The sequence below is a fragment of the Microcebus murinus genome, chromosome X (genome assembly GCF_040939455.1).
Source record: "Microcebus murinus isolate Inina chromosome X, M.murinus_Inina_mat1.0, whole genome shotgun sequence".
NCBI classification, from domain to species: domain Eukaryota; kingdom Metazoa; phylum Chordata; class Mammalia; order Primates; family Cheirogaleidae; genus Microcebus; species Microcebus murinus.
In genome coordinates, this window is record NC_134136.1 from 31,066,926 (window position 1) to 31,188,821 (window position 121,896).

Sequence of the window (121,896 nt, forward strand, 5' to 3'; positions counted from 1 at the left end):
AAATGCAATGGTTCTTTAATTATTGCTTACATTGTGGTAAAATTCACAAGAGTTTATTTACTGAATCTATCAACCTCCCCCATTGTTTGTCTCCACCAGAAACCTCCCCCACCCAATGACTTACTTTCCTTAGAAGGGAGAGTATTTTTTTCTTCAGTATTAGTTTTCTTCAGTTTTGACCTGTCAAACTTCTCCACTTCCGACAAGTCTGGCTTATCACTCATCTTGACTAAGAGAAGGACTGGAAAAAAAAATGTAACTGGCAGAACTATTATCATAGGAAAGGGTAATAGCTAAAAATTCTCACATTTAATAGCAATATTTATTTTACTTGCTAATTTTTAATCGGAAAACAGCAACAAATCTTAGAGAAGTTATGTGTTTTTTTTAGAATACATTAATTCCATATCATTACCCCATTTCTGATAGGCAGTACTGTAAATGCCATTAGATCCGAATGCACTAGAAACCAAGATGCTCTAGAAATCTGGAGCCAATATGTCCGACTCTTTAAAAAAAAAAAAAAATCACAGCAAAGGTAAAATGGAGGTGAGAGAAGCACAAGAGCAGATAAGGGTAGAAAACAACACAAAATTTTGGATTTGACCAGTAATTATTTTGTAAAAGATAGCACTATTCCAGCATCTTCACTTTCTACTCAATTACTTCTTTTCTCGGCATTTTTCTTGAGGGATGGGGAATAGCACATAAAAAAGGGTAGCATAAGTTGTACTAATTTCTTTCCATTTTAAATGCTCAAAGACAGTACACTAAGGCACTACAATGACAGAGGAAGGGGATTTAGTCAGTCATAACTAATTACACATCTCATAATAATAGCTCCTTGTGGCACTGCTTTGTAAATGCTGTAAGAAGGGACAGCTAATTGGGATAGCTGGACTTCAGTAGCATGAGACAAACCGAGTTGTGTCTTATTTCACCATGTTTTCTCTGCAAAGGGACAGGCAAGATGAGGCTCAGGTGCATGGACATGGACATGATGAATTGCCTGGTGCCCTGTGAACATCCCGAATTTGTCCAGAAGAAACAAAAGGAGACCCCAAAAGCAGGAAAGCAGAGCCCTCACGGGCGTCCCTGGCCCCACCCTGGTGGAGTGAGACACGTCCAGGGCCCGGGGTACAATGGAGAGGCCCCCAAGCAGCGAGAGGTCCCGAACGCGCCTCGGTTCGGTCTAGGTTACCCTAAGACCCTCCTCTGCCAAGAGATGAGACGCACAATCTCAAAGCTGGGAAACTGGGACTAGCAAATAATATAGCAGGGCGGGGCGCACAGACCAGTTTGTCAGGAGCAGTTTGCGTACTTTTTAAAATAACTGTTACCATTATCCGGGGCCTGCCTAACGGCCACGTGAGGGGAGGGGAGGGGGAGGGGAGGGGGAAGGGAGCGAGGGGCCAGCCCCAGAGGGCCCATTCCGGGCGGCCCCCACAAACTCCCCCTTGTCCTCTCAGGCTCCAACGGGCCGCTGCCGCGGACTGGCCGTTTTGGGTGTCCGCCCCCTCGGGCCTTCCTTTTGGGGACCGACCCCGGGAGGGCTCGGCGTGGCGTGCAGAAGGCGGCGCCCCGGGAAGACAAAGGCGCGGACCCGCCAGGCGGCGCAGAAGCGAGACGCCAGCCCCAACCCCGGCCCCTCCGGCTCCCGAAGGGCGACACCCTCCACTCTGCAGCCCCTGCGTCCTCCCGTCCCCGTCGCCTCTGACTCCCGCGGGCCGCACGGCCTCACCTCAAGGCTTGAAGACTCGCGAACTGCCGTGGGCCGAGCTGAAGACGCCGCTCACTCCGGACCAGGTCGGCGTTCCCGCGCAGAGCCCCGCGGTTATAAGCCCCTCAGCAGGCCCCGCCCCAGACCCCGCCCGGCCTCTCTGATTGGCCAAGGGAGCCCGAGCTCGCCTCCCGGCCCTCCCTCCCTTCCCTTCAGCCTTGCAGGCCTGCGCCCACTCTCTCCCCGCTTCGTAGGACCTCACCCCTGCAACAGGCGCTTGAAGACGTCAGAGCACACCCCGACTTCCCCAGACCCATGTCCCCAACTTCTCCCACTGCTTTAGTCCTGGGAGTCCACATGCCCTTCATCCCAAGTACGCTCACTTCTTCACAATAACAGGGGCCTCCACAATAAACAGGTAGATTGTTCCCAGTTAGCTTTGAACATCTGAAACTCTGCGGTCCGAGCTGGATGAGCCGTATGCAGCCTCCTTCGGCTCTCTATAGCCATTGGGACCTAAGCACGCTGTGATGACCGAACGGTGGCTTGGAAGTGGGGTTCGGTGTTATCTGTTCTAATACTTGGCCAGGTCATGGAGTAGGGCTGCTCATGGTGAAGGCGAATGGCTCAGAGTTATTCACCCCCACAGCTGGACGTTTCTGTGACAGTGGTGCTCTCCTATATAAAAGTCACAATTTTTACTCTCTCGGTCACTGAACACTTTAGCAATGAGTTTACAATGATCATAGGAGAATATACTGACACTAACCATCTTTATATCCCCAATCCCTAGCACTTTTGCTTGGTCCACTTGGTCCACAGGAGACACTGAATAAATACATGTCTGTAGATTGTATTAATAGTAATAGGCATGATAGAGCACAATTTTTGGACAGCAGCGCCACCTAGTGTCTATTGTGGGAGAAAAGTGAAAATCCGGTAGTTACTTGAAAGGACTAAATGCTCAGCCTCATTTTCTGGATATTCACCCAGAACCTTAGCATTAAGGTAAAATAGAAGTAGAACTCTGTCTTTAGCTTGCACTGCATATTTTCCATATGTCTCATGTCTTGTGGTATAGATCTACATAGATCAGAAATTACCCTGTTCACAATGATTTCTCAAGCCTTCCCCAGCTCATCCATTCCCTTTTCTATGCTCTTGTAGCACTTTGTGTTACTCTGAAAGTTTTGTATGTCTGTTGGGGAAACTTTTAAAACAGAAAGGCACATTCATGCAACAAACAATATTCAATGAGTACCTACAATGTCCCAACATTAAATGTAAAAATGCCAGTGTTTCCACCACTCAGATTTCAACGTTGTTCACATTTAGAAATATTTACTTTTTCTTTTTTAAGGAATGAAAACATTATGGAAAAATTGAGATTTCCTTGACACTCGCCCCATTTCCATTCAACTTCCCACTTCCCCACAGGCAGTACTATCCTGAATGTGATATAACCTTCTAGTCCATTTGCCCATCATTACAGATCTGTGTGATTTCTGTTTCCAGGAGAAAAATGAAGCATTGTTTGAACCAGTGCTCCAGGTCTAAGACCACATTCCCCCCATCACTTGGGGCTGACAAGAAAACCCAAACACCCATCCATCCCCAGCCCAAATTTCAAAATCATGCCACCCCACCTGCCTTGAATTTATTGGAACTCATCTAATGATGACATTTTTCTCCATTTGTGCCAGTTCCCACTACAAGATCCCCAAGACACCTCTGAACTCCCACATTCTAACCTCCATAAAGTTGTGTCCACATCCCCTCTTTAGTCACTTCTCTCACCCCTACCCCACTACTAAAACATAATGAACCCTTGGTAATTCCTTTATCTCCTCCACCTCTTCTCTGAATGGCCGCTTCATTGTCATGTTCCAGCAGAAAACAGGCTCTTACCTGAGGACTCTGTGTCTCCTGCAGCCTACTCACAAGGAGCAGATGATTTTTCTCTCCCACCACCATCGTACCGCAGAGCCTAAAAATCAGGTAAGTGACTTCTTTGCTTCTCATTACTGCTTTCATACCATTCCCCTCCCACATCCCTAAAAAAAAAAACAAAAACAAAAAAAAAAACAGTTTTTGACAGTTTGTCATCGACTAGCCTTCATCATTGTTGTTATGTATCAAATTTCAACTAGTCCCCTCTAATTTCTCAAAGATTTTAGCTCCTAGAACACAGTCATTCTTCTATGTACACAGTGGTTTCCCTGTCTTAATTCTTGATGATTTCAAGAATGATCATTCTCCCATTCTGTAGGTTGTCTATTTACTCTAATGATTGTTTCCTTGGCTGTGCAGAAGCTTTTTAATTTGATCAGATCCCATTTATTTATTTTTGTTGCTGCTGTAATTGCTTTGGGTGGGGGTCTTCATAAATTCTTTGCCTAGGCTGACGTCTGAAAGAGTCTTCCCTACATTTTCTTCTAGGATTCTTAAGGTTTTATGCCTTAGGTTTAAATCTGTTATCCATCATGAGTTGATTTTGGTGAGAGGTGAGAGGGGCAGATCCTGTCTCAGTCTTCTACATGTGGCTATCCAGTTCTCCCAGCACCATTTATTGAATAGGGATTCTTTTCCCCAGTGTATGTTTTGTCTGCTTTGTCAAAGATCAGATGACAATATGAGGGCATCTGTACTTGAATGTTTATAGCAGCACAATTCACAATTGCAAAGATGTAGAAACAACCCCAGTGCCCATTAATACATGAGTGGATTAATAAAATGTGGTATATGTATACTATGGAGTACTACTCATCCATAAAAAGTTGTGAATTAATACCTCTTGTGTTATCCTGGATAGAGCTGGAGCTCATTCTTCAAAGTGAAGTATCAAAGAATAAACAAACACCACATGTACTCACCATTAAATTGGTATTAATTGATCAACACTTATGTACACATTGAATATCACAAGACATCAAGGTGTGGCTAAAAAAATACTTATGTACACATATGGAAGTAATATTTGGGTGTCAGGGAGGCAAGAGGAGGGGATGGGTAAATTCACACCTAATGGGTGCAGTGTGCACTGCCTGGGGGATGGGCACCGTTGTAGCTCTGATTTGGGCTGTGCAAAGGAAACATATGTAACCAAAGTGTTTGTACCCTTGTAATATTCTGAAATTAAAGAAAAAAAGAATGATCATTCTGACAAACTGGCACCTTCAGTTCCTTAAATGTTCCTCCTTCATGAGATTGTTCTCAACTCCACCTCAGCTGCTCACTCACACGGCCATACCCTAGACCTTCTCATTGCAGTTATAGAAACCCCTCCATAACCTCAATTTCAAACATACGTCTTTCTGACCATCACCTCCTCTCTTTTCAGTTCCGATCCTTTGGACCCCACTTTCTTTCAACTTTACCAGAATCTCTAATGCACTGATCTTATCAGATTTTCACAATCTCTTATTCCCTTATTGTCTTCTCTCTTTTCCTTTCCTAGCTTAAATGACATACTCAGTGTCTATAATCATTCCTTTATATATACCCTCCACTATCCTGCCTTTTTACTTTGTATTGCTTCCTTGGCAAAATAAGAACCCTGGATAAATCCAGCTACAACTCAACAAGCCTGAGCCCACACAGATATATCTGGCTTGAGGAAAAGACATAAATACATGACTAATTTCAGTTTAAGTTCATGACCATGAACTTCAATTGGACCCTCAAGGTTACCAGCTGATCACTCTTTAGGTCTCCTGTCCCTTAACTTTCTGACTATTCGTACTTACTATTTAATACCTTCTCTCTCTTCAAACTCCCTACACTACCTCCCACCCCAAATCTTCTCTTGATTCCTATTTTTACTAGAAAATTGTAGACATTGGAAGAAAACTTACACAGACTCTTGCCACCACATCACTTCACCTACCTGTACCTGCCTATGTATACATGGCTCTTCTGTTGATATTATACATAAAATTTCTAGACTCCCCTCTGAAATTGATCCTTCTTCTTTTCCACTAGATCTCTTTCTTTCACACCATCTCAATGACATTACCACCCTTATCTCTAACATCATCAATATTGTGCTTGCTACTGTATCATTTCTATCAGAATACACTTATCTCTTATTTCTGATATATCTCTATGTATCTATATACACATTATCATTATAAATATATATACATACATCCTTTTTGTATGTGCATACTCTTGACTCCAATTCTCCCACCTGCCATTACCCCATTTCTTTGCTCCCCTTTGATGGAAATCTCTTTTACAGTTATATGTGATATATATTTCCATGTCAAATACAAGACATCATATGAACCAGCATTCCTGGCTAAGACTTCACACCCCTAGGCCTTCTACCTACATGTATCTGGTCTCAAGAGGGAGCCCCAGATGACCATCCTTCACATTCCTTCATTCTCTCTGCCTGATATATTCCTTACTCATTCTGCTCCAGCTGTAGTCTCCCTGTTGTTCCTCAAACAAGCCACACTCCCTGTTGTCTTAGAGTCTTTACAATATCTATTTCATCTGTTAGGACACTTCTTTCCCTAGATATCTAGTTGACTTCTCTCTCATCCCCTTGTAATAGTTGCATCTATTCACTGTAATTTTTCTCCTCCCATTCTCTCTTGAACACATTCTAATTAGGAATTCACTTCTTCTATTGTGGCCTAACATTTTATCTACCTTGGAAAATGTTCCATATGCACTTGAGAAGAATGTGTATTCTGCTGCTGTTGGAAAGAATGTTCTGTACATGTCTGTCAGGTTCATTTGCTCTAAAGTGTAGATCAAGTCCAATGTTTTCATATTAAAATTTTGTCTGGATGCTCTATCCATTATTGAAACTGGGATATTCAAGTTCCCTAGCACTATTGTATTACTGTCTATTCTCCCTTAAGATATTTTAATATTTACTAGACAGCTAGAGTGGCTATACTAACATTAGACAAAAAAAATCAGATTAAAAAATCAGGCAAAATAAAACATGTTACTAGAGATAAATAAAATTATTTTAGAATTTAAAAAGGTCAATCCCTCAGGAATTATAACCATTATAAGCATACATGCATCAAATAACAGAGCACCCAAATACCTAAGGAAAAAACTGATAGAAATGAAGAAATAAAAAACTCAACAGTAATATTTTAACACATCAATACCCCACTTGCAGTAATGCATAGAACAACTAGGCAGAAGATCAATAAGGAAAGACAACATTATAAACAACAATATTATACACCAACATCTATAGAACACATCTATGAATATAAAAACAGAATATACCTTCTACTTAAGAACACATGGAAGATTTCCCAGGATAGACAATAAGCTAAGCTATAAAACAAACTCCATAAGTTTAAAAGGATAAAAGTATAGAACATATGCTCTCCAATCACAATGGACAAAAATTAGAAATCAATAACAGAAAAATAATTGGGGAAATCAATGACATTGTATAAATTAAACAATACTCCTCTAAGTAAGCAATGGGTCAACAAATAAGTTTTAAAATATCAAGACATGACATATCAAAACTTACAGGACACAACTAAAACAGTGTTTAGAGGTAAATTTAAAGCCATCTAAGCCTATATTAAGAAAGAATAAAAATCTCAGATCAGTAATCTAGTCTTTCACATTCAGATACTGTAAATGAAGAGCAACTTAAACCTAAAGCAAGCAGAGGGATTGAAATAATAAAGATTAGAGTGGAAATCAATGAAACAGAGAATAGAAAAAGAATAGAAAAAAATCAATAAAATCAAACACTGATTCTTCAAAAAGGCCAACAAAATTGACATACTTTTAGCTCATTTAACCAAGGAAAAAAGAGAGAAGAATTAAATTACTAGAATCAGAAATGGAACAGGGCAAATTGCTACCAATCTTACAGAAATAAAAAGATAATAATGCAACACTATTAAAATTGTACACCAACAAATTCGATAACTTAGATGAAATGGGGAAATTTCTGGAAATACAACTTACCAAAACTGACTCAAAAAGAAATAGACAATTTGAATACACCCATAACAAGTAAATAAATTGCATCAGTAAGGAAAAAAACTACCCCAAACCAAAAGCCCAGTCCCATATAACTTCACTGCTGAATTTTACCAAACATTCAAAGAATAATTAATAACAATTCTTCAAAAATTCTGTCAGAAAATAGAAGAGAAGGGAACATTTCTCAAATCATTCTATGAGTCCGTATTATTCTAATACAAAACCAAAAACATCACAAGAAATGAAAACTAAAAACTAGCATCTCTTATGAATCCTTAACAAAATACTAACAAACTAAATTTAGCCACATATAAAAAACAATTATACATCATGACCAAGTGGTATTCATTACAGGGATGCAAGGCTTGTTTAACATTCAAAAACCTGGCAGGTGGTAGTGGGGAGCAGGGGATGGGTATATACACACCTAATGGGTGCGGTGCACACCATCTGGGGGATGGACACACTTGAAGCTCTGACTTGGGTGGGGCAAGGGCAATATATGTAACCTAAACATTTGTACCCCTGTAATATGCTGAAATAAAAAATAAATAAAATAAATAAAATTGTGTAACACATCATACCTATAGAATAAAATACAAAAAGAAAAAAATCACATGATCATCTAAATAATACAGAAAAACACTTGACAAAATCTAACACCCTCCCATAATAAAAACATTCAACAAACTAGGAATAGAAGGAAAGTTCCTCAACCTTATGAAGGACATCTAGGAAAAACCCACAGCTAAAATCATGATTTATGGTGAAGGACTAGATGTTTTTCCCTAAAATCAGGAACAAGAAAAAGATTTACGCTCTTACCACTTTCGTTCAACATTGTATTGGCAATTCTAGTCAAGGCAATTAGGCTAAAAAAAGAAATTCAAGATTAGAAAGGAAGTAGTAAAATTACATCTATTTGTAGATGTTGTGATATCATATAAAGAATATGATAAAGAATTCACTAAATAACTATTAAAACTAATAAATGAGTTCATCAAGGTTGTAGAATACAAGATCAAGATACAAAAATTGTAATTTTATATGCTTGCAATGATCAATCCAAAAATAAAATTAAATAAGGAATCCCATTCACAGCAGCATCAAAAGGAATAAAATGCTGAAGAATACATTTTACAAAAGAATTGCAAAATTTATGCTCTAAAACTTTAATATATTGTTGAAAGAAATTAATGGTCCGAAGATAAGGAAAACATCATTATACATTATATCAAAAAGATACCTGCACTGGTATGTTTATCTCAGCACAATTCATAATCACAAAGATATGGAATCAACCTAAGTACCCATCAACAAATGAGTGGATAAAGAAAATGTGGTATACATACACCATGGAGTACTACTCAGTGATAAGAAAGAATGAAATAATGGCTTTTGCAGCAACTTGGATGGAACTAGAGGACATTATCCTAAGTGAAGTAACTCAGGATAGAAAAATAAATGCCACATGTTCTCACCTACAAATGGGAGCTAAATTATGGCTACACAAGTGCACACAGAGTAGTATAATGGACATTGGGGACTAATCAGGTGATGATTACACAAAAAGCATAGACTTTACCACTATGCAATATATCCATATAACAAAACTTCAATTGTACCTCCTAAATCTATTAAATAAATAAAGTAACCCAAATGACAAAAATTCAAGAAAAAAATTCCACGTTCACAGATCAGAAGACTTAATATTGTTAGGACAGCAATACTCCCCAAACTGATCTACAGATTTGACTCAATCCCTACCAGAATCCCAGCTAACTTTTTTTATGTAAACTGATAAACTGATTCTAAAATTCATATGGAATTGCAAGGGGCCCAGAATAGCTAAAACAATCCTGAAAAAAAAAAAATAATAAAGCAGTAGGACTCACACTTCCCAATTTCAAAACTTACTAAAGACCAATAGTAATCAAGACAGTGTAGTACTGGCACAAGAATAGGATATTCCTCAGTGGACTAAAACTGAGGGTACAGAAATAAAGCCATTAAACTGATTTTTGACAAGGGAACCAAGATCATTCAATACAAAAAGCATGATATTTTTCACAAATATATTAGGAGAATTGGATAGACATATGCAAAAGAATAAATATGGACCTTTATTTCACATCATATACAAACATTAAAAATAAAATAAAAGTCTAAATGTAAGAGCAATAACTATAAAACTCTTAGAAGAAAATGTAGGGGTAAAAATCATGACCTTGGATTTGACAAATGATTTTTAGATATAATACCAAAACCATAAGCATCAAAAGAAAAAAATAGTTAAATTAGACTTTATCAAATTAAAAACTTTTGTTCTTCAAAGGACACCCTTAAGAGAGTAAAAAGAAAAACCACAGAATCAGAGAAAATATTTACAAATCATATATCTGATAAGAAAATTTTATCCAGAATACATAAATCACTCTTACAACTTAATAAGAAAAATAACCCAATTAGAAATGGGTAAAGGATATAAATAGACATTCCTCCAAAGAACATATACAAATGGTCAGGAAGTACATAAAAACACATGAGACATCATTAATCATCAGGGAAATGCAAATTAAAACCGCAATAAGATACCACTTCATATACACTAGGATGACTAGAATGAGAAAGGCAGATAACGAGTACTGGAAAGGAAGTGAAGAAATTGAAGCTCTTATACACCACTGGTGGAAATGTAAAATGGTCCCATCGCTTTGGAAAACAGTCTGGAAGTTCCTCAAATGATTGAACATAGAGTTACCATATGTCTTAGTTCAGGCTGCTATAACAAATTACCATAGACTAAGTGGCTTATAAACAACAGAAAAATATTTCTCACAGCTCTGGAGACTGGGAGTCCGAGATCAGGGTGCCATCATGTTTATGTTCTGATAAGGGCCTTCTTCAGGGTTGCAAATTTCTGACTTCTAATTGTATATTCACATGGCAGAAAGAAGGAAGACTAGTTCTCTGGCCTCTTCTTATAAGGGCACTAATTCCATTCATAAGGGCTCTACCTCATGACCTCATTACCTTCCATAGGTTCCACCTCACATTGGGGATTAAATTTCAACATATAAATTTTAGGGACACATAAATGGACAGTTCATAACACCATATAAGCCAGAATTCCATTCCTAGGTCTATCCCCAAGTATAATGAAAACATATGTCAATGAAGAAACATGTACCTGAATGATTATATAATAGCAATATTATTCATAATAGTAGCCTAAAGGCAGAAATGACCCAAATGCTCATCATCTGAGAAATGAATAAAATGTGGTATATCCATCCAATGAAATATATATTATAAAAAAGTATCAAATACCACATGTTCCCACTTATACATGGGAGCTAAGCTATGGGTACTCATGATTATACAGAGTGGAATAATAGACATTGGAGACTCAGAAGGGCAAGAAGGTGGGAAAGGAATGAGGGATGAAAAATTTCCTAATATTAATAGATACAAGGTACACTATTCAGATGATGGGTATACTAAAAGCCCAGACTTTACCACTATACAATATATCCATGTAACAAAACTGCACTTGTACCCCATAAATCTATTGAAATAAAATAAATATATATTATAAAAAGAATTAAGTAATGATACATGCTATAACATGAGTGAACCTTGAAAACATTATGCTCAGAAAGAAGCTTGTCACATAAAAATCACATACTATATCATTTAATTCATATGAAAGAGAGGAATAAACAAATCTGTAGAAAAATTCAGTAGCTTAGTTATTACTTAGGGCTAGGAGGTGGGACAGGAAGATAGAGGAGTGATAGCTAAAAGATATGGGGTTTCTTCTTGAGGTGATGAAAATGCTCTAAAATCAACTGTGATGATGATTGCACATACCTGTGAATATACACAAAAACTTTGAATTGTATACTGTAAATGGGTGGGTTGTATGGTATTTGAATATATCTCAATAAATCTATTTTTTTCTTTTTAAAAATTAATGGATTTAGGGGGTACAAGTTGAATTCCATTACATGTATATATTGTATAGTGGTGGAGCCTGAGTAGTGTACATTGTACCCCTTAGGTAATTTTTCATCCCTACCCGCCTCCCACCCTCCCCTATTGTGAGTGTCCTACGTCTGTTATACCACTCTGTGTGCCCTTGTGTAGCCATAATTTAGCGCCCAATTGTAGGTGAGAACATGTGGCATTTGATTTTTTGTTTCTGAGTTACTTCACTTAGGATAATGGCCTCCAGTTCCATTCAATTTGCTACAAAAGGCATTATTTCATTCTTTCTTATCACTAAGTAGTACTCCATGGTATATATATACACACACCACATTTTCCTTATCCACTCATTTGTTGATGGGAACTTAGGTTGATTCCAAATCTGTGTGATTGTGAATTGTGCTGTGATAAACATACAAGTACAACTATCTTTTTAACATAATGATTTCTTTTTTTCTGGGTAGAGATCCTGTAGTGGGATTGCAGGATCAAACAGTGGATCTACTTACAGTTCTTTGAGAAATCTCCAAATGATCTCCATAGAAGTTGTACTAATTTACATTCCCATCAACAGTGTATCAGCTCCCTTTTCAATGCATCTGTGCCAATATCTATTGGGTTTGGGTTTTTTTTTACTTTTTAATAAAGGCCATTCTGAATAGAGTAAGATGGTATCTCATTGTGATTTTATTTGCATTTCACTAATGATTACAAATGTTGAGCATTTTTTCATATGTTTTTTGGCCATTTGCATATCTTCTTTTGAAAAATGTCTGTTCATGTCATTTGCCCACTTCCTCATGGGGTTGTTTGGTTTTTTTTTTCTTGCTGAGTTCTTTGAGTTCCTTGTAGATTCTGGATATTAATCCTTTGTTAGATACACAGTTTGTGAATATTTTTCCCATTCTGTAGGTTGTCTATTGACTCTGTTGATTATTTCTTTTGCTATGCAGAAGCTTTTTAGTGCAATTAAGTCTCATTTGTCTATTTTTGTTTTTTATTGGATTTGCTTTTGGGGTCTTACTCATGAATTCTTTGTTTAGGCCTATGTGCAGGAGAGTTTTTCCTAGATTTTCTTCTAGGATTTTTATTTTCAGGTCTTATGTTTAAGTCCTTTATCCATCTTGAGTTACTTTTTATATATAATGAGAGATAGGGATCCAGTTTCATTCTTCTGCATATGGCTATTAAATTTTCCCAGTAGCATTTATTAAATAATGTGTCCTTTCCCCAATGTATATTTTCATCTACTTTATTAAAGATCAGTTGGTTGAGGTATATAGTTTTATTTCTGGGTATTTTTAAAAATAGAATTTAAAAACCAACAATTAATGAATGGATAAGGAACATGGGGTATATATCCACGATGGAATTCTATTCAGCCATAAAAAGAATGAAATAATGTCATTTGCAATAATGTGGATGGAACTGAAGGTCATTATCTTAAGTGAAATAAGCTGGGCACAAAAAGACAAACATCTCATATTCTCACTTATATATGAGAGCTAAAAAATGTTAACATATGAAGATAGAGAGTGGAAAAATAGCAGGAATGGGGAAATATAGGCAGGGGGAAGAGGGAGGATAAAGGGAAGTTTATTAAAGGGTACAAACACCCCATAATATACCAAAATTAAAAAAATAATTAAAAAAAAAAAAGATGTCAAAAGACATCTTGAATAGGCTTCCTTTGGCCCAAAATGGGGCAGTATAAATATTACTAAGAACAATATCTGTAATTGTTGAAATATATCAAATATATGTATATACATGAATATATGATGTATTAGAAAAACACTCATGGATAACTTTGGAAGATGTTCAGTGACCAATTTAATATTTTGAAAATTGGTGAAATAAACAGAAAGAAGCACGCCTTTAAAAAAAAAAAAAAAAAGGGTACAAACATATAGTAAGATAAAAGAAATAAATTCAATGTTTGATAGCATAGTAGGATGACCATACTTACTAAAAAATATATTGTACTCAGGCAATGGACACTCTGAGTACCCTGACTTGATCACTATGTATTATATACATATAACAAATTTTCTCATGTACCCCATCAATTTGCACAAATAAAATAAATAAAAATAAAAACCAAGAAGAATATAAATAGGATAAATTAATAATGTTAAAATGGTGAATCCACCTCCTGTAACAGCAAACCTATCCCTATTCCTACTTTATTTTGTACTGAGAATGTATGTCCCTGTAATACACCATATATTTATTTATTTAAATACTGTCTGCCAACTCCAACTAGCTTGCATAACTACCTGTATTTGCTTTGTTTTATTTGTTCACTACTGTATACCCAGAAACTATTACAGTGTCTGTCACCTTACAGATACTCAGTATATATTTCTTGATTTCATTTTGAATATGAGTTTTCTAAAAAGGAGAAAATTAAAATGGGAAGCTTGAGGTTTAAATGGAATAAGAATGTTGAAAATTACAACAATCATGCCACTTTTCTACATGCCACAATCTCTCAAATGGCTTCCAAATCTATCAGGGTCCCAATACAAAATAGATAGTATGCCCAAGTTAGGAAAATTTGAAGGTTTAATTAAAAAAAAAAACTCTTTACAAAGGTCTCGCAGGGTGTAGGCAAACTTCAAAAAATAATGCAATTTTTAGTTAGTTGTTATATCTCTAGCCTGGAAGTTATAGGGGAAGGAACATTTACTGAAACCAGGAAGGAGAGAATTATATGGAGAGGACCATCTTGACAGGATCTGTGAAATTCAGTAGAGGGATGCAAGCAACATGAAGCAACCCTGTAGAGAGGGAGCCTGTACTTTACTCTTCTCCCTTCCTACTCTCTCTTCCTGGGGCTCCTCATCAACTGAACAGAAGAAAAATGTAAAAGGAAAGGGATATATATTGATTCAGCCTTTATAAATGAGACTCTGAGGCAGAGAATGGGTTAGAAGAGGGAGGAGAGTGAATGGAAAGGAGTCATAGCTCTTCATTTCAGTCAGAATAAAACCATAAAGTCCTTACCAAGACCGGTAAGGCCCTATACAATCTGATCCCCATTTCTCTGATCTCATCTCTTATCATACTCCTCTTTCTGATTGCTCCAGCCCCACTCCATGCTAATCCTAAAACACGTCAGGCACACTCTTTTTTGCTCTTCCCCTTACGCCTACTTGGCTAACTTCCTTACTTCCTTTGTTTTTTTAAATTTTTTATTTATAATTATTATGGATACCTAATAGTTGTACATATATGTAGGGTACATGTGATATTTTGATATAGACATATAATGTGTAATGATAAAATCAGGGTAATTGGGATATCCATCACCTCAAGCATTTAATATTTCTTTGAGTTAGGAACATCCGAATTCTACTCTTTTAGTTATTTTGAAATATACAATAAATTATTGTTAACTATAATCACCCTATTGTGCTACCAAATACCAAATCTTACTCATTCTATCTAACTGTATTTTTGTACCCATTAACCATCCCCACTTTATCCCCCTCACCTTTCCCAGCCTCTGATAACCATCATTCTACTTTCTATCTCCATGAGTTCAATTTTTTTCACCTCTTTTAATTTTTAAATGCTACCCTCTCAATGAGGCCTATCTAAAACCACGTCCTTAAATTGCAGCTCACCCTCACTCTCAGCCCACACTCCTGATTTCTTTTCATTTGTTTTTGTTTTTCAATGTTTTTTTTACTTAACATGTATAATCTTAAACATGTTACATAATATACTTATTTATTTTGTTTACTGTGTATTACCTGTCTCCAGACTACTCTCCACTCCCATCCTAGAATGTATACTCCCAATGATGTTTCCCAATTATCTAGAATGGTGTTTGGCACCAAGTAGGTGCTCAACTCTTAGTGGAAAACATGAATGAAAAAATAAAAAGGAAAATAAATAAGGATAACACAAAGCTCTATTCCTGAGGTTCAAGGGTATAGAAGTTTACAAAATACATACAAATATATATTAGTAAAACAAGTCTTAAGAAAAACCGAAATAATAACAACAAAACCTTGAAAGAATTCTGAGATACTCTGGCTTCCTATAGATTATATTTTTGGACAATATTATTACATCCATTTTATTTTTATATTTCTGCAGAGATTGACTACTAGATTGACAAAATAGAAAAAGAAAACTAGAGGGATAAAAAGTCTCAGAAGGAGTTAAACTGATCTAGCATAAATAAAATAAATTTTGATAACTATGTAATTAAAGAAATTAATAAGGAAATAAGTCATTTTAGTCCCATATATGGCATGCAGTAAGTTCAATACTGTACTTAAAAGAATAGAAAGATAATACTACTTCAAAAAGTCTATAAAGGTCAAAAGCACACACTATCTTATTAAGAGATAAGCCAAGGGCCCCAATTTACTCTAGTAAGTGACTGTATCAGTCAGGGTTCTCCAGAGAAAAAGAACCAGTATATATTTCTTTTCAAAGAATATATATTTTAAAGAATTTTACTTACGGAATTGTCTTATGCAATTGTGGGGGCTAGAAAGTCTAAAGATTATAGAGCAGGCCAGCAGACTCATACAGGAACTAATACAGTCTTATAGCAGAAATTTTTCTTCCTCTGAGAAGCTCAATTTTTTCTCATAAGGCCTTTTAGCTGATTAGGTGAGCCCCACCCACATTATTTAAGTAAATGGTAATCTCCTTTACTTAAAGCCAACTGACTCCAGATGTTAACCACATCTACAAAATACCTTCACAGCAATGCCTAGATTGGTGTTTGATTAAATAATTGAGTGCTATAGCCTAGCCAAATTGACACATCAGTGTCTAAAATGCCTTCATCAAGAACTTTCTCTGAAGGACCACATAAATTCCTTCTGGAACTTCTATTCAGGTCTGCCCCAGTTATTTTCAATATACAGATTGCCATATACCATCCTTTCAATTCAATAAATAATCATTGACTATCTACTACGTAGGAAGCACTTACTGGAGTGTCTGTCCCCAAGGAGCTCCATGAATTTGAGGTTTTGTGGACAGCACAATCTATCAGTACCACTTCTTATATTACCTTTAAGCAAATGGGTCACCTTTCAAAGGATGCATCTGAGTAAACTGAAAAAGTTTCACCAATAGGATTTGATAGGTTACTTGTCTATCAACATATCACTTAGTGTTCAACATTAAGAGTTGCTTTACAGTCTCAAGAGTTTTCTCTACTGTGTTGATTGAAAATTTAAAGATAACTTCATCATTATATGAACACAATGAGGCCACACCATCCCATCTGTATTCAAGCTATTATATGATATATATTCCTTGTCTTTCAAGTCCATACTGTTCTGGCTACACCTACCCTTATTTATTTATTTATTCACTTTTACTGCATTAATGGGTCTTTACTAAAAATCATGAAGTAGGAGCAAAATAAAAAAAATTGTGTCACATAAAAGCTAGAGGGTAATGGGGATGGTGCAAACTCATTATGTTGACCAATTGTAATAGCATTTTATTTTTGGCTTGTGTAACTGAAGTTGCACCATAAGAAACAACTATAATTCTTAAAGTATTACAACTGCTGAAGTGAGATTATATGTAACAAACTTTGTGGCCACTCTGTTCCTACAGAATTTTAGAGCTGGCAGCCTGATCATTTTTCTTCCTGCACCTGTGATGCAAACTTAGGGCTTAGGCTCATAGTCAGGCAGGCCACCTTTGTTGCTGGTCCTCTCCTAACCTTGGCCTAGTTCATTGAGCCTTTGTCTCCCAGTTCTAGGAAATTGGCCTCAGTCTTACTTCTTCGTATTTTTCTCATTCTGTTGCCTTGCTTAGGATTAAATTCCTCCATGACCAAATTTCCTTTTGCTTCTTGCCAACCATCTCATGTCTGCTTTCATGTCTCTGGGCTACAGTTCTCTGGTGTTAGACCTCTCTGTATCTGACAGCCGACTTTCCTGGATCTTCATCTCCTACCTGAAGCCAAGAGCCACACAAAGACTCTACCCTAGAGGTGGGTTCTGTCTGCTGACTGGACTTCAAAACTGACTCCTTGCTACTTTTAACTTTTCCTCATAGACTATGGCAAAGAACCTTCCCTAATTGCCTGCTATGTCCATCTCTTTGCCTCACCCTAAATATCACGCCACCTGCTATTTCTATAACTGCAAGTAAAAGGGGTAACTTAAAAGTATATATATTTCTTTATTGGTTTCTTTAAATTTGGAAAATTATTTTATGAAAGAAATGCATATGGTAAAAAGTGAACATCCTATCTTCTCCCTCCTCTGATCCCTTGCCTTGGAGAAACTACAGTTCATAGGCTACCAAAGTGGTTTTCAACCCCAACTGCATCTTAGGATCCCTTGCAGAGTTTTTCAAATTAATGATACCTAGCTTCCACTCAGTGGTCTACTGCTAAATGTTTATGAACTGGCACTGCAGAAGAGGAGGCTGATTTGTAATATTTACTGATTTCCATGTCATGAATACACTCTCCATGGTCAATTTCAACCTACCAATGTTAAATAGTGAAGTCAGTCAGTTGGCAAAATTCCTGAAAATTTTACAATTAGATCTCATGATCTAGTATGAGTTGGCTTCAGCAGACCACTGCCTCCAACCTCATCCCATCCCACAATAATTAAATCAGAATCTCTGAGGATTGATTCAAGGCATATTTGTCTCACACAGAGCCTTTATAAAGTAGTGTTTGGCTCCTGGGTTTGTAATAACAGTATAACCTTGGGAAACTTACTATGCCTCGATTTTCTTCATCTGTAACATGGGGATATTAATTATGCCTACTTTATAGGATAATTATGAAGATTAAAAGAATTTATGTAAGACACTTAGAACAGTGCCTGACATATTAGCAGTTACTATTCTCTCTTAACTCAGTTTCTTCATATCAACTGGACCTCTTTTAAAATACTGTTCAAACTTGACTCTGACTACCATTTTAAATGTTAATTTTTATGTGAATTGGGTTATCCAAAGCAACTCAGGAATTCTGTGTTGTAAAGAATTAAAGATGGGTTTAGATTGAGAATATGGACTGAAGACAAATAAGCATTTTAATTAAAACTACAACTAAAATTCACAGAACATTGTATTTCATTCTTTACCTCAGGCTGGTTTAAAAAGAGTTTGTGAACATTTGACCAGGGACAAACATTTCCTGTTTACCAATAATGTGAACCTAAAGGTATGCTAAAGGCATACTCCTCTAAAGATGCTTTACTGGATGAATTAAGTACAAGTTTGTGCTTTGATAAATACTAAAGGCATAAACCAGTACCCTGAAATGAATTTCTGAAGGATAGATTAAAGGTTCAGATTCACTGCTCGTATCATCAAAAAGGATTATCTCTTAAGAAAACTCTATTCACTTTGAATAAAGAAATTTTAGAGCCCAGGGTCACTCTATAGACCATTTTCTACTCACTTAAAAGGGAAGCACTTGTTGCTCATTAGGTCTGAGGTTTAAGCAAGTTCTGAACAACTGCATGGAATTTTCTAGAATATTCTTAGGCTCTTACTTTTTCCCTCCATCAACTGAGCTTTCTAGATTTTAAAAAAAATGCTGAAAAGTCCTGATAACCATACTTTACCAGGTTACTCTGCACAAAGGAAATCTTAGTAAACAAGAAAATAAAGGAAAAATAATACAATGTTATTTTTAAGTAACATCATGGGACTATCTTGGAAATGCCCTCCTGAAGGAACAGAGTATATAAAATTATATGTAGGATTCAACTCCAAAGCAAGTTGTGGCCAGAGTTAAATAATAATGAAAGATCCAGCTTGTATAAATCATCCACATTCCCACAGCTCTTTTATACTAAAAACTGTTTACAGTGGGGAAAAAGTAGGATAAAATTACTATGTAGGCTTGCTAACAGAGTACCAATTACACTCCTAGCCTTAGATATTTTATTCTGTGGTTTACAAATCAGGATTTGCTTTAAAAGTGTTTTATTTATCAGGGAGTGGAGACAAGATAACCAGCATTTGTTTTTTATTTTGCACACAGTACTCTGAGTTTCCATTTGCTATTCTATGAAATCTTTTAACAACTATGGAAATTAGGTTTTGTAATTCATTAGGTTTAGGATTAATATTTCATAAAACTGCTTTACACCCTTTAGCCCGATACCAGCATTCTTTGTCAATATTATTACAGCTGTGCTGCTTATGAAAAATGCAGAATAAATGCAGTTGTTTTTCTATAAGGGCATTACATGCTAAGGTACCTGCCTTGTACATACTTTTGTAATCTCCACTGAGAATAGAAGTCATCACATCTTACTCGTCTTTACATCCAACACCAAGCATTATCCTCCGACACAGAGAGCACCATTAAAGGTCTGTTAACAAAATTATTGGCATCAAAGGAAAGCTTTAATTCTGGAATAACTAGAAATATTCTAACACTATTTGGTATTTATTAAATAGTTCATAATAAATTTTTATTATAATTTAAATAACTATAATTTAAGTAGTTCATAATAACATTTTTTAAATGTGGGCAACAAGAATTGGTATGTGATGAAGTCCCAGAAATGTTTCTGCAAGTTCAGAAGTCTGTAAATTGTGTAAAATATAAGTGGTGGAATGTTTTTCAAGCACAATTTGTATTGTGAAATTGAAATATGATAAGCTTTTTAAATTTATGAAACAAATAAAAATATAAAGAAGAAAGTAAGCATGATTACTCCCCTAACTCAGCAATATCAGCAATGTTCTACGTCTTTACTACACACAAACACACACACATACAAATGTAGTAGTGTTGCCCCTTCCATGTAAGAGTGGAGGACACAAGAAGAGAAATGGCCTACCCAAGATTCTGTAAAGAGAGATGGGCCTGGTTCTCACTCCAGTAGATTCATACTTACTATTTATTCTTCTGAACACCTTTCTTAATCAGCCTCCAACAAAATCAGTAGACATTATTTTCCCAATGTTCTTAAAAGGATTAAAGAATGGGAGGGGAGTATATCAATTAAATACAAAAGAAAAGAGAGCTTTGTCTCGAGGACCTAGATGATAACAGTCACTATAATTCTTTTTCCTCAAAAGCTGTTGTGCTTGAACTTGTGCAACAACAAACTGCACCGGCTGGATGGCCTGTTTAACATTATAGAGAAGGCCCCAAAAGTCAAGATCCTGAACCCGCCAAAACTAAGGTGAGAAGAGGGAGCCTGATTAAATTTGGGTGAAGGGTGGAGGTAGTGCACATCGGGGTGATGACAAGAGGCAGGCTCCCCAGCAAACACAGGTCAGCTCCTGGAAAACCAACACTGGCTGGACCACCACTTCCTGTTCCTCTTTCTCTCTGAGGAGCAGCTACAAGGAAAAGCAGGATTATGAAAATGCTCAAGGACCCCTGTTAGTGTGTGATGGGGAAGACTGGGCAGAGTAAGGGGAGGTGAAGGGACATTCACAGGGCATAGGGGCCCAGGGCCAGGGTATGGCAGCCCCCAGCCCGCCCCTGCCACCACCGCATCTTCGCATCTCGCTTCTCCTCCCCTCATGCACCCCTCGCAGATCTGGGAAGGCACTTGCTGCTGAAGCACACAAAATGTGACATGAGTGACATCATGGACTCCCTGAGGGTGTTGCCCAAAACTCAGAATGACCTCAGCTCCTTTTTGGTGGACATGTGGTTCCAGACCTGCTTGCTCCCAAGGGCAGGCCCAGACAGCCAGAGGTGAGTAGCTGGTTAAGGAGGATGCCGAATGCCTGGGCTCTTCCCTTTCAGGAAAGGATGCTCTGCTTTTCTGTCAGTGGGGTGTTCAAGGAAGGTGAGTGTGTCAGAGTCCCCTCCCATGTCCCCCACTGCTCCCTGTCCCAGCTGGGCTTCCTCTCAGAACTATCCCAGCTTCCCTGACCCCTTCTCTTCCCTTCCTACTCCCCCTGTGTTCTTCTGTTCCCAAGCTACCCTCAAAGAATGACCTGTCTTGTTTTTGTCATAGATTCAATAAAAGTTTGGAAATACTTTCTATATTACCAAAAGAAAAAAAATATTAAAATGTGAAAAGCTGGGAGAACATATTTGCAAACAATATTGCAGACTTCGTGTTAATATATCTATACATAAAGGAGTTTTCCTAACCAGGACAGAGAGTAACAAAGATCAACAATTAATTTACCTAAATAGCAAAATGATTCTCCACTACACATCTGCACAGCATCCAAACCACATTGGCTAAAGAAATGAGATGCCACTGACAAGGGAAACCCCCATCTATTACTTGGCGCAACAGGCACCAGAGACCCCCACCACTAACGGAAGACCCACATCAGCATAACACTAACCTGCTACCTTGCCCTGATACCCCAACTCTCGGACCACCACAACTTAATAAAAGTGGTAAAAATCGGGTAGACGGTGCTCAGAATTTGGTGGCAAGTCCCCTCTGAGCCCGCAGGCAAAATAAACTTTGATTCTCCGACTCACCTGGTGCCGCTCTGTTTGTCCTCGGGACCACTCGCTATAACACTCGCTATAACACTTGTAACACCACAACATGTGAAAAATCCAATTTAGAGAAAATTATGTGACTGTAAATTTTAAAAAGAATATCTATGTATGTGTGTAGGTATATATACGCATGTATGTTACTTACAAATATTTTAAATAGGCAAACACCTACCTTGCACATCTAGAAAATATTCACCAATCTATTTATTTATTTGAGACAGAGTACTTGCTCTGTCGCCCAAGGTAGAGTGCTGTGGCATCATCATAGCTCACTGTAACCTCAAACTCCTGGGCTCAAGTGATCCTCCTGCCCTAGCCTCCCAAGTATCTGGGGCTACAGGCATGTGCCACAACGCCCAGCTAATTTTTTCTATTTTTGGTAGAGATGGGGTCTCCTTGCTCAGGCTGGTCTCTAACTCTTGGCCTCAAGCGATCCTCCCGCCTTGGCCTTCCAGTGTGCTAGATTACAGATGTGAGCCACTGTGCCCAGCCCACAAATCTATTAATATTTAAAGTGGATATTTTTAGTTCATGGTGAGGGGACCATATAGCTAGAAGATGCAGAATGGTTTTATTTCATATATATATATATATATATATATATATATATATATATAATAGTGTTTAATACTTTGTAATTGGGTAAATTTGTTGAAATGCTTGAGAATATCCAATAAGAAATTGACCAAAAATTACCAGTTTAGGAAAAGCCTTATGTGATGTTCTTTCATAAAAAATAAAAAATTAACAACTTTTTGCTTGGCAGTTTATCTATGTATGTGTATGTATCTTTGTCTCATGCTTACCTCATCCCAAATATTCACACTCTTGGGTGCATATTTCTCTTCTGCTTACTCAGGGGTTGAAAGCCCTCTCTGAGAGGATGGAAACCCAGGAAGCGACTTCCACCAGGGGGTAGAAAATATCAGAAACTTCTGGCTGATGCGAGCTCAGGCTCCTCTCTCACTCCCTCCCCCTTGCAAAGCTTTCTGGATTGAGACTTTCAGAGCTACAATTCTGGCTCTGACCATGAAAGGGCATTTTTCTACATGACTACTACTATATTTTTAAAAATAAAAAGCCATGGTTTTGGGGGTTTTTTTTCCTCTCTCTCTCTCTCTCTCTCTCTCTCTCTCTCTCTCTCTCTCTCTCTCTCTCTCTCACTCCAGTGCTCTACCAAACTTTGGCTATTTCATTTATACAGGCAGCCTCTACTGTGACCTCTCTGGGATGGGCTAAAGTTATTTTCTGCCCTGTAACTTTATCTTTCGTTAAGTAAATCTCTTATATTGTAGGGAGAGTTTATTAAAGTTATTCATGGTGCAACCAAGTCCATTCTATAGGCCTCAGTTCCAGTGTCTGCATCTCCACACAATGTCTGAATTACCCTCAGGCAAGCTGCTATACCTCCCTAAGCCTCAGCAATTTCAGAGAGAGCAAGGAACTGGTAATTCTCCAGATAAGAATCTTGTGTTCTATAAATGAATACAATGTAATGCAGCCCACAGAGCCTGGCAAGCAGAGTTCTCTGTGTTTGTATCCACAAGTACCTGGGCCCCAGGCCTCTTTATTGTAACTAACCATCACTACAGGGGTGGCTCCCTTGGAAACAGCTCTGTAGATGTTAGGCTGGTAGCAAACTTAGGGGGCAGTAATTACAGGAAGTTAAATCTCCTTTGCCCCCCAGTGCTCTCCTCTCTATGCTTTTGGGGAAGGAATTTCCTGTAAAGGCTCCATCTTGTTTGTGGGCTCTGACAAAGTAACTTGGAGCCTGCTGTTGCCTTCCTCGGCAACCCTCTCTATCTTCTCCAAACTCCCTAGCTCCAGAACATACAGATTCTCAAGACAGCACTGTGAGGATATTGGTGACAGGTCACTACCTTCAGGACACAGCATGGGTGAGTTGGTCAGCATAGGGCTTTGGCTTCAGGTCCCTAGAGGGCAGGAGAGATTCTGGGCCCCCTCCCCTACCTCCACCCCAACCCACAGGACACCCAGCAGACTGCCCTTTAAGTGGGGTTGGGGGTAGCAAGGGTCCAAGCTGACTGTTTTCTACTCTCTTGAGGACATGGACTTTGTGGTCCCTGACACATCCATCCTAGCTCCATATCGAAAACCTCCACTCCTGTGGCTATAATCATGGCAAAGCAGAGATGTTCCCCTGGTTAAGGGGAAAGGTCTGAGTTATGTGGTGCTCTCTGGTTCAGGTTTGGGAGTGAGAGAGGGACATCTGGGGTGGGGGGCATTGGAATTTAACATTCTTGGGATTTATACTAGGGGTTGGGGAGGGACAGGGAACCCACCCTTAGTATAAAGGGAACCAGTACCCTTAATTTGCACAGCAACCATTTAAAGTAGATCGTATTACTCCTATAGCTTTCTTGAGCCTTGCTTTATGGCCCAGCATAAGATCTATTCTGGAATGTTGCATGTGTTGTCATATGCAGTGTTCTGTCAAGTAAATTATGTTACTCATATTGTTTAAATCTCCTGCATCTAACTGATTTTTTGTCTATTTTTTTATCTGTCACTAAGTGAGGTGTGTTAAAATTTCCCACTGAAACTATGGATTTGTCCATTTCTCCATTTACTTCCATCACTTTTTTTGCTGTGTATATTTTGGCTCCGTGTTAAAAGGTGTTTACAAATTTGTTTTATTAATATCTTCATCATGAATTGAACCATTTATCATTATGAGATATTCCTTTTCCTTTTAGTAATAATTTTAAAGTATATTTTTTCTCCTAATAATGATTATACCCGATTTCAGTTGCTCAGTGTTTTAATGGTATATCTTTTGCCATCTTTTTTTAAAATTTTCTGTCTCATTATATTTTACATGTGTTCATTTTGATTGAATTAATGTTCCTTTTAAATCTAGTCTAATAGTCTCTGTTTTTTCAATTTGAAATCTTCAATCTATTACATATAATGTAATTCCAGATATGATTTGGCTTAAATATACCATCTTTCTGTTTGCTTTACATTTATTTTCCTATTCTAATTTCCTCTCCTTTCTTTTGAATATTTAATGTTATTATTTTTAAATTATTCAATCTTGCCTCATTTGGCTTTGTAGTAAAACATTCTTTTGTCATTTTTATAGTCTACCCTTCAGATTACAAGGTATGCTCTTGCCTTCTGACAGTCTCATGTACATTCGTTCTTTCTGACATTTTAATTCCATTAATGCCCCTCCCAATATATGATTGTGCATTTTAATTATACATATATTTATTTATATATTTAAATTCTTTGAAGAAATTATCACTATATTATATAGTCAATATTCATTTAGATTTTCCTACACATTTGCCAATGTCATTGTTCTTCATTCTTTCTTGCATTTACATGCCTCTATCTGGGATCATGTTTCTTTAGCCTAAGGATGAATCTTTAGTTTTGAGTTGGCTGGTGACAAATTTACCTAACTTTTGTTTGTGTTAAAATGTTGTGAGTGTGGAAAAACACACTCAAAGTGCTTTTTTTCTAGTCTCTCACTCTATAACAACAATCAATACAGAAGACTTCTGTGACCAAATGTGTGGGGGTTTTCCCCACCAATGAGCAAGCAATCAATTCTGCAGTAGAGGCCAGCGGGGTGTCCTCTAATTCCATTCTGACACTATCTACCTGGAGATGGCGTTGGATAACACAGGTTGAGGGCTGTGTCTCCAAGACTAGCCTCCTCCTTCAGACACCAGTTGCAAGTCCTGGCCTCCAGAACCTCTGACCCACTAGCTTCAAGTTGGGATTCCTCCCTCTGTGGATTCAATTGGTTTGCTAGGAACAGCTCACAGAACTCAGGGAAACACTTAATGTTTACTAGTTTATTACAAAGCATATTACAAAGGATATAGATAGAGAGATGCACAGGCAAGGTATGGGGGAAGGGGCGTGGAGCTTCCATGCCTTCCCCAGGCATGCCGCCCTCCAGGAACCTCCATGTGTTCAGCCATCCGGAAGCTCATTGAACTCTTTTTGCGGTTTTATGGAGGCTTTATTACACAGGAATGATTGATTAAACCATAGGTTATTGATGATTAACTTAACCTTCGGCCTCCCCTTCTCCCCTCCCTGGAGGTTAGGGGTGGGGATGTTGAAAGTCCCAATCCTCTAATCCCTGACTCGTTCTTTCCAGTGACCAGCCCCCATCCTGAAGCTACCTAGGGGCTGCCAGCCCTCAGGCAACTCATTAGCAAACAAAAACATAACACAGGGGGATTTCTAAGGATTTTAGGAGTTCTATGCCCTCAAACAGAGTAGAAGACCAAATATATACTTCACAATATCACAAATGTCTATTTATTTAACCTCCATTTTGAAAGATAAATTTTTTGTAGACACAAAATTCTAAGTCTGTAGTTATTTTGCTTCACAACGAATATATAATTTCACTGTGTTCACACGACCATGATTTCTGTTTAAAATTATATATCAGTCTTATTTTTGCTTGTTAGAAGATAACCTGTTAGTTTTTCTCTGTCTACTTTGAATATTTGCTCTTTTTCTTTGGGTTTCAACAGCTTTCCTATGATGGACCTGGTTTGGTTTTTCTCATACCCTACTATGCTTGCTAAAATATATATATATATATATATATATATATATATATATATATATATATATATATTACTTCTTGTATCTGGGACTTGATATCTTTTGTTACTTTTTGGAACTTCTCAAACCTCGAAATGCTGTTTATGCACTATTCTCTTTCCTTCCCTCTAGGACTGCAGTTAAAGATATATTCGATTTATTTACTGTTTCCTCTTTAATTTTTCCCCATCTCTTCCTGTATCCTTCATCATTTTGTGTCTCCATACTTTAATTCTGGATATTTCTTTAGATCCTTCTTTATAAACCCCTTTGTTGTGCAAGAAGTTGTAAAAGAACTAATATACATTAGACGGAGATAATGTTACAGCAAGTGTTACAGCGGGTGGTTCCGAGGACAAACTGAGCAGCACACGGAGAATCTAAGTTTATTCACCGGCAGGCTCAGAGGGGCCTTGCCACCAAATTCTGAGCGCTGTCACTTTTCCCACTTTTATTAAGTTGGGGTGGTCTGAGGGGTGGGGTTTCAGGCATAGGCTAGTTGATGTGTCAGGTAATAGGTTAATATTATGTTGCCACGCCAGGCAATAGATTTAGTGTTATGCTGATGCCAGGCAATAGACTATTTGATGGGCCAGGAAACAGGTTAGTACTATGCTGATGTGGGTCTTCCATGAGTGGTGGGGTCTCCCGTGCCTGATGCCTGATGCTCCAAGTAATAGATGGGGGTTTCCCTTATCAATAAGGCAAGAGTGTATGTATAATCTGAAGGGTAAATACTACAAAAATGACAATTCTCTAATTCTATCTTCAGGTATGTCTGTTATGTTATGCTGTTAATCACATAAATGTTCTTAATTATAGTTATTGCATTTTTAAGTTCTAGAAATACTTTTCATATTTTTGTATTTTCCACTTTTTGGCTGAAAATTTTAATCTTGTCATATTCCTGACAATAATGCCATTATCTGGATTCTATGTATTTTATGTGGTTTTTATCATCTTTTTTGTTGATTGCTTGATTTTTAATCATATCATATTATCTCCTTTATTTACTTATATTTAAATTTTTTTTCTAGGGAACTACATATAATAAATTGTAGACTTACTTACTTCAGTCTTGGGATGAAGTTATTTCCCTTCAGGGAGGGATTTTTTTTTTCCTGTCAACTTTATAGATGGCAAAGAAAACTCCAAATCCCTTTAATCCCACTGATGATTGAGGTTATTAATTTGGACTTCAGTTCCTTGGAGGGTTGGTCTATTTCTAGTTTACCCTTCTCACCTGGCATAGCTCTTAGAGGTTCCTATCTAAGCCAGAGTGGTTTGCCAGGGTCCCCTCTCCTGATAGGCCCAACTTCAAATTTTATGCTCTTAGCACCATGACTCTGGAAATTTGGTACAAATTCACAGCATCGCACCATTTTACATGTTTCGTTAAAGGAATCATTAACTACTGCTAGGAAAAAAGTAGTTCCAAGGATTGGGATTGCCATCTGGGTTTCTTTTTTCCCCTGTTCTTTCCCGCATAACATCTTATTGCATTGTTAAGCTCTTTGATGCCTTTTAAGCTCTTTGATGCCTTTAAATACATTTTTATTTTAAATGGTTTTCCACACTTTTCTAGTTATCCTCAGTTGAAGTTTGGTACAACCTACCTAGTTTCTCATTGCCAGAAACAGAACTCTAAATTTATTTTTTCAGAGCAGGAACAGGAAAACACATGTTATATACTTTCCATTGAGTTTTCCAGGTGGACATATATGGCTAGCTTGGATCAGTCAGTACCTCAGGTGTTTTTCTCATTTTATTGTATTGCCATTGCTTATCTTCATCTTATGCTCCCAGCCTCGACTCTTTGCCTTTTGTTTATGAGACCCTCAGGTCTCTTCCAGCCTACAAGTATTTTCTGATAGTTCAGCCACTCCCCTGACAATAGATTCTGTATCCCCCTCTTCCCACCATCATCCTAAAATGAATATGTATATATTCATAAGAGGCAATGTTTTTCCAAAAGATAAACTTTAAAAAGGGGAATTGTCGTATCAACATATATGAACTTTTAAAATTGTTGGTGAACTTTTGAGGATATAGGCTCATTCACTCACTCTTGATTAGCGTGAAAACAGGTATAAATATATTTTTGAATGCCACTTATAAAAATCTCTTAAAATTGAAAACATTAATGTTTTGCCCAAAATAATCCACTTATAGAATTATTATTGTTGCATGGAAAAATGTAAACAAATACATAGAATGTATGTATGATCCTATTCTTAGTAGCATTGTTTACAGTAGGAAACACTTGGAAAAATTTGTTAAAATTAGAAATTTTATTAGTAGGTTAAAGTTTATGACAATTAAAATTTTAACTAAATAATCTAATGTATAAATTATATTAAATTCAAATTGTTATTTGGACATTTAGAAAATATTTAAAAGATATATTTTTTATTAATCATATTTATTCTTTCCTGAGCTTCCAGTTTAATGAATTTCAAACATCAATTCTTGCTCTGGTAAACAGGTGACCTTACCTTTAATTTCCACAATTTCTTTAAAGGAAAATCATGTTAATTTGGCAAATGATAAAAACCAATTAAATATTTCTGAAGATGCAATGATATTAAAAATTGTTAAATGAAAAGAGCAGGTTACAGATATTTTTGCCATAGATTTCAGTTTGAAAATATATCTGTTTATGCATAACTTATCCAATAGCATACTAGTATACAACACCAAACATACTCACATGTCACCTCTTTGTCTCTCTCTCTCTATTATTATTATTATTATTATTATTATTATTATTATTTTTGAGACAGAGTCTTACTTTGTTGCCCAGGCTAGAGTGAGTGCCATGGCATCAGCCTAGCTCACAGCAACCTCAGACTCCTGGGCTCAAGTAATCCTACTGCCTCAGCCTCCCGAGTAGCTGGGACTACAGGCATGCACCACCATGCCCGGCTAATTTTTTCTATATATATTAGTTGGCCAATTAATTTCTTTCTATTTATAGTAGAGACGGGGTCTCACTCTTGCTCAGGCTGGTTTCGAACTCCGGACCTTGAGCAATCCGCTCGCCTCGGCCTCCCAGAGTGCTAGGATTACAGGCGTGAGCCACCGCGGCTTGTCTCTCTCTTTCTGAAATTATTTGCTAAAGAAACTAGATCATTTGTCACACATTTGGTTCACTTCATCTCCATAATAATACAAGACCTAGATTGCTGCTGAGGCTTGATCAGATTCAGATTCAATGTTTTTGGCAAGAATACTTCATAGGTGGTGCTCATAACCATATACATGATATCCGGTTGTTTACTGTTCTGTGATTTTTACCAGCCATTGATGACCATTGTATAGATCCTTTACTTACTTAGAAGTTTTTAAATGATGTTAATCAAATTCTGTCTTGCCTTCTTCATATATTGACTGGCATAGTCTTATAAAGAGAAACTCTAATCAACAGTTTGGCTATCTTTATGTACAGCTTGTATAGGAAAGGCAGAAGAAATATTTGATTCTTCCCATTTCTTTACAGATTTTCATAAAAATAAGTTGGTTTCCTGGTACTCTCAAAATGTCACCAATAAGGTTCATTTTTATTGTTGTTTTTGAGTATCATTATGAACTCATGGCTTTTAAACATATTTTTAACAAAATCCTTGTTATAGGATTTTATTTATTTATTTATTTATTTATTTTTATTTTAAGAAAATATGAAAGTATGAACATTTTGGTTACATTTTATATCTTTACCTCTTCCTAGCAAGGGTTAGAGGTATGCCCTTCCCCTCCACACTGCTCACCACATCCCTCAGATGTGGGTCTACCCCCTCCAATGCCCAAATCCCTGGTGAACACCACCACCATTTGAGCACCAGAGTGTTAATCAGTTAGTACCAATTTGATGGCGATGTTAGAGGATTTTGAGCAGAGGAATGACAAGATTTGACTTGTGCTTTAAAAAAAATCTCCCTCTCTGCTATGTTGAAAATAGATGGTAAGGAAGCAAGTATAAAAGTAGAGGGAAGAGTTGGAAGGCAACATAATCCAGGAGATAGATGGTGGTGACCTGGCTAGGGAGGTAGCAATGGGGGTAGTGAAAAGGGGCCAGCCTCTGGATATATTTTGAAGGTAGAGCCAAAGATTTCATCCTGATCAGTTGGATGAGAAGTATGAGAAAAATAGAGCACTCCAAGCTATCTCCAAATTTGGTGGACTGAACATGAAGAATTTCTGAGCCATATTTAATTTCACTTCCATTGCCATATAGGGAAAGTCCCAAAAGTTGTGAGTAGCAGGATTTTCTTGACCATGGGTCTCACAGTGAAAGCAGTGACTCCCCAGAGTTGATCTGAAGCCTGATCATAATCAGTACATTGTAAAGTATAACAGTGAATGGATTATGCCCCTCACCTGAATAGTGTTCGCTGTACCCATTAGGTGGAGTTTTGCCCTTCCCTTCCTCCCTCTCCCTCTCTTTGATTTCCAATGACTTTTATTTTCCTCTATGTACTTGTGTGCCCATCAGTTAGTTCCAATTTATTAGAGACTACATGTGGTGTTTGTTTGTTTATTCTTGAGATACTTAGCTTAGGATAATGGTCTCCAGTTCCTTCCAAATTGCTACAAAAGGCATTAATTCACCTTTTTTATGGCTGTGTACCCCCTTAATATTTTGCAATTAAAAAAATTCAAAAAACAAAATGACAAAAGATAAAAAAAAGAAAATGCAGGATGTACATAAATTATTTGGAATTCAAGAAAAAAAAGAGTAAGTGGATTGTTATTCATAAGCATGTCCTGAGACAACATGGAGTAATTAATATATAATATGTATAAAATACAAAGCTAGAGAACCTTAAATTTAGAGCCCAAAAGGAAGCTGGTTTCTAATACTCTAATTTCCTTAACCCCATCTCCAAAACTACTAGTATTACCATCTACTGGTATATTGTTTCAGTTGAATGTGATAAAAATAAAATACACTTAGTGATACACCTATGGGAGAGAAAATTGATACTATCTTATTTCTGTAGATATAAATTAAACTTCCAAATCTTGCCACACTGTGAATTAAATATGTTGATGGGACGTGTGAGGGTGTGAACAAGGAAACTCCTAGGGGTACTTATAGCGTGAAATATAACCAAAGCACATTATAAGCACACCTGCGTCCATAACATTCAATAAAGTAGACTTCAGAGTAAAGAAAATCAGTAGATGAAGAAGATATTATATAATGGTAAAAAGATCAATCCACCAGGAAGACACAATAATCCTAAATATGTACACACCAAAACAACAGCCTGAAAGTACATGAAGCAAAAACTGATGGAGCTGAACAGAGAAATAGCCAAGTCCATAATTATTGTTGGGGCCTTCAACACCCCACTCTCAGCATATGGTAAAATGACTAAACAGAAAATCTGCAAGGGTACAGATATGAATAGTGTAATTAATACAATAACCAAATCTACATGACATATATGTATATAGAATACTCCACCCAACAACAGCAGATTATACTTTTTTTCAAGTGTCTTGTAAAATTCACAAAGATAGACCATCTCCTAAGCCATCTAACAAACCTCAACAAATTGAAAAGAACTAAAATCATACAAAGAATGCTCTCAGACCATAGAAAACTCTCTAAACATTTGGAAATTGTAGTTGACACCTACCATTTCAGTTCATTATTCAGACCCTTATTATAGAATAGTGGATGTTAGAAGCAATGTTTCTTCAGCTGAAAGACATTTTGGCCTGAGCAAAAAGAAAGTACACTTTAGGTATTTCAGAAAGTATTGTTGAGGGCAAGGCTGGAGGCAGGGAGACAGTTTAGCAGGCTGTTGCATCAGTCCATTCTGTCATGAAAGCTTGTACTAGAAAAGAAAATACAGCTCGAAGAATGTTAATGAAATGAATTTGGTGGCTGATTGCTTTGGGGAGGTGTGAGAGAAGTTGCCTATCAGATTTGGGTGAGGTTGTTAGATTAGAGGCAGAAGAGAAGGCAAGATTTGGCTGCCTTCCTGGCGTATGGCTGATGTCCAGCCTGACCCATGAATATTCACACTTATGTTCTTTATAAATCCTGCTCTATTTTCCAAATGGTTCCACAAAATTACCTCCTCCCTTAAGACTTCTTCACTAGTTATGTTGTCTATGAGAAAAGGCTCTCATATCTGGACAGGTAGAGGAGTTTGCTTTCTGGGGTTTGTGTGATTGCTCTATTAGGGCAGATTGGCACTTTGCCTACCTTACAGTAGGGTTAGGCCAAGACATGGTATGTGATATATGATGACTGATGTGTCTTCAAACTTGTATTTTTGTTATCACTTTCAGAAGACAGTAATGGTGGAAGCTCTCCTCAAGGAAAAGAGAACGGTGGGAATTCTTTCCAGGGAAATTTTGACAAGGAGAACCTTCATTATGAACATGGTGGTAATGAGCATTCACCTTCCCATCTTCAGGAGGATGATGAAAACGTGGTGATAAGGGATGTCCACGAGGACCCCCAAGTAAGACAGTAAGTAACCAGGCAGCCTGGTTGCATGTAGCAGCCCTTGGGACTCTGCAACTCTTTCACTCTCTGTGGTCTTCTTTTTCTTCTCTAACCAAAAAAGTGCAGAATGATAAAATTGGAATAATGGTTGAATGATGCTAATTGTAAATCTAGTTACCACTGAGTTGAGAGTGTATAGAAAACTTTGTAGCGTTTCTGTGTATTTCTATACATTTATGGACACATCGTTCAATCCATTTCCCCACAGCAACTCATCTACCTTAAAACCCAACAATATTCATAAGAAATGGCATAATGAATACCAAGATAGTATTACTCCAGAGAGAGAAATGGAGAAGAATATGCAGGATGGAGCCCTGGGGTGCTGGTTCAAGATCACAGTGAGTGTCCTGACAAAATATAGGGAATGTGCAGGAGGGGCAGGTCTAGAAGAGTTGTGCTGATCATATGTAGAAGTGATAGGTACTTTTCTAGGGACATGGGGAGTTAACATATAAGGGTAGGTTCAGAGAAGGAATATAAAGGGAACAGGCTGACTGCAAGAAGACCTGAGACGTTGTCTAAAGGCAAAGGTGGAAACTACTGCCAAGAAAATGGAGCAGCTCTCCAGCAGATGCCTCATGGCTCAAGCTGAGTGTGGGGATGTTGAGTCTCTGGAGTCCTTCTCAGAAGGGCAGTCTGGGCCTTTAATAAGTGGACTCTCCTGGAACCTTGTGAAAGGAAGATCATTTTGAGCATCTGAATTTCATTATTTGTTGGGGATGAATCTGGAATACAAAGAAAGGACAATAATATCTGGAAAAAACCTTCTTTTCTTTAGAAGTCCATGAAGGCTAGGTAGAAGATCAGAAAAAAACACCTAACTGGGTGTGTTCTGCAGGCTTAATTCCGTGGTGTCTCTCTTCTCTCCTATTTTCTTCTTTTCACCCTTAGATTCCTCATGGGGTAAAATATGACAAGACATGGCTAATGAACTCAATCCAGAGCCATTGCAGTGTCCCCTTCACCCCAGTTGATGTAAGAGTGGATGGTGAAGCCAGACGGGTGGACACAGGGGAGGGGAAGAGGCCTGGCTCAGCAGGGACTGTTGGCCTCTGACAGTGTTGCTCTGGCCTTCACTCCCCGTAGTTCCACTATGTCAAAAATAGGGCCCGGTTCTTTGTCCAGGATGCTGATACTGCCTCCGCATTGAAGGATGTCAAACACAAAATTTTCAATGACGAAAATCAAAAGGTATGTATTAAGAACATTCCCTGTACCTGATCTCAGGGCAGGAGGACAGGCCAGGGGCTGGTCATTTATTTTCTGTGGGATTAGAGGTCCTGGAGCTTACCCTGCCTCTCCTTCCTGCAGATATCTATCTTTGTCAGTCCTTCTGCTGTACCCTACTCTATGCAAAATAAGTTGAAACCAGAACAAATGGAGCAGCTAAAGGTAATGCAGATTCAAGGCACATTGTATGCCCACTTCCTGGACTCACCTCTTCTTGCCCCAGGCCCCAATTTCCCTATCACCACTGCCAGCACAGCCTCAGAGCCACTCTCCACCTCTATCTTTACAGCTGACCATTAACAAACGATATGATGTCTCCCAGCAAGCTCTTGACCTCCAGAAGCTCCGCTTTGACCCAGGTATGGCTGTCGGCAGTGACTCTAGGGCAGGTGAGGGCAGAGAGGTCTGTCTGGGAGGGAGACTCAGGGATGGCAACTTGGGGAGGGGTGGGTGCTGCCGCTGGTCCGGGCGAACCCCACTCAGCCTTTCGATTCCCTTTTCTGAAGACTTGGTGGGGCGTGATATGGACATAATCCTGAATCGAAGAAACTGCATGGCTGCCACCCTGCAGATCATTGAGAAGAATTTCCCTGAGGTGAGGCCTTAGGTAGAGGGCTGGAAGAGGTTGGATGGAGGGCAGGTTTGTCTCCAAGGCCCTAGAAAGTAAACATCACTCTAATTAACTGTTCTTCCCCAAAAGTTATTGTCCTTGAACTTGCGCAACAACAAACTGCACCGGCTGGATGGCCTGTCTCACATTATAGAGAAGGCTCCCAAAGTCAAGATCCTGAACCTCTCCAAAAACGAGGTGAGAGGAGAGAACTAGGACAAATTTGGGTGGAGGAGGGTAGGTGGTAGTGCACATCAGGGTGATGACAACAGGCAGGCAGAGGTACCTGTGGGTGAGGGAGGGGACGGAGGGTCCAGGGTCCCAGATGTCTCTCTTACCCTGAGACTCTTTTTCTGGTTTTCCCCTCATACTTCTCAGCTGAAGTCAACATGGGAGTTGAGCAAGGTCAAAGGGCTGAAGCTGGAAGAGCTGTGGCTGGAAGGGAACCCCTTGTGCCGCACCTTCCCAGGCCAGTCCGCATACATAAGGTCAGTGGTAACCTCTGTCACCCTTCCTGGTCCCCTTTGCCCCCTGGGAGGCTGAGCTTCCCCTGACAGTGCCCTTCTGCAGGGAGAGGCAGCCTTGGCCCTCGGGGAGGATCACAGGCCCTGCCCTCTCCTCTCTGTCTGTGTCCCTCAGCTCTGCTCACAGGTCTCCTTTCCTTCCCTGACCTGCTCCCCTTTTGCCCTGCTCGGGGGTGTGTTTTCCACCTCTCTGCAGCCAGCCTCCTCCAGGACGCCCTCCATGAGTGTGTGCCAGGAAGCAGGGCTCCTCGCCTCACCAGGACCAGGGTGTTCAGCCTTGGGCCAGATCCTGGGGCCGTGGACTGAGAAGGGTCCTCCTGCCCTGGACCCCATGCTAAGCCAGGCCTTCCTGCCTCCGTGCTGACATAGGCCTTCCCCCCCTCTTCTGAGAGGGGCCCTCCTTCCCTTGCTCAGATGGGCACAGCTGGGCTGGGACCATCAGGACAAAATGTGGTGATCCTGAGAGGGGGTCCCAGACCCTCAACCCCATGCTGAGCTGGAGCCTGATGCTTCACTCCTTCTTGGGAAGGTTTCCTGCCCCCGTGGCTGCTCGTTTCCCATGCCCAGCTCAGACTGGGCTCACACAGGTTACCAAAGCCCCAGCCCAATGGGTGTGTGGTTCCCATTCCTGCCTCAGTGCCCACGGCCAGCCAGGGTCAGGTGAGGGAAAGGGCAGCCGCAGAGGAGCACTTTTCTCTCTTCCTCCCTGACCCCCCACCACCATGGGAGAGCATCTTTCCCTTCCCTCTGCATTGCTTTCTCTTTCTCCTTGGCCTCTGCTTTCCCATGTCTCCCCCATATCTCCTTCTCTGACCTTCATACTCTTTCTGCCACCTGTCCCTCCCTCCTCCCCCGCCTGCCTCCTGAGCCTGGCCTCACTCACCTCCCTGCCCCAGCATCCTGGGCCATCTCTGGGGGATGACCTAGTGTTGACCAGGGCCAGAGCCAGACCCAGCAGAGTGGTGGACACCCAGTGAGGTAGCAGAGCTGACACTCCATTCCCTGCTCCCTGCGGAGCCTTCTATGGGGATTCGGAGGAAGGAAAGAGAGGAAGGGAGGGCAAGGAATCCCTGGAGTCTGGCTCAATTTGCTGCTTCTGAACTGTCAGTCACTTCATTCTATTTTTGGTTTTGGACAGTGCCATGCGGGATCGTTTCCCAGAATTGTTACGCCTGGTAAGTACTTACCGTCATCATTGTCTCCTCTTACTAACCTACATGACATCATTGTCTCCTCTTACTAACCTACATGACCTCTGTACCTGCCCTCAAGCATTTTGCTAATTGCCTAGGTTAGGTTTTTACATTTTACTATTAGCCAAGTATGGAGCATGAACTCCTGACAAAAGCATGACTATTGTCACTGGCAAAAAGTGACCATAAACACACATGCTCATACTCTCTCTCTCTCTCTCTCTCTCTCTCTCTGTCTCAAGATTGCTCATTCACACAATAGTTGCATATAATAATAGAGGCTTCCAGGACCCACTGGTGAATATTTCAACTATTGTCTTGCTAATAGAATTCCAAGGGCCATTTCACACCTGACTTTGTTCCCCCTGGACCCATTCATCTCCTTGCTCATCCAGCTCTACCTCCCTGGTCTGCACTGCTGACTACCTCTTCCCTTCCTCAGGATGGCCAGGAGTTAACATCTCTAACTATAATTGATGCCGAAACCCCTGAGATAATAAAACCTTGTAAGGTGAGAAGGGACAATGATGATTTGAGGTGTTTCAAAGGAGGTTTTTCCAACCACATAGTTTCAAGGTGTCTTTTCATTCCAGGAAAGCTATAAAGGATCTGAGTCTTTGAAGAGTCTGGTACTTCAATTCCTGCTTCAGTCAGTACCCCTGGAACCATGAGGCAGGGGAGGGCTGGGACAAGACAGGCCACCTCGAGCACATGTCTGCTCATGAGTTGAGGGGAGCTTTGAAGACTCCTTTAAGGCCCAAACCATAGATATAGCATGTCCCCCCTTGTTCCCCCACAGGTATTACTTGATCTATGACTCTGGAGACCGACAGAGTCTCCTGGATGCTTACCATGAGAAGGCCTGCTTCTCCCTGACCATTCCCTTCAACCTCAAGGACCCAGCTTCGTGAGTACCACGGCTCAGACTCTGCTCCAGGGCTGTGTGCCTCCCCAGCAGACACAGGTCAGCTCCTGGAAACACTTGCACTGGCTGGACCACCACCTCCTGTTCCTCTTTCTCTTTTAGAAGCGGTTTGTGCGAGTACTTCAAGGATAGCAGGAATATGAAGAAGGTCAAGGACCCTGGTAAGTGTGTGATAGGGGAGAACAGCATGGGAAAGGGAATGTGGAGTCAATAATAGGGTATAGGGGTCAGGGTGTGGCACCTCTAATGCTTCTCTTTTCCTACACAGACATGCGGGTTCAGATGCTAAAGCACACAAAACATGAGATTGTGGACTCTCTCAGTGTTTTACCCAAAACTCAGCATGACCTTAACTCCTATGTGGTAGACCTGTGTGTCCAGACGGTGAGTACCTGCTTCCTCCCTCAGGCAAGCCCAGAAGGTCAAAGTAGGTAGGAAATAGGTAGGTAGGTAGGAGGATCATGAAAGCTCTAGTTTACTCTTCTTCCCTTTCAGGAAAAGATGCTTTGCTTTTCTGTCAATGGAATGTTCAAGGAAGGTAAGTGTCTGCAGAGACCCCTCCCCAGATCTCTTATTACTCCCTTTCCCTGGCTGGGCCTCCTCCTAGATCTGTCTCAGCCTTCTAAGTTGTTTTCCTCCCTTCCCCTCCCATCCTATCTTCTATGCTCCCTTTCAGATTCCTTTTGTTTTCTCCCACCTCTCATTTGCTCCCAAACGTCATTGCTGACCTGACCTACATGTGTGCCTGTCTGCCCCTGCACAGCTCAGACATTAGGGACATGGGCAATGGAGTTTGATCGCTCTCATCACATGTCCTTATTTTAAGAACTTTGAGCTTCTGCCTATTTGTTACCTAACCACTCAGTTTCCTCATTTGCAAAATGGGACTGGTAGGCTCATCTCTTGGGCAACTGTAAAAAAATGAGTCAAGTGAACTTGTGTTTGTCAAGGCATGTGGCACATGTTAGGAGGTTCTATTACTGGGAGGTTATTATTCCTATTGTTGCCCTCTCAGTCCCTGAACCCTCTCCTGACTCCAAGTGAAAAATTGTCCCAGTCTGGTCCCTTGAAGGTGTCACAATAGTATCAGGTAAGATCTTGAGTGGGGAACCCCATGTGCACGTGTAAAGCATTTGCAACTCTAAGGAGGTATCATTGTTGTCGTTGAAGTGGAAGGACAGTCCCAGGGTTGTGTTCGTGCCTTCACCCGGATCTTCATCTTGATTTCTGGCAGCGATTCCAGGTAAGTGCTGTGTTGTGGGTAGGAGCATGCATTCCAGCCTGGAGCCAGTGGTATAGAAATGTGATAATATAGTCTTAGGGTCTTCTCAATACCATGCAAAGCTAACAGGTAGATCCAAGGAGAAGTCTAGATTAGGAAAATACCAGATTCTATTCTTGAACCCAACCCTCAATAATTAGCTGTGTAATCTTCAAGTTAGAAGACTTCCTTGTGACTAACTTGTCCTTTTCTGAAAATGGGGATGAGGGTCCCCTTCTTTTGTAAAGGGTACATGCATTGGGGTTAAATCTACAAATTTAAGCAAATTGATAAACGGTCTCTCCAAGGGTGAACTATGTGGTAGGGGTAAAGTCTACCAGTCAAGGGATCTGGAAGATGGGCAGAATAAGGGTTTGGAAAGCATCTGGTTGGTGAGTGGCAGGGGAAACAGGATCATTGTTAGAAGTGCAGGGTTGTCCATTTGTCTGATTGTCTGAGGGCCCATCTTTCCTCCAGTATGTACATTGTGAATGATGAACTGATTGTGAGAAATGCCAGCCCCAAAGAGACCCAGAGCGCCTTCTCCACCTCAGTGCCCACACCCTCCTCCAGCTCCATGCCTACCCTCTCTCAGGAACAGAAGGAAATAGTGCAGACTTCCTCCACTCAATCTGAGATGAACCTCACGGGGTCTCAGAAGTAAGTGCCAGCAGTCTCTCTGGATAAGCATTAGCTGGGAGTAGTAGGGAGTAAAAAGTGGAAGCTTTCAGTTAATTTGTAAAAATAACTATTTGGATATTGTGCTTCCAAGAAAAGTAGGCTTGTAAAATATACATATTAATTTTATTGTTTATAGTTATACTAACTTTAAAACAATGTAATGTTCAGATCAGATGACATGATCTTGTATATATAAAATCCTAAGGAAACCAATAAAAAACTATTAAAATTAATAAACAAGTTCTGCATTGTTTCAGGGGACAAAATTAATACACAAAAATCAATTGTATTACTATACCAGAAATGAACAATCAGACAATAAAATTAAGAAAACACTTCCATTTGTTTGCACAAAAAAACATACTGAGGAACAAATTTAACAAACAAAATGTAAAACATATAATTTGAAACTTACAATTGTAGAAATAAATTAAAGAAGGCCTAAATAAAGATATCCCATATTCCTGTATTGGAAGACTTAAGATTGTTAAGATGGCATTACTCCCCAAATTTATATATAGATTCAATGCAAATGCAAAATCTTAGCTTTCTTTGTAGAAATTTACAAGTTAATCCTAAGATTTAAATGAAAAAGTGAACCTAAAATAGAGAAATAATCTTGAAAAAGCAGAACAATATTGGAGGACCCACTACAAAGTTACTACAAACAATATTACTACAAAGCTATAGTAATTAATCAACAGTGGTGGCACACGCCTAAGAATAGACATATAGATCAATGGAATAAAATGAGAGTCAAAAAAAGAAAAAAAAACACTTTTATGGTCAATTTTCAACCAGGAAAGAAATAACCTTTCAACAACTGGTACAGAGATAATTGGACATCCACTCACTAAAGAATGAATTTGTACCCTATCTTACACCACATGCAAAAATAATCAAAATGGGCCAAAAGCCTAAAAGTTAGAGCTAAAACTATGTAACTAAAACTATGAAAATCTTAGAAGAAAACACAGGGATAAATATTTATTACCTTGAATTAAGCAGTGGTTTCTGACATATAACAACAAAAGTACACACACATACACAAAATTAGATGAAGTGAACTTTTTCAAAATTTAAAACTTGTTTTGCATCAAAGATATTCTAAATAAAGTAAAAAGATAAGTCACAAAATCAGAGAAAATATTTACATAAGAGACATAAATATCTAATAAGAGACTTGTATATAGATTATATAAAGAAAACTTAGAATCCAGCCGTAAAAAGACAACCCAAATTAAAATGAGCAAAGATCTAAATAGACACTTCTTCCCAAAAAAGACACACAAATATCCAAAAGTACATGGAAAGATATTCAGCATCATTAATCATCTGGGAAATTCAAATCAAAACTACACAGAGATACCACTTTACACACACCAGTATGGCTATGATTTTTAAACAGTGAAAATAACAAGTATTGATAAGAGGAAGGGGGGATAGGGAGAGGTTTATTAAAGGATACAAAATTACAACTAGAGAGGAAGAATAAGTTCTAGTGTCCTATAGCACTGTAGGATGACTATAGTTAACAATAATGTATAGTTTCTGATAGCAAGAAGGAGGACATTGAATGTTCCCAATACAAAGAAACAGTAAATGTTTAAGATGATGGATATGCTTATTACCCTGATCTGATCACCATGTATACATCAAAATATTACTATGTGCCCCATAATATGTATAATTATTAGGTGTCAATTTAAAAAAATTTTTAAATTTTGGCAAAGATATAGATAAATTGGAACCCTCATACATTGCTGGTGAGAATGAAAAATGATGCATTCAATGTGAAAACAGTTTGGCAATTCCTCAAAAGTGTTAAACATGGTATTACTACATGACCCAGCAATTCCATCAAGAGAGATGAAAACATGTTCCCACAAAAACTTGTACATGAATGTCCATAATAGCCAAAAAGTAGAAACTACCCAAATGTCTTGAATGGAAAAATTAAATGTGATATATCAATATAATAGACATATTATTTCAGAAATAAAATAGAATGAATTTTTAACATATGCTATAATATGCATGAACCTTAAAAATTTTATGTTAAATGAAAGCAGCCAATCACAAAAGACTACATATTGTATGAGCCCATTTATATAAAATACCCCAAATAAACAAATCCATACAGACAGATAACAGATTAATAGTCACCAGGGTCTAGGCAAAGAGGGGAATGGGGTAAAGAGTTGTTTCTTTGAAGGTGATGAAGATGTTTTGGAATTATTTAATAGTTAATTGTGATGGTTGTGCAATCTTGTAAATATACTAGAAAATTACTGAATTGTGTACCTTAAAATGGTGAATACTATAATATATGTCTTATATCTCAATTTAAAAATGATTGGAAGTGTTATCTAGCACCTCTTGTATTATCCTGGGTTGAGCTGGAGCCCATTCTACTAAGTGAAGTATCCCAACAATGGAAAAACAGGCACCACATGTACTCCCCATCAAATTGGTATTAAGTGATCAACACTTATGTGCACATATAGTAGTAACATTCATTGGGTGTTAGGCAGATAGGAGGGAGGCGGAGGGGATGAGTACATTCACACTTAATGGGTGTGCACTGTCTGGGGGATGGATTTGCTTGAAGTTCTGACTTAGGTGGTGCAAAGGCAATACATGTAACCTAAACATTTGTACCCCTGTAATATGCTGAAACAAAAATAATAATAATAATTTTAAAAAATGATTGGAAATTTTTTTTATTTTTGAATTTGTTATTTTCTTGAACATCTTTTTAAAAATCAATATGTATTATATTCCCTTGTTCTTTTGAACACTCTTATTTTTCTGCTTTGAATTCTAGTGTACACTAATGTTAGTGATAGATGTTTTGGTTTTCACTAGGTCTTTCTTCATCATTCCACTAGTGCTCATACTGGTACATGTGTCCCAGCAAAAAAGTAGCATAGTTTTAGCAGTGGCATTTTGTGGAAGCATGCCTATCTTGGGAAAATAATGGAGGTCTCTTGATCTTCTCCCCCGCCTCAGGTGCCTTCAGGACGAGCAGAACTATACCGAAGCTGATCAGGACTTTGCTACACTTCAGGTGAGATATAGGAATCAAGTGGGTAAAAAATGGGTGTTTCTGGGCCTTCAGGAATGCCAGAAAAGTGGAGGCAGGGTGAACTGGGAAAGCAACTGAGGAGGCTTGACTCTTCTGACATCCCAAATCCTTTCCTTTACTTCCACTAGATTGAGGACAAGATCCCAGAGGAGGCCTGCAAACAAAGCCCCTGAAAGGAGCCCTTGGATAACATCTTTGTCTTTATCTACATCACCTTTGCTTCTCTTTTCACCAGCCTAAGGCCACAACCATGACTGGGGTTTTAGTCCTGGCTGACCAAGAGGCCAAAGTTAACTTGTAGGCCAGGTAACATAACCACCCAAAGAGCCAGTTGTTCTGTGTATGTTCCCCACTCCCAATCACTGTTTGTTTTCCTATTAAAAAGTCATGTTGCATGTTGTATGTTGTGTGTCCTGGATTGCTCTTCATCTGCCCCCAGCATGATCCCATGGGGCCAGGACTGAAATGCCCTGCCACCCCCACCCTTACCCCCATTCGTCCCTGGCTGGCCTTAGCAGGTACATTAGGCTTGCCTTCATAGGCAGTTTGCCAATGAATCCTGATGAGAAAGGACACGCACTGCTTCCAGAGATTGGCCTTTGGAGACAGCAGGACTCTGTCAGACGCTCTCCCTGGAGGCCTGCAGAAATAGGCATGTTACCTGGCTCAACAGGGGCTTTGCAAGGGATGCCTACTGGCTAGTGAGGGCTGTGGAAGGAAGGCAGGTAGGCAGGAAGGAGAGGACTCACATTTTGCTTCTCATTCTTCATCATTTGAACATTTTCAAAGACCATACCGTGATCAGTTTTATGATTTGTACACAAGTGAGTGTAAATGAGCCTTTTCACAGCTCTCACCATGCTTCCATCTGTCTTCCCATCCACCATCTCACCCTGCTCCCTTCCTGAAGGTGCACTGTTTGAGGAGTCTCATGTTAGCACCTGCAGGGTGAGGGAGAGTCAGCCTGTCTGCCCAGCGCATTCCTCAGAGAGCTGACACCAGGTGATCCATGCCCATGTTCTTGAGGGGGTTGACCACTTGTTTTCATTTCTAAACAAACAACAGTAGCACAGAAACTCACGTTATGGGAAGCTCTGTGGGACCTCTCTCAACAACTGGCAATAAGCAGTTCCAAATTGCAGGCAACACTCAACAAAATAGGCATAGATGAGGCTTACCTATAAATGATACAAGCCATATATGACAAACCCACAGCCAATATCATACTGAATGGGGAAAAATTGAAAGCATTCCCACTTAGAACTGGAACCAGACAAGGTTGCCCACTATCTTTACTTCTATTCAACATAGTGATGGAAGTCCTGGCTACAGCAATCAGACAAGAGAGTGGAATTAAGGGCATCCAAATGGGAGCAGAAGAGATCAAACTCTCACTCTTTGCTGATGGCATGATATTATACCTAGAAAATCCCAAGGATTCAACCAAGAGACTCCTTGAATTGATAAATGAATTTGGTAAAGTCTCAGGATACAAAATAAATACACAGAAATCAGAGGCATTTATATATGCCAACAACGGTAAAAGTGAAAACCAAATCAAAGACTCAATTCCCTTCAAAATAGCAACAAAGAAAATAAAGTACCTTGGAATATATTTAACTAAGGAAGTAAAAGACCTCTACAGGGAGAACTATGAAACACTGAAGAAGGAAACAGCAGAGGGCATAAACAGATGGAAGAATATACCATGCTCATGGGTTGGCAGAATCAACATTGTTAAAATGTCTATACTACCCAAAGTGACCTACAGAGTCAATGCAATCCCTATTAAAATACCATCATCATTTTTCACAGATATAGAAAAAATAATTTTACACTTCTTATGGAACCAGAGAAGACCCCGTATAGCAAAATCAATCCTAAGCAATAAAAACAAAATAGGGGCCGGGCGCGGTGGCTCACGCCTGTAATCCTAGCTCTCTGGGAGGCCGAGGCGGGCGGATCGCTCGAGGTCGGGAGTTCGAAACCAGCCTGAGCAAGAGCGAGACCCCGTCTCTACTATAAATAGAAAGAAACTAATTGGCCAACTAATATATATAGAAAAAATTAGCCGGGCATGGTGGCTCATGCCTGTAGTCCCAGCTACTTGGGAGGCTGAGGCAGGAGGATTGCTTGAGCCCAGGAGTTTGAGGTTGCTGTGAGCTAGGCTGACGCCACGGCACTCACTCTAGCCTAGGCAACAAAGCAAGACTCTGTCTCAAAAAAAAAAAAAACAAAAAACAAAAAAACAAAAAAAAAAAATAGGAGGTATCAATTTATCAGACTTCAAACTATACTACAAGGCTATAGTCATTAAAACAGCTTGGGACTGGCACAAGAACAGGGACATTGACCAGTGGAACAGAATAGAGAACCCAGATATAAAACCATCCTCATATAGCCAACTAATCTTTGACAAAGCAGATAAAAACATACACTGGGGAAAAGAATCCTTATTCAATAAATGGTGCTGTGAAAATTGGATAGCCACATGTAGAAGACTGAAACAAGACCAACACCTTTCACCTCTCACAAAAATCAACTCACGCTGGGTAACAGACTTGAGCCTTAGGTGTGAGACTATTAGAATTCTAGAGGAAAATGTTGGAAATACTCTTCTAGACATTGGCCTAGGCAAAGAATTTATGAAGAAGACCCCAAAGGCAATCACAGCAGCAACAAAAATAAACAAATGGGACCTGATCAAATTAAAAAGCTTCTTCACAGCCAAAGAAACTCTCAAGAGAGCAAACAGACAACCCACAGAATGGGAGAAAATTTTCGCAAGCTACACATCCGATAAAGGGCTGATAACTAGAATCTATTTGGAACTCAGGAAAATCAGCCAGAAAAAATCAAACAAGCCCATCAACAAATGGGCAAAGGACATGAAGAGAAACTTTTCAAAAGAAGACAGAATAATGGCCAACAAACATATGAAAAAATGCTCAACATCTCTAATCATCAGGGAAATGCAAATCAAAACCACAATGAGATATCACTTACCTCCAGTGAGAATGGCCTTTATCAAAAAGTCCCCAAACAATGAATGCTGGCATGGATGAGGAGAGATAGGAACACTCCTACACTGCTGGTGGGACTGCAAACTAGTTCAACCTCTGTGAAAAGGAATACGGAGATACCTCAAAGCGATACAAGTAGATCTACCATTTGATCCAGCAATTCCACTACTGGGCATCTATCCCAAAGATCAAAAATCACTTTATGAAAAAGATACTTGCACTCGAATGTTTATAGCAGTACAATTCACAATTGCAAAGCTGTGGAAACAACCCAAGTGCCCATCAATTCATGAGTGGATTAATAAAATGTGGCATATGTATACCATGGAGTACTACTCAGCTTTAAGAAATAATGGTGATATAGCACCTCTTGTATATTCCTGGATAGAGCTGGAACCCATTCTACTAAGTGAAGTATCTCAAGAATGGAAAAACCAGCACCACATGTACTCACTAGCAAATTGGTATTAACAGATCAACACCTAAGTGGACATATAAGAATAACATTTATCGGGTGTCGGGCAGATGGGACAGGGGAGGAGGGGATGGGTATTCGAGGGGGGAGGGGGGCATGGGCAATATACGTAACCTGAACACTTGTACCCCCATAATTCGCTAAAAAAAACGGGCTTTCTAAATATTTGATTAAATACCAGGTGGTAACATCAATTTCAAGTATGAATTCCATGTTGGTGAAGAAAAAAAGAATTTCAATTCAATAAAAATTCTATTTCACCAGCTCTGCAAAATTTCATGACTCATCTACATTCTATTAAAGCTTCTTATTTGTACTTATTTAGAAAGGACCAAGAGTCAATTTTAATATAGGAATTCTTTAATTTTATCTGCTTTGGACAGTTGTATGTAGCTACTTATCCTGGCATCAATGTAATTAGAATTAAAGATCAAAGGCTTCTTGAGTGAATCCAGAATGCAAGCTTGTTTGGATTTTATGTCATGGAACCACAGAAAGAATCCAATAAATTAACTTTCACAGAAAAAAAAAAAAGAGTTGAACGGAACATTCACACAACATATTGTCCACGCTTCTTAATGCTTGCACTTTAGACAATAAGCAGGCATAACTTTTGAAATTCGAATAATAGCAGTACAAAGTTTTCAAGTTACAATCCTATAAATGATGACAGAGGTGAGGTATCACCAGTTTACAGATTATGCCTCCACTCTTATGTTTGTCATAAGTTATTTCCTACCACTTGTCACTTTTCAATTCTTTGTGTACATGTACATTAGGGAGCCATATGTTGGAGTGTGAATTTTTATTAAAACTATGAGCTGGGGGCTAGTTGCCATTACATAGAGAATGATGCCAACCTTATTCTTTGTGTAGTGCCTCCATGGTCAAAGAGAAGCTCCTGAACCTCTCTCAGCCTCAGTCCTCTCACCTAGGGAATGGAGGGCACACTGTACACTTCAGCAGTCACCAATCCAGGGAGCAGCCTAGAGCATTTACCTTCCAGCAGAAGCAAATGAAGATCCAGAGAAAACCATCTGAATTCTATGAGACTTTGCTCCCTCCAGTGCCACTGCCCCTTGCTACAACCACCTGTGTACTGGAAACATCATGATAGAGAATGGTTGGGTGGAGGGAAAAGTCAACCTGAGATACTGTGAGTATTCTCAACAGGACAGACAAAGAATGCTGGACTAGGTAAAGCTAGAGGTAGATGCAGCTAATGAGGATGACCAGAGCAGTAAAAGAGATAAAGGTCCTACATACTTTTTGCACATATGAGTGCACTGAGCAAATTTTAAGCACTACTCAGATTTGGCCATAAACTTTTTCTTCTCATGCTCAACTTAGTACTCAATATATGAGTGCATCATTCCTTCCCAGTATGCTCCTTTCTTGTAACCACCTGAAATAACAGGAGGGATCTCCACCTACAATTTGATTCAGATATTCAGACTGATAATGCCACACACACAGTAAGAGGGTATAAGGTTTATTACTCACATAATGAGGCTTCTCGAGAGACCAGGATGGGCCTCCCAAGCTGGTCCAAAAATGGCTCAAGAGAGCAAGGAAAGAAGACTGACTTGGGATTGTATGGTGCTTAAGGAGTGGGGTAAGGGCAAGGATTCATTTGGACTGGCAAGGGCTCACGTGGTTTGAATGTCTTACTGGTGCCAAAGGAGGGAGCACCTAGACTTTCTTATAAGCTTGCCAGATGTGGGGCAGAAAGGGGAGAGGCGGGAGTAAGGCCTAAAAGTTGTCAGCAGTCAAACATCAACAACAACAACAAAAAGAGTCAAACTCTATTATATCCTTCCATGTGGACATTTACCTTTGAAAACTTCATTCATTTCTTCTCCTGTACAAATTCCAGGCATGTGTGATAGTGCCCTATGTAAGTATAAACAGCGAAGCCTCACTTATAGCAACCTGGTCCCCAGCCTTAGCTCACTGCATCAGTCTAGGGTCCTAGAATTCTTGTGGTTTCCTCTGGATCTTCACTGGTCGCTGGTGGAAGTTTGACACTCTAAACATCTCCCTGCACTGGTGACTACTAAGGTGCAACTAGTCTTTGTATGTTCATGAGAAAGTGTAGGTAACTTCCTGGTACTACCTGCTCGGGGCCGTTGACCAGATCATTTACCACTGGCCTTGAGTCCCTGACAAATGCAGTCTCTTTGCCCTGGTCCCAGACCTCTTATATCAGCCAGAACTTTCAACACAGTATCATAGTAGATTCTCAGTGAATGATTATAATATATATGTAAATAATAAAAAGACAGAAATAGAGTTATTGCTCACTAGAAAGATTAAGAATAATATCTAACAGAATTACAGTAAGGAGAAAAGAAACCACAGAAAGTTTTGGCACATGGTAGGCCTTCAAAACATGTTAGTTTTTGGCTCCTTTCTTCTGTAAATGAGGTGATGCTCATATAAATAGCAAAACAGTCATAGAGATCATAAGGAAATGTACGTAAAGAAAGTGAGGTGTACATACTGTTGTATGTTGTATGACTTTTAGCTCCTTTTGAGTGGTAGGATATGTTACCTGATGGAAGTGAGATGAGAGATTAATATTTGTGCCATTTCTTTTTTATTATTTCATAAGCATCCCTGTCTATCACTTTACCTTTCTACTTAACATCAGAAGTGCACATTTCCATCAGAGATGAAACATAGTGGGTCACAATCACTCAATATGTAAAATTCTGTCAAAACATTTGTGACATTGCATAGAAGAAATAGTAAGCTATAGGTGAATATCAGGCAGGTCTGTTGCATGTGTCTATTAAGTGATAAAGCAGAACAGTCAATGCATAACTTACACTGGGATTTTTGAAATGGCATTGGTACAAATGTGCATTAAATTGGCCTTTTTACATTATCATAACTTCCTGTGTAATAAAAGGTGTCCATAAGAGAAAGTGCCATTGGGACTGACAAAACTCATGAGAGGGCACAAGGCTTCAGTTTATATAGATCATCCTAAGGGGATAAACGGAGACCTGAAATGGAAAGTCTACTAGGCAATCAAAGGAAGACTGAGACAGAGGCAGTAGGCTAAACTCTGTACCAATGGACAGTGTAATGAAAACAATTCCTTTCAATGCCCACAGGGCTACCTGTGTAGACATAAGATCAAGGAACAAAGGGAATAAGAGATGTTTCAACAGATATTTGCTTTGACAAAAGATTCAAGGATCAAAAATCATAGATTCATGCCTTGGATCTATGAAAGACCCACAGGAAGTTTAGTCAGTTACAACCCCAGAAAATAAGAGCAAAGTGACAAGGGCATATCTATGATATCTGTCCGACCCAAAGTGGGCATTGTAATCAGATTGATCAATAGAGACCTAAGACCCTGACAGGACATTTTTAGGAAGTAGAACATATAAAGGCAAAAGTCACTCCATGGGATTTTACATAAAGTTAAGGTGTCCTTCCTCATACCTTCTCCTGAGGTGTTTCCAATCAAATCATTCTTTAACTGTTTTTAACATTATTAAGTTGTTTGTAAATATGGGTCATTCTGGTTAGACTCAAAAGATGGGATTACCCATACATATGTTTGAGTTATTAAGTAGAACGTTGAAATATGTGAAAGAAAATAATTTTCTTTGTTTTTCTGTTTTAAGTTCATATCTTGCCACTGCAGCAGGAGCCAAGAGGAATGAAGAAAGCTGAAGAGCCCTTCCCTTTATTCTTGAGTTAATCTTTTCACCACATATAGCCTCTGCCAACTGTTCCAGATGGTGCCAGAAACATCTGTCAATGTTAAGTAGGATCACTCTCCTTTCATTGGACATTTTGACATCAATGTTCTGGAACTCAAAACTGCCAGGGAAGATGGCCCAAGTATGATTTCTCCTATACAGAATCTTACATTTATTGACAGGGACTTGAATTTAGAGAACAGGGGAGAAACCACAAGAGAGCAGCCATGAAGTACATGAAGCAGAGAGAATCCCTGTTACACAATGTTAAGAGTTTGGTGTATATGCTCTTGACAAATCTATATACTTATATTTTTATTCATATATATAGCTACATCTTTACCTATTATCTCTCCCTGACCATCTAGATCATACATAAAGAGATAGCTAAGGCATTTCTTTTTATTAGTTTCATTTTTCTGTATCCTTTTTAAGTCCTAGTTTAAGATTGGAATATTCATTTTATTTACCATGGTTTTGAAGTTCATCCATATTGTAGCATGCATCAGTAGTTCATACATTTTTCACTGTTGAATAGTGGTCCATTTTGTGGACATACCACATTTGTTCATCCTTATTCCAATTAATAGAGATTGTTTCCGGTGTGGAAGTATAATGAATTATGCTACTATACTCATTTATGTAAAAGTCTTTGGGTGGAAACAAGTTTTCATTTTTCTTGAGTAGATTCTGAGGATTGGCATTGTTGGGTCATATAGTATATTTATATTTAACTTTTTATCTTTTTAATATTTCTATTGTTAAGTATAAAAATAATTTGATAATAAAATGGTATTTAGTTAGCTTTGAAGTTTTGAAAAGTTTCTAATGAGGTTAAGGTTTTTCACATTTGTTAACTTGTTATCATTTCTCTTTGGTAAATTATCTATTCACAACCTTTGTCAGGTTCAGACTTTATATTTTTAATTATCAATATGTATTTTTTGTTTTTCACAGTTTATTTGCCTTTTAAATTTACTTCTATTTATGACATCACAGAAGTTAAGAATTTTAATGAAATGACAAGATTTACCCTTTATCTTTATGGGGTAATTTTTTTTTTATTTCGGCATATTATGGGGGATGGGGTAATTTTTTTACTTCTTTATTTAAATTTAAATTGATTTAGGGGATACAAGTAGTTTTGTTTTTACTTCTTTGATCTTTGAAATTTTTCATCCTTTTAAACATTTGATACTATTAAATGTTATTAAATTGTAGACTTTTATAACATATTTTAAAATTTAACTCAAATTCAATTGCTACGTGTTTGGCAAAATGTCATAAGCAAAGAGTCATAAACAAAGGTCCTTCCCTTCTCAAATAATCAATTGCCCAGAATTATTTATTTAATAATTATGTAATTTAATATTTGAATATGATGTCTTCCCATATAATTTTATTTATATTTTACTTCTTAAGAAATTTCCAAACTGTTTTGTAAAGTGGCTGCACAATTTTGTATTTTATCCAGTAATGTATAAAGGTACAAGTTTCTCTACAACCTCACATTTGTTATTGTATATCTTTAGGTTATAGCCATTATAGTGGGTAGGAAATGAAATCCCATTTTAATTTTAATTTGCATTTCCCTAATGTTTAATGATGTTGGGCATCTTATGTTTATTGGCCACTCTAATATCTTCTTTCATGAAATGCTTATTCAAATTTTTTGCCCCTTTTAATTGGATTATTTGCCTTCTATTTATTAAGCTATAGGCAATTTTTAATATTCTGGATTTTAAAAAGCTATTAGACATAGGATTTGTGAACATTTTATCCCAGCGTGTAGTTTCTTTCATTTCCTAAATAGTATCTTTTGAGGTATAAATCTTTTTAATTTACCCAATTTATCATATTTTTCTTTCATAAATTATACTTTTGGTGTTATTCCTAAGAAATCTTTGCTAAACTGAAAATTACAAATATTTTCTCCTATATTTTATTTTAAAAATGTTATAATGTTAGCTTGTACATTTAGGTCTATGATCCATTTTGAGGTAATTATTGTGTATGGTGTGAGGGAAGAATATAAGTTTATCTTTTTTGTATGTAGGTATTCAATTGTGCCAGCATTGTTTAATAAAAATATATTCTTTACCCATTTATTTATTTATTTATTCTTTTTTTTAATCTCTCTCAGTTTGAATCTGGATTTCTATCTTTACTCATTAAATTGCCTGTAAATCACTTTGGGGACTATTATCATATCTTCTGATTCATAAGCATGAAGTATCTTTCCATTTATTTAGATCTTTAATTTCTTTCAACAATATCTTCTATTTTTCCATGTACAAGTCTTATATTTTTTGGTTAAATTTATTCCTAAATGTTTTGTTCTTTTTGATGTTATTGTATTAAAAATGAAATTATTTGCTTAATTTCACTGTTCCATTGTTCATTGCTAGAAATACAATTGGTGTTTGTATATTGATTTTGTATCCTGCAACTTTGCTGAACTCTTATCGGTTCTAATAGGCATTGGTTGATTCCTTAGGATTTTCTACACACAAGGTCATGTTATCTGTGAATAAATGCAGTTTCACATCTTCCTGTCCAATATTAATGCAAAATATTTTCTAATTTCTCTTATAATTTCTTCTTCAACCCATGGGTTATTAATAAGTATTTTATTTAGTTTTAAAATATTTATAGATTTCTCAAATTTTCTTCTGCTTTTTATTTCTAATTTAATTCTCTTGTGGTCAGGTAAAATACTTTTTAAGATTTTGATCTTTTTAATTTATTAAGACTTCTTTATGGCATAGTATGAGGTCTACCATGGATAATGTTTTATGTGTTTCATGTGCACTTAAAAAGAATGTGTATTCTGCTCTTGTTGGGTAAAGTAGCCTACAGATGTCAATTAGGTCAAGTTGGTATAATAAATAGTGTTTTTCAAATCTCAATATCCTTGCAGATTTTCTGTCTAATTTTTCTATCTATTATTGAGAGTGAGGTATTAAAGTACCCAATTGTTATTGTGGAATTTTTTATTTATTCCTTCATTTTTGTCAGTTTTCGGTTCACTTATTTTGACGCTGTGTTGTTAGGTACATGGGATGGTTAATTTTATGTATCAATGTGGCTAGGCCATGGTACCCAGCTATTTGGTCAAACATTATTCTAGATGTTTCTGTGAAGGTATTTTTTAGGTGAGATTGACATTTAAATCAGTACACTTTGAATAAAACAGATTACCCTCTATAATGTGAGTGGACCTCATCCAATCATTGAAGGCCTTAATTTTTTTTTTTAAGTTTCTGAGATTAGACTTTCATTTTTAGGAAAAAATTAAACCAAAAACAAAACTGTAATTTTCATTCATGATATAAACCAAAAAGGAGATAATAATGGTATAGGAATTACAATTATTAGGAATAAAAAAATGGCTTGAAAGGTTTCACCAAAAACCTAGTTTACATCATCAATAAAGACCTCAAAAGGCAAAAGTATTACCTGTCAGCTAAGCAAGTTATTATTCCCAAAAGGAACTCAAAGAGAAAGTATATTAGAAATTAACTGAAATACTAGATCAGAACCAGTTAAACTCATAACAAAAAAAATACTAAATGATGCTTATATGTTAATTTATTTAAATTTTAAGTATTTTTTCCTCCCAAATTTAAAACCTACATACATACGTTTTCAGTCAGAATTATATTAAAGTACAGTTATTATTAGAAATCTACAAAATAATTACTTTAACACGTATGAAAAAAATTTACTTTTCTAATATCCCCTGTGAATAATGAAAGTAATGAGCCTAATCTACTGTAACATTTGAAAATTTCTACCTGTCAAAAGATTTCCATTAAGAGAGATGAGTTTCACAGTATTTTAACCAGCCTTGAGGATACATGACTTACAAAACCATCTTTATTAGATGCATAAGTAAAATTTAATATCTTTAAAATATAGTATAAAAACCGTGAGATAGGCCTTAATTTAAAAACACTGGCCTCCCTGGAAGAAGAGATAATTCTGCCAGCAGATTGCCTTTATATTTGAAATGCAGCTTTTCCCTGCATCTTCAGTCTGCCTTCCTACCCTGTAGATTTTGAATTTGCCAAGTCTCCATAATCACGTGTGCCAATTCTTTATAATCTTCTGTTAGTCTGTTTTTCTGAAGAGCCCTAACTAATACAGTACATATATCTTTATAATTGTTATATATTCTTAATTTATGGAAACATTGATCACTATAAAATGACCTTCTTGTCTTCAATAAATGTTTTGTTTTAAAGTCTATTTGTCTGATAATTAGTATAGCCACACCAACTCTCTGATGTTTCCTAGTTGTATAGAAAATCTTTTTTTATTATTATTTCAAAGTATTACAGGAGTACAAATGTTTTTGTTTACATGGATCGCTTTTGTAACTAGATAGTGTCTATTATACCCATTAGGTAAGGTATTGCTTTTGTTTTTTGGGTTTTTTTTTTTTTTTTTTTGAGACAATGTCTCATTCTGTTGCCCCAGGTAGAATGCAGTGACGTCATTGTAGCTCACCGCAACCTCAAGCTCCTGGGCTAAAGTGATCCTCCTCTCCCAGCCTCCTGAGTATCTGGAACTACAGGTGCACACCAAGACACCTGGCTAATTTTTCTATATTTAGTAGAGATGGGTATCACTCTTACTAAGGCTGGTCTCAAACTCCTTAGCTCAAATAATTCTCCTGCCTCAGCCTCTCAGAGTGCTAGGATTACACGTGTGAGCCACCACTCTCACATAAATCTTTTGCTATATTTGTGCTTTTGACCTATTTTGTGTCTTTGAATCTGAAGTAGAAGTCAGCCAACTCTTTCTGCAAAGGGCCAGGTATTAAATATTATAGGCTTTTCAGGTCATATGGTCTCTGTCCATACTTCTCTGGCATTGTTGTGTGAAAACAACCATTGACAGTATGTAAATAAATGAGTTGTGTTCTAATGAAACTATTTTTACAAAATACATGACCAACCAGATTGAGCCCACAGGCCATAGTTCACCATCCTCTCATTTAATCACTTCGGTACGGCACTCACCGGCTGCGAAACCTTACCCACAGCCAGCACTCATAGTCTGCATGATAGTTTGTGCTGTGCATTCAAGACGAATCCGTTTTGCTCTTGTGTGATGAGGAAGGCTTTAACCACTTCAGTACCAGCATCGACTATAGTTGATAGCCACAGATGAATGTGCATAGCCGAGCGTAGACTTTCGCTGACAGCTGTGATATGACTTTTCTAATTTTTCATTTATCAAAATAAAATTGTGAAAATTTAAAAATAACGTAATGAAAACATATATGTATATGTTACCTATTCTGATTTACATTACAAGTAAAGCTGCCTGTAAAGTAAAACAAGCTTTCAGTGCTTTAAAGCTTTCCTCATCACACAAGAGCAAAACGGATTCATCGTCCATGCACAGCACAGACTACCCTGTGCGGACTATGAGTGCCAGCTGTGGGCAAGGTTTCCTGGCTGGTGAGCGCAGTACTGAAGTCGTTAAAGCACTGAAAGCTTGTTTTACTTTACAGGCAGCTTTACTTGTAATGTAAATCAGAATAGGTAACATATACATATATGTTTTCATTATGTTATTTTTAAATGTTCACAATTTTATTTTGATAAATGAAAAATTAGAAAAGTCAATTCAAAATTATAGTTTTATTTCATTCATATCATAAAGAAATAAGGCAAGTTTTTGAATATTATGATAAATTTAATTCTTTGGTATGATAAATTTCGAAGTATGGGGCTACACATAGGCCAACATTACATTGTTTACAATAGTATCTAGTACTACACCTTTTATTATTTTTTGAGCATACAATACAACTTCTTAATGGATTTTCCCTTTTTTTTTTATACGGTGCTGGAAAATGTCTTTCTCTAAAACGCATGAGATTTTCTGACGCAGTACAAGGGTTGTATTGCCTCTATTCGGAATACTGTTGTAGCAGTTTTGTTATTAACACTAAAGTCGATGCTCGGTTGTGCACTTTCATCTGTGGCTATCGACTATACTCGACGCTCATACCAAAGTGGTTAAAGTGTGTTTCTTTATAACAGGAATTGTTTTCTTATCCAATCAAAGAATCTCTGCCTTTTTTTAAGAATGTTTGATCCACTTGCAAATAATGTTATTGATGATATGACTGGATTTATGTTTGTGATTTTGCTCTTTTCTGTATACCTCATGCCTAATTTCCCCGTTTCTCCTTTACTTCCCACTTTCAAATTAAGTACATATTTTCTAATGAGCCATTTTAATTCTTCCTTTAATTTTTAAATATGTGTTAGCTTAGTGGTTGCTCTAGGGATGACAATATGCATATAAACTTAATCGCTGTCTACTTCAGATTAATATTAACTTGCAAGGCATGTCTACTGGTAACAAATTCCCTAAATTTTTGTTTGGCTTACAAAATCTTCATTTCTCCTTCATTTTTGAGAGGTAATTTCATTGGATACAGAATTCTAAGTTGATTCTCTTTTCTTTAAACACCTGAAATATTTCACTGCACTCTCTTACTTGCATGGTTTCTGAAGAGAAGTCTAATGAAATTATTATATTTATCTATAGGTAAGGCATTTTTTCCCTTTGGCTTCTTTGAGGCTGGGAAGGGGAAGGAAGAGGAGGGAGAAAGAGAACTTAATTAATGGGTACAAATATAATATATGGTTTGATAGAATAAATAAGACCTAGTGTTAGGTAGATCAGTAGGGTTACTATAGTTCACAATAATCTATTATACATTCTAAAATAGAAGAGAATAATTCAAATGTTTTTTAGCATAAAGAAAAGACAAATATTTAAGGTGATGGATAACCCAAGTATGCTGATTTGATCTTTACAAATTATAGGAATGTATAAAATTTCACATGTACCCCAAAACTATATACATCTATTATGCATCAATAAAGTTTGTTTCAAAAGGAAGAGAGAAACAATATATATTTATACTGTCTATTACATTTAACTATGTAAATGTAATTATCTTTACTAGTGCTTTTTAATTTTTTGTATAGATTTGTATTATCATTTGGAGTCATTTCATTTTAGCTGTGGAAATCTCTTTAAGTATTTCAGGGCTGCTACCAATGAATTCTTTTAGCCTTTGCTTACCTAGGATGTCTTTTTTTTCACCCTCACTTTTGAAATATAGTTTTACTAGTTATATAATTTTGGCTTGACATTTTATTCTTTCTTTCTGCACTTTGAATGTCATACCATTGCATTCTGGCCTCCATTGTTTCTGAGCTATCATTTTATTGTGATTTTCTTATATTTGATGATTTAGTTTTCTCTTACTGCCTTCTGGACTTGCTGTCTTTGGTTTTCAACAGTTTGTGATACGTTTACATTTCTTTCCGTTTATCCTACTCATAGTTCATTGAGATTCTTACATATGTAGATTCGTGTTTTGCATCTAATTTGGGATGTTTATTTCTTCAAATATATTTAACAGATTTATTTAGTAGATATAATTCGCATAGCACGCAACTCATCCATTTAAAGTACACAATGTAATGGGTTTTAATATATTCACAGAGTTGTACATCAATCACCACAACAAATTCTGTAACATTTTAATCACCTCTAAAAGAAACTGTGCTCCTCCTAAGCCGTCATCCCAATCTCCCCATACCTTCAAGCTCTAGGCAATCATTATTATACATTCTGTCTCTATAGATTTGCAAATTATGGACATTTCACATAAAATAAATTATTCAAAATATGTTTCCTTTGTAACAGGATTCTTTAAGTTAGCATAATGTTTTCAAGATTCGTCCATGTGAGAGCATGTATCAGTATTCATTTATTTGTATTGCTGAATGATACTCCATTGAATGAATACATCATCTTTATCTATTAATTCATAAGTTGGTGGACACTTAGGTTATTTTAAATTTGGGGCTACTATAAATAATATGGCTATTAAAATTCATGTACAAGTTTATACATGAGGATATATGTTTTCATTTCTCTTGGGTACATGATTAGGTGTGGAATTGCTGAATTATATAAAATAACTCTGTGTTTAACTAATTGAGGAACTGCTAGACTGTTTTACAAAGTGGCTGCACCGTTTCATAACCCCACCAGCAAAGTATGAGGTTTGCAATTTCTCCATCTCCTTGCCAATACTTGTTATTTTTCTTTTCTTTTTTATTATAGCCATCCTAGTGGATGTAAAGTGGTTTCTCATTGTGGTACTGACATGTATTTCCTTAATGGCTAATGATGTTGAGTATATTTTCATCTGCTTATTTGGCCATTTGTAAAAAATGTTTATTTAGATCCTTGGTTCAGTTTTTAATTGGGTAATTTGTCTTATAATTTTTGAGTTGCAAGATTTTTTATATATTTCACGTACAATTCCCTTATAATATGTATAATTTGCAAAAACTTTCTCCAATTCTGTGGGCTTTGATAAATTCCAATTTGTATATTTTTTATTTTGTTACTTATACTTTTGGTGTCATATAAAAGAAACCATTGCTTAATTCAAGGCCATGAAGATGACTTCTGTTTCCTTCTAAGGGTTTTAGAGTATTAGCTCTTACATTTAGGTCTTTGATCATTTTGTGGTAATTTTTTCATATAGTGTGAAGTAGGAATCCAAATTCATTCTTTTGCATGTGAATAGCCAGTTGTTCCTACACCGTTTGAAGAAGGACACTGATTTCTCCACTAAATGATCTTGGCACTCTTCTATCATATCAAATAACCATAAATATGTAGGTTTATTCTTAGATTCTCAATTGTATTCCATAGATCTATATGTCTATCCATTTGCTGATACCACATAGTCTTGATTAATGTAGCTTTATAATAAGTTTTGAAATTGGGAAAGGGAATTCCTCCAACTTTGTTTTTTTGAAGATTGTTTTGGCTATTCTGAGTTTATGCATTTTATTTGAATTTTAGGATGAGCTTGGTAATTTCAGGAAATAAGAAAAGAGGGATTTTGATAAAGAATGCATAGAATGTGTAAATAAAATTAGGGCATAATGCCATGTTAGTATTCTGTGATTTGTTTATATTTTGTTTAATTTATTTCAATGATATATTGTTTTCATTATAAAAGTCATCCATTTTCTGGTTAAATTTATCTCTAAGTATTTTATTCTTTATGGTATTCTAAATGGAATTTTTTCTTACTTTCATTTTCAGATTTCTCATCACAAGTAGAAACAAAACTAATGTTTGTATATTTATCTTGTTTATTACAACCCTACTGAACTTGTTTATTGATTCTAATAGTTTGAACTACTCTATGGAGTCTGCTTATGGGTTCCAAAGGAGAAAAAATGGTTGAGGTCTCTTGAAGGATGCTGTTTTTTAATTCTTGAGTGGATGGCCTTCAGTGCCCACAAAACAGAGGTTCTCAGACCCTGCTTACTTCCAGCCTTCCCCCATGAGGATGTGGGTACTCACTCACAGACTAAACCCAGCAGGCACCTTCATTCATTCATAACCACATGCTCAGTGGCAAGTGTGTGCCATTCTGTGTGACAGGCAAGATGACAATGCCTGTATTAGCTCTAAGGCTCAGCTAGTTCCTAGTTCTGTCTCACATATAAGGGATCATGGAAATAATTCACTACAGCCACAAAGATGTCCTTCCTAGAACTGCTGCTCCACTGAGGCCATACCAATAGAGTGACATGCTTTGCTCTCTGTTCATCAAGGTCTGTTGGTAAGTCCAAACTGTAGAGAGGTCCTCTTAGAGAGCACACTTGCCAGTGTCCCACCTCTGTAATGGCTGACCAAAAACAACTCCTCAGCCCCTTATGTTATCTTCTCTTCAATACTCTCTGCATACTCCTTTCCCTGGTTCTAGTATTTCACTGAAGATCCCCCATGTTAATTTGTCCTCAGAGAATCTAAACATAATTTATGTACAGAGCCTTGTGTGTGATTACATATAGAAGCTGGGATACCAAAACATTATGTACAATATACTTTGGGCAAAATAAGAACTTGAAACACATGAAAGAGAAAACAACATAATATTTTTTCTTCCCATATTACTTGAAATAAAATTGTTCTTTATGACATTCCTAAATTAATTCAGCCCCACCACACAAACACATTTGCCAGACTGTGAGAGTTTTCTGAGACATTATTTGTAAAGCCACAGTATTTTTTTAAAAAAGAAAAGCAAAATCAGGGTACATCTTTAGTTTTATAATGTTTTGGTGTCTTGGACCTTTTCTTTAGTATTATAAGAGAATAATGATTCATATTTTTAAGGGAGGCAAGTTTTTGGAGTGATTCACAATCACCATTGGAATTTGATGGCCTTTCCAATGTAAAGAGTCAAACAATCACCATATTTTTTCAGAGGGATGTGCAAATGAATGGATGGATAATATCCCAGATATCCCAGTTAGCTCATTTCCAAATGGATTGGTAGCATCTGAATAGCAAATTCTGTGTTGGTAGAACATGGTTCAACTTGGTCAAGAACTCTGAGTGATAGCAAGATGGACATATAGAGAAAATGGCAAAACCCTCAATCATAGTCATGTTTCTACAACATCAGAGAATTATCTTCACAATGGGTGTTTGGCCGGCAACCACAGTTCTATCTGGTAGTCAGATCTTAACTCTGCAGAAATGAAAAGTGTCCAGAAGCAATATGTAAAAGATAGTGATGGTGAGTGTTAAATTTTGCCTAAACTTGTCTAAACAGTGCTGTGTTGTGATATACTTCTCTGAGCTGATGAAAGGAATTGAGACCATGAAAGAAGAGAAAAGCCTCTGTGAATAATTTCTGGTAGGATACAGAGATGAGACAAACAAAAGTATAGAGCAAGTACTACTACATGAGAGAATGCTTTGATTAAGAACGTGACTCCAGAAGGCAGGCAAAAACTTGTTGGTAGACAGGAGTCCATTAAACTTGGGGTCAGAGAAAACTAAAAAGGAGTGTATAATTTCCAGAGGGACAGGTTCAATTAGTTGTAAACCATTCCCCTTGAAACCTGCTTCCAATTATTAGTGAAGGTTTAGGAACCAAACATCAACTTATCTTTACTACTCTCAGTGCTTCTGGTTAGCCTCTGCCTGATGGATGAGTGACAGATATGTAGGTTTCCTTCTTACCAACACTTGTGCCAATTCATTGTGTAGAGGAAGTATGTAGCATGCCATAGAAACAAATGTGCTCTTTCCTTAATTAGGTGCAAACCAGATGACCTCAAACCCCTGTAGTGTCCAGTAAGTTATCTCAGAGCCCTGTCTACTCCCTTGGGAGGCCCCCACTTTTCACTCCAATCAGGCTTCCAGCCCCTCTTCAAAGAGTCACTGAAAACTCCAGTGAGGCTTCCCCTCTCTTTATATATCAATGTGGTTTTACAAAGGTCATCATAACCTCCATAGGGACCTAGACTTTGTTTGATGATTACTTTGATGTTTCACAGCACATAGGCCACAGGGAGTGTTGAGAATGACTGCATAAATGCTCATTGATTCTGGTGATGATGAAGATTTCCCTCGGAGAGAGGTTCTATAGTGTAGTGGTTAAGAGTTCTGACTATAAAGCCATGTCATATTGAGTTTAAATCTAAACTGTGGCCCCCACTAACTCAGTAAATCTGTTGATGATGAAGATAATGATGCTAGAGATGAAATCCTGCTCCTTGGACCAAAATGCCTAGGTGTATATGTGTGTGGTGGAGGGGGAGGTCATGAGCAATGACTGTTCCCTGAGGTGTTGTGTTGTTCAGGCACAATTATAGGCTACTGATGGAGAAAAACTGACCTAAGGGGTAGGGTATTAAAACTTATAGAATTACTATATTCCAGGTATTATACAGTTTTATCTCCTTTGATCCTACCTTTTATAATTACCATGACTTAGATCAAGTGTTAGGAAAGGTGATTTCCTCAGAGAAAAAATAACGTGAATTACTTTTCAGAGACTCAAACCCTGGAAATACTCACTATCATGATATGTTCAATGCCCCAAGTATATTATTTTTTCTCTTAAATAATGAACTGTACTACATTTAAAAATAAAAACATCTATAAAATTTGAAATGTCTTATGTATAGCTATATATATACATATGTTTATATATGTTATATAAATGTTATATTATAATTAATGTAATATATAACATATTAATATATGTTATAATACATATTAATGTCTTCAGTATAGCTTTCTCTATATATAGCATACACAAATTACACATAAATAGCATATATATAATATATATACAAAAAAGATAAAGAGACATATTTGTGACCTATATTGCAGACATGGAGCTAATATCCTTGACATACAAAGATCTCAGCAAATAGTGAAATGGGCAATGAATAACAACAGAATGTAGAACAAACCACATAAATATCCAATAAACATTTGAAAATGTGCTCAACCAAATGAAATAGCAAATGAAAATCCAGAGATATCATAATAAGGGAAAGAGGTAAGGTAATATATTAGGTAGAAGGTATCACAATCTTGCAAAAGAACGCATTGTTACATGTGTATATATATTTGAGTGTTTTGATATACAAAAGAATATATTACAGTAAGAGAAATAATCTGAAGAATATGTACCATATGATTAATAGTGAATGGATAATTAAGTACCTAAAAATCACTACCAACAATTGCTAAAATGTATTAGATCTTTAAACTCTCGAATGACTCTATGAGGTGTATTTAAAGAAAGCATTAAGTCACTTTTCTTTTAGGCAGAATGTAAGATTAGAAGTATGAATTTTCCTTTAATAATAAAAGTCAACTTGAAATTCTAATGGGCTTGCTGGCTACAAGTTGAAGACCAAGTAAAAACTCAGGGCAAGGGGATTTTTTTCTCCTTGCCTCAATTTACTATTCACAGCTCCTGAAACCCCAAAATATAGATATGAAGCCTGGTGTTAATAAAATATTTAGATTATTCTCTGATATACCTATTATTTGCTTCTTTTAATGTCTTTGAAATGTTCTTAACAGAGTTACGTAAGTCATAAAACAGCAATTATTATGAAAACTCATGATTATAAAATTGTATCAGTTGATAGACATACTTCAGCAGTAAGATCATTAAGCCTTCTTCAATGTGTATTGCATTTAGGCTATATACGTTCAAATTGTAATTATGAAGGTCAGTTTTCTTTAGTGTTTATAAGAGCCTAGCATTGTTCAAAGGACTCTTCATGGATTGTGTTTCATTTAACCTCTACAATTACAACCCTATAAAGGAGGTGTACTTTTATTTCCCCCATTCTGCACAAGTGGAAACTGAAGCACACAAATGTTAAGTAACTTGGCCAAGGTGCCCAATACCATTCCTCTCTACCCAGCTGAAGAAGTTATGAAATACAGTGATTCCAGATAGTTTATTTTTTAAGGTCCCAAAGGACAACGTACTTTTTTTGTTGGTTTTATTTTTTCCTTCCAATTTTACACAAAAGGAAACTATATTACTGAATTGAAGTAAATTACTCAAAGACAGTCAATTAGTGAGTGACAGTGCTGGAATTTCAACCAAAGCAGTCCGTTAAGTAAAAGAAAATATCATTTGTTGAACCAAGTCAGCCCATGAGGTTTGAAGTTGAGCAAAGCCCTCTATGCTTTGCATCAAGTGGACATTTTAATTTTAAAAAGCAATGATAATTATAGTACAGCATACTATTTATAAGACAACTGGGTTGTTAAATATGCCTCAGACTATTGATACGTATTTCTACAAAAGGAAAAACAATGAGCACAGAAACAGATCAGAGGTAACTTGCGGAGGATAAGAAAGGTTGACTTCCAAGAGACATGAGGAAATTTTGGGGAAGTGATGGAAATGTTCTGTGTATTGATTGTGGTGGTGGTTACATTAAGGCATGCATTTGTATAAACCCAAAGAACTGTACACTAAAAAGAATGAATGTTGTTATATGTAAATTATAGCTCAATAAAATTGACACCAAAAAAATACCTTCTGCGTATGGAAAATTCATCCCTCCTAAGCCTTAAAGAGTTTTCTCAATGGAAATTTCTTTACACAGTCTTTTGTGAGATTAACTTATAAATTGGAAATATAGAACATATGACACAATGTACATTGGGCAAATACTTAGTCAATACCACATAAAAAGTTATTATTATTCCTGATATTCTAATATATTTCTAACATCTAGAAAAAAATTGATATTTTCTAAGATGTTATTTGTAAAGATAGCAATATTTGTGGAATAAAAATCAGGGAACAAAGACAATTTCATCATTTTCTAACTCTTTGGTGTCTTGGCTTTCAGAATAGTAATTCTGGATTTGATCAGCACAAGATACCTATCTCTCTTTTTCTTTGTCTCTTATTTTTTTACTTGAAAAGATATAATTTTTGCAAAGGGAAAATAAATGGTATTTTTAAAGCAGTTATGAAACAGTATATGTAGTATGATACAAATTCTGTTTAGGAAATTCCTATGTATCTTAAAAGACTGAAGGTGAATATACTCTAGTTCATAAGCAGTTGACCTCGAATCTACATTTCATTCATTGATTCCTCTCTCCTCTCTTCTTTCCCTCTCCTCTTCCCTCATCAGGGTCTGCTAAATGTGTCCACACTGTAGAAACGGCACCTTAGAGAGAGCAGGCAGTTCAAGCCCCCAGGACCTCACCACTCTAAAGGCTTCCCAAGCCTTCTCCTAACCCCTTTTCTGCTAATCCATCTCCAGACAACTATGAGCACAGCTTCCAGCTTCCCAGACCAGTTTTTCTGAAGCCAGATCTGTTTACACAAGAATATGCACACAAATGTTCATAGCAGCTTTATTCATAAGGGACAAAAAACCTGGAAACAACCCAGATGTCATTCAATAGATGAATGGTTAAATAAACTGTGGTACATCCATACCAAAGAATACTACCCAACAACAAAAAGGAACAAACTATCGATATAAGCAACAACTTAGATGGATCTTTAGGGAATTATGTTGTGTGAAAAAGCCAATACCAAAAGATTCCATAGTCTATGATTCCAGTTATAGAACTTTCTTAAAATGACAAAATTATAGAGATGCAGAACAGATTAGTGGTTACAAGTGGTGAGGGATGGAGTGGCAGGAGGGCAGTAGGCATGGTTATAAAAGGGAAACCTGAAGAATACTTGTAGTGATGAACTGTTAAGTATCTTTACTGTTTTGTAGATGTGTGAACCTATGTAAGTGATAAAATTGCATTGATGTAAATGTACACACATACACAAACGAGTAAAACTGGAAAAATCTGAATAAGACCAGGGGATTTTATCATTGCCATTATCCTGGTTGTAAAATTGCAATATCATATGGTATATACATACATAATGAGTGCGATACGTACCTTCTGGGGGATGGAGATGCTTGAAGCTCTGACTCGGGGGTAGGAAAGGGGAGGCAAGGGCAATATACATAACCTAAACATTTGTACCCCCATAATATGCTGAAATTAAAAAAAAGATTTAAAAAGGTTGAAAATAATTTAAAATATGTGAGTTGAAAATAATTTAAAATATGTGAGTAATATAAATATAGTATAGAGAGAATAAAAATCTCTGAAATTTTGCTATAGTAAAATCATGCCACATTTTATTTATTTCTAAAAATTTCTGTAATATTTATTTCAATAAGAAGATCAAATATTGGGTATTACAGAGTATTTCATATAAGACCAAACCTCCCTCTGAAGGTTAATTAAAATTGAAAGATATAATAGCTGAAATGAATATCTCATTGGATTTAGCAGCAGCAGAGATATAGGAGAAGAGAGGATTAGTAAACTTGAAAATAGATCAGAAAAATATCCAGGCAGAAGCACAGGGAGAAAAAAAAAAAAGATGGAAAGTTCAGAGAAGTGTACCAAGGCCAAGGCCATAACGGCAGTCACAGAAGACTGGGGAGGTGAGAGCAGGAGGATTGAATGGGGCAAAAGCAATATTGGGAAATTAATGAGGGTTTTCCAGAACTGATTTTAAAAAATCAACACACATATTTAAGAAGCTCTATGAAATCTATGTAGGATAAACACACACACACACACACACACACACACACACACACACATACACACACATCTGGGCTCATCTTAATAAAACTTCTAAAACATATACTAGAGAGAATATTTTAAAATCAGTCAGAGGACAAAAGTCTATTACCATCAAAGAAGAACCAACAAAACTGCCAGCAAAGTTTCCAACAACAACAACAACAACAACAAAAAACAATGGAGGTGCTTGAGCTCAGGAGTCTGAGACTAGTCTAAGCAGCAGCGAGACCCTGTCTCTACTAAAAATAGAAACAATTAGGCAGGCATTGTGGCACGTGCCTGTAGTCCCAACTACTCACTTAGCTGAGGGAGGAGGATTGCTTGAGCCCAGGAGTTTCAAGTGCAGAAAGCTATGATGATGCTATTGAACTCTAGCCCAGGTGACAGAGCAAGACTCTAAAAAAAAAAAAGATAATAGAATGAAATTATTAAGTGGCAAAAACAAATGATTTTTTTGTGCCAAGCAAAAATAATCTTTATATATTATGTTAAATAAAGTTTTCAGACAAACAAAATAAGAATTCATCAGCAAATCCACATCAAAAGACAGGAGTTATTGAAGCAAAACAAAAATGATTTCAGACAAAAATAAATAAATGCAGGGATGGATGAATATCACTGCAACAGATGAAAGTGTGGGTAAATCTAAATAAATATTGACTGTATTAGAGAATAATAATGTTTTGGGGGTTTAAATAATACATAGAAATAAACTTCATTAAAACAGTAACAGAAAAGGCTGAAGGAAGTGAATAGTGTTAAAATGTCCTACAGTCACAACACTGACAGGAGAGTACTATAAAAAAAAAACCACTCATTTATCATAAATTCAAGTAGGTCAAAGATACATGCTGTAAAATCTAGGACAATCACTGAAAGAATAAAATAATGTGTAACTAACAACCTAATAGAGAAGAAATGGAATAATACTTTTTAATATAATTAATTTAACCCCCCAAACCTATGCAAATTAGAGAAAAATAGACCATGAAAACTAATAGGATGCTATGGTCTGAATGTTCTTGTCCCCTACAGATTCATATGTTGAAATCCTAACAGCCAAGGTGATGGTTTTAGGTGGGGAGACTTTGGGAAGTGATTAGAAGGGCCTTTGGGAGGTTATTAGACCTCATAAGTGGGATTAGTGTCTTTATAAAAGAACCTGAAAGAAATCCCTTACCCCTTTCACCATATGAGGTTACAGCAAAAATGGCAGCAATAAATGAACCAGGAAATGGCAATGGCCAATAAATCAAGAAGCACTTCCCTGATGATTATGTCACCTCACTGCTCCATGAAGCAGTGAAGGAAAAGCAAGGGATGGCCACCTTAGAGCCCCAGGGCAGTGCGGCCTAAGATCACCTCTCCCCTCCCAGCCTTCAGTCCTGATACCCCCTCTAAACTAGACTTTTGGGGCAGGAAACATGGTGGGTCAGGCTGAAAAGGGGCCCACAAAAGGGGGGAGGGAGGTGGTTCATGGGTACAAAGGTATTTTGGTATTAATACTTTTCCATGAGCACAGAATTATTTTCCTCATGTCCACATTCAAGCCGTGCATATTTATTTAGGTGGGGAGAATATTGTGGGAATAGGACACATACATACAGGGGTAGTTTGGTACTAATGTGCTTCTCTCCATTCATCTCTGCTTTTCCTTCGACTATGTCAATGCAAGACATATGCTGGGCAATAAGGGCGAAAAACTCAGGCTTGAGGAATAGGAAAAGACTAGGGTGTTTGATACTGATTTGCAAGTCAAGCCTGAGCAGTTTTCTAGAGGTCTTGCCAAGATCTTGCCCATTTTGTGTAGAAAATTAAGGGCTTCTCTCATAGAGAAAACATATGCAATCAATTAAAATTTATCCTCCTACCTCAGTCTTGACCCTCTTTGCCCACTTTCCTACCTCGGGCCCTCCCCTAGTCCGCCCACTTCGGTGGGCCTCCGGATTGTTGAGATGACCCTGTAATTCTTGGAGCACTTTGGTATCCGTCCGCCTGGCAGGCTAGAACTCATTTCCTAACGCCGCAGCCTGAAACCCGTATGCATTTCAGTTCGGAAAAAAAAAATGGTAGGCTTGGAGGGGGAACTCCTACGAGAAGGAGACTAATATCGATACGCTTTAGTATTTGTCTGCTTCTCTCAGTTCAGCGCTGTTTTCTCCATATTGGGATTCAGCCCCTGCGCGGTTCAGTACCTGATACGGGCAGAGCGGAGGGGCGCAGCCCACTGACATGAAGAGAAGCGACACTAGGCAAAGCTTGGTATCACTCCGCTTCCCTAAGCCGGATCCCCTTAAATTGCTCTCTAGCTCCTCCCGCTGCCGATTTGGGTAATGGGGATGCGGCCGAACCTAGTCTGTGGAGGAAAAGGTAGATGTTAATTGTTCATTACGCGCGGGGTCCTGAGGAGCTCTGGGAACAGGAAAGAGAAAGGAATACCAAAATGTGACAGCAGTTTGCCAATCACGGCCTTAATCTGATAAAGCAGATATCTCGTCCTAAGTCGCAGGTGCCGGGGCAACCCCCAACACAGTCGCCGCCATTGTTTCCGGTCGTTGTGTCCGTCTGACTATCCATCCCTCTTTCTGTATGGCACGGCATCCCTTGAGGCAAGGAAATAAGAAAACTGCTTTTGATCAAAGCAGAGCAGGTCAGTGAGAAGGCGGGCATCGCTTGGGGGTGTGGATGTGGGTCTCGGAGGTGAATGCGGGATATGCGATCTAGTTGTGGGAGGCGGGCGACAGGGAGAGGCAGGGGTAATTTGAGTTACATTCAACAATAGAAAGTGAGCTGCTTGCTAGCTTGATTTCCAGACACTCGCCCTGCTTCCGACCATGTGTGGAAAGGGAAAAGGATATAGTAGCGCCTTCTAGCAGGGAAATGGCGGAGAATATAAGAGGAAAAGGGGCTGCCTCTATTGCTCATACAGTTGTCTGGGGAGCTCTGAGAGGGACAGCGTGTAAAAAGAGGTCGTTAATGTTTGATAATCAAGGCCCTATATTCGAAAAGGGTCACATGGCCTGGTTACTGGTCTGAAAACTAATAACCACGTCTCTCCCACTGTCTTTTCATTTGGTATTTGGCTGTGTGTCATTCATTTATATATATATATAGATCTGTTCCTAAGTTTGCAGTACTGCATATTTCTCTAATGATCTGCAGGGGGCAGCAGACCTCAAGGGGAAGGAGAAGAAAAAGAAAATTAGCCTGGTTTTGTAGAGAGGACAGTGCTTGGAGGTGGTAGGTAGATGGCTAAGACTAGAACTGGTAAGGGTAGGGAAGCCTTCAGATCTTCTCCCTGCTACTTTTGCAAACCCCAGCTCCCTTACACCCATTATGTTGCAGAAAATGATAGGCTTTGCAGGAGAGGAAGGAAACATAAGAACCTAGATGAAATTTGCAAATAATACTTTTCATTGTTTTCCCAACCTCTGTGGTTTGGACATTTCATCCCTGCTAACACTACTACCACCTTGTAGGGGTGTTTGAGGTACCTCTGTATGGGAATTGTCAGACTTTGCGAATAGAGCAGAGGGACTTGGAGACTTAGGAGTAGGTGAAGAAGAGAGGTAGAAATGTTTGCCAAACACGTATCTGTATCGAGAAAGGATCTGTGCCCTATGGCCCTATCTGGCCTCTATGAAGGACTCAGTCTCCACTTTGCTGTATCTCCATTTATTGGTCTCTGTGTTGGTGATTCTCTGTGGGTAGTTCTGTCCCTAGGTCTATGGAACTGTCACTAGTGAAGGTTCATAAAATGGTACCTCCAACTTGAAGCTGGAAACAATGAAGAAGAGAAAATTGTCCTGTGTCTGTTAAGCTTGGTGTGAGGGTACAGAGACAGGGGGTGACTGAGACTAGAGAATTCCATCTCTTCTGTTTTTTCAGCTTACCAATAATGACTGTCTGCTCTTACCATCACTGTTGATTTAGTTGGGAGGCTTGGTAAGCTTTTCCCACTCCCTACTTGCTTGTCCTGATCTCTTTCTTCACCCTAGTCTATTTCTAAACTAGGGAAATGCCAGGGCAATAGCTGAAGAGGAAAGTGGTGGGCAATAGGAAGGAGGAAGAGCAGCCCTGAAGCAGGACAATAGGGGGAAGAGACCAGGAGGACAAAAACACTAGACAAACTGTATCTGGAAAGGCAAGAATAGGGGCCAGGGACCAAAGTCTGTCTACCAAGAGATCAGTTTCCATATTCTCCAATTTGTTTATTTGTCCATAGGTCTGCTGTAGGGCTTATCACCATTGGAATCAAGGAGAGGAGGAGAAAATCACTCCAGATAAGCGCAGGTTGGTATGAGTGTGGGGACTGTCTGGGTAGACCTGTAGGAGTAGATAGTGGAGGTCTGCTTGGCTCCAGCAGGGGTCAAGAGCCAGTCTAGGGGTTCCTCAGCCTCTCTCACCCAGCTTTACAACTTGTCATGCTCTTTTGTGGTGCCTGGAAAGGAGATTGGTAGCACTTGGAGGTGTAGGGAACGGGTAAAATGAAGGGAGAGAGACTTTGCTAATAATCTACCTCTCCCACCTAGCACTGAATCTCCATACTCTCCTGTCTCTCTGTGCTAATCAGAATAAAGAGAAAAAATTGGAAGAGACTCAAAGCCCCATTTCCTTCCTCCACCCCTAGGTCCAACTTCAGTGGCAGATCTGGTGGCCTTGGAGTGGCTGAAGACCACCACCCTCCACAGGCTGCGCCCAGGCACAGCCATCCTTCCCCACCTTGAGTGAACTTCCTCTGCATGTTTTCTGTATCACTGGCAGAGCCTGTAGTTGGAAAGGGGACTGAGTGACTACTGGACTTTGTATGGAAACACCAACCTGGGACAGACCTTCAGTCAAGGCTGAGACAGGGGTGGGGGTACAAAACTTGGCCCTACCTTAAACTTGGACCATGGCTGGCTCTGGGACTAAGGCAAAAACTAGAGGAGAGGCTGAGGCTGGCCTGAAAGCTGGAATAAGTGGCTCTGACAATGCTAGAGTGAAGGCTGAGACCCAGGCCAAGGCAGTGGCTGAGGCAGAACCAAAAACAGAATTGGTGACCCAGGTCAAGGCTGGTGATGGAGCAATAGCCAGGACACAGGCAATGACCTACACTGAGGCTGTGGCTAAGACAAGGGAAGTGAGCAACATGGAAGATATGACTAAGACTAGAGTCATGGATGAGACTAAGACAAAAGCCCTGGCAAGTGCCCTGAACCAAGTGCCCCAAACCAAGTCAAAGGCAATGCCTGTGTCTCGGGTCAATGCTGTAACCATTGAAGTCAGGGTTGGTACTGGCAGTGAGACAAATATCAGGTCCTGTGCCAAGGTTGATGACAAGGCCAATGTTGGGTCCAGACCTGAGACAAAGGAAGAGGCCAGCATCAGGGCCAGGGCTGGGGATGAAGCTGGCATTGGGATCAAATCCAGTGATGAAGATGAAGAAAATGTTTGCTCTTGGTTCTGGTCTGGAGAAGAACCTAGTGTAGGGTCCTGGTTCTGGCCTGAAGAAGAGACCCCTCCTCAAGTTTATAAGCCCCTACCTAAGATACAGGAAATGCCCAAGTCCCCCCCGACACCCAAACTTACTACAAAACAAAAGGCAAAGGCATGGTTAAGGGCCAGGTATATTGTCCTAGTCCCAGTTGAGGGAGAGGAGCAGTCCTTGCCTCCAGAAGGGGACTGGACCCTGATTGACACCTTGATTGAAACTCCTTTGGGGATTCGGCCTCTGACCAAGATTCCACCTTATGGTGGGCCTTACTTTCAGACCTTAGCTGAGATCAAAAAACAGATTAGGCAAAGGGAAAAGTATGGGCCTAATCCAAAGGCCTGCCGCTGCAAATCACGTGGCTTTAGTTTAGAGCCTGAAGAGTTTGATAAACTTGTTGCCCTACTTAAGTTAACTAGGGATCCTTTCATTCATGAAATAGCTACAATGACAATGGGCATCAGTCCTGCTTATCCATTTACCCAAGATATAATTCATGATGTAGGTATTACTGTTATGATTGAAAACTTGGTCAAAAATCCCAACATTAAAGAACACCCTAGAGCTTTAAGTATGGTGGATGATAGCTCTGAGTCTCCTGAAGAACCAAAAGTAGGAGAGTCGTACATACATCAAGTTTGTAAGGATGTAATGTCTTATCCCTTGAACTCTCCTTTGCAATTGGCTGAACTAAAATTACTAGCACACCTGAGTGTGAATTTCGAGGATCACCACGTGATTGCCAATTACATTCCAGATTTCCTCACCTTGTTAAATAAGGGAAGTGTCAAAATCAAGTTTTATGTTTTAAAAGTGTTTTTGTGGTTGTCTAAAAATCAAGCCAATACAAGAGAACTGATCAGTGCCGAAGTACTGTCATCATTGGTTGCTCCCTTTAACAAGAATGAGTCAAAGGCCAATATTCTTAATATCATTGAAATATTTGAGAATATAAATTTCCAATTCAAAAAAAGGGGGAAGCTATTTACCAAGGAAAAGTTCACTAAATCTGAACTTATTTCCATATTCCAGGAAGCAAAAGAGTTTGGTCAAAAACTCCAAGACTTAGCAGAGCACAGTGATCCTGAGGTGAGAGATAAAGTCATACGATTAATACTCAAGCTCTGAGTACATATCTGTTCTCATAAAACCTTGAACAGTTTTTTGGTGTTGCAGTATGAAACCAATGTATATTATAATTATAAATTCTATGCTTATGTTCTCTGTGTTGATTGAGGGAGGCAATTTTATGGACACCAATTAATCTTGAGAGCTTGAACGCTTGTTGATTTTTATTGCGCTATATAATAAAAATTGAGATATTTTTAGTATTCCTGCAATGTGACCCGATAATGAACCTATATCCTGAGTAAGCTATACTTCTATGCTTTATATTGATATAAATGTATTCTTTTGAGATTCTATTTACATGTTAATAAAGTTACATGCTAAAACTGGTGAAAACATTGTCCTAGTTATTCAGTTGAAGTCTAGTCAGTGGGATAAAAGCACAAACAACATAAAGATGGTGAGGAGCCCTGTCTGTGTCTGTGTGTCTGTAGAGGGGCACAAACAAAATAAGTTCACATTGACAGATTCTTTTGTTTCAACGTGTTCAAGGAGAAGATTTGTATGCAAGAAGATAGGACTATGCTACTAGCTGTCTGTAGCTTCTGACTGATAGGGCTTCAAGTGAGAAAAGGAGCACTGTATGGGCAGCTCTGGGGAAGGAAGTAAGGAGGCAGCTCAGGAGGAAGGGAACACAGATGCTTTCATTCCAGTCTGAGTCTCAGAATTTGTGTTCAGCCTTTCATATAGGATGTCTCATCGGGATGCCTTGAAGCTTTTTAACCCCCAAGAGGATTCCTGGTTCTCACCTTGATTCAGGAAAGCCATGGACAGCTGCGTGGGAAGTGTGGTTCTGAAAGGGACCCAATCTCACTGTGCCCTCAATAGCTCCTTCCCTATGCAAGGATACCAAGTTTACTGCTTCATCTTAGATTCCCTTGCCCTGCAGTTCTGGGCCTCGGAGGAGGGTCTTTCTGGGGATCATCTGAAGAAACTTCTTCATAGTCTCATCTGCCCTGCCTTGGTGACTATTGACTTTCATCTTTCATCCTTGCTTTTTTTTTTCTCTTTTTGTTTCCTGGACTTGGTGATTTGTAACTGTCCTTGGTGGCAGCCCCTTGTTTGTGCTAATCCTTTTGGGTCAGAGCTCAGCTCTATGTATGACTCAGCCACAGGATACCAAAGTCCTTTAGGAATGTGTAATTTCTTCCCTTTAGGGAGAAATTAATTCTCACAATCCTACTATTCTATCTATTTGCATAGTTTACAGAGCTGGAGCCATGTTGTCTGTACTACCTCAGCTGGTCCTTTTTATACTTAACCAAATCTATGTCGTAGGTAGGGGTTTGTGTATAGAATGACATAGTATAGATTGGGATCTGGGGTCACTTCTACTCCTACTCCTACCTTCTTTGCTGTTAATTTACTGCCCAGAATTTAGAAATATCAATATTTGGATGAGGGTACAAATGCTGGTCTTTCTGTTGATCTTCCTCTCTCTCCTAACTTGTTACACATTTAGGGGAAGGCCTAAACTGGAAAATCTCAATATGGTGTAATGTACCTCTAGTTTTAACAGTTATCCCTAGTTAATTTCTATTAAAGTTAGGCATGAACCTGTCTTTCCTACATCTAGGAATTAAAATGAAGGACAATCGGCTACACCTTGTGCATTAAGAGAGAGAAAAAAACAACGGTAGGTTTTTGCAATGTGCAGCTTTAATTTAGATGATTTTTGAAGTTCTTTATAACTTATTTTTTAATCCACAGAACTTCCCTAGCCTGTAATACCAGCTGTGGGTACTGTTCTCAGTGTTGGAGATCTTCACAATACAATCGGACCAGATCCTTTGGAAATAATTGTGTCTCAAATGCCCTGTGGAGCACATACTTAATCAGTTGATGGCTATGGAATTTTCCAACATCAGCTAAAGAGAAGGGTGAGTGTGGAGTGTGTATTTGTGTCAAAGCAAGAAGTTGATGGTCTCTCCTTTCTCAGATTGTTCCTAGGGTGTCATCTGTTGATAGACACTTAGGTTGTTTCTATCATTTGGCTATTATAAATAATTCTGCAGTGAACACTATAGTACAAGTATCTATTTGAGTCCCTGATTTCAATGCTTTTGAGTATATTCCTAGAAGTAGAATTGCTTGGCCATATGGTATGTTTAGCTTTTTGAGGAATTGCCAAATTGTTTTCCACAGTGACTGTGCCATTTTACATTCCCATCAACAACCCACAAGGGTTTCAATTTATCCACTTCTTGTCAACAGTTGTGATTTTCCATTATTTTTAAAGTATCTGTCCTAGTAGGTTTGAAGTAGTTTTAATTTGAATTGCTCTAATGACTTATGATGTTGAGCATCTTTTTGTGTACTTCTTGCCCATTTGCATATCTTCTTTGGAGTAAGTATATTCAAAATGTTTGCCCATTTTTTAATTGGGTTGTTTGTTTTTTTATTGTTATATTGTAGGAGGTTTTTTTTCACACATTCTGGATACAAACCCCTTATTAGCTCTATGATTTGCAAATATATTCTTCTATTCTGTAGGTTGTTCACTTTTAATGTTGTGTTTTGATGTGCAAAAGTTTTTAATTTCAATGAAGTCCAATTCATCTGTTTTTTTCTTTTGTTACTGGTGCTTTTGGTGTCATATTTAAGAATTGAGTGCTAAATTCAAAGTCAGGAAGAGATTTACCCCTATTTTCTTCTAAGAGTTTTTTTTTTTTTTTTTTTTTTGAGACAGAGTCTCGCTTTGTTGCCCAGGCTAGAGTGAGTGCCGTGGCGTCAGCCTAGCTCACAGCAACCTCAAACTCCTGGGCTCCAGTGATCCTTCTGCCTCAGCCTCCCGGGTAGCTGGGACTACAGGCATGCGCCACCATGCCCGGCTAATTTTTTTATATATATATCAGTTGGCCAATTAATTTCTTTCTATTTATAGTAGAGACGGGGTCTCGCTCTTGCTCAGGCTGGTTTTGAACTCCTGACCTTGAGCAATCCGCCCGCCTCGGCCTCCCAAGAGCTAGGATTACAGGCGTGAGCCACAGCGCCCGGCCCTTCTAAGAGTTTTATAGTTTTGACTTATGTTTAGGCTGTTGATCCATTTCGAATTAGCTTTTATATATGGTATGCAGAAGGGGTCCAACTTTATTCTTTTGCATATGGAAATCCAGTTGTCCCAGCACCATTTGTTGAAGAGTCTTTTTCTTTCCCCATTGAATGGACTTGATACTATTGTCAAAATGAATTGGGTTTGGACTCGTGAGTTTATTTCTGGACTCTCAGTTCTATTCCATTTGTCTCTGTCTTTATGCCAGTACTTCAGTATTTTTAAAATTTTTAATTGACACATAATAATTATATGTAGGTATAGTGTGATATTTTAGTTCATTGATACAATGTGTAATGATCAAATCGGAGTAATTAGTATATCTGTCACCTCAAACATTTATCATTTCTTTGTTTTGGGAATATTCAAAATCCTCTTTTCTAGCCATTTGAAAATACAAACTAAATTATTGCTAACCGTAGTCACCCTACAGTGCTATAGAGCACTAGAACTTCTTCCTTCTATCCCTCCCTCATCCCTCCCCTTCCCAGCCTTTAGTAACCACTATTCTAATCTATACTATGAAACAGCTTTTTTTTAGCTTCTACATATGAATAAGAATATGTGGTATTTATCTTTCTGTTCTTGGATTATTTCACGTAACATAATGTCCTCTAGGCTCAACCATGTTGCCACAAATAAGAAAATTCTATTCTTTTTTTTATAGTTAAATATTGTTCCATTATGTATGTATACCACATTTTCTTTATCCACTCATCTATTGATGAACACTTAGGTTGATTCTATACCCTGGCTGTTGTGAATAGTGCTGCAGTAAACACGGGAGTACAGATACCTCTTTGGCATGCTGATTTCTTTTCCTTTGGATATATACCCAGAAGAGGCATTGCTGGACCATATGGTAGTTCTGTTTTTAATTTTTTGAGGAATCTCCATACTGTTTTCCATAATGGCAGAAGTTACATTCCTCTCAACAGTATGTAAGAGTTCCCTTTTATTTATATCCTCTCCAAGCATTTGTTAACTAGGGTGAGATGATATCTCACTAGGGTGAGATGATATTTCATTGTGGTTTTGATTTGCATTTTTCTGATGATTAGTGATGTTGAGGATTTTTTTAATGTAGTTTTTGGCCATTTGTATATCTTCTCTTGAGGTATGTCTATTGAGATATTTGGCCATTTTTAAGTCAGATTATTTGGTTCTTTTGCTGTTGAGTTGTTTGAGTTCCTTGTACAGTCATGTGCTGCATAACAATGTTTCAGTCAATGATGGACTGCATATATGAGGGTGGCCCCTTAAGATTATATTTACTGTATTTTTACTGTACCTTTTATATGTTTAGATACACAAATATTTACCATTGTGTTACAGTTGCCTACAGTATTCAGTATAGTCACATGCTGACAAGTTTGTATCCTAGAAGCAATAGGCTGTACTACATAGCCTAGGTATGTAACAGGCTATACAATCTAGGTTTGTGTAAGTACACTCTATGATATTCTCACAATAATGAAACTGCCTAACAATGCATTTCTGAGAAAGTATCCCTGTTGTTAAGCAAAACATGATTGTATATTCTGGATATTAATTCATTAGATGAAGAGTTTGCAAATATTTTCTTCCATTCTGCATGTTTTCTCTTCACTCTGTTGACTGTGTCCTTTGCTGTGCAAAAGCTTTTTAGTTTGATATAATTCCATTTGCCTATTTTTTCTTTGGTTGTCTGTGTCTTTGAGGCCTTATCCATAAAAGTTTTTCCCAGACCAATGTCCTAAAGTGTTTCCCTCATGTTTTCTTCTAGTAGATTCACAGTTACACTTAAGTGTACAATCTATTTTGAGTCGTGCTGGGAAAGCTGGATATCCATATGTAGAGGAATGAAACTAGTCCTCTATGTCTCATCAAGTACTGTAGTGCTTTGATTAAAGTAGCCTTGTAGTAAGTTTTGAAATCAGGAAGTATAAGTGCTCCAACTTTGTTCTTTTGCTTTAACATTGTTTTTGTTATTCTGAATCACTTTCTGTTCCATGTAAATTTTAGAATCACCTTTTCCACTTACACCAAAAAAGTCATTGGGATTTTGATAGAGATTGCATTGAATCTGTAGATTGCTTTGGAGGTATTGCCATTTTGATGATACTAAGTTTCTAATCCATGAACACAGAATACCTTTCCATGTATTTAGGTCTTTAATTTCTTTTAGCCATATTTTATAGTTTTAAGTATATAAATCATTCATCTCCTTATTTAAATTTATTCTTAGATATTTCATGCTTTTATATATTATTGTAAATGGAATTGTTTTCTTACTTTCCTTTTGATATTGTTCATTGCTGGTATATAAAAACATAACCGATATTTGTGTGTTGATTTTTTAAGCTGCAAGTTTGCTGAATTTATTTATTAACTCTAGCAGCTTTTGGTAGATTTTTTTGGAATTTCTATGTATGGGATCATGTCATCTACAAGTAGAAATAATTTTCCTTCTTTTGTTACTATTTGGATATCATTTATTTCTTTTTTCCTGTCTAATTGCTCTGCTTATAACTTCCACCACAGTGTTGGATAGCGGTGGTGACAGTAGACATGTTGTCTTGTTCCCGATCTTCCCAGTGAAAGCTTTCAGTCTTTTACTATTGAATATGATATTAGCTGTGAGTTTTTCATAAATGTCTTTTAACATGTTAAGGAAATTCCTTTCTATACCTAATTTTACAAACTTTTTTTATCATGAGAGGGTATTGGATTTTATCAAATGCTCTTTTTCCATCAGTGGAGATGATCATATGGAGATTATTTTGTTCTGTTCAAGTGGAATATTACATGAATTGACATACTTATGTTGACCGCCGTTGAATTTCTTGGATAAATCACACTTGGTCGTGGTGTATAATCCTTTTAATATGCTGTTGGATTTGGTATGCTAGTATTTTGTTGACAATTTTTACATCCTTATTCATAAGGGTTATTTGTCTATAATATTCATTCCTTGTGATATCTTCATCTGGCATTGGTATCAGGGTAATGCTGGTTCCATAGAATTGGTTAAGAAATGTATTCCTATTTTTTGAGTTTGATAAGGGTTTGTGTTAATTCTTCTTTATACATTTGTTAGAATTCTCTAATGAAACCATCTGGTCCTGGAATTCTCTTTTTTGGGAAGTTTTTTTATTACTGATTCAATCTGTTTACTATTTAGGGGACTGTTGAGATTTTCTATTCCTTTTTGAGTCACTTTAGGTAATTTGTATGTTTGTAGGAAATTGTTTATTTCACTTAGATTATCTAATTTGTTGGTGTACAAATATTCATAGTGTTCTCTTTTAATCTTTTAAAATTTCTATGTGGTTGGTAATAATGTTCCCACTTTCATGTCTTATTTTAGTCATTTGTGTCTCCTTTTTTGACAGTCTAGCTAAAGAATTATCAATTTTCTTGAACTTTTTGAAGAACTAACTTTTGGTTTTATTGATTCTCTCTACTATTTTTCCATTTTCTATTTTGTTTATCTCTAATCTTTATTGTTTCCTTCCTTCTACTAGTCATGAGTTTAGTTTGCTTTTTTCATCACTCCTCAAAGTGTAAAGTTAGATAATTGATTTGAGATCTTCTCATTTTTTAATGTAGGTATTTACAGCTATAAACTTCTCTCTGATCACTGCCTTTGCTGCATCCCGTAGGTTTTGGTATGTTGTGTTTTTGTTTTCATTCATTTCTGAGTACTTTCTGATTTCCTTGAGATTTCTTCTTTGACTCGTTGATTGTTTAAGAGCGTGTTGTTTTATTTCCACATATTTGTTGGTTTTCCAGTTTTCCTTCTGGTATTGATTCCTAGCTTCATCCATTGTCAGTGAAGATATTTCATGTGATTTCAATCTTTTAAAGTTAATTGCAACTTATTTTAGGAGAATATATTTTATGCTGTTGTTTGATGCAGTATTTTGTATATGCCTGATAGGTCTAGTTGATTTATGGCATTGTTCAGGTTCTCTATTTCTTTATGATCTTGAGTCTAGATGTTCTGTTTGTTATTGAGTGTGGTGTTTGAAGTCTCCAACTATTATTTTAAAACTTTATGTCTCCTTTTAATTCAGTGTTTGCTTCTTCTTAGGGACTTTGCCTTCCTGATTATCTCCACTCTCCCGTATTTTAACCCTACTATTTCTATAGGTTTTTCCATATCTGCATGAAAAATATAAATATTTTTCCCATTGTAAGGGAAAACAATTCTTTCCCCAGCACTAATCTCACATACTTTTCCAGCTACTACCCTCTTTCTCTCTACCCTTTCACAACAATCAAGTTTTCTACATTTATTATTTCTGCTTTCACATCTCCTATTCAGTCCTCACACAATTACAATTTAGTTTCTTTCTCTACCACTAACTGAAACTCTGCCCCCAAGGTCACCAAAGCCTCCATATTCCCTAAAAAAAAAGAACAATTTATTTTTTAAAAAATTTTATATGTACATGTTTTTAGGGAATAATGCTGCTTATCTACTTAAAAATTTTTTTTTCATTTCAGAATATTGTGGGGGTACAAACATTTTGGTTACATATATTGCCTTTGCACCACCCAAGTCAGAGTTACAAGTATGCCCATCCCCCAGAAAGTATGCACTTCACCCAATAGGTATGATTTTATTCCTCCCCTCCCCTCTTCTACCTCCCCAGCACCTGACGAATGTTACTTCTATATGTGCACATAAGTGTTGATCAATTAATGCTAATTTAATGGTGAGCACATGTGGTGTTTGTTTTTCCATTCTTATGATACTTCACTTTAAAGAATGGGCTCCAGCTCCATCCAGAATAATGCAAGAGATATTAGTTCACAGTTGTTTTTTATGGCTGAGTAGTACTCCATGATATACATTTTTACTTTTATTTTTATTTCACAGTATTGCAGGGGTACAAACACTTTGGTTACATAAATTGTCTTTGCACTGTCTGAGTCTTCCTTGTGGAGAGATCTTTATTAGAATAACATTTCTGGCTTTTCTGTGTCCCTACCCTTATTCACTCTTGCCCTTCCCTTTCTGTTTGGAAGATATCTTTCCCACAGAGAGCTGTGTCCTACTCTGCTTATCTGTAACACGAGTTTTCAAGTATAGGCTGGGATAGGGTCCCAGTTTTTAATTGGATGACATAGCATGTCAAATTTTAGGTTTCATTTTTGAGAAGGCTTCTTGCCCAAAGATCTAAGTCATATTCTTCTGTATCAGATTTGTCAGTAACAAAGGTTATTTATGGATCTCTCATCTGCTTTATTCCTTTTACTCAGTTTGTTCAGAACTTGGGTGAAGGAAGATTGACATTTGTTGGGCCCTTTAAATGCCAACTCATATAATATCTTAATACATTTTGGTTTCAAAATATTGACAATTACAAATAAAGTTAAAAGCTTCTTCAACTATAAACCCCAATCCCAGTCTCCTTCCTAGAGGTAATACATATTGTCACTTTCTAGAACTTTTCTATATATTACCTACATAAAAAAAATCTAAGTATTCTAAAAAATTTTTTAGAATATTAAATATTATCATAGTATATGTATTATTATGCAGCTTTTTTTCAATAGTATGTCTTGGAGATTTTTCCATTTAATTATATATTTATCTCTTTCTTATTAGTTTTGTATAGTATTTCATAGTCTTACATGGTTGTTTCTCTGGGTGATTCTGAGAAGTGGACTCCTAGAGTCATAGGCATTTTTCATTTTAATAGACATTAGAAATCTCCTTACAAAGGGATTATATCATTTTATACCCTATCAGTATATCACTGTCTCTTGTTCTACACACTTACCAGCACTTCTGAGTATTTACATATTTAAAAGTACCTGCCAATCTGTTAAATGAAAATGGTATCTCTTTGTTTTAATTTGCATTTTTACTAATGATGAATACCATATATAAGTTCTCTTAACTCACAGAAAAGAATAAGACCAGAAATATGAATTTCCCCTTAAAGAATGAAAATCAATTTGTAAGTAGCAAAATGCTAATTAGAAAGATTTTGGGGGCTGAGGAAACATCTGGAGAGAAAAGCATTTTTTCTTTGCCTGAACTTAATATTTAAAACTCCTGATATGCAAAGAGAAAAAAAGAATTCTCATAGTGCTAACTAATTTGAGAGTTTACTATTGTGAGTTAATAAGACCTTTTATTATTTTAGTTGTCTCAAATATATTGAGACACTTCAGATAATTATATAAATTATCAGTGATTAGCATGATAGTAAATGATTTAAAATTATAGTAGATGATGTAATTCAGCAGTAAGATTACTAAGCTTTTTAAATTTTTTTTAATTAATTTTTTTTACTAAGCTTTTTTTGAAAGAAGATTATATTCAAACCCTATAAAAGTTATCTTGGTAGTGTTAAGAAAAACTGTTTAGTTGATCACCTTCATATTATAGGATAATTTTTAGTAAAATTCTTTTTTAAAAATCTAACCATTTATTTTCTGAAACATAGTTAATACATTTTTGTTAAAGTTTTATTCACAATTAATGGTGTCTTATTATTACTAACCCAGTTGAGGACTTGCAAGTGTTGGGAATAGGCTCTGTAAGTATGAAATTCAATTTTCTTAGCTAAGAATATTTTTCTTTCTCTAAAGTCATATTTGAAGGATTTTTGAACATGTCTAGACCTTGCTAATGTTAACGTTTTTTGGAGGGATTGCTGACTTATTCACCAGAGAAGAACGTTAGACGCACAGAAATCTATGATCCAGATTGAAAAGTGAGAAAATGGCAATTAGTGCAAACACATGATCTGATTTCCTATGTTAAAACTCCAGAAAATTCTGTATTACAGCAAATCCCATAATCTGATTGCACTAAAATGACCCTAAGCAGTATATACATTGAATTATGAATTTTATGTCACTATCTTTTGTTCTCCAGCAGGGGTTTATTTCATTGAGATAACACAATTGAAGAAACTTCATGCTCTCCAAAGCACCTTAAATGAGAAACCCTGGTACGGAGCTGAAGATTCAACCCTCAGTGAGCCAATGACCAAGTACAAAAAAGCTTATACTCCTAGAGGAGGGCTCTCTATCATCTTCAATTTCCTAAACAGATAATAATTTCTGTTTCTGAATCAAAACTAGTCTGTTATAAAAAACAAAAACTCAAGTGAGTATCATCCCTTGGTTTATAAGTCCCAAGTGGATAAGAAACAAGGAAAAATGGCTCAAAGGTTACGCCTTTTTCATTTGTCACTCCTATTAAAATAATGTGATTTTTCTGATATACCAAAAATAATGGTATTTAATATTTAAATAACTCTTACCAGTCAATAAAAAGATCAATAACAATTAAAAACTAGGCAAAGGACTTTAATAAACATTTCTTCAAAGAAGATATATAAATGGCCAAAAAGCACATGAAAAGATGCTCAACATTATTGTCTTTAGGAAAATGCAAATCAAAACCATAATGATACCTAACTTCACATTTGCTGGCATGTCTGTAAATTTTTAAAAACTGGAAAGTAAGTGTTGGAAGGGATGCAGAGAAATTGGACCCCTTGTACATTGCTGGTGGGAATGTAAAATGGTACAGCCACTGTGGAAAACAATATGATGGTTTCTCTAGTATACCACTTTCATTCACTTCTCATTTTTTTTCATACATTTTTTAGTTTTTTCTTAGTGGTCTCCCTGGGTGTTACAATTAATATTTTAACTATACAACATCCAAGTTTGAATTAATGCCAACTTAGTTTCAGTGGTATATAATACCCTGCTCTTTGACAGCTCAGTCTCTCTCTCTCTCTCTCTCTCTCTCTCTCTCTCTCTCTCTCTCTCTCTCTCTCTCTCTCTCTCTCTCTCTCTCTCTCTCTCTCTTTTTGAGACAGAGTCTTGCTTTGTTGCCCCTGCTAGAGTGAGTGCGGTAGCCTCAGCCCTGCTCACAGCAACCTCAGACTCCTGGGCTCAAGTAATCCTACTGCCTCAGCCTCCCGAGTAGCTGGGACTACAGGCATGCGCCACCATGCCCGGCTATTTTTTTCTATATATATTAGTTGGCCAATTAATTTCTTTCTATTTATAGTAGAGACAGGGTCTTGCCCTTGCTCAAGCTGGTTTCAAACTCCTGACCTCGAGCAGTCCTCCCGCCTCGGCCTCCCAGAGTGCTAGGATTACAGGCGTGAGCCACCGCGCCCGGACAGTCCCCCTATTTTACGTTGTGATTATCACAAACTCAAACTTTATATACCGTGTGTCCATTAACATAGATTTATAATTATAGTTTTATGCATTTGGCTTTTAAGACATATAGGACAAAAACAGAAGCAATAAACCAAAATACAATAATACTGGCTTTTAAAAAGATGATTTTATGGTTTTGAGCAGTTTTAGGTTCACAGAAAACCTAAGCAGACAGTACGTACAGAGAGCTCCCATATACTACTTCTTTCCCCACCCCTCCTCTCTGCCACCCCCTGCACACAGGTTCCCATATTATTAGCATCTTGTATTTAGTGTGGTGTATTTTTTTACAATTGATAAATGAAAACTGATACATTATTATCTAAAGTCGCTAGTATACTTTAGGGTTTGCCCTTTGTGTTGTATATTTAATTATTTTTTAAATGGTATTTTAAAAATAATTTTTAAAAATTATGATAAAATACACATGACATTAAATTTGCCATTTTAATCACTTTTAACTGTACAATTCAGTGGCATTAAGTATATTCACATTCCTGTGCAACTATCACCACTGTCAATCTCCAGAACTTTTCATCATCCCAAATTGAAACTTTATACCCATTAAGAAATAACTCCCCATACCTGTTAAAAAGTAACTCCCCATTACCCCCTCCCATCAGCCCCCGGTAAGCACTATTCTACTTTCTTTATTAAGTCTTTAATTCATTTTGAGTTAACTTTTTGTATATGGTGAAAAGGAAGGTCCAATTTTATGTTTTTTGCATGTGGATATCCAGTTTTTCCAGCACCATTTCTTGAAAAGACTGTACTTCCCCCATTAAATAGTCTTTACCCTTGTCAAAAATCATTTTATTTAATGACATATACTCAAGGGTTTATTTCTGGGCTCTATATTCTATTTCATTGGTTTATATTTAATTATGTTTGTCTTTTTGCCAGTGCCATACTGTTTAGATTATTTTAGTTATGTAGTAAGCTTTGAAATCAAGGAGTGTTATTCTTCCAACTTTGCTCTTCTTTTCCAAGATTGTTTCATCTACTTGGGGGTCCTTTGAAACTCTATATAAATTTTAGGATGGGTTTTTTTAGTTCTGCAAAAATTATCATTAGGATTCTTATAGAGATTACACTGAATCTTATAGATTACTTTGGATCGTATTGACATGTTAACAATATTAAGTCCTCCAATCAATGAACACAGGATATCTTTCCAATTATTTATATCTTCTTTAATTTCTTTCAGCAATATTTTCAAGTTTTCTGTGTACTAGTCTTTGGTCTCCTTAGTTAAGCATACTCATTGAGTATTTTATTTTTTGATGCTACTATAAATGAAGTTGTTTTTAAATTCCTTATTGGATTATGAATTGTTAGTATATGGAAATACAATACATTTTTGTTTGTTGGTTTTGTATCCTTCAACTTTGCTAAAATTGTTTATTAGATCTAATCATTTTTGTATGTTACCTTTGGGCTTTTCTACATATATAATCATGTCATCTGTTAACATACTTATATTTTTTCCATTCCAATTTAGGTGCCTTTTATTTCTTATTTCTTGCCTGATTGCTTTGCCTAAAACTTCCAATACTGTATTTAACCAAAGTGGAAAAAGTGGACATCCTTGTCCTGTTCCTGATCTTAAGAGAAAGCTTTCAGTCTTCCACTCTTGAGTATGTTGTTAGCTGTGGGCTTTTCCTATATGGCCTTTGTTTTGTTGAGGAGATTTACTTCTATTCCTACTTTGTTGAGATTTTTGTTTTCTTTTTCATATAAGGGTGTTGGATTTTGTAAAATGCTATTTCTATATGAAAGAGATATATTTTTCCCTTCATTCTGTCAGTGGGGTACATTACATTGTTTAATTTTTATATGTGGAACCACCCTTACCTTCCAGGAATAAATCCCCCTTGACCATGGAGTATAATTCTTTAAATATACTGATGAATTTGGTTTGCTAGTATTTTGTTGAAGACTTTTGCATCAGTATTCATAAGAGATGTTAGCTGTAGCTTTGGTACCAGCCTAATGTTGGCATCATGGAATGAATTAGAAAGTGTTCCCTCCTCTTCCATTTTTTTGAAGAGTTTGAGAAAGATTACTGTTAATTCTCCTTTAATATAATTCACTGGTGAAACCATATGGTCCAGTGTTTTTCTTTGTTGGGAGGTTTTATGATTACTAAGTCAATATTCTTGCTAGGTGAAAGTCTATTCACATTTTCTTTCTTCATTATTCAGTGTTAGTAGTTTATGTCTTTCTGGGAATGTGTCCATTTCATCTAGGTTATCCAATTTGCTGGCATACAATTGTTCATGATACTCTCTTATAATCTTTTTTATTTTTGTAAAAGTGGTGATAATGTTTCTACTTTCATTTCTGATTTTATTGAGTCTTCTCTTTTTTTAGTCAATCTAGCTAAAGGTTTATCCATTTTTTTTCATTTCAAGCACTAACATTTGATCTCATTGATTTGTCTCTATTGTTTTTCTATTCTCTATTTATCTTGACTCTAATGTTTATTGTCTCCTTTCTTCTGCTGGCTCTGGGTTTAGTTTGTCAATTGTTTTTTCTGGTTCCTTAAGGTATGTAGTTAAGTTGTTGACTTGAAATTCTTTTCTTTTTTAACTCTATTGTTTATTATCTTCTTCAATTTCACTGAATTCTCTAATTTGTATTATTTCTTTGTTCTTCTGAATTTGGATTAAATATGCTCTTCTTTTTCTAGTTTTCAAAGGTGGCATATTAGATTATTGATGTTAGATATTTCATCTTTTCTGATATATGCATTCAGTTCTGTAAATTTCCTGCTTTTTTGCATCCTAAAAATTTTGATGTTATTTAAATTTTTGAAAAATTTCTCATGGGAGTTCTTCTTTGACTCATTTGTTATTTGGAAGTGTGCTTTTATATTATATATATATATATTATTTCAGAATATTACAGGAGTACATACGTTTTGGTTACATAAATTGCTTTTGTACTGTTTGAGTCAAAGTTATAAATGTATCCATCACCCAGATAGTGTGCATTGTACCCATTAGGTGTGAATTTACCAATCCTCTCCTCCCCCTCCCACCTGCTGGATTTCTGATAAATGTTATTTCCATATGTGCACATAAGTGTTGATCAGTTAGTTCCAATTTAATGGTGAGTACATGTGGTGTTTGTTTTTCCATTCTTGTGATACTTTGCTTGGAAAAATGGTCTCCAGTTCCATCCAGGTTAATACAAGAGGTATTAGTATAACATTTTTTATGGCTGAGCAGTACTCCATGGTATGCGTGTGTGTGTGTGTGTGTGTGTGTGTGTGTGTGTGTGTGTGTGTACCTCATTCTATTAATTCACTCATATATTGATGGGCACTTGGGTTGTTTTCCACATCTTTGTAATTGTGCATTGTGCTGCTATAAACATTTGAGTGCAGGTGTCTTTTTTATAGAATATATTTTTTTCCTTTGGGGAAATCCCCAGTGGTGGGATTGCTGGATCAAATTGTAGTTCTACTTTTAGTTCTTTGAGGTATCTCCATACTACTTTCCATAGAGGTTTTACTAGTTTGCAGTCCCACCAAAGTGTACGAGTGTTCCTATCTCTCCACATTGATACCAGCATTTGTTGTTTTAGGATTTTTTGATAAAAGCCATTCTCACTGGAGTTAAGTGATATCTTATTGTGTTTTTGATTTGTATTGCCCTGATGATCAGAGATATTGAGCACTTTTTCATATATTTGTTGGCTATTAGTCTATCTTCTTTTGAAAAGTTTCTGTTAATGTTTTCTGCCTACATTTTAATGGGATTGTTTGATTTTTTTCTTGCTGATTTGCTTGAGATCTTTATAGATTATAGTTATCACCCTTTTATGGGATGTATAGCATGCAAATATTTTCTCCCATCTTGTAGGTTTTCTATTTGCTCTAATGATTGTTTCTTTGGCTGTGCAGAAGCTCTTTAATTTGATCAGATCCCATTGATTAATTTTTGTTGTTCCTGTGATTGCTTTTGGGGTGTTCTTCATAAATTCTTGCCCTAGGCCGATGTCTACAACAGTTTTTCCAATATTTTCTTTTAGAATTCTTATAGTTTCATGTCTTAGGTTTAATTCTGTTATCCATTGTGAGTCGATTTTTGTGAGTGGTGAGTGGTACAGATCCTGTTTCTGTCTTCTACATGTGGTTATCCAATTTTCCCAGCACCATTTATTGAATAGGGATTCTTTTCCCCAGTATATGTTTTTGTCTGCTTTAAATATTTTGGGATTTTCCAGCTATATTTCTATTTTTGATTTCTTATTTAATTTCATTCTGGTTCAAGAACATACATTGAATTACTAATATTTCTGTTCTTTTACATTTATTAAGGTTTGTCTTATGTTCCAGAATATGGTCCATCTTGGTGTATGTTCCATGTGAGATTGAGAGGAATGTGTATTCTGTTTTTAGATGAAATATTCTATAGATGTCAATTAAATCCAGTTGATTATTAGTGCTGTTCAGTATAACTGTGTTCTTATTGATTTTTCTGCCTGCTAGATCTGTCAATTGCTGATAGCATGGTGTTGAAATATCTAACTATCATAGTGGATTCATCTGTTTCTCTTACAGTTCTAGTAGATTTTGCCTCCAATATTTTGATAGTTTGTTTTTGGGAGCATACACAGTAAGAGCTGTTGTGTCTTCTTTGAAGTTTAATCCACTCATTATTATGTAGTACCTCTCTCTTTTTTTTCTTTCCAATCATTTTTACTTGTTTCTTAAGTATGAAACATTATTTGATGAATATTTTATTAATATAAGCATTAAGCAACATTATTCAATAGCTTTGAAAAGATTTCAAGAAAGAATATTTGTAAGTGAAAATATTTTAAAAATCTCTGTTCCATAAGCGGTCAAATTTGGCCATATTTGAAACCATGTGGCTCAAAACACACCCTATTTTAATTCTCGTCCTCCAATTTATTCATGGAGATGGTCATGTCAGTTACTAAATCTCTAAACATGCTCTTTCTTTTTTTAATTTTTTTTTATTTCAGCATACTATGGGGGTACAAATGTTTAGGTTACATATATTGCCTTGCCCTTTTCCCCCCTTCCCCCCCGCAGTCAGAGCTTCAAGCATGTCCATCCCCCAGACTGTGCGCATCACACTCATTATGTATGTATATATCCACCCCCCTCCCCACTCCCAAACATGCTCTTTCTAAAGCATCCTCTCAGAAGCAGATGCAGCCCTGAAGTACATTAAGCCCTAGGGGTTCTAGGTGGCTTTTAATGAGGTACAGAATTGACACACAATCAGATGACCCATCATGTGGGCCATCCTGATACTAGTCTATGAGAAAAAAATTTTACATCCTTTTTATTCTTATAAGAGACATTATTAGAGACATTGAACAATATTACAAAGACTTATACGATAAATTGAAAAGATTTAGGGGGCTTATGATCAGATATAAGACAATTTAAAAAAAGCCTATTTGACTCATTGAATTTCCCATTATATTTCAGTTGCCAGAAGGCCCCCAAATGAGATTTCATTCTCCCTCTGAATAATTACATAAGTTTATAATTTTAATGTACCTATTTTCCCATTCCTCTCCAAGGTTTTTGATATTTGGGTATTCTGTTCCATGTTTAATGATATTTCTATATGCCTATCATTTATTATAATCACTTCATGGCATTTTAAAAAATATTTTCTAATTTTATTTCATTTAGTCTTTTCTTTTATTAATTTTTTTAATTTTTTTATTTTATTTCAAGAAAATACCTCTCTTTATGCCTGATAATTTTCCCTGCTCTGAAGTCTGCTTGTCTGAAAATAATATAGCTACTCTAACTTTCTTTTCATTAGTGTTTTCATGTTATATGTTAATCTCTTACTTGTAAGCTATTTGTGTCTATATGTAAAGGGGATTCTTATTGACTACACATAATTGGGTCTTGATTTTTTTCATTTACCCTGAAAGTATGTCTTTTAATTGGAATATTCAGATAATTCATATTTAAAGTAATTATTGATATGGTTGGATTAATATTGAGCACATTTGTAACTATTTTATGTTTGTTGCCATGTTCTTTGTGTCATATTTTGTCTTCCCCTCTTTTTCTGCCTTCTCTGGTTTTAACTGAGCATTTAAAAAAAATCCATTTACTCTCTTCTCTTAGCACATTAATTATATAGGTTAAACATTCCTAATTTGAAAATCTAAAATCTAAAACTTTTTGAGCATCAGTGTGACTTTCAAAGGAAATGCTTATTGGAGCATTTCAGATTTCAGATTTTTGGATTAGGGATGATAAACTGGTAAGTATAATGCAGATATTCCAGAATCCATAAAGAGCTGAAACACTTCTGGTCTGAAGCATTTTGGATAAATGATACTCAGCCTGTATTTCTTTTTTCAATTTTCTTAGTGGCGGCTGCAGAATTTGTCATATATATTAGATGTATTAGCAACTATTCTAAGACTAGTTTCAAATAACACTATACTACTTCATGGGTAATTAACACACCTTATGACAAAGTATTCCCAATTCCTCTCTCCCATCCTTATTATTGTCATTCATTTCTAATATCCATAAGCTATAATTACGGAATACGTTGTTTCTATTGTTATTTTGAGCCAACAGTTATCTTTTAGATCAATTAGGAATAAGGAAAACACAGCTGACCCTTGAACAACACAAGTTTGAACTATGCAAGTCCACTTATACACAGATTTTCTTCTGCCTCTGCCACCCCAAGACAGCAAGACCAACCCCTGCTCTTCTTCCTCCTCCTCAGCCTACTCAATGTGAAGACAATGAGGATGATGAACTTTATGATGATCCACTTCCACTTAATAGTAAATATATTTTGTCTTTCTTATGATTTTCTTAATAACATTTTCTAGCTTACTTTATTGTAAGAATACAGTGTACAATACATAACATACAGAATACATATTTATCAACTGTTTATTTTATCAATAAGACTTCCAGTCAACAGGAGGCTATTAGTAGTTAAGTTTTGGGAAGTCAAAAGTCATATGCGGATTTTCAGCTGTATGGTAGATGTGACATTGGCACTGCTAACCCTTGCATTGTTCAAATGTCAGCTGTGAAATAATTGTAAATTTCATTTATCCCTTTTGAACAGTCTTTTTTTCTTTAGGTAGGTCTGGCTTTCTGACCTATATTTGTCCTTCTTTCTGAAGAACTATTTTCAACATTTCCTCCAAAACAAACCTACTGGCAATAAATTTTCTTAATTCTTGTTTTGTTTGTTTGAGAAAGTCTTTATTTCCTCTTTCCTTTTAAGGATTATTTTGCTGGATATAATATTTCAGATTGGTATATTTTTTCCTTGAACATTTTAGATATTTCACTCCATTCATCTTGATTGCAAGATGAACTTCTCTTTTAAAGAGAAGTTCAATGTAATTCTTATTTTTGTTTCTCTATAAGTAAGGCATTTTTTTCTTTTGGCTTCTTTGAAGATTTTGTCTTTGATTTTCTGCAGCTTAAGTATGATATGCCTAGGTGTAGATTTTTTGCTAAATTCTTCTTGGTGTTCTCTAAGTTTCTTTTATCTGTGGTTTGGCTGCTGTTATGGTTTAAATGCCCCCTCCAAACTCATGTTGAAATTTAATTGCCATTGTGGCAGTGTTGAAAGGTGGGACCTTTAAGACGTCATGAGAGCTTTGTCCTCATGAACGAATAAATGCCATTATGGTGGGAGTGGATTAGTTATCATAGGAGTTTGGCCCCCTTTTTATTTCTCTAACTTGTTTGCTGGCTTGCCCTTCCACTATGTAATGATGCAGCAAGAGGACCCTCATTAGATGCAGCCCCTCAATCTTGAACTTTCCCAGCCTCCAGAACTGTGAACCCCAAACATCTCTTTTCTTTATAAATAACACAGTCTGTGACATTCTGTTATAGAAGCAGAAAACAAAGACAGCACCTCTCATTCATTTTGCAAAATTTTCAGCCATTGTTACTCTAAATAGTTCTTTGTTCCTTTTTCTATTTCTTCCTCTTATGGAATTCCCATTATCTATATGTTGTCCATTTTGTAATTGTCCCTGAATTCTTGAATATTCTGTTCTGTGTTTTTTTTATTCTTTTTTCTCTTTATTTTTCAGTTTGTGGAGTTTCTATAACATACCTCCAAGCTCCCTGTCCACTGTCTAATCTAATGATGAAGGCATTCTTCAAAGGTATTCTTCATTTCTGTTATAGTGTTTTTAATATCCAGCATTTTTGAGTCTTTCAAAGAGTTTTAATCCCTCTGTTTATATTACTCATTTGTTCTTGTATGTTGTCCATATTTTTTTCCATTAGAGACCTTATAATACTGGTCTGATAGTTCCAAATTTCTGCCATATCTAAGTCAGGTTCTGGGCTTTCTTTGTCTCTTCAGACTGTATTTTGCCTTTCAATATACCTTCTAATTTTTTTATTAAAAGCCAAATATGATTTGCCAGGCAACAGAACTCAGATAAATAGGCCTTAAATGTGAGGTTTTATATTTATTTGACTAGGAGTTAGGCTGTTTATTGTTTGCTATAGTTTTAGGTGTCAGAGGCTAAAATTTCTTCTACTATCCTTTTTCCTATTCTGTAGTCTTTGGGTTCCCCAGAGATGACTTCCTATATATAGAGTCTGTTATAGTTGTTCCAGCTATAATCCCGTTATTATACAGGAGCCTGATACATGTGGTGGTAAGCAGTGGGAACAGGGGATATATTCTATAGTGTTATAATTAGTTCTTAGTCTTTTAGTGAGCTTGTGCTTCTGTTCTGTGACCTTGTTCTCAGTTTTTTTCCTCCTATTAGGTGATACAGGAATCCTAGAGGGGGCTGGAGTTGGTTATTTCTCTTACCCCCACATCAGAGTCTAATGAGGGCTGGAATTGGTTATCTCTCTTCCCTATGGTTGGTTAGGCATTGATAAAACCCGGTTCAGTTAGGGTCTGGTAAAATAGTTTCCTTTGAGGGCAGCTGGGATTTGTTAAGGTGAATAGAATGCTCTGGGCATATTTCAAATGGTTGTTCTTCCTCCTCCTCATGAGGGGACTTTTCTCTAATCCTGATGTTGAGAACCTGTTGGGGCTCCTGGAGGTAAAACTTATGAAGATGTGGGAGCCCCTCTAAAAGGAACTCTCAGAGTTTTTAAGTGTAAAGCTAGTCCACATTGAGCCTCTAGCAATGCATCAGTTATTGTTTGTTTTCCTTCCGGTACTGGGTGTAGTAGCTGGCTTCTGTTCCTGAGCTTCTGATCTCAACAAGCTGTGGTTTTTGGTATCCACTTTTCTCTCAGTTTGGGGGACAGCAGCTTTTCCTGTGACCTCAGTTCTCTGATGGATCTAAGAAGAGCTGTTAATTTTTAGTTTGTCTAGCTTTTTTCCTTATAATGACAGTGGCAGTAATGACTTCCAAGCTCTTTATATGTCAGACTAGAAATCAGAAGTCTCTGTTTTATTGTTTTTTGAGTGTTCATTTATGCTATTGTATGTTTCTTGTTAGAGATCATCTTAGTTATAAGTTCCCTAATCATAGTAACATGTAGGTGCCATAATGTCATCCTTAGTAAACAAGTTGGAGAACAGCTTTTCTTCCTTATCTTTCTTATAAGTGTGAGATATAACAGAATCACTGCCCATCATAGTTTTAGCTCTTATGTCTTTTATCCATTTGGAGGTAGTTTTTATATGTGGTATGAGGTAGGGATCCAACTTAATTCTTTTGCATGTAGCTTTCTAGTCATCCCAGTAACATTTATTGAAGACATTTTTTTCTCATTGAATGGTCTTGGTACCACTGTCAAAAATCAATTGTCAGTAGATGTGTAAGTTTATTTCTGGACCCTCAATTCTATTCCATTGATCTATATGTCTGTCCTTATGTCTATACCACCCTATTTTGATGAGTATAACTTTGTAGTCTGTTTTGAAATTGAAAATTGTGAGTTCTCCAGCTTCTTTCTTCTATTTCAAGATTGTTTTGGCTATTTGAAGCCCCTTGAAATTTCATATGAATTTTAGAATCTGCTTTTCCATTTCTGCAAAAAAGGCCTTTAGAATATTCATAGTGATTGTATTTGTCCCTAAGGGTTTTTAGCAAAAACTATATAATCCGTCTTCAATTTGTGAAGTTATTTTTATTTAGCTGGTTACATTTTGAATGATGTAAATGATTCTGAGATTCTTGTGGTAAACACAAGGTAGAAACCTTTTTTAATTTCACCACTTTCATAGACTTTGTGTATCAGAGATCTACAGCCACTATATTTATATATTGGGAATAATTCATCATTATTAATCTTTGCAGGGAGAAATTCTATAAATTGGATTTTGAGAAATGCTGTTTCAGTGTGATGCACAAAAGGATGCTAGCAGTTATAACATATCTTTAAAAACTTTGATAATATCGTATTTCTTTTCCTGTATCTATTTAAAAATTACAAAAAGCTTTTTCTTGGCATAGAGGATCTAGGCTAAACATAGGAAAACAGGCTATTGCTACTTTTCAAAGGGCTCAGTAGACATTAAGGGGCATATTAAAGCAGTCAGTAATTAATACACCTGTAGACAGTTCATTGAGTTGTTTTCCACTCACTTTGTTTCTGTATGCCAATGTTATCACAAAATAATACTTATGAGTTTGCCTTTCCTCTCTGAGCAGTAAACAAGCTTAAAGTTTCTAAGCCTTGAAAATTGGCCTTGGTGCTAATAGTTAAATTCAAAATAATCCCCTTGCCTTCAACAAGGTCTTATCAGCTGTTATCTTACAGCTTTATGATTTAGGGAACAGAGCAGTGGGTTTAGGGTTGGGTGGGTAGGAACTTTGTGATGTGCTCAGTATCAATTTACTCAACAATTTGCCAATTAATTTCCTAAAAAAAGAGTTCTAGTATACCTTTCTACTGCTAGACATCAAAGACCACTTTTCCTATTTTGCTGTCACTGCTATAACAAATTACCACAAATTTAGTTATTTAAAACAACACGAATTTATTATCTTACTATTCTAGATGTCTAAAGACCAAAATTAGGCTCATTGGGCTATAGTGAAGATGTTGGCAGGGCTGGTTCCTTCTGGAGGCTGTGAGTGGATAATCTGTTTTCTTGCCTTTTTTTCAAAAGTTTCTGAAGTCTGCCTGTATTCCTTGGTCATGGACCCATTCTCACATCATTCTAACCTTTGATTCCATTGTCCCATCTTTTTCCTCTGTCTTTGACCTTCTTGCCTCCCTCTTGTAAGAACTCTGTACTTATATTGGGACTACCTACATAATCCAGGATAATCTTCCCATCTCAAGTTATTTTTTTTCATATTTTTTTTATTTCTGCATATTATGGGGTTACAAATTTTAAGGTTTCAAATAATGCCCTTTCCTCCCCTCCCCCACAAGTCTGACCTTCCAGTGTGACCATCCCCCAGACGGTGCACATCTCACTCATTATGTATGTATATACCTGCCCTCCTCCCCCCTCCCACCTGCCCAATGCCCAATTACTGTAGTTCCTATGTGTCCACTTAGGTGCTGCTCAGTAAATACCAGTTTGCTGGTGAGTATATGTGGTGCTTGTTTTTCCATTCTTGGGATACTTCACTTAGTAGTATGGGTTCCAGCTATAACCAGGAAAATATGAGGTGTGCTACATCACCGTTGTTTCTTAGAGCTGAATAGTACTCCATGGTATACATATACCACATTTTATTCATCCACTCATGGATTGATGGGCACTTGGGTTGTTTCCACAGCTTTGCAATTATTAATTGTGCTGCTATGAACATTTGAGTGCAGGTGTCTTCCATCTCATTTTTAACTTAATTACATAAGCACAGTCCCTTTTTGCCATATAAGGTAACACATTTACAGCTTCCAAGGATTAGGATATGGACATACTGGTAGGGGCATTATTTAGCTTACCATACCACTTAGAGTAAAGGTAGTGGTCACAGAAACAAGCAAGTTCTAGATGTGTAAATGATGTGGTAAAACATCATTTACATTTATGATGTTGATATTGGTATTTTGAGGTTTTGGTATTATATTGATATCTTTAACATACTTACTTCCAATCATCACCATGTTACCATCATGAATTCACAAAAGGATAGTATCATAATAAGATATCATATATCCCAGATTTCATTACTAAAGTGGAGTTGTGAAATTTGACCATTCTATAAATTTCACTTCACAATGAATTAAAAAACAACTTGCAATGGAGTACTATTCAGCCATAAAAAATGAAATCATGTCATTTGCAACAACATGAGTAACTAGAGGCCATTATTTTAAGTGAAGCCACTCAGAAATAGAAAGTCGAATGCTACAATGTTCTCACTTGTAAATGGGAGTTAAATAATGTACAAGTGGACACAGAGTGTGGAATAAAGTATATTGGAGACTTGGATAGGTGGAAGGGGGAGAAAGGGATAAGGGATGGGAAAATACTTAATGGGTACAATGTGCATTATTTGGGTTATGGTTACTCTGCATGACTTTTATTGTGATAAAATGCTGTCTGTATACTCTAAAAAGAAAGAAGTTAAAGATATTCATGATTCAAGGACAAAATTATCTCAGCATCTATACTTTAAAAATATATAAAATAATATCAAATAAGTATAAATATTTCTGCAAAAAAAAAACCCAACAACAACAACAAAAACTTGGAAACTTGTCTTCTGGGAAATTCCTATAAATTTGACAGAGGTTCATTTTAATACCTCTTTACCATGATAATCCTCTACTATGGGCTGAATCATGTCTACTGCAAGATTTATATGTTTAAGCCCTAATCTGAAGTACCTCAGAATGTGACTGTGTTTGGGATGGGGTCTACAAAGAGGTAATGAAGATAAAATGATACCATTAAGATGGGCCCTAATTCAATCTAATTGGTGTCCTTATAAGAAGTTGAAATTTGGGGCCGGGCACGGTGGCTCACGCCTGTAATCCTAGCACTCTGGGAAGCCGAGGCGGGCAGATTGCTTAAGGTCGGGAGTTCGAAACCAGCCTGAGCGAGACCCCATCTCTACTAAAAATAGAAAGAAATTAATTGACCAACTAAAAGTATATATACAAAAAATTAGCCAGGCATGGTGGTGCATGCCTGTAGTCCTAGCTACTCGGGAGGCTGAGGCAGGAGGATCGCTTGAGCCCAGGAATTTGAGGTTGCTGTGAGCGAGGCTGATGCCACGGCACTCACTCTAGCCTGGGCAACAAAAGTGAGACTCTGTCTCAAAAAAAAAAAAAAGAAGTTGAAATTTGGGCACAAAGAAAGATACCAGACATGCACATGCACAGAGAAAACACTATGTGAGGAAACAGCAAGAAAGTAGTTATTTATAAGCCAGAGAAAGAGGCTTTAGAACAAACCAAACCTGCCAACACCTTAATCTTGGACTTCCAGCCTCCCAAACTGCAGGAAAATAAATTTATGTTCTCATATTTTGTTGTGACCGCCCTAGCAAAATAAAACACCCTGAAACTTTTAGATATTAGTTGACATTTTGCATCATATTAGAAAGGAAAGGAGCCCTATGTTTATGGTGAATGTATAGAGTTTTGTGGAAGTTTCTTTAAACTTTCAAACTTTATCAATTCTAGCAAACCTATAGTCCTTTTTCAGTATTGTGTTTAATTCCAGTGTGGTAGTGTATATATTAGCTTACCACCTGCTTTAAATGACAGAATAGGAAGAAAAATATAGAAATCCCAGGAATAAATCCATACATTATAATAAATTGATCTTTAACAAAGTGCCAAGAGCACACAATAGGGAAAGGACTGGTTCTTCAATAAATAGTGTTGGGGAAACTGGGTGTACACATGCCAAATAATGAAATTAGATCCTTATCTTACAACATCTACAAAAATTAATGCAAAATAAATTAAAGATTTAAATATAAGACCTGAAATGTAAAACTACTAGAAGAAAAAATAGGGGGAAAACTTTGTGACATAGATCTAAACAGTGATTTCTTGAATATGAACCCAAAAGTACAGGCAACAAAAGCCAAACTAAACGAGTGGTATTACTTCAAACTAAAGAACTTCTGAATAGCTAAAGAAACAGTCAACAGAATGAGAAGACAATCTATGGAATGGAAAAACAAATTTGCAAACCATATATTTGATAAGAGGTCAATTGCTAAAATATGTAAGGAACTCAGTAGCAATAAAAATAACCTGATTTTAAAAATGGCAAAGGATCTGAATAGATGACATACAAATGGCCAGCCAATATATTAAAAATGCTCAACATCACTAAGCATCAGGGAAATGCAAGTTAAAACCATAATAGGATATCATCTCAAACCTATTGGAATGGCTATCATCAAAAAGGCGGAAGATAACAACTATCGATAAGGGTGTGGAGAAAAGGGAATCTTTGTACACAGTTGGTGGGAATGTAAATTTTATAGCCATTATGGAAAACTGTATGGTGGTTCCTCAAAAAATTAAAAATATAACTAACATATGATCCAGTAATCCCACTGCTGAGCATATATCCAAATGAAAAGAAATCAGTAGGTTGAAGAAATATCTGTACTCCCATGTTCATTGCAGCATTATTCACAGTAGCCAAGATATGAAATCAACCTAAGTATCTATGAATAGCTTAATGGATAAAGAAAATGTGTTATATATACACATTTGGTATACTATTCAGCCTTTGAAGTGAAAGAAATTCTGTCATTTGAAACAATGTGAATGAACATGGAGAATATTATGTTAAGTGAAATAAGCCAGGTACAAAAAGACAAATACCACATGATCTCACTTATATGTAGAATCTGAAAAAATTGAACCATAAAAGTAGAGAATAGAATGTTGGTTAACAGGGACTGTGGGGTAATGTTGGTCAATAGTTAGAAAATTTTAGTTAGATAGGAGGAATAAGTTCAAGAGATCTATTATACATCATGGTGACTATAGTTAATAACAGCACATTGTACACTTGAAAAGTACTGAGTGAATTTTAATTTTACCACATAAAGATGATAAGTATGTGAGGTAATGCATATGTTGATTAGTTCAATGTAACTATTCCACAATGTATACATATTATGAAATAGCATATTGTATGTGATAAATATATACAATTTTCATCAGTTAAAAAAACCAAACCAAAATAAAATGAAAACTCTTCACCTCTCTCCCCCCCCTCTCTCTATCTCGCTCCTTACCTCTCTCCCTCTATCCCCTCCTTTTAATTGAATTACAGAGTCAATAATTTAGGGAAAAGTGGGCAACTGGCTCTAAACAAATTTGAATTAAAATTTTTTTTTTTTTTTTTTTTTTTTTTTTTTTTTTTTTTTTTTTTTTGAGACAGAGTCTCACTTTGTTGTCCAGGCTAGAGTGAGTGCCGTGCGTCAGCCTAGCTCACAGCAACCTCAAACTCCTGGGCTCAAGCGATCCTCCTGCCTCAGCCTCCCGAGTAGCTGGGACTACAGGCATGCGCCACCATGCCCGGCTAATTTTATATATATATTTCAGTTGGCCAATTAATTTCTTTCTATTTATAGTAGAGACGGGGTCTCGCTCTTGCTCAGGCTGGTTTTGAACTCCTGACCTTGAGCAATCCGCCCGCCTCGGCCTCCCAAGAGCTAGGATTACAGGCGTGAGCCACAGCGCCCGGCCTGAATTAAAATTTTTAAAGACCCACTGGGCAAGACACTTTCCCTTTTACCAGCAGAAAATAATATCTCCAACAAAGTAATTAGTTTAAGATTTTTAAGGGTGTGCTTCTTAGTCTGTTTGATCAATGATAGAAGCTTATAAAAGGATGGTACTTCTTTCCAGATTTTAAACTATAGTGTAAACTGATACGATTTATATAATTAACAAAAAAGCTATTTCTGGGTTCCAGAAGCCTTTGTATATTGAACAAGTTGAATAATCTGTTTTGTGCTAGGCACTGTTGTTAGGTTCTAGGAACACAGCATAGAATAAAATCATCCTCAGGGAGCTAACATTTAGGGATGGAAAATAGATAACAAGAAATTAAATATATAAATATGTAATATTAAGTAGTGATAAAGAGAAAAATAAAACAGGGTATGAGGATAGAAGGTGTTGGAAAGGGGAATACTATTTTAGATAGGATAGTAAGACAGTTTCTCTTTGAGCAATTCCTGAATGAAATGAGAGAGTAAGCCATGAAGCTCTCTGACAGAAAATATTCTAGACTTTAGGACAACATGCAAAAATCCTTGGGTAGGAATGTGCTTGACTTGTTCAAAAAACAGCAAGGAGGCCAGTGTGGCTGGCCTCACTGGGGAGAGTGATCAGAGATGATTTCAAAGTGATAGCCAGGGGCCAGATCATGTAAGATATCATAGGCATGGAAAGGAGTTTGAATTTTATTCTAAGTCTTATGGAAAGCCATTACAAGGTTTTAGCAAAGGGAGCAGTGTTATCTGACTTATGTTTTTAAAGGATCATCCTGGCTACTGTGTAGAGAATGGACTCTAGGGAAACAAGAATGGATAAAGGGAGAGTAACTGGTAGCTATAAAGCAATTGTAGTGGGCCAGGTAACAGATGGTAATGGCTTGGAATAAAGTCTTAGCTGTGAAAATGGTGTTAAGTGTCCACCTTTGAAATATATTTTGTAGGTAGAGCCAATGAATGTTGTGCATGGATTGACTATAAAGTGAGAGAAAGAGGGGAATCAATGATGACTCTGATGCTGAGAAGCTCAGTGAATAAAGATGACATTTATTGAGATGGTGAAGAGTAGGAGGAATAGGTTTTGGAAGAAAGATCAGTTCAAGTCAGGACATGTTGAGTTTGAGAGGCTTTTTAGACATCCACATGGAGATGGAAAGTAGGTAGTTGAATATACAAGTCTGGGATTTTTGAGAAAGGTCCAGATTAGAGATAGAAATTTGAGAATCCTCAAGGTATAGATGATATTTAAAGCTAAGAGACTGGGTGACATGACTAAGAGATATAGATCAAGTAGATAGCAAGAGAAGGAGTTCAAAGATTGAGCTTTGGGGCATTTCAATATTGAAATACAGGCAATGAGAATGAGTAAGCAAAAACAAAAGCAAAAGCTATGAAGATGTAGTCAGGAGTAGCCAGTAAGGTAGGAAAAAAACCAGGATAGTATGGTAGGTTGGAAGCTAAGTCAAGATGTTTCAAAGAGTGAGTGATCAACCCTGTCTATTACTACTAATAGGTGAGATGACCAAATCTCCTTAGTTTCCCAAGACAGTCATAGTTAATGCCTATTGTACAGGAATAATTGTTAACGATACCATTTTTTACTCCCAGAAGTGTCCTGATTTGGGTGATAAATTATATGGTCACTATGAAGATAGGTCAAGATGAGGATTGAGAATTGACTATTGGGTATGGCAACATGGAAATCATTGGCAATCTTGACAAAATTAGTTTCAGTGGAGCAATCAAACTTCGTTGGATGTTGGGGATGAAATATTGGAGTGGTTTCAAGAGAAAGAGAAGAGACAGTGTAATGTGATATATATATATATATAGACAACTATTTTGAGGGATTTTACAGCAAAAGAGTTCAGAGAAATGGTGAAGTAGCTATGGAATGATATGGGTAAAGGGAGAATGTTGTTTTCAAGGCAGGAGATAGTACAGCATGTTTACATGTTAATGAAAATATCCCAGTGGAGAGGAAAAATTTTTTAAAGACCAGTTTTAGGTTTACAGGAAAATTGAGAAAAAGGAAGTAAGATATTCCATATACCTCCTATCCCCAAATATGGATAGCCTCATCCATTCTCTACATTCCCCACCATAGTAGTATATTTGTTACAACTGATGAACCTACATTGACTCATCATTATCACACAAACTCCACTGTTTACATTAAGGTTCACTTTTGATGTTGCACATCTTAAGGGTTTGCACAAATATATAATGACATGTGTCCACCATTAAATTATAATACAAAGTAGTTTCACTATTCTAAAAATCCTCTGTGCTTCACCTATTCATCCCTTCCTTCCCCAACCCATGGCAACGACAAATCTCCTTATTGTCTCCATAGTTTTGCCTTTTCCAGATGTCATATAGTTGTAATCAAACAATATGTAGTCTTTTTAGATTGGTTTCTTTCACTTAGTAATATGCATTTAAATTTTCTCCATGTCTTTTATAGCTTGATTGCTCATTTCTTTTGAGCACTGCATAATATTCCATTGTCTCAATGTACCACAGTATATTTTTCCATTCACTTATGGCAGGACATCTTGAATGTTTCCAAGTTTGGCAATTGTTTGACAACTATGAATTAAGCTGCTAGACACATCCATGTGCAGGTTTTTGTGTGAACATAAGTTTTCAACTTGTTTGGGTAAATACCAAGGAGAGCAATTGCTGAATTATATGTTAAGGATGTTTAGTTTTGTAAAAAACTGCTCAACTGTCATTCAAACTGTACCATTTTGCATTCCCACCAGCAATGAATGAGACTTCCTGCTGCTTCATACTCTCCCCAGCATTTGGCATTTTAAGTGTTTTGGATTTTGGCCATTTTTATAGTTGTGCATTAGTATCTCATTTTTTAAAATTTGCATTTCCCTAATGATATATGATGTGGAGCATCTTTTCACATGCTTATTTGACATCTGTATATCTTAGGTGAGGTATCTGTTAAGATCTTTGGTCCATTTTTTAATCATGTGTTTTTTTTTTTTTATTGTTGAGTTTTGAGTTCTTTGTTTATTTTATGTGACAGTCCTTTATTGGACATGTTTTTTGCAAACATTTTTTCCCGTTATGTGGCCTCTGTCTCTTGATAGTGTCTTTTACAGAGCAGAATTGTTTAATTTTAATGAAGTCCAGCTTATGAATTCTTTTTTTAAAGAAATATGCTTAGATTTACCTTTTAAAGATGTTTTTATTTTTATTTTTTATTGATACATAGTATTTGTACATATTTATGGGGTACATGTGATATTTTTTTCATGGATAGAATGTGTAAGATCAAGTTAGGGTATTTAGGGTATCCATCACCTCTAGTATTTATCATTTCTATGTGTTGTGAACATTTCAAGTCCTCTCTTCTAGCTATTTTGAAATGTACAATACATTGTTGTAACTACAGTCACCTCACCCTACTCTGTTACCAAATATTAGAACTTACTCCCTCTACCTAACTGTATGTTTGTACCCATAAACTAGCCTCTGTTCACTCCCTCCCAACACACACACACACACACCCTTCTTTCTTTCCTTCATGGATCATGGATCATGACTTATATCTATAAGTCATCACCAAAACCAGGGTCATCCAGATTTTTTCCTATGTTATCTTCTAGGAGATATATGTTACATTTAAGACTGTGATCTATTTTGAGTTAATTTTTTGCAGAGTGTAAGGTATGTGTCTAGAGTAATTTTCTTTGTATGTGGATGTCTAGTTTTCCCAGCATACTTTTTTGAAAAGATTATCTTTTCTCCACGATACTGCCTTTGTTCCTTTTTCAAAGATCAATTGACTATATTTATATGGGTCTATTTCTGGGCTCTCTCTTCTGCTGCATTGATCTACTTATTGTCTATCCTTTCACTAGTACCATACTGTCTTTGATTACTGTAGCTTCATAGTGAGTCTCAAAGTCACAGAAGCATGAGAGCCCCCCCATTACTGTATTGCCCTGGAGTATTTAACTCTCATAGTTGTATACACCTAGCTTCTAGCAATTTGTTTATTATAGTTCAGGTTTTCCTACCCCACAACTGATTCCCAGGGAGGTTTCTGTTCCGGTATGTTGTGATTCCCTGTATCTACCGTTTTCCTTCCAGTTTGGGGGTCAGCACTTTGGTCTGTGACCTCATTTCTCTTAAAGATCTAAGAATTGTTGATTTTTTTAGTTTGTTCAGCTTTTTACCTGTTAGGACAGAGTGATGTTACATGCAAGTTCCTTACATGCAAAACCAGAAACTGGAAGTAGAGAGGGAAATTTATATGATAGAGGAGAGAAAAAAGAAAATAGCTGAAACAATGCCCTTGAATACAAGGGATGGGATGTCATCCAGTGGACAATAGAGAGGCTGGCTTTAGATAGGAGCATGGGCAGTTCATTCATGGAACAGCAGAAAAGGCAGAATTTATGGACACAGATGCAAGTGGTACATAGATATGGTGGTAGGAGTTTGTCAAAGTTCTCCTCTAATAGCTTTTATTTAATAAGAAGCAAAGTCATCAGCTTAAATTGAGAAGTAGATAGGAAGTGATTGTTGTTTGAGGTGAAGGTGTGATACCTGTTTTTTATTGTGGTAAATTTTATATGATACAAGAATTTCCATTTTAACTATTTTAAGTGGACAATTAAGTGGCATTAATTACACACACACTGTTGTACATCCATCACCTCTATCTACTTCCATAATTTTTCATCACCTCTAATGGTTTGAATTGTGTTTCCCCATAAAGATATGTTAGAGGCCTATTCTTTAATACCTCAGAATTTGACCTTATTTGTATATAGGGCCTTTATAGAGAGATTTGAGTTAAAATGAGATCATTCAGGTGGGATCCTAATCCAGTATGACTGGTGTCCTTATAAAAATTAGAAATTTGGACACAGAGACAAGCACACAGGAGAGTGCCAAAAGTCAAAGCACACTAAAGATTGCCAACAAACTATCAGAAGCTAGGAGAGAGGCCTGAAACACATCCTTCCCTTGAGACTTCAGAGGGTGTAGAAGCCTGTAGACATCTTAATCTTAGACTTCTAGCCTCTGGAGCTATGCAACAATAAATATCTGTTGTTCAAGCCACTCAGTTTAGGTTGATTTGTCACAGCAGCCTAAGGAAAGGAATGCATCAGCCCAAACAGAAATTCTGTAACCATTAAGCATTTTCCTCTCCTCTTAGGAGAGGAACTTCTAATCTACTTTCTGCCTCTATAAATTTGCCTATTTTAGATATTTCATATATGTGAAATAATGTAAGAGTTGTCCTTTGGTCTGGCTTCTTTTACTTAGCATAACGTTTTCAAGCTTCATTCATGTTGTAGCATGTATCAGAACTTCATTCCTTTTTTTGGCTGTATAATTAATGTGTATCTCTCTATCTAATGATATATAATTAATATATATTAATATATAATATATAATTTATATATAGCATATTTATATATATAATACTATGTATCTACATTCATTAACTGATGGATATTTGGATTGATTTCACCTGTTTTTCTTCTGTGAAGCACTATTATGTACACTTGGGTATATGTTTTTATTTCAATACCTCTTTTCCTTTTTCTTGGATATATTATCCAGGAGTAGAATTGCAAGGTCATAAGGTAATTTTGTTTAGATTTTTGAGGAACTACCAAACTTTTTCCACAATTGCTGCACCATTTTACATTTCTAGCAGATATGTATGAAGGTTCCAATTTTTCCATATCCTCACCAATGCTTGTTATTTTCTTTTCTTTTTTTTAATTTTATACCCATCCTAGGAGGTGTAAAGTAGTATCCCAATGTGTGTGTGTTTTTTTTTTTGTTTTTTTTTTTGAGACAGAGTCTCACTTTTGTTGCCCAGGCTAGAGTGAGTGCCCTGGCATCAGTCTGGCTAACAGCAACCTCAATCTCCGGGGCTCAGCGATCCTACTGCCTCAGCCTCCCGAGTAGCTGGGACTACAGGCATGTGCCACCATGCCCGGCTAATTTTTTGTATATATATTTTTAGTTGGTCAATTAATTTATTTCTATTTTTGGTAGAGACGGGGTCTCGCTCAGGCTGGTTTCGAACTCCCAACCTTGAGCAATCCGCCCGCCTCGGCCTCCCAAAGTGCTAGGATTACAGGCGTGAGCCACCATGCCCGGCCGCCAATGTGTTTTTTTTCAGCATATGATGGGGATACAAATGTTTAGGGTACATGTGTTGCGTTTACCCCCCTTCCCCCACCAGAGTCAGAGCTTCAAGCATGTCCATCCCCCAGATGGTGCACACCGTACTCATTATGTATATATATATACCCATCCCCTCCTCCCCCCTCCCATCTGCCTGACGCCTGATAAATGTTATTCCTATATGTCTACTTAGGTGTTGATCAGTTAATACCAATTTGCTGGTGAGTACATGTGGTGCTTATTTTTCAAAAATATGGAACACTTTGCGTGTCATCCTTGCACAGGGGCCATGCTAATCTTCTCTGTATTGTTCCAATTTTAGAATATGTGCTGCTGAAGCAAGCACCTCAGTGTGGTTTTTTTTTTTTTTTTTTTTTCTCAGTGTGGTTTTGATTTACATTTCCCTAATGATTAATGATATCGAGAGTCTTTTCAGGCAAATATTGACTATTTTTATATAATTTTAGAAAAATGTCTATTCAAATTCTTTGCCCATTTTTAATAGGGTTGTTTGTCTTTTTTGTGCTTGAGTTGTAGGAGTTTTTTATGTTTTCTGGATATTATACCCTTACTCAGATAAATTATCTGCAAATGTCTTCTCCTACTCTGTAGGTTGTCTTTTAATTTTCTTAATGATGTCCTTAACATTTTTTAAAAGTTTTGATAAAGTCCATTTTATGTGTTTTTTTTTTCTTTTGTTGATCTTTCTTTAGGTATCATATCTAAGAAACTATTGCCAAATCTAAGTTCAGGAATACCCCTATGTATTCTAAGAATTTTATACCTTTTTGCACTTATGTCATTTTGGAGTTAATTTTTACATATGGTATGAAGTAGGACAACTTCATACTTTTTAGCTCAGCCAAATATTTATTATATTAAAGAATCTTATAAGTATATACAAGAAAATCCTCTGCCTTCCATGGCGTGATACCTAAGTAGATTAACCAAGTTCCTAAAATAGGAAGGAAGAAAAATATTTTATCCACTGGAACCACAAAGTAAATGGTACATAACCTTTTTACATTAGTTTTTTTCACTTAGTAATGTGCATTTAAGTTTCCTCCAAGTCTTTTTATGGCTTAATAGTTCATTTATTTTTAATGCTGAGTAATATTTCATTGTCTAGATGTACCACAGTTTATCCTTTCACCTGCTAGAGGATATCATAGTTGCTTCCAAGTATTGACAATTATGAATAAAGCTGCTAGAAATATCCATGTCAGGTTTTTGTGTGGAGATAAGTTTTCAACTCATTTGGGTAAATACCAATGAGTTCTATTGTGTATTATATGCTAAGAGAATGTTTAATTTTGTAAGAAACTACCACACTGTCTTCCAAAGTGGCTGGACCATGTTATATTCTTAGCAACAAAAAATGAGACTTTCTGTTGCTCCACCTCCTCACCAACATTTGGTGTTATCAGTGTTCTAGATTTTGACTATTGTAATAAGTATATAATGCTATATCATTGTTATTTTAATTTGCATTTCCCTGATGACAAATGATGTGGAGCATCTTTTCATATGCTTATTTGCCATCTGTATATCTTCTTAGGTAAAGTGTTTATTAAGGTCCTTGACCTATTTTTTAATCATATTGTTTTTTTATTGTTGAGTTATAAGAGTTCTTTGTATATTTTGAATAAGTTCTTTATTAAATATATCTTTTGTGAATGTTTTCTCCTGTTTGTAGCATATCTTATTATTATCTTGACAGTGTCCTTCTCAGAGCAGAAGTTTTTACTTTTCATGAAGTCCACCTTACCAATGCTTTCTTTTACGGGTCATGCCTTTGGTATTGTATGTAGAAAGTTGTTACCATATCCAAGGTAATCTAGATCTTCTTTTATGTGATCATCTAGGAGTCATAATTTTGCATTTTATGTTAGGTCTATGATGTCTATAATCCATTTTCAGTAAATTTTTGTGAAATGTGTAAGGTCTGTGTCTAGATAATTTTTTCTTACATTTAGATGTCCAGTTGTTTCTGTAACATTTACTGAAAAGACTCTTCTCCATTATGTTGTCTTTGCTCCTTTGTCAAAGACCAGTTAACTATATTTACATGGGTCTATTTCTGGGCTCTCTGTTCTGTTGCATTCATATATTTTTCTATCCTTTTGTCAGTATCACACTGTCTTGACTACTGTAGCTTTGTAGTAATTTTTTTTTTCTGGGCCAATTATCTTGGATTTTTTTCCCCTTGTCCTCTATTTCCAACTTCAGTATAATGAACAGTTTGATGATTTCCCATCAGTCTCTTTTCTATGCTTATCTAAACAAATATTAATTGAGCATCTACTGTAGGCTCTTTGCCACATTATTTTCCAGCAATGCAGAACTGCCTGTGTTCCTTTGCTTATGTCATGCTCTATGTCCCCTCCTTGAGTTTGCTCATGCTTTCCCCTCTGCTCTTCCCTTGCCTTCCTTTTTCCAACCAGTATCTACCCATTCTTTAAGACTCATCTCACATGTTGTCTCCTCCCTGAGGCTCCTAGACCCAGTGGGCAGGTCCTCCTTTGTCAATGGCACTGCATTATCATGCTGCATTATTATAAGCTTTTTTGTACTGGTGTCTCTCACTGGGGGGGGGGGGACTTCATGAGGAAGAGACTGTGCCTTATTCTCCTTGGTATCACCTACACTTAGCATAAGGCCTAGGATAGAATGCTCAGCTCATGTGACTGAGTGATTGTGAGTCTCCTGAAGTACAAGTGTCTCCAGTTGGAAGTTGTTTCCAAGGGACAGGATTCTGAGCTTTCTGACATTCAGTACATAGCAAGAATAGGAGACAAGGTAAGTGCTGAAGAACGAGAGAAAGGACCCAAGAGTAAGGAAAGGATCTTAATGGTATCAAAGGAAGGAAAGGAATTAACATTTATGAAGGGTGTTTATAATTAGCACTTTGCATATATATTATCTTATTTAATCCTCTCAACATTGCCATCCCCATTTTACTGATAATAAAATTGAGGATCAGGGTGTAAAGTACCTTGCCCAAGGTCATAATGAGTAGCAGAGCTGAGGTTCAAGCCCAGTTCTGTGTGAGTTCCAAATCCAAGCTCTTGTGCACATTGGTGATGAGGTAGATGTGGTATGATCAGCACCTACCATTTCCCTAGACCCTTTAGGGGCACCTGGAAGAGATCTAACAGCTTCTAAATAGGGAACGCTTAAGGCCTTCAGCCTCTGGAGAGATAGTGAGTGACAGATCTGATATCCAAGTCTTTAGACACTGAGCCTTTTCACTTCCAAATACCCTGAAAGGGGTGCTAAGGCCTTAGAATTTAGGCAAGAGTTAAATCTCCTAGGCTCTGCAGGAGGCCAACAGAGGCCACTTTTGGGAAGTCTCACCCAGCCCAGCTTTCTCTTAATCTTCCCACTTTGTAGTAATTCTTGAAGTCAGATAGTGTTAATGGGTCCTACAACTTTGTTGCTCTCCTTCAATATTGTATTGGCTATTCTGGGTATTTTGCTTCTTCACATAAACATTAGAATCAGTTTGTCAATATCCACAAAATATTTGATAACTTGCTTGGATTTTGACTAAGATTGCATTGAATTTATAAATTAAGTTTGGAAGAACTGATATCTTCACAATATTGAGGCATCTAATCCATGCACATAGAATATGTTTCCATTTATTTATTTTTTTGTTTTTTGTTGTTTTTTGTTTGTTTGTTTGTTTGTTTTTTGAGACCAAGTCTTGCTCTGTCACCTGGGCTAGAGTGCCATGGCGTCAGCCTCGCTCACAGCACCCTCAAACTTCTGGACTCAAGCGATCCTCTTGCCTCAGCCTTCCAAGTACGTGGGACTACAGGTGCTCACCACCACACCTGGCTAGTTTTTTGTTTCTATTTCTAGTTGCCTGGCTAATTTTTTCTATTATTAGTAGAGTCAGGATCTCCCTCTTGCTCAGGCTAGTCTCAAACTCCTGAGCTCAAACAATTCTCCCACCTTGGCCTCCCAGAGTTCTAGGATTTACAGGCGTGAGCCACCACGCCCAGCCCATGTATTTAGTTTTTAAAATTTCTTTCATCAGTGTTTTGTAGTTTTCTTCATAGAGATCTTGTACATAGTCTGCTAGATTTATTCCTAAGTATTTCATTTTTAGGTGCTAATGTATTAATAAATGTGTTTTTAATTACAAATTGCACTTGTTCATTGCTGGTATTTGGGAAATCCATTTCTTTTATGTATTTTTTTGTTTTTCTTAAAAAAATTCTATTTTTAATTATTATGAGTACATAATAGTTGTATCTTTTATATATTAATGTTATATCCTACAACCTTGCCATAATTACTTACTAGTTCTAGAAGTTGTTTCCTTTTGTCAGTTCTTTCATATTTTCTACATAGATGATCATTTCAGATGCAAGCAAAGATAGTTTTATTTATTCCTTCTCAATCAGTATACCTTCGATTTTCTTTTCTTGGCTTCATTGCATTATCTAGGACTTCCAGTAAAATGTTGAAAAGCAGTGGTGATAGGGTACATTCTTGCCTTTTTCCTGATCTTAGTGGTAAACTTCGTTTCTCACCATTAAGTATAATGTTAACTTTAGAATTTTTTAAATGTTCTTTATCAAGTTGAGGAAGTTGCACTCTATTCCTAATTTGTTGTGACAACTTTATTCTTCAGTCTGTGGATATCCAGTTGTCTTAACACCACATGTAGAGAAAGAACAGAATTTTCAATAAATTGTGTAAATCCCATCAGTGGGATGTGGGCAGAAATGATGTGAGCATTTCCTGAGGATTTTAAGAAGGACCAAGATTTTAAGAAGACCAAGATTTAAGAGATGAACTACCTCTACTCTCCTTTTTATCATTCTGCTGGCTGGATGCAGGCTACAATAAGGCTCTATCATGGCGAGGCAGGGAATAATGGTTAGTTAATGAGAAACATCAACAAAAGGTAGTGTGGACTTCTCATTATTTTTTTCTATTTTAAAAAGTAATACTACATCCTATTAATTTCCAATACTTATTGGCATTGTTGAAATTTAGGATTTCTTCTCCCTACAAAGCTAATTAGCTCCCCTTACCAGTTCCTATAGTTTTAAAAACCCTCAGGGCTTATTTTCCATATCCTGAATTTTGGTGGTTTTCCTGAGATTCTCCCAGTAGTTGCTGCCATTTTAAGCTTTACTGCCAGGCACTTAAGCCCCTCCAAATTTTCCCTCTGATTTTCCTAACCCCATCTATACACAGAGTTCCTGTGATGTCAGAGCTGAGTAGTAGTCAAAACATTAAAGCTACACTGGAGAGGAGGATATTTTCTTGTCTTTAGGTTATACTTTATTAATGGGATCTGCATACTGGAGTGTTAATAGTTTATTTAGAAAAAGTTTCTTCTGGGATTACTTATAAACCTGCCTTTGCTATGATAGAGAGAGTTGAGGGTTTGTGTTGGAATAAGCACAAATAGGAGTCCTAATCTCAGTGCTGCCATCAGAACAGCTATACTTCCCTAATGACTAGGCATTGTTGATGGGCTAGGGTCATTGTGCCTGACTTGGTTTTTCCTAAGGATGAACTCTCTTGAAGTATACCCCACCCCCAATAGGACCTGAAAATATTACTAGGTCAGGCCTCCCCACCAGTTCAGCAAATGTATCCTGTCTCCAGTAGCTGACACAGGCTGAAATCTTTCCCATAGCATCTTCAGTGTGTACTGAAAGTCAACATCCATTGGGCCAATTTCACCAGTTAGTTCACCAGACCCACCCTGGCTTAGTGGGTCCTGACGCCAGGGAATTTTAATTCCTATGTAGAGCCCCTAAAACTCAGGGATAGGAGAAGGGGTACATGCTAAGAACACACAAAGTTTGGCTCAACTTTGACCAATGGAGAGGTCCCAGGAAGAAGGTTTGCCTGAGACACATGAAGGAAAGTAGAGAGGCAAGTAAAGCTAAGTGGGCAAAAACAGATCCATTACCATGGTGATTGAGAAGGACAAGAGGAGATCGAGTGAGCTGCACAGGCAAGGGATATGCTAGTGTGCAAGTTCACCTGCATGCAGGTAGAAGGTGGGTGGGATTAGAAGGAAAATAGTGGGTATGATGAGTGAGCACAGTCGCCTCAGTATCTTGGACTTGATGCTAGTAGATTATTTGGCTCTGAAATTTATATTTTGGGGTAAGTCAGGGTTACAAAGGTGCTAGTGGAGACACTGGTGAGTAGAATGATCATTGCAATTTGGTGAACTGGAATCCATTTCAGGAGTAAGTAAATAGTGCTTAGTTAGCAGTAAGAATATAAGGTCACTATCTTATTTCAATCTTGTATTTGTGCTCAGATTTTAAAGATAATATTCTGATACAAATAAAAAGATAACACATATAAAAGGTTAAAGTACGGCGTTTATCACTTCAATAAATATTAACCAATAAAAGACCATGTTTCCTACATTAATTGACAACAAATTATCCAACAGTTATTTCAAAGAGTCACACAGTAAAACCTGTCAACTTTTGGCAGAACCACTCCTCTATCAGTAAATATCTTGGTATAAAGATCCTAGCACCTCCAGAATTACCAGAGAAGCTTCTGTTACTGTGATTTTGGACATATCTGGAAAACAGAGAAGGGCATTTGTGGCACTAATGGTGAGAGATGAGTTTCAAAACATTTCCCAGGGATTGAAGCACAGGTAAAGAAAGTCAAGGGGAATAGACTTCATCAGGATGGGGAGTATATTTGGTTGATACTACTGCTAAAACAAATTACTACACATGGAATGGCTTAAGATAACACAAATTTGTTATCTTACAGTCCTGAAAGTTGGAAACCCAACAAGGGTTCCACTACAATAAAACCAACTTGTTGGCAGAGCTGCTCCTGGGGTTTCTAGGAGACAATCTGTCTTTTCCAAGTTATGGAGACAGGCTGTACTCCTTGGCTTCTGGCTTCCTTCCATTTTCAAAGCCAACAATGGCCTCTCTAGTATTTTCATGGACACAGACACTCTGCTCCCTTTTCCACATATAAAATATGTTTGTGAAAAAAAAATGTTTGTGGTTACATTGACTAGGATAAATCAGTATAATGTTATGATAAATTCAGGTGATTAGCAACCTTAATTCCATCTTAAACCCTAATTCTCCTATGCCAGGTGACAAGTTACATGTCCCAAAGAACAAGACATGGACATCTTTGGGGTATGATTACCTGCCAAAGACAATGAGGGTGGTATTTAAATGAGTTTTAAATGGATAGCAGTAACAGCATTAACTGTAACCACATTGCTCTGTGTATCCCATGCAACAGGCAGGGAGAGGAGGGGCTCAAGAGTAGACGAAGGAAGTGGGGGTGAAAAGAGAGGATTTGAAAACAGCTAGGTTTCTGTCTTAGGCAAGTGGGTACATGGCGGGGGGGGGGGATACTATTTTCCCCTGAGGATGACTGGGGAAAACTAGGCAGGGGGTATGGCAAGTCACTGAGATCTAAGCTGGTGGGAATCTCTACTGCATTTCTACACAACCAAATACAATGAGGACTTGGATGTGCCTCATAAGGGAACACTTGACATAGATGAAGAAGAGCCAGGACCAGCCCTACCTGGTGCCTGAGACTTGGATGAGGGGCAGAAGAGAGGGAGGACTGTGTGACCCCACCCAGGTCCTGACAGGGAAAGGCCCTCTTCCACGGGCAGCTGGGGACAGGGCAATGCCAAAGTAAGTTACCATTTGGAATGAGAAAAAGCAGTGTGGCAGAATGAATGACTCTTGGCACATACCAATACTTGATTCCCTAGGGTTAGAGGTCTAGCTCAGTCTTTTTGTATAAGAGGGGCACTGGAGAGGCCTTTATGAGAGCTCCCACCCAGTTATCTTAAGAGCAGGTGTACTTTTCTCCCCTGCGTGGCTCCACCAACCAGAGAAGGAAAAGCATGGGAGGGCCACCATAGAGCCCCAGGGCAGTCTGGCCCAAGACCCCTACCCCCTCCAAGCCTACAGCCCTGACACACCACCCCCCTCCCATTAGCGTTCAGGAGAGAGGCTGAGCTGGCCAGGCAGGGGGTGGAGAGAGGTTGGGGGTTGGGGAGGAGTAGGGGGGGTAGCAATCACTCAGAGTGTGGGGGTGCAGACACACTAAGGGGCTGTTTGGTATCCATCCGCTGCTCCTCATGCGCTGCTGTTCCCGACCTCCCGTGTCCCCCTACGCCCGTGTCCTCCTACGCCCCCCGCCGGTCCCTTCTATTGTAGCAGCGCCAGAAATGTGGCGGTGGTCGCCACATTAGGGTCCGCGGGATCCTACTGAGGCAGCCTAGTGCCAGCCCGCCCCTCAGGCCCCGGGCTGATGGTGGCCCCGCCCACCTCTGGGTCGGAACTACGGTGGGCCCGGGAGGGGGCGTCGAGCCCATTCGCGCAGTATCCCTCCGCCCCCCTTCCCGACACCCTCGAGGCGACTGGCTCTTGCCGCATCCTGCGTAGCCCCTGCCCAGTTTGCTGCAGAGGCGCGGGGGGCGGGCCGCCTCTTCGCAATTCTGATCGCACCACAGAAGGCGGTGGGAATCCGGGTGAGGGAGCAGCCAGAGCAGAGCAGAGCCAAGCGGAGGAGAGGAGGGGGAGGCCGACGGCCTGGGCCCTGAGCCTGTGAAGGCAAGTGGGGGTGTGGTGGGGGGCGTGGGTGGTCCCCTCCCGCGTCGACCCGCTGGCAGCCTGTCCCCCAGACCCTGGCAGCCCGGCGAGGAGGACGCGACGCGATCGGATCCCGTCCCTGAGAAAGGTGCGCAGTGCCCGGGGACCCCTGGCAAAGAGGAGGCGGCGACCTGCGCGGGTCGGGCCTGGCCGAGGGCGGATGGGGTGGCCAGAGAGGCACCGCAGGTTGTCTGGATGCGAACCGCGCTGACCGTGTCCCAGCCAGCTTTGCAGGCGCCGGCGTCCCGCCCTCGACGGTGTCTGTGCCCGGAGAGGGCTGTGTGTGTGTTGGGGGGGGGGGCGTGCTGTGGGAGAAATGGCGGAGCGGGGAGCCAGGGTGGGGGGCTCCCGGGGACGCCGCCTGGGGCAGGGGCTGGTGTCGGAGCCCTGTGCCCGGCAGCGGGAGGGGGTCGAGTTTGCTACTTCGGGCTCTAATTCCGGAAAGGCGCCCGTTGGGCCCCGTGTCCTGGGTGCTGTCCCTTCCCACAGGCTCAGGTTGATGTCAAAGTCTCCTGTCTGCGCGGTAGGTCTGGCGTATTCTCCCGGGCCACGGTGAGCATCTGTAGACCAGAGGCTTGAGAAAAAGGAGGAGCAGGAAATGGCCTGGATTTCTGGAGGTGTGTGGGGATGGGGGGTGGTCGCCAGGCACTGGCTGGAGATCCGATTCGGGGTGGGGTGACTGCGGCCAGAGCAAGTCAGGCATCCAGGAACATCTCCTAATCTTCCCCTCTCTCACAGCCTTCCAGATACTTCCCCCATCTTCCTCCCCACCCCTCTCAAACTGGGGGGCATGAAAAGATGGGCTTTGGAGGTGGGGGTGATGAGGGAGTCATATTTACAAGCACCACTTCACAACCTGCCTTCTAGAATATGCGGCACCCTTCCCCCATTTTATGCTGCGCATTCAAAGGGGATATAGTGCACCTAGTGGTGGATCCTCAGAATTGGCGAAGGGAGTAATGGGAAGACTATGACGTCAAGTGAAGGAGTTGTTATCTCTGGAACCCTGGCAACAGGGCCTACAGAAGATGAGAATATTCTACCAGCAGGACCCTGAATGTTGAAAGACCAATAATATGGGGACTCCTATCCTTGCTGTTGGTCTGTCTACCAAGTATTCAGCTGCTACCCTCATTTCCTGACTGTCTTACCTTTTCATCTCTTTGTCCATAGGCCTGCTCTAAAGCTGGTCAGTTCTGCAAGAAAGGAAAGGAGGAGGAGACTGGCTCAAACCTCTGGAGTCTGGTGAGAAAGGGGGCAATGCAGGGGATAGCTACAGAGAGAGAGCATGGTGGGTGGCTTTGATCCAAGTGGGTGCAAGACTGCTTCTGCTCTCTGCTAGATTTGCACACTGCCACTGCATCCCTTGTCCATTTCTTGCAGGAAACATCAGGAATATTGAGACAGGTGTAGGTTGCGCTGTGACTGGGAGAAGAAGACCTGCAGGTAGGGACCAGGAGACTGGAAACATTGGACAGACTGGACCTTTGAATGGAAGAGAAATATTTGTCTCAGCAGCCCGGATGTGTGCCTGTCTACCGAACACTCAGACTCCATTCTCTCCTGTATGTTTCCTTGTCTGTAGGACACCCTGCTGTTGGTTGTGGGGCTTGATACCACTTGAACAAGAGAAGGAGGGAGAAATTGTACCACGTCAGTGAAGGTTGGTATGAGAGTGGGTACACTTCTGGATGGGGTAGCAGAGACCTGCATGGTCTGGGACTCATTAGGGTCCAGTCTGGGGGCTCCTCAGCCCCCCCCCCAGTTGCCAACATACTTTCCTACCATCCCTGTACCTCTTTTGTAGCAGGTAGCAGGGCCAGAGAGTCTTTCTCATAACCTACCTGTCCCACCCAGTATTCGACACCAGTCTCTCTGTGTAAGTCTCTGCATGGGTGACACAACTGGAAGAGACTCAAAGCCCCATTTCATTCTCTCTCCCTAGATCCACCTCCAGTGGCAGCTCTGGTGGTGGTGGAGTTGCTGCTGACCGCCACCTTCAACAAGTCTCAACCCACCCAAGAACCGGCCATCTTCCTCAGCTTGCTTGTGCCTCTTCTGCACTTTGTCCGTCTTATTGATTGAGTCTGCGTGGGAAGGAGACTGACTGCTGGACTGGCAATTGACTGTAACTCTTGTTTCCAACCTCATATCCTAAATTACTGAAAAATCAGAGTGTGAAGAAACAAACCTGTGACAGATCTGTGGTCAAGGTTGAGATTGAGGGAGGGCTATATACCTGGGTTTTGTCTGTAACTTGTACCATGACTGGTGCCGAGATTGAGCCTAGTGCCCAGGCTAAGCCTGAAAAGAAGGCTGGGGAAGAGGCTGGGGCTGAGAGAGAGAATGAGGTCCCTCTCGTTGTCAGGCCCAAGGTTAGGACCCAGACCCAGGTAACTTCTGGGGCAAGGCCCAAAACTAAGACTAAGGTTATGCCTGGAGTAAAGCCAAAGACTGAGGCAAGTGCCATGCGTAGGTCACGTCGTAAGAATAAGGCCAAGGCAATACCTGGGTCAAGATTTAAGGATGAACCCCAGGTGTATGCCCAGACCAGTTCCTCTCCACTGGTCAGTACTGATTCTAAGTTGGTTGCTAAAACTAATTCCCTGTCTGTGGATAGAGAACTGGTTAGTATGGACACTGATAACTTTCAGGGAAGGAAAGCTGACTCTCAAGCTGGATTCCAGCCATCTCTTATGTCAGAGGATGAGACCTATATGGGGTCCTGGCACTCTAATAGGCCTACGTCCAAACAAGAGGCCTCTTACAATTCTAATTTCAGGGGTGTTGATAAATCCTCTATGAGTTCCTGGTTCTGGAGTGGAGATGAGGTCACTACAAGAGGGCATCCTAGGAACCAGACAAAGGCCAGTACTAGGTCCAGGCACATGGCCAAACATGAAGCCAATACCATGTCTAGGCCCCAAACTAATCAGGAGCTCTATATTGTGTCTAGTTCTGGTTCTGAGGATGAGTCTGCGAAGTCATCCTGGTTCTGGTCCAGAGAAAAGACCAATACCTCCTCTGGGCTCAGGGGAGGGGACAGTAGCAGGTCCAGGTTTAGGTTCAAGAAAGAAGTCTATGTTGAATCAAGTTCTGGATCTGAGAATGAAGGCCATATGAAGTCCTGGTTCTGTGCTGGAGAGGAGGCCAAATTCAGATCCAAACGCAGAGCCAGGAAAGAGGCCAATATCAGGGCCAGGCGCAGGGGCAGGCGAGAAGCTTGTGTTGATTTCATGTCTGGGTCTATAGATGTAATCAAAAAAGAGTCTTGCTTCTGGCCTGAAGAGAAGATTAATACCTTTTCAAGGCCCAAGACCAAGAAAGAGGCCAGGGCCAGAGCAATAGCAAAGGCAGAGGCCAAAAGCAAGGCTAGAGCCAGGGCCAGGCAAGAAGCCAGGTCAGAGGAGGAGGTCCTCATTGGGACCTGGTTCTGGGCTACAGAAGAGCCCAGCATGGTGGATGGGGCCAGTGTCAAGTCCAGTCCACAAGTGGAGGATGAGTCCATTGTTGGAAGTTGGTTCTGGCCTGAAGAAGAGGCCAGTGTGGGGACTGGTGCCAGCAGTCTATCCAGACCAATAGTTGAGGAGTCTATTGGTGATTTGTGGCTTACAACTGGAGAAAAGACCAGCATGAAAACTGGGACTGAGGCCATCTCTGAATCTATACTAGCAGCTGATGATGAAGAGGTCATTATTGGTTCCTGGTTCTGGGCTGGTGAAGAAGTCAGCCCAGAGGCTGAGGAAGAGACCATTTTTGGGTCTTGGTTCTGGATCATTGATGAGACCAGTGTAGAATCTGCTGTTGGGGTCAGCTGTGAGTCCAGGCTAAATTCTGAGGAAGAAGAGGTCATTGGTCCCTGGTTCTGGGCTGAAGAAGAAATTGATACGGAGACTGGGGTTAGAGAACAGGCCAGGCCAGGAGCTGAAGAAGAGACAATATTTGGATCCTGGTTTTGGGCTGAAAACCAAACCCACATGGATTCTGGGGCTGAACCTAGCTGTGACACCACACCAGGGGCTGATGAGGAGGAGCCCATTATTGAGTCTTGGTTCCAGGCCAGAGTAGAGGCTGATGTCAACAGTAAGTCTGGCATGGAGGATGAGGAAGAGGACATTATACCATTTTGGTTTCGGGCCAGAGAAGAGGTCAGTATGATGTATGGGGCTGATGCCAGATGCACATTTATGGCAGGAGCTGAGGAGACTAAAAATAGGTCTTGCTTCTGGGAAGAAGAAGAACCCTGTATGTATTCTGCCAGTGGAGGAAGCTGGAAGTCTAGCTCAGAGGAGGAAGAGGACACTGTTGATTCATGGTTCTGGTCCAAAAAATACACAAGGCCAGAGGCCATTGTAGGGTCCCAGTTATGGGCTGCAGAAGAGGGTAGTATAGATGGGACTGGAGAAGAGGCCAAGCTACCAGCTGAAGACGAGATCATGATCAATTCCTGGTTTTGGAAAGAAGATGAAGCCATTATAGAGGCTACCAACAGAGAAGAGTCCAGATCAGAAGCTGAGGAGGAGGACATTATTGGTTCTTGGTTTTGGGCTGGAGAAGAGGACAGGTTCCAGGCAGAACCTGAGGCTGGAGAAGAAAATAGGCTAGCAGTTGAGGAGGAAGGTATTGTTGGGTCCTGGTTCTGGGCCAGGGAAGAGGCCATTAGAAGAGAGGATGAGTTTTGCAGCAAATCCAGTCACAAAGCTGAAGAAGAAGAAGTCACTGTTAGGCCCTGGTTGTGGGAAGAAGAGGCCAGTCTGGAGGCAGCAGCAGGGACCAACTTTGAGTTTAATCCTGGGACTCAGGAGGAGGAAATCACTGTTGGGTCCTGGTTCTGGGCTGAAGAAGCAGCCAGCATAGAGGCTGGGTCTCAGGCAGTAGAAGAGACTGGGTCAGGTACTGAAGAGGAGACCATTTTTGGATCCTGGTTCTGGGCTGAAGCAGAGACATGCTGTGTATCTATGTCAGAGAATGATGAAGAGATGATTGTTGAATCCTGGTTCTGGTCTGAAGACAAGGCCATTAAGGAAACTGAATCTGTGGCCGCCTATGAGTCCAGGTCAGAAAATGAGGAAGAGATATCTATTGGGTATTTGTTTGGAGCTGAAGATGAGATGAATAACAGGACTGACAATGTTACCAACTATGAGTACAGGGCATCAGTTGATGAGGATGAGGCCATAGTGGGGTCCTGGTTCTGGGCAGGAGATGAGGCCCATTTTGAATCAAATCCTAAACCTGTGTTCAGGGACATTTGCATGCCAGGGTGTTCAGTTGAGCAGGATCCTGATCCTTCACGCAGGCCTCAGACTTGGGAGGAGGTCACTGTTCAGTTCAAGCCTGGTCCATGGGGTAGGCTTGGCTTCCCATGCATAAGCCCCTTTAAATTTCCAAAAGAAGCAGCATCTTTATTCTGTGAGATGTTTGGGGGAAAGCCCAAGAATATGGAACTTGGCCCAGAAGGGGAAGAGCAGGAATCTTCATCTCAAACTGATCAGCCTGACCCTGAGTTCCCATTTCAGTACGAGCCTTCCTACCGGTCAGTCCGGGAAATTCGAGAGCATCTTAGGGCCAGGGCAAGTGCAGAGCCAGAGAATTGGTCCTGCAGCTGCATACAATGTGATCTTAAAATTGGTTCTGAAGAGTTCGAAGAACTCCTTTTATTAATGGAGAAAACTCGAGATCCTTTTGTTCATGAAATATCTAAAATTGCAATGGGTATGAAAAGTGCTTCTCAATTTACCCGAGATTTCATTCGTGATTCGGGTGTTGTCTCACTTATTGAAACCTTACTCAATTATCCATCCTCCCGATCTAGAACAAGGTTTTTGGAAAATATGATTCACATGGCTCCACCTTACCCAAATCTAAATATGATTCAGACATACATATGTCAAGTGTGTGAGGAAACCCTTGCTTATAGCTTGGATTCCCCTGAGCAGCTTTCTGGAATAAGAATGATTAGTCATTTCACTACTACTTCTGACTATCACACACTGGTTGCCAATTATATGTCTGGGTTTCTCTCCTTATTAGCTACAGGCAATGCCAAAACAAGGTTTCATGTTCTGAAAATACTACTGAATTTGTCTGAAAATCTTGTCATGACAAAAGAACTACTCAGTGCTGAAACACTGTCAGAATTTATGGGCTTCTTCAACAGGGAAGAGACACCTGACAATATTCAAATTGTTCTTGCAATATTTGAGAATATTAGTAAAAATATCAAAAAAGAAGAAGAGTTCGCTGATGATGATTTCGATCTTGAGCCACTTATTTCTGCATTCTATGAAGTTGAGAAATTTGCTAAGGAACTGCAAGGCAAAACAGACAAGCAAAATGACCCTGAAGCAGACCAAGGGAATTAGTATCATTAATTACTTGCCTCTGATTGTCCTTATGTTCTTGATTATGATCCTTGAGTAATGCTTTGGTTTTCACAGTTGGTTTTATGTTGCATTGTACATCTTTAATGCTGATACTAACTTTGCCTAACCCTGTGTGTAAGCTGGATCATTTTTCTGATGCCAAATGAATATTATAACTGAAAACACACTTGGTGATATTTGTCTCGTCCAAACTGTGATCTTGTGATCTTTAGTATTTGAGCTTATAGTGAACTGAGCCATCATAAATAAGCTACCCTTCTGATTGTTCTGATTGTCGTTCTACTGTATAGATATCTGTTTGTGTGTGGTGTTTCAATAAATGGTGTTTCAATAAAGTCCTATGTTAAAGTTGGCAGAACTCACTCATCTTCTTTTTCTTCTTTTTATTTATTTATGTATTTATTTTGTGACAGGGTCATGGTTTGTTGCCCAGGCTAGAGTGCTATGGCCTCATAGCTCATTGCAACCTTAAACTCCTGGGCTGAAGCAATTCTCCTGCCTTAGCCTCTGGAATAGCTAGGTCTACTGGCATACACCACCATGTCCTGCTAATTTTTCTATTTTAAGTAGAAATAAGGGTCTCACTCTTATTCAGGCTGGTCTCAAACTCCTGGCCTCAAGCAATCCTCTCGCCTCAGCCTCTAGGATTTACAGGCGTAAGCCATTGCACCGGGCCACAAATCACCCTTCTTGAACTTAAAATTCAGATCCAAAGATAACATGAACACACACAGAGATAATGTATGAATAATATGCTCCTTGAAAAAGCTTTTTCTCAGCTTTAGACACAAATATCACCATGGACTGCAACTTAGGGCAGGCTTCTGAGAAAAAGGACTCACTTTTAAGTTGCACTCTTGCGTGTACGAAAGAGGTTGGTGGTATGTATAAAGAAAAAGCATGGAGCTGGGAAAAGTGTTCTACAGGAGTGAGGTATCCAGTCTGCCTGGAGTGAGTGGGAGAAACATACTCAGGGGTATTGGAGGTGAGGTAAGTTTTGAAGAGCTGAGAAGTTGGATTTTGGAGCTCAAAGTACAACTGTTTCTTTGATGCTACCTAAAGGGTAAAAGAACAAGACAGGAAAGCACAGGGTTTTGAGTCTGGAAAATGACTTAATCATGATGCTGCCCAAGACAAGTGTTAAGGCAATT

The 121,896-nt window shown here is 38.0% G+C and overlaps 4 protein-coding genes and 1 pseudogene across 9 annotated transcripts in view; 3 read left to right on the plus strand and 2 right to left on the minus strand.

Moving 5' to 3' along the window:
• Positions 1-1,862, minus strand: part of TMSB15A (thymosin beta 15A) — a 3,143-nt gene extending 1,281 nt beyond the window's left edge. Inside the window, exons 1-2 of the mRNA XM_012758789.3 lie at positions 1,742-1,862; positions 125-241 (exon numbers count right to left, since the gene is read on the minus strand). Of these exons, the coding sequence (XP_012614243.1) occupies positions 125-224 (100 nt within the window). The 5' untranslated portion in view covers positions 225-241; positions 1,742-1,862. The remainder of the gene's footprint in view (positions 1-124; positions 242-1,741) is intronic.
• Positions 1,863-33,560: 31,698 nt separating this feature from the next.
• Positions 33,561-42,964, plus strand: LOC105868198 (nuclear RNA export factor 2-like). The gene is made up of 19 exons (XM_012758792.2): positions 33,561-33,617; positions 34,171-34,254; positions 34,366-34,470; positions 34,591-34,671; positions 34,799-34,868; positions 35,016-35,104; positions 35,210-35,317; positions 35,498-35,607; positions 36,782-36,818; positions 37,279-37,347; positions 37,430-37,485; positions 37,636-37,743; positions 37,864-37,922; positions 38,030-38,145; positions 38,257-38,299; positions 38,932-39,004; positions 39,500-39,682; positions 42,716-42,773; positions 42,920-42,964. The coding sequence occupies exons 1-19, from the start codon at positions 33,567-33,569 to the stop codon at positions 42,962-42,964; spliced, it is 1,545 nt and encodes a 514-aa protein (XP_012614246.2). The 5' UTR covers positions 33,561-33,566.
• A 25,601-nt stretch (positions 42,965-68,565) lies between these two features.
• GPRASP1 (G protein-coupled receptor associated sorting protein 1) lies at positions 68,566-121,097 on the plus strand. Of its 6 annotated transcripts, XM_075999282.1 has the most exons (8): positions 70,270-70,339; positions 72,552-72,608; positions 74,358-74,527; positions 114,887-114,976; positions 115,533-115,604; positions 115,743-115,805; positions 115,945-116,022; positions 116,305-121,097. In XM_075999282.1, the coding sequence occupies exon 8, from the start codon at positions 116,624-116,626 to the stop codon at positions 120,722-120,724; it is 4,101 nt and encodes a 1,366-aa protein (XP_075855397.1). In that variant the 5' UTR covers positions 70,270-70,339; positions 72,552-72,608; positions 74,358-74,527; positions 114,887-114,976; positions 115,533-115,604; positions 115,743-115,805; positions 115,945-116,022; positions 116,305-116,623; the 3' UTR covers positions 120,725-121,097. The 6 variants fall into 6 exon arrangements, with proteins under 6 accessions (XP_020140511.2, XP_075855397.1, XP_020140510.2 ...); XM_020284922.2 differs by lacking the exons at positions 70,270-70,339; positions 72,552-72,608 and adding an exon at positions 68,566-68,696; XM_020284921.2 differs by lacking the exon at positions 72,552-72,608.
• ARMCX5 (armadillo repeat containing X-linked 5) lies at positions 68,644-74,349 on the plus strand. The gene is made up of 3 exons (XM_012758798.2): positions 68,644-68,696; positions 70,272-70,339; positions 70,677-74,349. The coding sequence occupies exon 3, from the start codon at positions 70,941-70,943 to the stop codon at positions 72,645-72,647; it is 1,707 nt and encodes a 568-aa protein (XP_012614252.2). The 5' UTR covers positions 68,644-68,696; positions 70,272-70,339; positions 70,677-70,940; the 3' UTR covers positions 72,648-74,349.
• Positions 105,959-106,057, minus strand: LOC142866032 (uncharacterized; annotated as a pseudogene).
• Positions 121,098-121,896: the final 799 nt, after the last annotated feature.

Excerpts from the sequence above, each read along its gene's own strand:
- LOC105868198 (XM_012758792.2), top strand. The coding sequence starts at position 33,567 with ATGGAGAAGAATATGCAGGATGGAGCCCTGGGGTGCTGGTTCAAGATC. Across the intron at positions 34,255-34,365 it reads TCCCCTTCACCCCAGTTGAT|TTCCACTATGTCAAAAATAG; the intron begins GTAAGAGTGGAT and ends CACTCCCCGTAG. Across the intron at positions 38,146-38,256 it reads TAGACCTGTGTGTCCAGACG|GAAAAGATGCTTTGCTTTTC; the intron begins GTGAGTACCTGC and ends CTTCCCTTTCAG.
- ARMCX5 (XM_012758798.2), top strand. The coding sequence starts at position 70,941 with ATGGCTGGCTCTGGGACTAAGGCAAAAACTAGAGGAGAGGCTGAGGCT.
- GPRASP1 (XM_020284922.2), top strand. The coding sequence starts at position 116,624 with ATGACTGGTGCCGAGATTGAGCCTAGTGCCCAGGCTAAGCCTGAAAAG.